The following is a 116,267-nucleotide window of genomic DNA, read 5'->3' on the forward strand; positions in this document are numbered from 1 at the left end:
CAGTTTCTTGTGGCTCATGGCATCTCTTTTTTTTTTTTTTTTTTAAGATTTTATTCATTCATTCATGAGAGATACGGGGAGAGAGAGGCAGAGACAGGCAGAAGGAAAAGCAGGCTCCTTACAGGGAGCCAGATGCGGAACTTGATCCCCAGACTGGGATCACAACCTGAGCTGAAGGCAGACACTCAACCACTGAGCCATCCAGGCGTCCTGACTCACAGCATCTCTTAGCTGTGGCAATATGACATGAATCTCTGCCTCCATATTCACATGGCTTCTTTTTTCATTTATGTGTGTTTCCCTGTGTCATCTCCTCTTCTCCCAGGGATAAGGACACCAATCATTGGATTGGGGGCCTACTCTGCATTCAGGGTGTTTCATCTCAAGATCTTTAATCACATCTGCAAAGATCCTATTCCCAAATAAGTCACATTCTGAGCTCATAAGTAGAAATAAATTTTGAGGAATCACTTTTCTACCCACCACACCTAACTAAGATTTAAGTGTGTTCTGCCAATGAAAATTTGCTTTTGCTTTTGGAACCTGGAAGATCTACCAATTTAGGATTGTTTTAACCTAAAATTTCTCCTTGGATTTTTTCTTTCTTTCTTTTCTTTTTTTCAAAATACTTGTTTGTTTGTTTGTTTCCCTACAGAGGCCTATGTGAAAGTGGGTTGTTAGGAGTTCTCAATCAAATCTTTTCCCTCCTCTGAAGAGCACTGTCAACACAGGTGATATCTCTTCTATCTTTTGTGAGATGGGTTGTTTTCAAGGTTTCTATTCAGGGTGCCACTCTTTGAGGGAATCTGGTTTATTTTTATGGTATTCCATTTTTTATTTTACTTTTAATTGTAGTTGACACACAATATTATTTTAGTTTCAGATGTAGAACAGTGATTTGACAATTCTGTACATTACGTAATGCTTATTATGATATGCGTAGTTACCATCTGTCACTATGCAAAGTTATTACAATATTACTGACTATATTCCTTATGCTGTACTTTTCGTCTCCATTACTTATTTATTTTATAACAGGAAATTTGTTCTCTTAATCACCTTCACCTATTTCACCCAACCCTCTCAGTATCTCCCCTCTGGCAACCACTGGTTTATTCTCTGTTTTTATGAGTCTATTTTGGTTTTTTGTTTGTCTGTTTGCTCATTTGTTTTATGTTTTAGATTCCATGTGTAAGTGAAACCATATGGTATTTGTCTTTTTCTTTCTGACTTATTTTGCTTAACAGAATACCCTCTAGATCCATTGAGGGGACTGTGTTTTATTCCAGTAACTCCACACTAACCTCACACCTTGCTTAGGTTCTAAGCTTTATATGCTATCCAAAGAAAAGTTTGACTGCGATCCTGAATAACCACTCTAGTCTCTTACTTTCTTATAGTTTCATGGCCTCCGAGATTGTCTTCACTTTCCCACCAGCTCAGCTCTGCATATCAAAAGTTTGTGCATCATTGAAGGATACCAAGTGAGATGTGAACGAATAAAAGATGTGTAATCATGTTAAACTAGAAAAACAACATCAGGAAGATGTTAATTCTTCAGAAGTTAACTCATAAATTTATTTCAAGACCAGTAAAGTGGTTTTTCTGTTTTTTAATTTTGGAATGAGACAAACCAGTTCTGAGTTCATATGGAAAAATAAATAAAAATAGTTTGCAAAGCTCTAAAACAATAGGACCCCCTAGTAGATATTTAAACACATTATAATGCTAAGTAAATGAAAGTGCACTTTCACATGGAAGACAGACAGAATAGAAAGCCCAGAAATATTCCAAAATACACACAGGAATGTAGTTCATGACAAAAGTGACATTTCCAATTGATATGGGAAAGTAGTATTGATGTTGAGACAATTGAGTAACCATCTGAAAAAAATAAATTTGGGCCTGTACTTTAATCAGAATAAACTCCAAGGGAATCAAAGATTTAAATTTTAAAATGAACCTATATATATTTGTAAGAGTTCTTTAAGCATATATTGGATAATCCTACAAATTGATAAAAGATAGGCAATTTGATTTTTAAAAAATGGGCAAAAGACTTGAGCAGATGCTTCATAAAATGAAATGCCTAACTGGCGGGATGCCTGAGTGGTTCAGCGGTTGAGTGTCTGCCTTCAGCTCAGGCCATAATCCTGGAGTTGAGGATTGAGTCCCACATTGGGCTCCCTGCGGGGAGCCTGCTTTTACCTCTGCCTGTGCCTCTGCCTCTCTCTGTGTGTCTTTCAAGAATAAATAAATACAATCTTTAAGAAAACCAAAACCAAAAAAAGATCCTACCTGGCCAATAAATACATGGAAAAATGCTGAACTTCATTAGTCCTCAGGGGAAGGAAAATTATATCCACAATGAAACACTACTACACATCCTCTAGAATGGTTAGAAGGAAAAAGATTACTAATATGAAAAGCTGGAGGTGATGTGGGGACACCTGGGTGGCTCAATGGCTGAGCATCTGCCTTTGGCTCAGATTATGATCCCGGAGTCCTGGGATCAAGTCCCATATCAGGCTCCCAGCAAGGAACCTGCTTCTCCCTCTGCCTGTGTCTCTGCCTCTCTCTGTGTGTCTCTCATGAATAAATAAATAAAATCTTAAAAAAAAAAAAAAAGGGCTAAATGAGAAGGGCCATAAAAAAAAGGGGGGGCCATATGAGAAGGTACTTGTGAGAAGATACTTCCCAGGAATCATGCCCTGAGCCAAAGGCAGATGCTCAACTGCTGAGCCACCCAGGTATCCCTGGCCTATTTCTAAATAGAATTTTTTAAATTGTTGAGTGTTAAGTGTTCTTTATATATTTCGGATAACAGTCCATGATCTAATTTATCTATTGTGAGTATTTTCTTCCAGTCTATAGCTTGTCTTCTAATTCTCGAGATTGTCTTTCACAGAGCATAAGTTTTTCATTATAATGAAGTCCAGTTTATAAATAATTTCTTTCATGAATTATGCCTTTGGTACTGTATCCAAAAAGTCATTTTCATATACAAGGTCATATCGGTTTTCTCCTATATTATCTTCTAGGAGTTTCATACTTTTTGCATTTTACATTTAAGTCTATGAACCATTTTGGGTTAACTTTTGTGAAGGTTGTAAGTTTTAGGTATGGATGAATTTTTTATTTAAAATTTTTTTTTTGCCTGCAGATGTCCTATTGTTCCAGCATTGTTTGTTAAAGAGACTATGTTTGCTCCATTGTATTGCCTTTGCTCCCTTTCCAAATATCAGTTGACTATACTTAACTGGGTCTATTTCTGGGCTCTCTATTTTGTTCCATTGATTTATTGTTTATTCTTTTACCAATTCCACAATGTCTTGATTATTGTAACTTTAGAGTAAGTCTTAAAGCCAAACAGCATCAGTCTTCCAATTCTATTCTTTTTCCTTCAATGTTGTACTAGCTGTTCTGAATCTTTTGCCACTCCATATAAACTAGAGAATCAGTTTGCCAATATCTACAAAATAACTTGCTGATATTCTGATTGGAATTGCTTTTAATCTATAGATCAAATTGGGAAGAATTGACATGTTGAGAATATTGAGTCTTCCTATATATGAACATGGAATCTCTCCTTTTTTTAGTTCTCTTTTTCATCAAATTCTGTAGTTTTCCTTATATGGATCTTGCACATGTTTTGTTAGATTTATACTAAAGTATTTTAGTTTGGGGGTCTTATTATAAATAGTATGGTGTTTATAGATTTAAAATTCCAGTTGTTCAATGCTGGCATATAGGAAAGTGATTGACTTTTGTATATTAACCTCGTATCTTGCAACCTTGCTATAATCACTTTTAGATCCAGGAATTTTTCATCTGTTCTTTTGAATTTTCTACATAGACAGTTTTGTTATCTTTAAACAAAGTAGTTTCATTTCTTCCTTCCAAATCTGTATACCAGTATTTTCTCTTCTTATTTTATTGAAATAGTTAGGACTGGGGATCCCTGGGTGGTGCAGTGGTTTGGCGCCTGCCTTTGGCCCAGGGCGTGATCCTGGAGACCGGGGATCGAATCCCATGTCGGGCTCCCGGTGCATGGAGCCTGCTTCTCCCTCTGCCTGTGTCTCTGCCTCTCTCTCTCTCTCTGTATGACTATCATTAAAAAAAAAAAAAAAAAGAAATAGTTAGGAGTTCCAGTATGATATTGAAAGAATGTTAAGAGGGAATATCTTACCTTGTTCCTGATCTTAGTAGGAAAATTTCTCATCATTAAATATGATGTTACCTGTAATTACTATTGATGTTCTCTATCAAGTTGAGGAAGTTAACTTTATTTCTAGTTTTCTGATTTTTTCTCATGAATGGGTGTTGAATTTTGTCAAGTACTTTTTCCACATCTTTTGACATACTCGTGTGATTTTTCTTTTATATCCTGTTGATGTGATGGATTACATTAACTGATTTTTGAATGTTGAACCAGCCATGCATACCTGGAATAAATCTCATTTGTTCATAGTATATAAATCTTTCTATACATTGTTGGATTTGATTTGCTAATTTTTGGAGGATTTTTTAAATCTATGTTCATGAGAGATATTGGACTATAGTTTTCTTGTATGTGTTTGTCTGATTCTGGTATTAGGGTAATGCTAGCCTCATAGAATAAGGAAGCTTTTCCTTTGCTTCTGTTTTCTGAAAGAATTTATTGGCAAATGGTATAATTTCTTCCTTCAGTGTTGGTTAGAATTCATCCATGTACCCATTGGGCCTGGTGGTTTCTATTTTAGAAGTTTATTAATTATTGATTCAATTTCTTTAATAGCTGTAGGCCTATTCAGACCATTTATTTCTTCTTGTGTGAGTTGTGACAGATTTGTGTATTCCAAGGAATTGGTTCATCAAATTGTGGACATAGAATTATTCATAGTATTCTTTTATTATCCTTTAAATTATCTGTGGAAACTGTAGTGTTGCCCTCTCTTTCATTTTTGAAATGAGTCATTTGTGTCTTCTCTTTGTCCTAGTGTTGCTAGCAGTCTGTTTTATTGGTCTTTCCAAAGATCCAGCTTTTGGTTTTGTTGATTTTCTCTGTTGATTTTCTGTTTTCAATTTCATTGATTTCTGCTCTAATTTTTATTATTTCTTTTCTTTAGCTTACTTTGGATATAACTTGTTCTTCTTTTTCTAGTTTCCTAAGGTTGAAGCTTAGGTTTTTGGTTTTAAGCCTTTCTGTTTTCTAATATATATACAAGCAGCATAAATTTGCCTCTAAGCAAGATTTCCCTGAATCCCACAAATTTTGATAAGTTGTATTTCCATTTTCATTTAGTTCAAAAAATTAAAATTTTCTCTTGTGATTTCTTCTTTCACCTCACTGCTTTGTAAAAGCGTGTTGTTTAATTTCCCAGAATCTTGGAATTTTTCATCTATCTTTCGTTATTGATATTTAGTTTAATTCCATTGCGTCTGGAGACTATGTGTTAAACAATTTATATTCTTTTAATGTTGTTAAGACGCGTTTTACAGTTCAGACTGTGGTCTATCTTGGTGAATGTCCCATGTGAGCTTGAAAAGAACATGTGTTCTGTATTTGTTGGATTAAGTGGTCTATGGATATCAGTTATATTCAGTGGGTCAAAAGTTCTATGTTTTTAATGATTTTTTGCCTGATGAATCTCTCCATTGCTGATAGACTGCTGATAAAGTCTCCAACTATAATAGTGAATTCACTTATTTCTTGTGGCAGTGCTATCAGTTTTTGCCTCACATATTTTGATGCTCTTTGTGAGATGCATATACATTGAGGATTGTTACATCTTCTTGGAAAATTGTCCCCTTTATCAATATGTAATTCCCTCTTTCCTCCCTGAAAATTTTCTTCCCTTGAAGTCTGCTTTTTTTTTTAAAAATTAAAGTAGCTACTCCAGCTTTCTTTTGATTAGCCTTAGCATGGTATAACTTTCTCCACCCCTTTGTGTTCTGATTCTTTACTTTGAATCTATAGATGTCTTTATACTTGAAGTGGATTTCTTACATAGGACATATAGTTAGGTCTTGTTTTTTGATTCACACTGAAAGTATCTCTTATTTGGTATATTTAGGCAATTGATATTTAAAGCACTTATTGATAGATCAAAATTTATTCTGTTACTGATTTTGATTCACTGCCTTTCTTCTTTGTTCCTATTTTTTCTCTTCCACTCTTTCTGTTTCTTGTGGCTTTAATTAAGCATATTACATATGCTTTCTTGTATAGCAATTATACTTCTTTGAAAAATATTATTAGTGGTTGCCCTATAATTTGCAATATATATTTACCACTAATCCAAGTTCACTCTTAAATAACAGTACATGGCTTCACAGGTAAGTGCAAGTACCTTATAATAATAAAATATTCCTAATGTCCTCCTCTCATCCCTTCTATTATTGCTGTCATTCATTTCACTTATACATACCTCTAAGCATTTGATATATTATTGCTACTGTTATTTTAACCAAACTTTTTTAGATCAATTAAGAATAAGAAAAGTATTTCTTTTACCTTATTCCTTCTCCAATGGTTTTCTTTTCTTTATGTAGATATGATTTTTTTTTTCTTACCTATATAATTTTCCTTCTCCTTGAAGAAACTATTTTAACATTTCTTGCAGGGCAGATCTACTGGCAACAAATTCTCCCAATTTTTGTTTTTCTGAGCAAGTCTATTTCTTCTTCACCTTTGAAAGATAATTTATGAGGTCATAGAATGCTAGGTTGATGTATTTGTTCTCTCAAACCTTTATGTATTACACTTACTCTTTTCTTGCCTGCATAGTTTTGGAGAAGTTGGATATAATTCTTATCTTTGTTCTTCTATAGTTAAAGTACTTTTTTAATATCTGGCCTCCCTCAAGATTTTTGGTTTATCTTTGATTTTATGCACCTTGAATATGATATTCCTAGGTGTAGTCTTTTGGAACCTTATCTTGCTTGATGTTCTCTGAGCTTCCTCTTTCTGTGGTTTGCTTTCTGACATTAAGGAGAAAATTCTCAGTCAGTATTGCTTCAAAAATTTCTTCTGCTTCTTTCTTTCTTTTTTCTCCTTCTGGTATTCCCCCTATAGGCATGTTACACCTTTTGTAGATGTCCCACATGTTTTGGTTTTTCTGTTCCTTTTCTTCAGTCTTTTTTTCTCTTTTTCAGTTTTAGAATGCTCCATTGACATGTTTGTAAACTCAGAGATTCTTTCCATAGCTGTGTCTAGTCTATAATGGACTTATCAAAGGTAGTCTTCATTTCTGTTACAGAATGGTCACCTGATTTATAACAACATCATTGGGAACTAACTGGGGAAAATATGGGTTTTTAAACAAATGGGTCAACTAAATATCCATATAGAAAAATATAATCCTGATCTTTACCTTATATTTTATATACACACAAACACACAACATAATCCACAATAGGTTGTAGACCTACATGTGGAAACTAAAACAATAAAGTGTCTAGAACTGTACCATTCAGTATAGCAGCCACTAGCCTTATATGGCCATCTAAATAAAATTTTTAAAAATTCAGTTCCTCAATCATATTATCCACATTTTAAGTGCTTAATGGCCACATGGGCCTAATGGCTACTATATTGGGCAATGTAGACCTAAAACATTTCCATCATCACATAAAGTTGTATCACACAGCTATATTCTAGAAGAAAATAAAAAAACTTTGTGAGCCAAGATTTGTTAGACAAAACACCAAGTATACTAGCCATAAAAGATTGAAAAGTTGGACTTCATTAAACTGAGAACTTCTACATATCAAAAGATACCATTAAGAGTGAAAAGCCACACACTGAGTGAAGTTATTTGAAAATGTGTATCTGATAATAGACTCATATTAATGATACATAAAGAATTCCCACAAATCAATAAGAAAAAGACAGATGCCCTACCCCTTAAATAGGCAGAAGAGGCACTTCACAAAAGAAGTTATCCAAATGGTCAATAAATATATCAAAGGTGCTCCAGGGAAATGAAAATTCTAACTGTAACATAACACATTCACCAGCACAGCTAAAATTAAATTAACACACAAGATCAAGTATAGGTGGGGATATGGAGTAAGCTGGAGTGCTGTCGGGAGTACAAATTAGTACAACCATTTTCAGAAACCATTTGGCAGCATCTAAAATAAATATATGCCAATTGTATTACCCAGAAATTCCACTTTTGGATGTATACCCAAAAGAGATGTGTGTTTATGTCCAGCAAAAGATTTGTGTAAGCATGTTAATAATAGCTGCAAATAATTTCATTACCTCAATAGTAAAATAGATAAATAATAATAAGCTATTGTATATTCATACAATGGAATATTATCAAGAAAACAGATATACAAACAAATGTACTGATACCTGGAATGATAGGAATTGACTTCACAGACAATATGTTGAAAGGGAGTACATATCACGTGGTTCTATTTACATAAACTTTCAAAAAGCAGACAAAAATTAATCTATGATTTAGAAATTAGAGGAGTTATTATCCTTGAGTATATCCACTGAAAGAGGGCATAAGGAGTCTTCTGAGATGTTAGAAATGTTGTACATGTTGGTTTTTGTGGTATATCTAGCTATACAATTTTTATATAGCTACTCTTCATAAGTAATTCTAAACATATAGACATATATATGAATATGTATATATATATGTGTGTGTGTATGTGTGTATATACATATATGTGTATGTGTGTGTATACAATTTGTAGAGAGGGTTGTGCAGGAAACAAAATGGGCAAATAATAATGGGAAGGACAATATCTCCTTAAAGAGGGTGGCCAGAAAAGGTTTTTCTAAGGAGGTGGCTTTAAGCAAGATGTAAATCTTGAAGTAGATTCCAGAGCCTAGAATCAGCAAAAGGAACCACAAGTGCAAGGACACTGAAGCAAGTAAGATCCAGAAATGGTAGAGGCCCTGATGGAAAGTCAGTGGGGCTAGAGCAAGCCCCAGGATGGATGCAGTCAGAGCTGCAATCAAAGGCCACATCATCCTAGGAGTTAAGACTTAATGAACCATGAAGAAAGGACACCTGAGTGGCTCAGTCAGTTAAGCCTCTGACTCTTGACCTCAGCTTGAGCTCAAGCCTTGTGTTGGGCTCCGTGCTGGATATGGAGCCCACTTAAAAAAAAAAAAAAAAGGAAAAGAAAAAGAACCATGAAAAATCACTGAAGAATTTTAAGTAGGGGAGATATAAGATTCAATTTATGTTTGTTTGTTTGTTTGTTTGTTTGTTTGTTTAAATCATCCTGGCTTAAAAATTGCAAGAAGGCCTGGGAAGAAGTAAGGAGATTAATTAGAAGGTAATTTCTATTGCCTGTAGGCCATAGAACAGCCACATCATATAACAGGGGCTGGGAGTGGGTGGTGAGGTTGGCACAATTTACATGGAATATGATAGGAATGAGGCTACTAAGAATTTGGCAAGGTTTGGACTTGTCAAGAAATCATGATTGGCAATTCAGAAGGAGAGAACTTGACAGATACCAATCATGTTTTGGAAGTACTGTGACATAATTTGCTAATTTACTGGATATGGGAGGTGAAAAAGGTAGCCTTCCAAAGTGGATCCCAATAATCCTGGCCTTCTGGTATTCCAGCCCTTGCATAATCCTCTCCTCTCGAGTATGAATGAGATGTGATGACTTGCTCCTAACAAGAAGAACAAGATAAAGTGATACAATGTCACTTCTGAAATTAGGTTATAAAAGACTGTGACTTTTGTATTGCTGCATCCTCTCTCTGACTCTTCTTACAGGCTCATGCTGGCAAGGAACTGGAGGCATCCTCTGGCCAACGGGCAGTGAGGAACAGAGACTCTCAGTCCAATGACCTGAAAGAAACTGCATTCTTCCAGCAGCCATGTAAGTGAGCTTGGAAGTGGATCCTTCCCCAGTTGAGCCTTCAGATGAGATCCCAGTTCTGAGCTGACAGTTTATTGCATCCCTGTGAGAGCCTGAGAAGCAGAGGACCCAGCTAAGCTGTTCTGAATTCTTGCCCCACGGAAATGATGAGATTGTATTTGCATTTTCTTAGACCAAATTTTGGAGTAGTTTGTTATGCATAACAGATAATAATAACTAAGAATATATAATAGATCACTAATGCAAGAGGTGAGGGAAATAGAGAAATCCAGGATAATTCCCACCTAAATTCTGCTTTGAGCAACTGAGTGTCTAGAGATACCAAGACTCCAGAAGTCAGTTCAAGGGTGATGGGGACAAACAAGCATTTTGTGTATTACACATCCAAGTGAGCAATTGGGTGAGCCATCATGGAACCCTTCAACAAGATGTCAGAAGTTCTACTTTTCCACCAAGCAGAGCAGTGAAATCCAAAAAGTGGGTTTGGACTCAGGGGAAGGAGCTAAGTCAGTGGAGTTTAAGAAAATGCAGTCCTCTCTTTTCAAGCCTAACTGTCCCAAGTTCCATTTGGGTGTTTGAGGCTAAAATCCCAGGCACTAAATCAGTGTGACATTGTCTTATCTTACCCTTGTTGCACTGTCTTCCTTGAGGAAGAGGAGAGGCAGCAAGACAGAGTTTGGGATTTCTGTTTCACGGGGCCACAGAGGAACATGATGGTGGCCATTTCTAAACCTGAAAGGCCTAAGCACCAAGCCTTAGCTCAGTGTTTCTCAACAGGACCCCTCTGTTGGCACTCGGCCCAGGACTATTCTTGTCCTGCTAGAATGTCCTGAGCATTCTAAGAGGGTCAGTGTATATCTATAGAATCTGCTGGTAATCGTGACTATCCAAAACATCCTTCTCACAATTCCAGATGCCTCCTACTGGGATGGCACCTTATCCTCCTTGAGAACCAATGGACTATTTGTGCTCACTCCACTGCAACATCTCAGCCCACGCTTTGACCTTGCACCCTGCCATTTCCATGGTGCCTGCTTGGCAAGGGTTTCCAGGTTATTAAACATTCTCATTCCTAGAATTTTAAATACAATGGGTTCCCAAATAATCAAAATATAATGTTAATATGAGAATGATTTCTTATAATAATTGAATTTTAGATGATTTATAAGTCAACATGGAATCTGGTAGAAACTCTGAGACGTTATAACTGGTCTTGTGTGTGCTGTGGCCATGCTGAAAAAAGAGTTGATAGAACGCTGGCTGTCAGTTCCTAGTGAATAAAAACTGCATGTGTCCCAATGCTTTAGATTTGTGACTAGAGATGCCCTGAAAGAATAGTTTGAAAATTCAGAACCTTGATCTGGTGATTATAGCTGTTAGGGTCCCAGCGGACTCTATTCCTACACTGGGCCATAAAGTTGTTACTCTAGCTCAAATCTACATTAGAAAGAAAAAAAATTGTGTTTATGTATTTGTGATAAGCTACATTTTATTGTACTGATTACCACACAGCTTTTATTTGGACACCTATTGTGAGCCAGGCACCACGCTAGTTTCTTTGAATGCATTTTTAAATTTAATGCCCACAAAACACCAGACTATACTGTTTAGCGACACATGCTTACACATTAAAACTATTTTTTTTTAAAAGTAGAGGTCCTTATTATATACATATATATCTATATATAAAATCTCAGAATGGTGGTGACTTCTAGAAGGTAAGGAGTGGGTGGCACTGAAGGAGGGGCACACAGAGGGCTTCTGGGTGCTGGCAATGTTCTATTTTCACCTCATTATATATATATATACAACTTTGCTTTTCAATAAATTATAGAGTCATACTTTATTTTGGGGATGCATTTCTTTATGTGTGTTGTATCTCACAATTAAGAGGATGAAAATGTAGATAATACACACGTCTTAGGATCCCTGTAAGGATTTTTTTTCTTTTTTTGGATCCCTGTAAGGATTAAATGAGATAAGGTGTACAGAGAATTTTGCAAAGTACCTGACAGGTAATGAGCATTCAGTACCGGGTAGTTGTTACCCGGTGTGGTAGTACTGAGAGACAGAAGGAGCTACGAACCCAAGGCAAGGAGAGCCTTGGAGCTCTCTCTGTGGAGAGCAGTATCACCATTCCCATTTTGCACAAAAGGACACTCAGGCTCAAATTGTGCAACGTGCTCAGGATCACTGTGTCAGGATCTGACAAAGTCAGATTTTAAGCCCAGACTGTGAAATTCATTCTATAACTTCTTTAGGCGACATGGATCTGGAGTGATTCTGTCTAACAGATAATCCACCAAGTGCCCAGGCCCGGCCCTGGAAAAACACAACAGAGATGCCCTCGCCTGGCTGGCTGGATGCTCCGGTGCGTGGAAAGATGGATACAAACCAGTGAGGGGGGACGTGCATAGCACAAGGAGATGAAGAGTGGACGGAACGGGAAGGTAAGCGAGGGCGCGCTCCGGATGAACAAGCAGCCGAGGAAACGGGGAATGGGATGGGAGGGAGTGAAGGGGTGAACAGGTGGACGGAAGGCTGAACGCCTGGACGAGCAAGAGGTTTTGAGGCTGCACTCGGTGAAGCCTAAGCGCCAGGCTCGGGGCGGCTGGCGGGTGGGCGGAAGGGCGGCTACTCCACACAGTACGGTAGGCGCGAGCCGCTCCTCCGGGAGCCCCGCTCGCGCCTCCTCCCCTCCTCCCCTCCTCCCTCCTCCCTCCTCCCCTCCGCCTCCTCCTCCACCGTCGCCCGCCCGCTGGCCGCCCGGACCCCAGTCCCCGGCGGGCGGGCGGGCGGAGCAGGCGGCCGCCCGCGCAGTTGCGCTCGCCCCGCCGCCCGGCGCGCCGCGATGCGCAGAGGGGCCGCCGCCGCCGCCGCCGCCGCCGCGCCGCACCATGAAGCTCCGCAGCAAGGCGGCGGCGCTGCTCCTGCTGGCGCTGGGCGCCCTGCTCCTCGCGCTGCTGTCCCTGCGCGCCCGCCGCGCCCAGCCCCCCGCGCCGCCCGCGCGCCCCGCGCGCCCCGCGCCCGCCCCGCAGCGCCGCCCCGCGCCGGCCCCCGCGCGCCCCCCCGGCCCGGGCGCCCTCCCCGGGGCCGCCCCGCGCGCTCGGCGGCGCCGGCCCCCGCGCCCCCGCCCCCGAGCCGGCCGCCGGGGCGCCGCGAGCCTGGAGAAGTTGGCGAGGTGAGTCGTGGCGGCCCCGCCACCGCTTCTGGGGCGCCCGCGCCAGGTCCAGGGGGGCTCGGGGCTGCCCGGCCGGGGGCCGCCCGCCGTGTCGGAGCCACCCGCGGAGTCCCCCGGACACCCAGGACAGCGCAGGGCTGGGGGCACGCACGTTTTCGAAGGAGAAGTGCCTGGGAGGGCGGCTCATCGATCACTTTTATTATTATTATCATTATCATTATTTTAACAGTCAGGGCAAGACGTGTTTGCGTCCTTGCAAACACGCGCCCTTTGTTTAATCTTCCCAAAGCCATCACGATGCAAAAATGCTGTATCTGATTCTCATGTTTCGCAGATTTTCTCTTTCTCTCTCTCTCTCTCTCTCTTTTTTTTTTTTAACCAAAAACTTAGATGCGATTGAGTCGGAAAAGTTAGCTGTTTGTACCAAAGACTAGCCTCCCTCCCCTCGTCGACTCTTGAAACGCTCCGCAGAGAACAGAAGGGGCACTCGACCTAGGTTCATTAAAAAGAAAGTTTTTCTTCCCGGAAGGAGCGATGCGTGGCACGGAAAGAGTGACAGCCCCGCTGTGGTCCCGTCCCGTGGCAGGCTCGAGCGCGGCCGAAGTGTCTTAACCGGGAAAGCATCTTCACCTCTGACGTGGTGTCTGGTACCCTCCTGCTCCGCGCAGACCTCAGCCCGCCCTCCACCGCTTTTTTTTTTTTTTTTTTTTTCCCCCCTCGGAGCATTTTATCTTTGTCCTTAGGGTTGCTGGACCGCCCCCAGGTTAGGGATTTGCGTTCATTTCCTTTGTTGTGGAGAGCTTTTTTTTTTTTTTTTTAACAATCCCCTTGTCCTGTAGGAGTGTGTTTCCTCTGCCCTTTGGAGGCTGGTGGTGTACACACACCAGTGTAAGTGCTGTGGCTCCGTCTGCGTGTGCTGGGTTCCTTCATTACCCCAAACGCCTTGAAGAATTCTTCTTTGGCCCTGCTGACTTAAGTCTGTTTTGGCGCTTTTACTGTAACTAAGAGAAAAGACACGAAACCTCAAGAAGTAGCCGTGTCAGCAGCCTTTGTTTCTCTTCTGCCTCACAATAAATGTACAGATGGGTGCTGACAAGTTTTACAGGGGGGGGTGGAAAACCCCCCAATGATTTATAGAGTCACTTTTTAAGTATCTAGAAACATTTACAAGCTCTTATGAATGTATACATACTTTAAGGATGTTTCTGTTAGGGACTGGGGTTTCTCATAATGTGTTATACTGAGGCACAATTACGAGTTTACTGTGACTGGCAAGTGGAAGGGACAACTCGCAAGACAGTGACAATTGACACCATTTAACATCGTTCACCTTTTGCAAGGCACCATGCTAACAGCAGTACACAAATGTAGTCATTGTTAACACTTACTGGATATGAATTGACCATGTCATCTGCACCGCAGCCCTATGATAGTGGCTTTCAAAGTGTAGTCTTTTTATTTTTATTTTTTTAAGATTTTATTTATTTATTTATTTATTTATTTATTTATTTATTTATTTATTTATTCATGAGAGACGCAGAGAGGCAGGCTCCCTGCAAGGAGCCTGACGTGGGACTCGATCCCAGGACCCCAGGATCACACCCTGAGCCAAAGGCAGAGGCTCAACTGCTGAGCCACTCAGGTGTCCCTGAGGTGTAGCCTGAACGGGCAGCAACAGTGTCACCTGAGACCTTGTCAGCAATGCAGATTCTCGGGCCTCACCCCAGCCCCATGAAATCAGAATCTGTGGGGCTGAGGTCAGTCATGTGTTCTAGCAAGCCCTCCCATTGTTTCTAACACACATCAGTGTTTGAGAGCCTGCTGCATGAAATAAGTGCTAATTACTATTATCCCCATTTTACAGTTAAGCAAAGTAATGCTCACGGTTTAGCCATTCGTCCAAGGTCCACAGATCGCTTGTGGTGGGTGAGCTTTAGGAGGACTGGGCCTGGTTAACTCTTACGTGCTATGCTGATGTCCTACACTAATTAGCCTTGCCTACATTTCATAGTTTTTTGGAGATTTTTCTAAAGAAACGTCATAGATTTTTACAACAGTCTCATTCTTCAAGGTGTTGGGAACATGGGGCGGCATCTTCTTGTCTCTATCTGAACAAATTGGCTCTGACTAGGAAGAGATCATGAGCGGAATCCAAATGGACGTTTTAGGGAAAGACTATTTCCATGAGCAACAGTACCTCCTGAAGCCATTTTTCTTTTGAACATATCTCTTATATTATCATGGAAGTCATGGCCAACACCATAGGAATATAGAACAAAATTTAAAAACTCGGGGAAGAGCGAACAACAAAAAAGCCACTGGAAGTCCTCAAGCTCAGCTGCATAAAGATGAAAGTCTAGTGTCCCCTGGAGAAGTTGACATTTTCTGGGACTTAATAATTTTTTTTTTTTTTAAACTACCTGGACAGAAATGGAGGCAGAAGATTCTGAGACAATAAGGGAGTGGAAGGAGAGATCTTTGCATGGACTCCTTTATTGCTCTTCTAATCCTGCTTGGGTTAAATTTTTGTGGTTTGGGAGGAATTTCATTTTAGGGAGGGAAAAGAAAGCCTCGTGTATTCAGAAATCGGGTGCTTTAATCTCGTTACGTGGCTAGAATCCAGAAGAGATGAAGGTTACGTGATCTCATTTCTCGGGCCTGGGGAGTAGTCAGCAGCAAGCGTGGAGTTGATGGGCTCCAGGCCACCACCTGCTGACCATCCGTGGCCCAGGCTGTCTTGCCTCCCCCAGGGTACTGCTGTAAGTGAAGTCCTGCCACGTCAGCGCAGGAAACATAGCCCTCTCCTTCCACATCTTGTTTTCATTTCAGAGAAGTTTCCAGGGACTTGCCTAGTTAGCAGACAGACCCTACAATTTTATAACTAGTCATTTGTATGCAATCTGTCCTGTGGTGGCCTCTCCTCTCTATAAATATAAAGCCCAGAGGTAAGGTCTGAGCTTTTAGGTCAGGGGTGGGATCTGAAAACGGACACCACAATCTAAGTAGCAGTTCCAAGTGCACACGAGAAATGAAATCTTCCTTTTATTTTGGTTTATTGGTGATTTTTACCTGGCTGACTTCCAAAGAGAATTTGAGATGACTCTCAGTAAAAAACGTGTATAATAAGGCCATTGAAATCGGCATAAAAAAATGAAAAGTCATAAAGAGGAGTAGGAAATAAGCACTGTTTGTCAAAAACTGAGCCACTATTGTTATAAGGATTAAGTATTAAATTTAGCTCTAAGCTTCCTGGAAGCCATGTCAAAAAGGGAATCATGATAGGCTGCCTCATTTTCCCTGAATGATAAGAGGAAAAGTTGATCAAGAGGGATGATTCAGTTTTCATGGAAATGAATTCTAATAAGAATTTTACTGGAGGATAAACTCTAGAAGCCTGTCTCTCCAGCTTGCTTCTGGAAACTCCTCTTTGAGCCCATGTATGGAAAAGGCTGTTGAATATACCTGCGAATCAGTGCGACATAGAAAAGAACTTGGCATCTGGAGGCCAAAAAATTGGGGTTCTAATCCCAAGCCATTTCACCTTAATTTCCTCATCTGTAAACTGAGCAAATCAATCCCAAAATTTTCCAAGATCTCTTCCAGCTCTGACATTTGATGATCCTGTGATGAGATCATCCAGTTTAGCTGTAAAATCCCAACAATGAGTATTGCTTAGGCCTTTGTGCTGTCTCTTGCAAAATCAGTTTCTCATTTATTGGCTCTAGCCTAGAGTCTTACTGATTACTCAATCTCAACCCTCCCCTGAACTTTATTCTTTTTCTTCTTGCAATAGCCTGGATATTTCTGTTTTCTCTTAAAATATGGTTTCTGAGAGAGACTTAGGTTACCTCTGAGCTCTGTGGAAGTCCTCTGCCATTTTATTCCAGAGTCATCGAGCAGATGTGTATTGCACATATATTCTGGACCAGGCACTCATTGTACAGTGGTGAAAGGAATTGCTGGCCTACCAGAATTTGGGAGCGGTGGGGGCGGGGAGACAATAGAGAAACACGTTACACTTGGCAGCCTCCCCAGCTGTCCCAATGAGAGGAAGCGTGTTTACTTGCTCATCAAGAGACACCATTTCCTGCAGTTCCCTTTGGTATCTGAGATAAGTCTTCTCAGAGGTTCAAGTCTGAATAAAGGTCTCACTTAAGGGGCACAATGTTATATAGCAAAATGCCAACTCTGTGGCAATCTTATAATTGGCTAGTGGCCCAGGACATATTAAAGGTCACCAGATCTTAGGTGCCATCTGTGATGTTATGCACTGGGAGTCTTGATTCTCTTCACATTCATTTTTCTTGGTTGGTCTGTAATTCCATCTTTTATTGATCAGCAAGCCATATTGTTTATTGCAAAATATATCCCTAGGGCATCTGGGTGGCACAGGTGGATAAGCATCTGACTCTTGGTTTCAGCTCAGGTCATGATCTCAGGGTCCTGGGATACAGAGCCCTGTGTTGGGCTCTGCTCAGAATGGAGTCAGCTTGAGGTTTTCTCTCCCTCTCCCGCTTCTGCTCATGCTGTCTCTCTCTGTGTCTCTTTTTTTTTTTCTCTCTCTCTCAAATAAATAAATAAATCTTTAAAAAATATATCTCCCTACTCCCATGCTTACCACTGACTCCTAAACACCATCTTGTACCCGTGGACCGCTACAGTAGCAAGAGATCTGGTTTGCATGCTTCCACTCTAGCACCCTCTACAGTCCATTTCCCATACAGCTGCTGGAATCAAGTGAAATATGTGTGTGGACCACATTGGGTCTTTGCTGGTTAAAGCCTCCAGTGACAGACTTCCCACAATGAGAAGAAAATTCAGTTTCTTAGTCTGGCCTTCAAGCCTTGTTTGATCTCAGCCCCGTTTAGGTCTCTGACCTCATCTCCTACTACTGTGCTTCAGCTACACTACCCTTCAAGTGTGCTGAACTCCTTCCTACCTCAGCACTTTTTACTTGTTCCCTGTGCTAGTATGTTCTTTGCTCACATCCTTGCATAGCTAGTTCCCTTACTTCTTTCAGGACTGTGCTTTCAGATTTATTTACTTATTCATTCATTCATTCATCTATTCATTCATCCATTCATTCACTCATTTATTTATTTATTTATAGCACCCAGTATTATATATGAACATTGTATTTTGTTTGCTCCTCTCCTCCAATGTATACTTCATGTCTTATTCATCACTGTACAACTGGCACCTAGAACAGAGATGATCTCATAGTAGGTTCTCAATACACATTTGTCAAATCACCTAATGAATGAACACAGCACCCACGTTGTACCAGCACTATGCTAAGATTTTACTTACATGATTAAATTACATATTATTTAATAATGTTCCAAATAATCTCATAGTGAAGAACAATGAGAAGAATAGAGAGGATCTTTAATTGTTAGCATCCTCAAAAGAGAGGGTATATATTTTTTCTTTTTAATAGATGTTACTTTTTAGAATAGTTTGGGATTTTTAGAAAAACTGAGAAAGTAGTACAGAGTTTCCCTATACCCTGCACCCGGTTTCCTCCATTATTAAAATCTTACATTATTTTGATACATTTGTTATAATTAATGAACTAATAGTATAATCACTAATGTACAGTTTATTTCCATTTCCTTAGTTTTTACAGAATGTCCCTTTTCTGTTCCAGGATCCTGGCCAGGTGAGCACATACATTTAGATGTCAGATCTTCTTAGGCTTCTCTTGGTCGTGGCAGTTTCTAAACAAACTTTCCTTGCTTTTGATGACCTTGAGAGTTTTGAAGAGCACTGGTCAGATGTGTTGTAGGATGCCCTACCACTGGAATGTGTTTGATGCTTTACTCTTGATAGTACTAAGTTATGGGTTATTGAGAGGAAAGCTGGTGAGATAAAGTGCCATTTTCATCATATCATATCAAATATATATGCTATTGACATGATTTATGACCACTTTGGTCACCTGGATAAGGTAGTGTGTGTTTGGATTTTTCTATTGGCAACTTGCTCTTTCTCTCCCCTTCCTTTCCATGTTATATGCTTTTTTAAAAAAGACTTATTTTTATTTATTTTAGGGGGGAGGGAGGGGCAAAGGGAGAAGAAGAGAGAGTCTCAAGCAGACTCCACGCTGAGCACAGAGCCTGTTACAGGGCTCAGTCTCATGACCCTGAGATCACGACCTGAGCAGAAACCAAGGGTCAGATGCTTAATCAGCTGTGCCACCCAGATGCCTCCATACTGTAAACTTTAAAAGGAAGTCATTGATTGCACAGCCCACACCTGAGGAGTGAGCAGAATATCTATATAAATTATTTGAAAATATCCCTGCATGGGAGATTTGATTCTTCCCCTCCATTTATTAATGTCTTTAGTCATTATATCAGTATGGACCTATGGGCATATGTTTATTTTATACTTTGAGTTACAATTTAATATGACTACTGTGTTGCTGGAATTGGTTCTTTATTGGTCATTAGGAGCTCTTACAGTTGGCTTTTATTCTTCTTTGACATACTCCAATCAATGCATTTTTATTTTTTGTTTTCTCATTTTTTGAGCACTTCCTTACCCTCTGGCCCTACAGGATGCTCCAGGCCCAACTTGTATATTTTCTGCTTCAAGGAGCCCTGATTCCCCTTACTGGAGAATGGTATTAGAAACCAAGATTTGAGCACGAGGCATGCTTGTAGGGATGTCGTTTTTCTTAGATCCTCACAGCTGACAGAGCAAAACATGTATGTATTTGTACTAACTTGCATATTTACGCATATAAATATTTCCATATGTAACTGTCTCTATGTTAAGCTAAATATTACTACATCGACCATTCTAGCTACCTTCCCTTACTTATTGGGGAGAGAGAATGTTTTTGCTTTCCCAAACCCCAGTTTTCTCCCATTTCATTGGCTTTCATTGGTTGAAATGCCTGTGGTATGGGGGAGGAGCTGGGAAAAGAGTGGGGAGGTAGGAGAGAATTGACTAATTGTATTACCAAGCAAGGTTTAGTTAGAGATGAGGCCTGGATCACTCAAACCAAGGGGGGTGGGGGAGGTGATGTGGGTGGGAGATGTTGTGATTGGCTCCTCAGCTTTGTTCCTCCCACGCCCCTGCCGTTTGTGGGTGGACCACACCTCCAGGAGGTGGTGTCAGCCAGGCATGGTAATCCCACCCCTCCACGGGGTGAGCTGTTTGCATACAGTACTAAAACATTCAATACATTCATTTCTCTGGCAACATTTATTGGTCTACAGGTGTTACCTGACCCAACTTACTGAATCAGCCAGAAAGGGAGGCATATTTTATGTTTGGAGCAAAAGACTCCCTATGCTATATATGGACAAGGAAATAAATAGTCCCAGTTACTACCATGATTCTTAGAGGACCGGTTTTAGGATGAAGCCATCCCTGTGAGCAGTAGAACAGAGAAAAAGGAGAATATGGATCCTTGAGGACATTCCTGAGCCCACGAATCAACAAATCCTGACACCTGTCCTATATTGGGCCCTCTAGTTACATGCATTGGAGTTGAGGTTTCTGGTATTTTTCTCCAAAATCGTCTTACCCAAACTAGATGGTTCTTTAAGTCAGAATATCACTGGGGTGCCTGGGTGGCTCAGTGGTTGAGTGTCTGCCTTTTGGCTCAGGTCATGATCCCAGGGTTCTGGGATCAAGTCCCACATCAGGCTTCCTGCAGGGAGCCTCCTTCTCCCTCTGCCTCTGTGTCTGCCTCTCCCTAGGTTTCTCATGAATAAATAAATAAAATCTTTACCAGAAAAAAAATAAAATATCACTGCTGTCGTTGAAGAGAAAGGGGCATGATTACAGGGGCACATAGGAAATGCACATTCCACACCCTGGAGCACTCATCTTGTGCCCTTAACCTTGTCCCAGGTGGCGGGTGGTTCAGGGATATGTTCTTGGGCCAAATTAGACCCTTTCTTAGGGATGTAAAAATTGGATCAGAGACAGTTTAAGGGGAAGCTGTTTCTAGTGGCTAAAATTAAGGTATGAAATTCAGGATTGACTGCCATGTTTCTGCCCCGTGGAGGAAGCTGGTTTGAAATGAGAGTACATGAACCCAATGTGAAAAGCAACACAAAGCAGCTAGGTGGTGAGGGGCGGTGGGGCGGGGATGGGAGTGGGGGTGGGGAAGGCAGGTCCTAACATTGTTCCCAAGGCCAGCTTCTGCCTTTTGCTGACTGTGCTGTTTCATCCCTATCCTAAAATCCATGAGTTTCTGTCATCACCAAGGATTTCTGACTAAATTGGGTATATGGCCCCTGGTTTTAACACCTTCACTAAGTGCGGTAAATAGTAGCCATGCTGACACTAATCCCCATACTAACAAGGAGGTTCTTTGGAAAAAAATTTGAAAACAAATCTGTTTTCCTTGGAAATACTTCTCTTCGTGTTATCTCACTGTGAGAAAATAAAAGACAACATTGTATGTTATATATATTTTACCACCGTTTAAAATATTTTTTAAAAAAGGAAAATAAGAGACTTTTGGGAAGGTGGAATTCATTTTGTGTTCTTTTCCAAATCTTCCTCAGTATTTGATTTATTTCAGATTCTGAAAGTTGCCCCTAGAAAGAGGAATTTCTTAACTTGATGCCTTTAGTGGGACTCCGTGATCTTGTGTCAGCAGGGAGTGACTTTGATATATTTGAAGGTGATATTTTGATATTTGCACATGTCCCCTCCCCTTGACCTCTTTTAGCAACAAAACAGACTGAAATAGTCTGGCAGAAATTCATTATGGTACAATTTAGAATCCGAGCTTTTATGTAAGAGACATGAACACATAATCCAAAATGTGACCCCTTTTCATGGGGGAGGAAACTGAGGTTCAAAGAGATAAAATGGGGGTCCCTGGGTGGCGCAGCGGTTTGGCGCCTGCCTTTGGCCCAGGGCGCGATCCTGGAGACCGGGGATCGAATCCCACATCGGGCTCCCGGTGCATGGAGCCTGCTTCTCCCTCTGCCTGTGTCTCTGCCTCTCTCTCTCTGTGACTATCATAAATTTTAAAAAAAAATTTAAAAAAAAACAAAGAGATAAAATGATAGTGCTGCTTATAAAGCACTTAGCATAGGACTAGCTCACGGTGGTTACTCAACAAATGGCTCACCGTTCTGAGTACTGTTATTGTCCACTGTTGTTTATTAGTTAGGAACTGAGTCATAACTAGACCTAGCTAACTAGCTGTGTGGTTTTGAATTAGTCCTCCTCAGCAAATCACGGCTTTCTCATAAGCTCAGCGATAAAATGAAATAACAGGTAAAATGTAAAATGCTGGCACAGTATGTAGCATTTGAGAAACTCGGCAATGTGACCTGGGACTCGGATGTAGATTAGGGCAGACTTTTCTTGGATTATGGCGTGAGGAAACCAAAACTCAGCTTCCATATATGATAAATAATACACCAACCCCAGTTTTCTGATCCTTAGTAAAAGCTGAAGGAGTAGATGAGGGAGAACCATTATGACTGCCTCTTGGGGAGTTGGACTATTGTTCTGGAGAGTATCAAACCTGGAATTGTGGCTCTCTGTAGCTCTGATGTCTTTTAAAGGGTAGAGAGCTATTGTTTCCCAGCTCAGAAAAGTAGAGGGTGGGCAAAGAGTTCACAGGAATTAGGAAGTGTTCTCAGGAACCCAAATGCAGAATTTTGTCCACAGACACTGCCATTTCGGGGTCTGCCTCTCTAGTTGAGCTTGAAGATGCTCTGGATTTGCCTCCTCCAAATTTTGGGAGAATTACAAGGACCTCAGTTGTCTGGCCGCCAGTCTTAAAGTAAAAAGCTGTTGTGTTTGGGTATCAGATTTTACCCCATGGGGAGAATGCATTGTTAGAAATTTCATTTTAGAAGAAACACGAGAGAAGTCAGAAACACGTTGGAAATTGGCATTTTAGAAGAAACATTTAGTTTAAAAGATGTACAAAACTTCAAATCTGGTTTGCAATAAGATAGAATACTGATACCTAAAGTATGCTTTTTGCTGCTCTACCTGCCTGTTTTTGTCATGGAATTAAAATATTTAGAGAAAAATGAAGGTTTCTGATGCATTTCAAGTTAGTATTTAATAATAATGATGATGGTAACGACTAATATTTAATGATGACTTAAAATATGCCATGAAATGAGGCACCTGTGTGGCTCAGTTGGTTAAGTGTCTGCCTTTGGCTCAGGTCGCGATCCTGGGGTCCAGGGATCCAGCCGGCATTCGCTGCTCCATGGGGAATCTGCTTTTCCCTCTCCCTCTGCCCCCCTCCACTTGTACTCTTTCTCTCAAATAAATAAATAAAATCTTTAAAAAAATATATGTCATGATACTATATGAAGCACTTCCCTATATTATTTCATTTCATTTCATTTCCCTAACAACCTAAGAGGTAGGTACTATCATTGGATAGTTGAGAACTCTTTCAGTTGCAAGAGATAAGCTTATACCACTTAGTCATAAAAGCAGATTTGGTGGCTCATAAAGCTGTAAAGTGCAAAGGAGATAAGGATTCCATCACAGGTGTATCCTGGATTTCTAGGTATCTTGCCTCCACCTTACAACTCTGCTGTCTTCTGTGTGGGCCACACCCTCGTGTGGGTGTTCTCCACGTGAGAGTTCCAACAGATCTGAGCTTGTCTTCTCCTCCTTCAGTCACTGTTAAGGCAGAAACTTCATCCAGCAAGAGTCCCAGGGCTGCCTCTGTTGACCTGACGTAGATCACGTACATATCCGATTGCTGATGTCTGTGCTTGGAGAGAGGATGATTCAGCCCTTCCAAACCTCATGGTCTGAGAACAGAAGAGGAATGGTTTCCCCAAAGGGAAATTGAGGTGCTCTTACCAAAAATTCTTAGAAATGGATGCTGGTAAGAAACACCAAAACCAAAAGCAGATGTACACTGTAATCAGTATACCCATTTTACAGATGGGGAAACTGAGGATTAGAAGTGGTTAAAGTATTTACCCAAGGTGGGGCAGTGTGCTCTATGTGCTTCAAGAATCAAATTGCTTACCATCATGCTGTACTTGGAAACAAATATTGAAATTTGAACTATTTGATTGCTCTCTAGAATCCCTCTGAAGATCCTTTGATAAAATCTCTTTTTTATCTTCAAAGATTTCTCTTTGTAAGAGAAAAATATGTTATAAAAAGTCCCTTCTAAGAAAGTTTTTATATATTTTTATATATTTATATTTTTATATATATGGAGATATATCACATATATTGGGTATAACTCTGGAAGATTATACCTTATACCAAAATGTTAACAGTGGTTATGGAATTGGAATTATGGTGTCCGCCTTTAGCTTGTCTGTATTTTAAATATTTTCTATGATGAACGTGTATTTTGTATAATTTATAAAATAAGTTAAAGTATATAAATTATAAGAATTAAAAGTCTCTTATTGCCTGAGGCCTTAGAGGATGGAAATTAGTTCGAGAGGCCATTTTTCCTCCTGTGAAGTTGGTCTTTCATGCTCTTTTTTGGTAAATGAGCTAGAAGTGTCCATTTGCAGAATATGAAATCCTCATTCTTTTCCCTTGTATGTCACCAGCCATTTATTTCAAACTAGCATTGCTTTTTCATATTTTACAATCTCAATAACATCTTAATTTGAAAAGAAGAGGGAGATGGAGAAATAGAATCTCCTGTGTGTCAGGAACAATCATGAGGGGAACAAATGAAATGAGAATTAGTCCAGGCAGCATCACAGAGTTAGAGGGAGAGGAATATATATAAATACACTTGTTCACGGTGTCAGCTAATGGTGAATGCATGGATTATGTAGGTGGAGTTGGTAAAAGTGTGCACTGAGAGTCCTTCCCAGGAAGGGTGGGCCAGGGAGGCTAAAATCCAGTCCAGGCTCAGTTCACTGAGCTGTGAGCCCTCAGTACAGATAAACGGTTTATCTGCCCAGAGCAGGCTCCTTTTCTGCATCACTTGTATGTGGCCCCAAATAGAGCATAATGATTAAAAACATGGGCTCTTAAGTCCAGCTCCCTGCATTTGAATCCTTGCACTGCCACTTACTAATCATAAAGCAGGTGTGTATGTCCAGTAATTTCTAAAAGCAGACACGCATACAGATAGGTACATAAACAAGATTGAAAACTTCAGACATTGAGCACCTACTACGTAGTAAACCTAGACTTTATTTAGGAACACAGCCATGTTTTAAACATGATCCAGACTAAAAATATGTTATTCACAATTGAATGCGCTTATCAAATAATTGTATTATGCACTTCCCCCCCCCCTGCAAATTTTTGGCACTACGTTGACACTGTTCATATAATACCATGGCTTCAAGGCAAATGTCAGCTTCTCTGCCTATCTCAGAAGATTAATGATACTTGATTTAACTCCAAACCATGGGTCATTAAAAGTGATTTAACTGTTAGCACAGCCCTTAGCGTCATGTCTAGGTTTCTAAGTGAAGCCTCTACTCAGCTCCAGCAGGGAAATTTTTTGTCAGGGGACAAATGTGTTCCCAGACCTGTGGTTTGCAGGGAACTTTATGAGTGCCTTTCACTGCCAACGTGTAGTGTGGATATAATTACCCATTACCAGACTCTCCCTTCTAGAGGCTGAATCGAGGTGTTTCTGCTTCTCAACTGCCACTCTGGCCTCGTCTGCAGCCTTCTGCAGGTTCCAACAGCTATGGTTTCATCTGGTAGGATTCCACTCGGGAGGTAATCTATTCTTCCCCTAGATGAGCGGATTTGATTTCTTAAAATTCATCTTCAACCATTCCCCCCCGCCAAATATTGCTATGTTGCTTTCCCTTTTAAAACTAATTACCAGCAACACTATTTTTGGATGATATTTTCAAGAACTGGGATTTCCTGTTAAGCTTCCACTGCCTGCCTGTATCCCAACATCAGGTTTACCTGAGTTCATTTAGCTTGTCGGTTCAGGAGAAGCCCTAGGAAGAGGTAGCAGGAGATAGAAAAAAGGGTCTGAGGAGAACCAATTACTCGTTTTAATAATTCAATGTGTTTTGCAGTAATGGGCTACAGAGTAAATAGTGCTACACATAAGTGCCGTATTTCATTATTTATACACTCCAGAAATTGAAGTTTAATTAAGTCACCCTCTTGAGACTTTTAAGCGATTAAGGAGATGCCTCGTCTCGGACAGTGTGGAGCTGGTAAAGCTGCTTCTCCCTCTGAGCCTCCTCTGAATATCATTTTTTGTTTGCACATGGAGGGCTTGCGCAAGACAATTGAGACAACGTTTTCCAAATTACAGTCAATCCCACATTGGAGCCATCATTCTTAGAATATGGCCACACTACCACTGCTAACATGAAACATTAAAACAAAAATCATTGTTTTTTTTTTTTTTCAAAAATCATTGTTAAAGATACATGCACTTATTTATTTAATTGTAGCTCAATTGCAGTACAATCCAAATACCCTTTCAAAGTGTACAATACAGTGGTTTTTAGATTTATTTGCAGAGTTGTATGACCATTACCACACCGAATTTCAGTATATTTTCATTGTAAAGAAAAAGCAACCTTGTGCCCATTAAGCCATCACCCCACATTTGTTTCTCCCCCTAGTCCCTGGTAGCCACTAATCTGCTTTTTGTCTCTATGGATTTTCCTATTGTGGACTTTTCCTGTATGTGGAATCATAAAATATGTGGTCTTCTGTATTTTCACCAGGTTTGCAGTTCACTGAATTTAAGGTTCATACATGCAAAATACATCAGTGTTTCATTCCTTTAATGGACAGATGATTTTTCATTTTATGGATATGCCACCTTTTATTTAACCATCTATCAGTTGATGGACATTTGGGTTAGACTCTTTGGCTATTGTGAATAATGCTGCTATGAATATTTGCTTACAAGTTTATGTGTGGACATGTGTTTTCATTTCTCTTGGGTAGATACTTAGGAGCAGAATTGCCGGGTCACATGGTAGTTCTGTGTTTAACCAGAACTGTGGAGCTTTTTTTCCAAAGTTGCTGCACCATTTTACAGTCCCACCAGCTGTGTGTGAGGGTTCTAATTTCTCCACATCCTGAGTATATTTATTTTAAGGGAAACTTTCTGTCACTGCCACGAATTCTTGGCAGTAACATAAACAGAAGGTAATCATCAAATGAGACCCTGAGAAGATGAAACAATGTTGGTCATTTCTAACTTGGCTGTTGAAAGTTCTGTATCTGAGATCTGCTGTCTTGAAACAGAGTTGAAAGGGAGGATTAGGCAACATTAGAAGGTGTTCAAGACATGTTAGCACCAAGCTGAGAGTTTCTCACTGACATTGTTGAAAAAGAACTGGGAAGGGAATAACTTTCTCACTCAGAGACTCAAAGTGATTTGATGCGGTGTCTTAATGATAATTGCAACTGACACATCACCCTCTGGAACACACAGAATTTGGAGGCACGAATGCCATATGCAAGCCCGTCTCATCCTGTTTCAGCAGTCAGTTCCATGGTTACGTCATGCAAGTAACTCAGAGGTGGGAGAGGTCATGTTTGTTATGTTTTTTGTTTTTCTTTTCTCATGGTATGTGTTTTCTAATAACTCTTGGGTAAATTTGAGAAACTGTGAAGGTTACTACATTCTTAGGATAATAGCTATTCACTCAGTACTGTCATCTCTGGGAATATACTGAAGGCCATAATGAAAAGAAGAAAAGATATCTGTTGGCTCACAATGTTTAGTACCAGACTTTTTTTTTTTTTTTAATATGACAGAGCAGTTGAAAACAAGCAACAATAGGGCAATGCTGATAAGGTCTGGTATTTTCATTGGGTGTACTAGTAGATAGCCGTTACAGTGATATGGCTGTGAAGACTTAAAAAGTAACAAGAAAAATAAAAGAATTGGATGAAAAATGTGGCATATAAAGTTATAGGTACACTATTAGTACAGCTGTAAAAATATATATTCAATGGAATAAAGACCAGAATATAACATGCAAAGTAAGTTTTATAGGGCAAGATTTTTTTCCATTTACCAACATTAATATTCTAATACGTATGTTTCATATATATATATATATATATATATATATATGTTGGAGTGCATGCATGCACGTGTGTGTGCACGCCTGAGTGGCTCAGTAAGAAGGAGAGGGAGAGAGAGAATCCCCAGCAGAGAGCCCAAGGCGGCTCCATCTTACAACTCTGAGATCATGACCTCAGCTGAAAATAAAGTCAGATAGTTAAACAACTGAGTCCTTCAGGTGTCCCTGTTTTTAATTGGAAGTGTATATTGCATATTTTATTCTGACCTTTTTCTAAAGATCGTTTGTTTATATTGCCTTAGATTGATGGCATTTAATTTTGTCTTTGATATAAACTACAATGAAAGAATTACAATCACCAGCTGAGGTAAGTATGGGGAAGGAAATAAGCAAAGACCATGATAGAGAATAAAAGGAAGGTGCTCCTTCATTGAGGTGGTCAGGAAATCTCATTCTGCTGTTTAAAAGAGGAGGTATCAATGCAAAGGGGAGAATATTCCAGGTGGAGGACACAGTTTTTGTATAAAGGTCCAGGATGTGAGCACAGCACTGAGTGTCTCAGGTAGAAGGAAGGAAAGGTGGTGGGTGCAGAGGTCCCCATACTGAAGGGTCAAGAGGCAGGGAGCATCTTCTAAACTGGCTGAAGTCCTGGAGAATGCTGGGAGGGATTAGGCTGGGGAGGAATTCCATGAGCAAGGAGCTAAGCTCTTCATTGAGTTAAGAGCAGTGTCAGGAAAAAGCTGTGAGATGACACCAACAAAGATAGAAGGTAGAATATTTTTCATCCACAGACTTCACTATGAAGACATGTTCCATCTCTGGGTGTGGCAGTGAGGTGGGCAAGGAGGACTCCAGCCCATCGACTGCCCTGAGGCTCCTGGGGCAGGGGAGGAGGAGCAGCCTCCATATAGGGGTCTGTCTGCGGTGGAGGTGGCGTCCTCACAAGGCATCCCCCTGTTTTCATTAAAGCAATATGTGAAGAGGAAAAGGCTAAGCATAGAGTGGGCTTCCCTGAGGGCATGGGGGAAGAATTGGGGAGGAAAGAGAGGTGAGAGGTCAGCTCAGATCAATAGTTCTTGGCTGTAACTGAACTATGGGTGGTTGTGGTACAAGCTTGTTAATAAGCAAACTCCAGGACCTCCCCCAAGACCCACTGATTCAGGATGTCCTGTGTGGAGGTTTTCATATTAACAAGCACCTCTAATGACTGATATGCAGCTGAGTAGGGAAGCCCTTGCACTAGATGGTATCTGGCATCTCTTCCAGCTGTGAAACTACAAGAATGATGGGGCTTTGGATCAGGGCCCCAGCAGTTAGCAACAAGGAAGAGATGGATTCGGTGAGCAAATCAAAGGCTGACTCAAGAAGAGAATATGAGAGAGGCAGAGCTAGTCAAAGGTGATTGGAAACATTTTTAAGCCCTACAGTAGGACTCTTTGTTGACTGCTAAGCTAGAAGTTTGTTTCTATGTGCCTTACGAAAAGGAAACGCATTGGCTTAAAAAATGGAACTGTCTGGGGGCACCTGGTGGCTCAGTTGGTTAAGGATCTGACTCTTAATTTCAGCTCAGGTCATGATCTCCGGGTTGTGAGATTGAACCCCACATTGGGCTCCATGTTGAGCTTAGCGCTGGGCATGGCGCATCCTTAAAATTTTCTCTCTCTCTCTCTCTCTCTGCCCCTCCCCCTGCTCCTGCACTTGCACTTGCTCTCTCTCCCTCTCTCTCTCTCTCTCAAAAAAAAAAAAAAAAAAAAAAATTTGAATTGTCCTCAGTTACGGTCAGGTGCACCTGGATCTAGGTGCTCAGGTAGTGCCAACGAAGATGTGACCTGCCACCTTTAGGCTCTGCTTTCTACTGTGCTGACTCCCATTCAGGCTCTACCAGTGTGGTGGCCAAGATGGTTATCATCAGTTCCAGCCTTAGTTGGAAGTTTCTCAAAATTCACTCCAGTCCTCTTTTATAAAGTATAAACAAAAACTTAGCTGTCAGAGCAGGGCTACAACTCCCCACTGCCCATTCCCTTCCCAAACAAGGGGTTAAGGAGTTTAAGGTTCATAGTCTGTACTTTCCTTGATCCTCGAAGGCTCTCAGGTGACATCTGAGAGGTGCTGAGTGTGCCTTTGGTAGGAGTGAGTGAAAGGTACACCCTTTCAGTGGCCTTAAACTTGATTATACATTGTGATCAACACAAATGCTTACTACCCGAAACCTGAGATTTTTAATGTAATATGAGAGGCAATAGGGTGGGGAAAGCAAAGGTCTCATTAAATCCCAACCACTGATACTTGAACTGCCACCAGAAGAGGCCTTTAGTTTTCTTTTTTAATACCTGTCATCAGACACCAAGAAAGATTGCACTCCCTAGCCCCTGCTTTTTAAACTGTGCAGTCCCAAATCACGGAAGCCTCTGCTAGGCTGCAGAGGAGTGCAAGTTTTCTTTAATTAAAATAATAAAAAAAAGTTGGGGGCAGCCCCGGTGGCTCAGCGGTTTAGCGCTGCCTTCGGTCCAGGGCGTGATCCTGGAGGCCAGGGATTGAGTCCCAAATCGGGCTCCCTGCATGGAGCCTGCTTCTCCCTCTGCCTGTGTCTCTGCCTCTGTGTGTGTGTCTCTCATGAGTAAATAAATAAAACCTTTAAAAAAAAAAGTTGGGGTGCCTGAATGGCTCGGTCAGTTAAGCACCCAACTCTGGGTTTCAGCTCAGGTCATGATTTCAGGGTCATAAGATGGAGTCCCATGTCAGTGCCACTCGGCACAGAATCTACTTGAGATTCTTTCTATCCCTCTCCCTCTTCCTCCCCCTTGCTTGGTCATATACACATGCACATGTGCGTTCTCTCTCTTTCTCTCAAATAAATAAAACCTTTTTAAAAAGTTGTTGTCAAATATTTTGGGCATACAAAAAGGCACAAATAATAACATAATGAATTTCTGTGTGCCTGGCACTCATCTTAAGAAATAAAAATTTAAATCCCCCAAGATAACCACCATCCTACATTTGATGTTTATCACCCTCATGCACATTTACTACATAAGTCTGAGAACAATAGACAGTGCTATTTGGCTTATTTTTAAGCTTCATCTAAATGCTATCATTCTATTGCTATCTTTCTGCCGGTTGCTTTTTTCCTCTTTGACCTTATATTGATATGTGATATTCTGGTTTGTTAATTTTCACTGCTATGTAGTATTCCTCTTAAACATATTGCAAATGTTCATGATTCACCTATGTATAGACAGCAAAGTTATTTCCTTTTCTTCACTATTATAAAAGGGCTGCTGTGAGCATTCTTGAATGGGTCTTGTTCAAATGTGCAAGAATTTCTTCAGGTTATATATGTAGGCATAGAACTAGAGGGCTAGAGGGTGTATGTGCCTCTTTATTCCTGCTAGCCATTACCAAATGGTTGTGCAAAATGTTTGGGTCAACTTACACTGTCAGTGGCTATTTTTTTTTTATTTCTTTTTTTTTTAAGGGGTGGGGGCAGAAGGAGACAGGAAGAGAGAGGATCTTAAGCAGACTCCATGCCCAGTGCAGAGATCTCACCACCTCAAGATCATGACCTGAGTCAAAATCAAGAGTCAGACACTTAACCAACTGAGCCCCCCAGGTGCCCCTCCCCAGCTATTTCTGAGCTGTTGCTCGCCTCCATATCCACTCTGGAGTGTGGATTGTTTACCTTTTATATTACTCCTTAAATTGTGCCAATCTGAAAATAAAATGGAATCCCTTTACTATTTAAATTAGTATTTTCCTGATTACTAAGGTTAAAGCTTTTTGCTCATGCACAAGCCCAATAGGTGAAGCTAAACTGGGCAGGGTTATTTGGAAGGAGCAGTGGTTCATATTTAAGATCCCTGTGCTATTGCATTGATTGTTTTAGAACCTTTGGATGATACCTGTGCTCCTAAATATTGAGCATAATTTCAGGCAAACAAGTTTGTATTAGATCTCTTTTGTAGCATGTTTTGAATAATCTTTTGCCTTTAAAAAAAAAAAAAAAAAAAGCCCTGCTGCCTCCAGAGCTCTGGATCCACTTGGCTCTGGTGGCCTGTGGCCTGTGGCAATCAGACTGTGATTTTAGCATCATCTATGACACACCCTTCCCATCCTTTTACATAAGTTAATTGAGCGCTGACTTTCATAGTTGATATGAAAACTGGCCCACAGAGCAGAGGAAGAGATGACATCGGAGTCCACACGGCAGGGGTCCTTCCGTTTACTGGGCATGATCCTGATCAAGCACCTTTAGTCTGTCTCCTCTGCCTGGAATGCTCCTCACCCAGAAATGCACATGACTCACCTCCCCACTTCCAAGTTGTTGTGAGATTTCACCATCTCGGTGAGGACTTTCCCAGCTTTGCACAGTATAAAAGTACCTACCAGCCTATCAGCCTCTCTTGTATTGCCTCCTGCTCAGGATGTATTTCCTTCATAGCCCTGATCACTGGATAACTTTCTGTGTCAGTTACTTAGTTGCAGCTACTTCCTTCTTTGTCTTTCCTCTACCACAGTTTCTGCAAGGACAAGCATCTTGGTCTGTTTTGCTCTCTTCCTGGTACGTAGAGCAGTTCTTTGCACATAGTCCTTAGTATAGATTTGTTGATTAATAAATGGTCTGAAGTTAGCAGGAAATAGCAGAGGAGAGCATTTCTGAGAAAGAAAGACACACACACACACACACACACACACACAAGACAGCAAGACAGAATGCATGTGCCAAGACCTGGAGACAACCCAGCAGTCTACCGACCAGAAATGAAAATGGATGGAAAGTATGAGTATGTGTGACTATGGCTACGAATATGAATGGTTCTCCCCCGAGGCTGGGGGTGTTGGAGGCAGTTGCAAGAGATGTAACTAGAAGCCATGATGATCAGTTTGGACTCAATCTGGAGGGCAGCCAGGAGCCCTTACATTATTTTAATCAAAAGAATAACATTCCTATTCGCATTGTAGAAGAACATCACTCTGGTGCCAACAAGAAATGATAGGGTGAGAATTAAAGGATAAGACTGGAGGCAGGTGGGCCATCTAGGGAAAAGGCACAGTGGCCGAGATGAGAAAAGCTGGTGGTCTCACCAGGTAGCAGCAGGTGGATGAAGAGAAGCAGACAACTTCGGGTGGTACTTAGGATATGTCTAGTGTCTTTCTGAGATCTGTGCGATCAGTGGAATCTGTATCTCGGCATCTGAGCTTAGTTGAGCCTCCAATAAGCTCCTCTTAAGTGAGCAAATTGGAAAGCCTTCCGATGTGCTCCACCCACATCTTCACCTCCCCTCCCAGTGAAAGAAATCTGGAGCAAGACTGCCATGATTCAACAAAGCAGTGGCTAATGGAGCAGTGCACGGATTGGACTAGGAGGTTTTGGAAGGAAGGTAGCATTCCATGTCCAAGTTTCCCCAGCCTCCAACTCTTTTGTGCAAGTAAATTAGTTTCATTTGTCTCAGGGCACCTTTTCCAGGCCAACTCCTTCCAACTTGCCTGCAAATGTCTCTCAGTGGTGTGTTTGAGGCTTGGCTGCATCTCCTTGTCTGGAACAAATCTTTTATTACGAGGAAATAGCTGGATGATGATTCTGCACTCTTGGACCTTATTCCCCTCTCAGCTGTTGACTCAGGATTTGATACCTTGGTAATTTGCAGCTTAACCTGCCTCCTTGCCTGCCTGTTTCTCATTAATATGACTTACATACTGGAAGCTGAATTTCAAACCTGCCACCTCAGCAATTTTGAGCGAGACAGTTAGGATTAACACCTGTTTCTCAAGACTCTCCAAAGATGTGATGGAGGGACATATGTTATTTTCTTTGCTCACCTCCCAGACTTGCATGATTTTCCTTTGGTGCGGTGGTCATGCATTCCACTGCAACCTAAAACCATCCAGATGATGGGGATATCATGTTGCTGGTTTCACATGGGAAAGCCACAACCCACCCTCATTTTGTTCATGTTGCATTCAAATCTAATTTGCGTGGCCCGTGTGAGTGTGAGCACCACAGCCCCAGTGTCAGCTGTTGGAAGTTTTAGCAACTTACTATTTCCAAACATGGGCCATTCAGCAGCCAGCAGGCACTCTCGACAGCTGAGTGGGGCAGAAAAAGTCTCAGACACCTATGACAGTCCAAACAGTGACTCATCCAGCTATTGCCAGGATAAATACAGGAATAAATGGTATTTTTTTCTAAGCAGGAAGAATTGTCAAAATGCTTATCACGTTATAAAATATAGCAGATTGTAGCTGTTCATGTCTTGAAATGTTCCAAACATTCACTAGCTGGGCTTTTTTTAAAAAAATTTTGTGAGTTTATTAATAGCCTTAAATTGTTTTTCTTCTTCCTAGGAGGCCTGGAGAACTCAGGAGTTTTCAGGCTGTGCTGCCTCCAGAGCTCTGGATCCACTTGGCTGTGGTGGCCTGTGGCAATCGGCTGGAGGAGACGCTGGTCATGCTCAAGTCAGCTGTACTCTTTAGCCACCGGAAGATCCAATTCCACATCTTCACAGAAGACTCTCTGAAGCCCGAGTTTGATAAGCAGGTGAATTTGTAGACATGGTGGCGCAGTAGTTACTGAGTGCAGACAGACTGCATTTTGGGACATGCATATCCCGTTCACTAATGTGATTCTCTAATTTTTGCTAGGTACTCAGCGTGGGACCACGAACTCTTGACTCTGAGCCTTACTGTTCTCATATATAATGTGGGGATAGTCACACCTACCTTACAGAGCTATTGTAAGGGTTCTGTGAGATGATGAACTTGAAGCACTTGACCCCAGGGCCTAAGCCCTCTGGTGTAGTTAACATTGCTCTCATTTAGGGGGCAGGTAGCTTTCTACAAATTATATGTGTTTTTTGAATGACAAGTAATAAATGTTCATTAAAATAAATTCAAATGATACAGATGTTATAGATTAAAAGGCAGGAGTCCTTGGTACCCCCAGTTCCACACAAAAAACTATCAGTTATCAATTTTTAGTTATTCCATATTTTTTTCATGTACAAGTGTGTGTTTGTGTGTGTTTATCTGTGATGTATGTATGTATGTGTGTATACATGTATATTTATAGATATAATCATATACCTGAATAACACATATAATTGTATGTGCCCAGATTAAAATATATTTCTTTTATAAAAGCAAGGTTATTCTCTATGTGTTGTACTGGAACTTGCTTTTCCTCCTTGAAAACCATATCATCAGCATCATTCCAGATCAGGACTCAAACATTCTTACCTCATCTTTTCTGGTGACCGTGTAATGTTTTATCATGTGCCCAGATCCTTGTTTACTTGGCTATTCTGATACTGAAGAACAGGTGATGATTTTTTACCACTGCACGAGGAGAGCTTTGGAAATACCTCTTCTCCCCAGTCTAGGTATGTGTGTGACTTTACAGACCACACTTGGCTTTGTCCTAGATGTTTTTTCTTGCAGTAAGGCCTTGAGTGCTGGTAGAGAAAGAAGCGGTTTTGTTTTGCATCTACTCACTTGGGGTCAGCAGGGCCTCCTCCTGTCACCAGCCTGGCTGCACTAATGAGAAATGCCAAAGAAGCATGTTAGGCAGAGAAAGGCTAATGACAGAAGGCTAGAAAATGTGTTATGTTTTCTAAAGAAAAATATCACCTTGACATCATCACCAAGAGAAGCCAAAGAGTCTCAAAGCTTTGAAATTGATTAGAAAATGCCTTGAAGGGCAGCCCGGTGGCTCAGCGGTTTAGCGCCGCTTTCAGCCCAGGGCCTGATCCTGGAGACCGGGGATCGATTCCCGCGTCAGGCTTCCTGCATGGAGCCTGCTTCTCCCTCTGCCTGTGTCTCTGCCTCTCTCTCTCCCTCTCTGTGTCTCTCATGAATAAATAAATAAAATCTTAAAAAAAAAAAAAAAGAAAATGCCTTGAAAAAGATCGGAGTCAAAGGAAGGGGAAGGGGTTGGAACACACATGGTTTGCTGCTCTGCAGCTGTGGTGAAAAGAGATGGTGATGATAATTACCATTTATCAAGGGCTTCTGATTTATGATTTACTCCTACTTAACCCTCACCAGAAGGTAGCAATCATGTCCCTCTTTTGCAAAGAGTTTTAGTGATTTACTCATCAGGTGTTGGTTCAAGGTCACAGCTTCAGACCTCCATGAGCTTAACTCTTGTACCCAACTACCTCTCCAACTAGTAGACGGAAGACTCATCTGCAAAACTCAGCTCCCTGTGTGCTTGCTGCCAGATCTCAGGCAAGCCTTGTGGCATTTTAGAGCTTCAGCTTCCCTGTCTGTAACCTGAAGCTATCAGCATTGATAAAAGAGCTAAGGTGTCTAGAATCAGGATAGGTTAGGTCAGGCTGCCATAACACATCCCGAAAAGCTCAGAGACTTTCCATGTTCCTGCTGTTTTTCTCACACAGGCGCTTAGGTCTGGGACAAAGATGACAGAGATTGTTTGTGCCTTTTTTTTTTTTTAGTTTGTGTATTTATTTAGGTAATTTCTACACCCACAGTAGGGTTCAAACTCACGACCCTGAGGTCAAGAGTCACATGCTCTTTTGACTAAGCCATCCAGGCGCCCCACGACTATTCACGCTTTGAGTTGCACCTGCTGGAACACTTGGCCTCTAAGTTCTTGGGATGCCATTCAGGAAAGAGAGAGACAAGTGGATCACGACTGAACCTTTTGCTCCCCCAGCTTGGCAGTGACACGAGTCTTTTCCACTCATATTGAACTGTCCAGAAAGAGTCACAAGGCTCAACAGTAAGGGGCTGAGAAGTGCTTAGTGTGCAAGAAGGGAGGAAAGTGGGCTGTGGGAATACTCTAGGAATGTCTTGCACAGTATCCATCTAACAAGTATTTGTTGAGTACCTACTGTGTGCTAGAGGCTGGAACATGAGGATAGAGTAGAACAAAATAGATTTGAACTTGAAGAAGGCAAGGGGAAGGAAGATGTGTGTAACTATGTATATGGGCCAGATTATATTTCCCAAAGAAGCTCCCAGTGGCCCCACCTTCTGTTATTTGCACCCTAGGATGCTCTCCTCTTTCACCGTCCCAAGGTTTGGTCTGTGTGACTGGCAGCATAGGGAAGATGCCATGCTCTGTCACTTCTGAGATTACATTTCAAAAGGCACCATGCTTTCTATCTTGGTTGCAATCACTTTCTCTCCTGAGTCACTTGGTATGGGGTCAGCCACTTTCATGTCAGAGCAGCCCTTGTCCAGGCCTACATGGTGAGGAATCAGGGCTTCTTGTGACACTCATGTGAGTGAGCTTGGAGACAGAACGTCCCACTGCATCAAGCCTTCGGATGACTGTAGCCCCAGCCAGGAGTTGGACTATACCCTCATGAGGGGCCCTGAGCCAGAACAACCCAGCTTACAGATTTTTGACTCTGAGAAACTGCATGAGAGAATATATTTTCGTGGTTTTTGAGCCACTAAATTTTGTTATAAGGTAATAGCTAATATATATGCGTCCATATGCATCATATGTATATATATGAAAAATAGAGTATGCTACATGTAATGTTTGTGTGACATTTAAGGCTTGGACATAGAAAGAATCTAGTGTCTGCCTGGCTTTCTTGGGATGCCTGCCCCAGGAACCTGGCCGACATGTGGTGAGAGAGCCCAAACTAGCCCATATGGAGAGATCATGTGGAGAGGCCCACTCAGAGAGGAGCTGAGATCCCCAGCCCATTGCTGGCCCCAGTTGCCAGACACATGAATGGACTAGCATTCAGATGATTCCAGCCTCCAGTCTTCAGAGCTTCTAGCCGAGGCCCCAGATATGTAGCAGTGTAAGACGCCCCTTCTGTACCTCATCCGAATTCCTGATCCATGGAATCTGTGAACATAACAGATAGTCATTTTATACTACTAAGTGTGGAGATAATTCACTATGAGCCATGGTAATGGGCACATTATAAATTAGGAACTAAATTGTATGGGAAAATCATTGAATTTGAAAAATAATTTGAATTGCTCTGACGACTTTATCCTTGTGATGGCTCCTTTCCTCAGGTCTTTGTTAGACCAGTGAAGCTCAACTAACAAAGGAAATTGAAATAGGGTATTAAAAGACAGGCAGGGATCATGGTGCCAGTTTAGATATACAATCTTGACTCTTATGGAAGTCACAGAACTTTTCTCAGTCTCAGTTGTTTCATCTGCATGGAAGGGCAAATGATCCTTGCTCTGTTATTGCAGAGCATACTTGTGAGGCTGAATCAGATGATCTGTTTATTCTTTCGTTCCCACAAAGATTCTTTGGAACATCTCCTGAACCTTGCTAGCCCTAAGTAGTAGGGCTTTGTGGGCAGTTGGTTTGTGTGTAGCCACAGGAGATGCTGGTATGGAGGGGCAGCATCTGCCACCCTTCACAAGGGTCTCATTTCCAACCCTTGTGAGGAGGCATTGTGGGAGTATCCAGTTTCTTGTGATAACTTCCTGTAAAGCTCAGGGCAGTGTGTCTGAGGGTAAAAACAAAACAAAGTGCCGGTTGACATTATGATTCCTCTGGAAGCTGCTTTAGGGGTGAATTCTATTATGTATAAGCTGAATGTTTTTTTAAAATTTCTAAGCTGTATAAGTACAATAAGTCTAGTGGTACTTACCAGGTATAATGTAGATACTTAATACTTTGGCATTTCATTTATTTTTGTCATCTCTCAATATAGAAACTGAAAATGCCAGCTGGTTGATTTCCTAGCCTTTCCAGGCAGCTCGGGAATCAGACATGTGTTTTAGGTTTGGCTCATCTGTCAGGAAAAAGTGGGACACAGAAGGGGGGATAACCACCAATCCATTCTGGTGATAGGTGGTGCCAGTGGGATGGAAACATGCTGTGTGTGCGTGTGTGTGTGTCTCTAACACAGGAAGAGGTGTCAACAGGAACTTCCAGTGGCTGGAGTTGGTATATATTCAGATACTTGTACTGAAACAAATGTAAATGGACTGAACATTCCAGTTGAAAGACATAGATTGGCAAAGGTAAATAAACCCTTCTAGAAGATAGGATACTAAAGATCGAAGAGTCAAGGAAACCCACAGACCATGGGACCTTCCCATTCTCCTTCTGGGGCCGATTTTGGACTATTGTGCTCAGTTTTACTGAGTATTTTTCCCTAGTGTCCATGGGCTTGGTCAATATTGTCACACTGAGTGTTTATGACCAGTGTTAGTTCTAACGTGTCAGGACAGTTGTGCCGGGTTTTGTGCCTGGTGTGGGTTCTAATTGGTCAGTGCCCTTCATAAATCAGTTATCAAATACTTTCTCACTCCTCTTCTTCCTCACTCTGAGATTTCTCTCTCATATATCCATCTCTAAACTTCAAATTTAAAGCATTATCAATGGTATGTTTCTTCAAACATTTTTATGTGACCATATAAGCAACATGTGTACTTTGTAAAAAAAAAATCATAAAATTATAAATAAAAAAATCAACCATCCTACTGGTCAGGAAAAGCAATTTTAACCTATTTACTTATATTTATTTTTTTATATATCAACATCCAAAATGGCATCATATTCTATATTTCCTCTCACGTCACTGAGTCTTACATTACTGAGTTTCTTCTGAATCTGGGGTTGTCTAACTTTTCTCTGTAAAAGACCAGACAAAAGCTTTTTTAAGCTTTGCAGGCTGTGTGGTCTTGTAGCTACTCAAGTCTGATAGTGTAAAAGCAGCCATAGAAATATGTAAACATACTTAGGTGTGACAGTGTTCCAATAAAGCTTTTATTTATGGACTCTAAAATTCAAATCTCATGTGATTTTCACATGTCACAGAATATTACTCTTGTTTTTACTTTTTTAAGCTATTTATAAGTGTCTAATCATTCTTGGCTTGTGTGCTTTTTGTAGCAGGATGGATTTGGTGTTTGTACTTCCAGTGGCTTGCTAACCCTTATTGTACTGTGTTGTTACTAGTAGCTGCATGATATTCTGTTATGTAGACATACCCCAGAGCTTTTTAGCCAAATTGTTATTTAGGTTATTTCCAGCTTTGCACTGTTACAGATAGCGTTATGATAATATTGTTATAAATATGAATGCACTTTTAAATTTTTCCTTAGAAAATTCTTAGAAGTAGGGCATCCCCGGTGGCTCAGCAGTTCAGTGCTGCCTTCACCCCGGGCATGATCCTGGAGACCTGGGATCGAGTCCCACATCGGGCTCCTGCATGGAGCCTGCTTCTCCCTCTGCCTGTGTCTCTGCTTCTCTCTCTCTCTCTCTCTCTCTCTCTCTGTGTGTGTGTGTGTGTGTGTGTGTGTCTCATGAATAAATAAATAGACCTTTAAAAAAAAGAAAATTCTTAGAACTATTGAGTCAATGGGGAAGCATTAACTCAAAAAATTAAGAAGATACACAGATGGCAGATAATCATACGAAAGAATACTCAACATCATATCATTGGGGAACTGCAAAGGAAAACAATGAGATACCATTGCACACTTATTAGAATGGCTAAATCTGCAACATTGACAACACAAAATGATGCTAAGGATGTGCAGCAACAGAAACTCTCCTTCATTGCTGGTGGGGATGCAAGATGGTACAGCTACTTTGGAAAACAATTTGACACTTTCTTAGAAAGCTAAATGTAGACTATACAGTCCAGCAATCACACTCTGCGATTTACCTTGATGAACTGAAAAATTGTCTAAAAACCTGCACGTGAATGTTTACAGCAGCTTTATTTATAATCACCCAATCTGGAAGCAACCAAGATACCCTTCTGCAGGTAAATGCATAAACAAATCATTGTATATCCATACAAGGGAGGAACCTTAAGTGAATTTTGTATAAGAAGGCCAATCTGAACAGGATATACACTGTATGATTCCTATTATATCACATTCTGGAAAAGACAAAATTAAGAGACAGAAAAATAATTAGTGGTTGTAGGAATTCAGTGGGACGGAAGGTGGAAGGGGTAAATAGGTGGAAAAGAGGAGATTTTTAGGGTGCTGAAACTATTCTGTAATGGTGGATACCCAATATTATGCATTTGTCAAAGCCTATAGAATGTACAACACAAAGAGGGAACCCTAAGGTAAGCTATGGACTCTACTTACTAACATAATGGATATTGGTTCATCAGTTGTAAGAAATACACGACACTACTGGAAGATGTAGGTAATGGGGAAAGTGTGGGGATGGGGGAAGAGGGGGATGGTAGATGGAATTCTGTGCTTCCTTTTCAGTTTTCCCGTAAACATAAAAGTCCTCTAAAAAATAAAGCCCATTAAATAGTTTTGTTATGATATTAACATATGCAAAGAAAATAGTAATATATACTTACTGTGAAAGTTCTAAAGAACACAGAAATATAAACTTAAAAAATGAAACCACCACCTCCACAGGTGCCCACTTTTAACAGTTTAGTGTCTATCTGTCTAGATTTTTCTCTTCGTATAAAATACACATGCATATATTTTCCCTTTAAGACAGAAACATAGGGATCCCTGGGTGGCGCAGCGGTTTGGCGCCTGCCTTTGGCCCAGGACGCGATCCTGGAGACCGGGAATCGAATCCCACGTCGGGCTCCCGGTGCATGGAGCCTGCTTCTCCCTCTGCCTGTGTCTCTGCCTCTCTCTCTCTCTCTCTGTGACTATCATAAATAAATAAAAAATAAAAATAAGACAGAAACATAAATTTTTTTTGCAGTTTGCTTTTTCTAAAGTCTATATATAATAAACATTTTTCCTTGTCAGCACATATAGAACTACTTTAATTGTTACAATAGTCTATTGTATAGTTCTATCATAATTTTCCCAATTCCCAATTATAGGGCATTTAGTTTGTTCTCATGGTTTTTTTTGTTGTTTTTGTTTTGTTTGTTTGTTTTTATTACAAACTAGCCTGTGTTGAAAGTCCTGTACCTTTATCTTTTAGGATTGGTTGTTCCCAATTTCCAAATTGTCCTCTTGGAAGTTTATTCAAATTTATATTCCCCTTGTGGTGTTTATGTACCAGTCTCCTAACATCCTTGACAACTCTGGATGTTATTTTTTTTTTCTTTAATGCTAGCTATGGTCTTTCATCCATTGAGCATTAATCATTGTGGTGAAGTTGGGTAAGTTATCTGAATAATTTCCACTTGAACATCCAGAAGCTTCAGGTGTTTTCCATATTTCTGGGGCCTATTCACCCTCCCCTTGTCTTCCTTGTTTTTCAGTTACGACAATGGCCTGACTCATATACAAAGAAATTTGAGCACAGAATCTACCCCATCACGTTTTCAGTTGGAAACCCTCAGGAATGGAAGAAATTATTCAAACCGTGTGCTGCTCAGAGACTCTTTCTTCCGGTAGGAACAAGGGCTTTTAATCAAATGATGCTTGTGAGATAATTACTCTTGGAAACATGGTGGAATTAACTGCTGTGTGTTTAGAGACATTTTACTTAGAGCTGAAATGTATTTCTCTTGGATTCTGTAATTGATTCTCTTAATTTGGGGGTATAGAGGGTTCCTGTGTTCAAGCAGTTGTCTTTCTCAAAGATTAAGGAACTGAGAGCATCCAATGCATGTGTTGGAGTATGGGTCTTTGTGACTTTGGTTCCACCTTAATAGCTTCGTGAACCTCTATTAAGTCCCCCATCTTCACTAGGCCTCATGTTCCTCAACAGGTTTTGCACATAGTTGGCCCTCAATAAATGTTAGCTTTGATAACTGTTACTTCTCTTAAAACAATGATTGCCAGATGTAGCCATGCTAGGGAATAATTCAAAAAAGGTCCAGAGTTTTTGGTTCAGCCTGTTGGTTTTTAATTTTTGGATTAAATATTTTTTGTTCCTTTTTAGAAATCCTAAATAGAAAAATCACTGAAGATGTATCAAACTCCCTTGGAGTTTGAGCCTGACAGGGCACTGAACAGGCAATTGGAAGTATGATCTGTGCTGAAGTCTCATGGATATATGTAACCTGGGGTTTCACACTGGTCGGTGAGAGGTCATAGAACATTCTTTGGGGCATGGCATTTATGGTGAGGCATGACCAGCATAAAAAGCAGGAATCACTGAGTGACAAGGGCCTGGCTGGTAATGAGAGAGAAGAGGGTACCAAGCAGATGGAATAATATATTCAAAGGCCCCAAGTTGGGAAAGGAGCATGGTAAGGAAAATAAAAGAAGGTAGAGTCACCAGAAAATAGGGTGACATGCGATTGAAGAGGTCAGCAGGGTTGTTTAGTCTTGTGTTAAGGGCATTGAGAAGCCATTGACTTATTTCTAACATGTAAATGGGATGATCTGGCTTGTGTCTTAAAGAGGACACACTAGTTCATTGCAGTGGAATCGCTAGGCCACTTACTGCTGATTTGGGCATGCTGGGTACCTTCAAGATGGATTCAGAACCTGCCTGACAAATAGAATTTACCATTGGCTTGTTGTAAGAGTTGCAGGGGAGGGAGGTGAAAAGGATTTCACCCAGGTCTCTGAGCTGAACAACTATTAAGGCTGATCTGTTTGAAATTGCCAATATTCAGCTTTTTATGAGCTACAAAAAAAGGCAGTTTGTTCCGGTTCATCCTACTAAATGGATGGTGATCTTTGGAGAGATGGAAAAGACAGGAGGTTAACCAGTTTTCATGGGTGTGATGAGTTTAATTTGGGTCATATTTTGGTTTTGAGGTGCTCAGGAGATGGCCATGTAGAAAAGTCTTACCATCTGTTGGTTTGAAACTCTATACAGCAAGCGGCCTTTTTAGCATTTCCTACCCAGAACCTGTGAGAAGAACGAGGCCTGGCTATACTCTGGGTGCCTATTTGCACATGCTTACTCACTCATTAAATGACCTGTTTGTCACACGCCACAGACCTTCATGTGAGATGGGATTAATTGCATAAAAGTGTGGGTAAGGAAAGACTACCTCAGACTGGAACTAAAATCTGTAGGTTGATGATATAAAAATGAATTACTATTTCAGAAGATGAGAAAAAATGTCAGGTTTCTTCTTATCTCTGTTTTAGGGGAGAAAATGTACTCAAAAACCAAGGTTACTATTGGAAGATTGTCTTTCCAGACTATCCAAAAAATACAAGCAACCCAGTGAAACCACATTTGAATTTCCCCTGACCTTGTATGGTGACTTTATTGCCACTATTAAAAAAACAAACCTACCACATGATGATTTTCATTCATTCCCAGCTAAGTAAGTATTGCATTTTGAATGACAAATGAGTGCTGGCATTCCTTATCTGCTTTTGATAATGGAAACTAGCCCTCCTTAAAAATAATAAAGAGAGATTGTGGTTGACAGGACATTTACCTTCTCCAGGTTGTACATCATAATAGCAGATTATGAACATAGCATTTTTGGGCATCAGTAGAATGTATTGATCCTCAGGGTAATTTGAAATAAAGTCTAGGTGATATTTTCCTTGAAATTCATCTCTGTAAAACCAAATCAAATGTACTGCTGAGGCAACAGAGAGAAGATGGAGATCCCAAAATGCAAACATTCTAGCAAGCAGTAGGTCAATCAACTGAGAACCACAATCACCCATATTCCAAGGGGGTATAATCTACCCTAAGCCTGTAGAAAAAAAAAAACCAACAACCTTCTCACATAAGATTTTACTATCAGAATAAGATCAGAGAACAGGTCTGCAGCTCAAGCTTATTAGATTCACAAGTACAATTAGTAGAACTCAGATCCCCCCAATTCATGATTTATGAAGTCCTGGAAACAGTGGACATTTAATTTTCTATTTCTTTGAATAATAGTCCTAAGAGCAAGACCATTATTAGTGCAAAGTAAACTGCAGATGGCTTCTACTAGTAAGCTCTCAAAGATGCATACTGTTCTCGGGTAACTCAGAAGCTTAAAGTATTTAAAACAATCTGCCAATTATAAATAAATTATATCTGTTCATTAAAATTTATTCTAGAGTACTTTTCCCTTTTTCTTTAGTAATAGCTGTAAAACTTTCACTATTGTAAAAATAATTGAGTGTCATGAATTCAGATCACCTCTCTCCCATTTAATTGGAATCGGTGAGATTTTCTGATGGATCTGTACATTTTGTTACACACTCTGCCTCCTTGTTTCCAAGATTTCATTTATTTATTTGAGAAAGAGAGACAGAGAGAGAGAAAGACAGAGAGAGCATGAGCAGGTGGGAGGAGCAGGAGAGAGAGAAGCAAGACACTCTGCTGAGCAGGGAGCCAGATGCAGATGCAGAGGCGTGGATGCAGGGCCAATGTGGGGCCAATCCCAGGACCCTGATCATGACCTGAGCTAAAGTCAGATGCTTAACCAACTGAGCCACCCAGGTGCCCCTGCCTCTTCTATTCCAAAAACCACTAATTATGGTCTTCTGGGGATCCTAGATATACTCCAAACATTACAGAGACACTGAATTGCAGAATCTTCAGAGACTTTATTGACAAGTGGCACCCAGTATGGAAATATACATTAGACTAAGGTGCTATGTAGGTCTAACCCAGGGAAAAAGGCCTTTTTAATCCAGGTTTTAATAAATTCCAAGATTATAGTAATGTTTGATGTCTTTCCTGCTTCCACACTTGCCATAGGCATTCATCTCAGAGGAAGGAGTTAGAGAAGAATTTTGGCATGAGACATAAGATAAAATTGCTTACAGCCTTGACCTATAAATTCTTCCTGAATTCTCTGGATATTTCTATATTTCTAATAAACTCAACCCATCCTTTAATATTTCAAAGGAATATCATGCCAAATAAATAAAAATCTTAGATTACCTAGATTTGCTACATCAAATCAAGAATAACAATATATAGGGGCACCTGCTTGGCACAGTTGGTTAAGCATCCAGCTTTTGGTTTTGGTCCAGGTCATGATCTCAGGGTCGTGGGATTGAGCCCTGGCATCAGACTCTGTGCCCAGCACAGAGTCTGCTTGGGACTATCTCTCCCTCTCTCTCTGCCCCTCCCCTCTTCAAATAAATAAAATAAATCTTTAAAAAATAGAGTAACAATATATCATCTTCCCTTTCCACTTATAGTTTGTTAAGGAGGTTTGTAACTAGTTCCAATATTTGGAAAATTATATCCTTACAAGTGATATTCTAATGAGTCAGCTGTAGGCTATTCATTAAGGCTACTCGAAAGGTTACCTGACTTATAAGAACTTCCTATAATTAAAGTCAGACTTCTGTACTATTATTAGTATTATAAGTAAGCATTAGCAGTCAACATTGAGTTTTCCTTGGAACCAACCCTTTGGATGTCAACAAATATTGACAAATATGTGGGAACATGTTAAAAATCTATTAGAATCACCATAAATGATGTCTCTATAGTTCATTAAGCATCAAGAGACCATAAATTATTGGGATGAGATAAGCTATCAAAAAGGTCACATAAAAATGATGCTAGATGCCTATTTCATTGAACAAACAAGCTTTCCACAATCCTTATCATTAGCTCATACACTACTAAAGGTTTGACATTCAGGATATTAGTTACAACTCTTAGTTACATGTAAAAAACTCAACTTCAACTAGCTAAGGAAAAAAGGAAATTTTTTGGCTTATCTTACCATGAAGTTCAGATGATCCCAAGTGTAGGGCTGATCCAGGGGCTCCCATGATGTCACCCAGGCTCTGTGCGTCTCTTCCTCAGTTCCTTGCAAAGCTCACTCCAGGAGTATAATGACTGCTTGAAGCCCCCTGACATCCAAATTCTAAAGGCTTAGCTTAGAAAAAAGAGCAAGAAGGGTGGCTACTTCCAAAATGGTGGCAGAAGAGCTCTGTGGAAATGTTCCCCAGTGAGACGGGCATAACTGGTGAAAATTGTTTTTTTTTAATTTTATTTATTTGTTTGATTTAGAGAGAGAGGGAGAGAGAGAGAGAGAACAAGAGTGGGGGAGGAGCAGAGGGGGAGGGAAAAGGAGAGGGAAAGAATCTCAAGCAGACTCCACACTGAGCTTGAGCCTGACATAGGACTCAATCTCACAACCCTGAGATCATGACCTGAGCTGAAACCAAGAGTTGAATGCTTAACCAGCTGAGCCACCCAGGTGCCTCTGGCAAAAATTATTCTTAAAGCAACTATCTAGAATCTTTGGGTATTGTGCTAAGGGTCTAAGCAAATGAGGAAACAGAGTATTCAAGAAAATCTACTGATGTAACAAGTCCAGGCTTGTTCTGCTCACTGCATGACAGGCCCACAGGTCTAGATGTTAGGGTAAGGAAAGTAACTTTACCAGCAAGCCAAGGAGATACAGACTGTTCTGCTAAACAACCATCTCCCCTAGGCATGAAATTCAAGCTTCTTTTATGTTAGCAAAGGTAGGGGGGGTGGTGAGGAGGTTGCAGTCAGGAGGTAACTGATGTCTGTAGATATCTAAGGAAGGTCATAAAACTTCTTTGTCCTTGGTCAGTTGATCTTTGTGTGCAAATTTGGTCATGTCATTCCTGTAAATGGTAAGCATAGCATAGTCATTTCTGTATGTGCTTCCTTATGTCCTTGGGTAAGGTAGGTTTTGGGAAGAAAGAAGTTTCTGCGAATCTTACCTGTAAGCAAAATTTCTTTCATGATTAACATATCTACGTAAGTGCAGGACTAAGGCAGAAGTTTCCAAGCTATAGGTCACAGCAGCAAAGGGAACAGAAGTGATATGGAGTCAAGCATGCTGGTTTTTTTCCCCTGTTACACTAAAACTTGTTAAGAAAGAGGGAGAATCCGTGACATTTGAACTATGACCTAATCCCTCCATCTCCCCTTCCAACTCAGTATGATGGAAAGTCAACTATAGACAATTCAATCAGAAATACAAGGATCCTTTTCTCCCCAGCCCCCAGTAGACAGATATGGTATTGCCTTAGGAGGCGCAAGTCATCAGCAGTTCTCATCTCTACCAGCTATGAATCATGGAGTTTAAGTTCCAGGCAAATGTGGCCAATGTTCTGGGGCTTCCTTAATTAATTAATTAAGAGTAAGCTAACAGCTTCATGAGAGCAACAAACTAAAATATAGGCCAGTTAGTTTATAAGAGAAGCAGGGAAAGAGACAGATAGAAAGTGCCCTCTTGTTGGCAGAACAATGTTCAAAGACTGGCCTCAGAAACTATCCCTGCAAATGAGCCTAAATTTAATTGTATCAAAAGGAGGAGCAATTTGAGCCTCAAAGACAATAGAACAATCAGCTGGCAATTAGTGGAGGCTAATAGCTGGGTATTATACCAACAGTCAGTTTAACAGAAAGATTAGAGAAAGGGTCAGTCAAAGATAGGTGATAAACCACTGTCATTTCAGGGTTACTGTGTGCATGCCTAAGGCTGCACCCACCCACTGAGGAACATCATAGGGTGCATGCAGTGGGTGAAATGGACTTCACTAAAATAGTCCAGGCAAGATGCTAAACAAATAAATAAGTAAGCAACATCTATAAGCCCTGTAGGTTGGAGGTGCTAAAATATATTACCTAACATATCTTAAATTATATTAGCATAACATATTAGCATGCTAAATGTATTATCCAAATTTTTTTCAGCAAAAAATATGATGCATTCAAAGAAATAGGAAAGTATGACTCATTCACAGGAAAAAATGCAAGCAATAGAAAATGCCTATGATAGGACACAGATGTCAGATTTAATAGAAAAAGACTTAACCCTTTTGGGGGCCAGGCCTCACCCTGCTCACTTGCTGGGGTCTCATCCCTGAGGGACACAGTACAGCCCTCAGGCTTTGCTGGTATGGGCTCAGGACCTGTGGGCACCCGTAGGGTCTGACTAGGAGTATATGGGCACCATCACCACCATATAGGCCCCCCGCCATCCCCAGCTGTCAGTAATTAAAAGCAATCTAATACACACACACCAAAAAAAAAAAAAAAAACCAGAAAAAGACTTTAAAGCAGCCGTTATAAACATGTTCAAGCAATAAAAGGGAACCATGCTTAAAGGAGTAAAGTAAGTTATGATGACAGTGTTTCATGAAATAAGAATATAAATAAAGACATGAAAATTATTTTTTTAAAGAGCTGAATGGAAATTCTGGAGTTAAAAGGTACAATGATTGAAATGAAAAGGCATTAAAGGAGCTCACAGCAGATTTGAAATTTAAGTAGAAAGAATTGGTAAATTTGAAGGTAAATCAATAAAATTCATGCAGTCCAAGGGATAGAGAAAAATAATAAAATTGAACAGAAACTAAGAGAAATGAGCAACACATCAAGTACACCTGCATATGCAATACAGGAGCCCTAGAAGGAGAGGAGAGAGAGAGAAAGGAATAGGAAAAAAAACTATTTGAGGAAATAATGGTTGAAAAGTTGCAAACTTGGGTTACATGGGTGGCAGAGAGGTTGAGTGTCAGACTCTTGGTTTCAGCTCAGGTCATGATCTCAGGGTGAATCATGAGATCAAGCCCCACGTACAGCTCTGCACTCAGTGCAGAGTCTGCTTAGGGTTTTCTTTCCCTTTGCCCTTCCCTCAGTCTCTAAAATAAATAAACCTTATTTTAAAAAAAGAGAAAATTTGCAAATTTGATGAAAAACAATATATACATAAAAGTTAAAAGAACTCTAAGTAAGATAAATTCAAAGAGATCCACACACAGATAAATCATAATTTAAAAACCTGAAGACTGAGTGCCTGGGTGGCTCAGTCAGTTAAGCATCTGCCTTCAGCTCAGGTTATAATCCCAGGGTCCTGGGATTGAGTCCCTCCTCAGGCTCCCTTCTCCATGGAGATCCTGCTTCTCCCTCTCCCTATCACTCCTCCTGCTTGCACCCTCTCTTTCTCTCTGTGTGTCAGATAAATAGATAAAATCTTTTTTAAAAAATCCTGAAAGAAAAAAAAATAATAAAAATCCTGAAAGACAAAGTCTTAAAAGCAGCAAGAGAAAAACAACTTGTTACATACATCCTTGTTACTTACATCCATTAAGATTAACAGCATATTTTTCATTAGAAATTGTGAAGGCCAGAAGGCCATGGCATGGTATATTTAAAGCACCAAAAAGTGGGGGTGGGGGAAGCTATCAACTAAAAATCTTGTATCTAGCAAAACTATTTTAAAAATGAAGGTGGAGGGGATCCCTGGGTGGCTCAGTGGTTTGGTGCCTGCCTTCAGCCCAGGGTGTGATCCTGGAGTCCCGGGATCGAGTCCCACATTGGGCTCCCTGCATGGAGCCTGCTTCTCCCTCTGCCTGTGTCTCTGCCTCTCTCTCTGTGTCTCTCATGAATAAGTAAATAGAATCTTAAAAAAAGGAAGGTGGAATACACATTGCACCTAGCAGTCCCGCAGATCTGTCTCTTGCTTTAACGGTGTTTGGACGGAACAGACACAGGGTTGCCCCTTCTACCAACTTCCAACCACCCTCCATCCTTTTTTCTAGTCACAACCTCAGAGCCATCTTCTCTGCCACCCCCTGCCTCTGGAACCAGCCAACACCCTATTTTGAGCTTAGCTCCTTATTACCAATCAACCATGAGCTCCCAGATTTGCCAGAATTATTCCACAGAGGTAGTGGCTGCCATCAGCTGCCTGGTCTGCATGCATCTGCTGGCCTCCTACACCTACTTACCTCTCTCTGGGCTTCTTTTTCCACTGTGAAGGTGTGGCTCTGGAGGGTATGGGCCACATCTTCCAAAGTTGGCTAAGGAGAAACAAGGGTACTGGGCATCTCTTAATGATGCAAAACCAGTGTGGCAGCTGTGCCCTCCTCCAGGACATGCAGAAGCCATCCCAAGATGGATGACGTAAAACCCTGGATGCCATGGGATTACCCCTGGATCTCTGTGACTTCCTGGAGAACCACTTCCTAGTTGAGGTGAAGTTCATCAAGAGGATGAGAAACCACCTAACTTCCCCAGGTTGGCCCCCCAGGCTGGCGTGGGCAAGTATCTATTCAAAAGCCTCACCCTCAAGCATGACTAAGAGCCTCTGAAGCCCAGCTGCCTTTGAGGAGGCCCTGCTGGTATCCCCCTGGTGCCAGGGCTTATGCCTAAGCCTCTTACTACAGCGAGTAGGCAGCTTTTTAACTACCCTGGAGCCCTCTCCCGTGGACCGAGTGGAAACAATAAAGCTTTCTGTAGGAGAAAAAAGGGGGAATGAGAGAAATCAATTATTCCCAGGAAAAGAAAACTGAAATAATTCGTTGCTAGCAGAACTGCCTTACAGACAATACTAAAGGAAGTTTTTTAGGCCAAAAGCAAATGACTCCAAATAATTCAAAATCACATTTTAAAAAAAGAGCATGAATAAAGGCAATTACATAGAAAGAATTTTATGAATATTTCATTTTTTAAGAGATTTTATTAATTAATTTATAGAGCACAAGCTTGGGGAGGGAGAAAGAATCTCAGGCAGATTCCACACTAAGCATGGAGTCTGATGAGGGGCTCAGTTCCACAACCCTGAGATCACAACCTGAGCTGAAATCAAGAATTGGATACTCAACTGACTGAGCTACCCTGGTGCACCTTAAGATTTTATTTTTAAGTAATCCCTACATTCAGCATGGGGCTTGAACTCACAACCCTAAGTCCCATGCTCTACTGACTGAACCAGCTAGGCGCTCCTGTAATGAATATTTCTTATCCTTTACTTTCTTAATTGATTTTAAAAACAACTATATAAGACAATATGTATATAAGTATGTTGGCACTATAACAGAAATGTAATCTATTTAACATTAATAGCACAAAGGAGGGTGGAGTGGAGGAAAGTTGTGTGGGATAAGAGAATGATACTGGGGGCACTTGGGTGGCTCAGTGATTGAGTGTCTGCTTTTGGCTCAGGTTGTGATCCTGGAGTCCTGGGATTGAGTTCTGCATAAGGCTTCCTGCAGGAGCCTGCTTCTCCCTCTGCCTTTGTCTCTGCCTCTCTCTGTGTGTATCTCTCATGAATAAATAAATAAAATCCTTTAAAAAATAAGTTTTAAAAATTAAAAAGAAAAGAAAATGATACTGGATAGTAACTTAAATCCACAGGAACAAATGAAGGAAATCAGAAATGGTAGAAGGTTAATATGACAAACTCCATAAATATATCCTTGCTCTCCTTAATTTCTCAGCTTCTTTAAAAGACAATTGCATGAAGTAGCAATTATAACAATACATTACTGGGTTTGTAACATGTATAGATGTAATATATACAACAGTGACATCACAAAATGAGACAAGAGAGTAGAGCTATATAGGACTAACATTTGTGTGTCTCACTGGAATTAAGTTAGTATAATTCTGAAGTATATATTGATAAGGTATATATGATAAGCTTAGGAACAACTGCCCAGGAGAAATATGGTGAAAACAAATCACTGAATTAAAATGCTATATTAGAAAATATACTTTTGATGCAATAGAAAGCAGTAAAAGAAGAGTAGAAGAACAAAAAAGACATGAGACATACTGAAGACAGAAAGGAAAGGGACAGACATAAATTCAACTACATCAATAAAATTAAATGAGAATTGGTAAGACAGTCCAGTCAAAAGGCAGGAATTGCCAGAAATGGTTGTTAAAAATGATATAATTCAACTATATACTATCTACAGGAGACATACCTTAGGTTCAAAGGTATTCCAAAAAGACGAAAAAAGACGTCAATCCAACAGCAACCCCAAGAAAGCTGGAGTGGCTGTACTAATATCAGACAAAATAGAACTGAAAAAATTATTAGAGCAAAATAAGCACATTAAATGCTAAAAATGTTAATCTACAAAAAGACATAAGAATTATAAATATATATGCACCTTACAACAGAGCCTCCAAATACATGAAGCCCAAACTGACAGAATTGGAGGGAGAAATAGGCAGTCCACCAATAATAATGGGAGGCTTTAATGCCCCACATTAAATACTGGATTAAATAATGTATATCATCAACAAAGAAATAGACTTGAACAACACTTTAAACCAACTTGACCAACAGGCATATGTAGAACACTCCACTCAATACCAGTAGAACACATTCTTCTGAATGCATATGGAACATTCCTGGGATAGAACATATGTTAGGCCATAAAACAAGCTCAATGAATTTAAAAGGTGGAAGTCATGCAAAGTATGTTCTCTGATCATAGTGGAATGAAATTAGAAGTCAACAACAGAAAGAAATTTGTGCAGCTCACAAATATGTGGAAGTTAAACAACACACTTCTAGATAACCAATAGAGCAAAGAAGAAGAAATTAGAAAGTATTTTGAGATATGGGGCGCCTGGATGGCTCAGTTGGGTTGAGTGTCCAACTCTAGATATCATCTCAGGTCTTGATCTCAGGGTCGTGAGCTCAAGCCCCATGTTGGGCTCCATGCTGGGCATGGACCTAATTAAAAAACAAATAAACCAATAAACAAAAACAAGAAAATACTTTGCGATAAATTAAAATGAAAGTATACATACCAAAATTTATGAGAGCAGCTAAGGCAGTACATAGATTGAAATTTATAGTTATAAACTGCTACCTTACAAATGAGGAAAGATTTTAGACCTTTCTTTTTTTTTTTTTTTTTTAATTATAGTCACAGAGAGAGAGACAGAGAGAGAGAGAGAGAGAGAGGCAGAAACATAGGCAGAAAGAGAAGCAAGCTCCATGCACCGGGAGCCCGATGTGGGATTTGATCCTGGGTCTCCAGGATCGCGCCCTGGGCCAAAGGCAGGCGCCAAACCGCTGTGCCACCCAGGGCTCCCCAAGGAAAGATTTTAAATCAGTAACTTAAACTTCTACCCGAGACACCTTAGGAAGAACAAACAATCCAACCAAGAACAAGGAAGGAAATAGTAACAATGAGAGTAAAAAATAACGAAGTACAGAATAGAAAAAGAATAGAGAATATCCAGACCTGAAAGTTGATTCTTTGAAAAGATCAACAAAATGGGCAAACCTCTAGCTAGACTGAGCAAGGAGAAAAAGAAGACTCAAATTACGAAAGTCAGGAATGAAAGAGGGGAGATGAATACCAATATTACTGATATAAAAAAATTATAAAGCAATACTGTAAATATCTGTGATAATTAGATTATTTTAATTAGTAATTTTTTTTTTAAGATTTCATTTATTTATTCATGAGAGACAGAGAGAGAGAGGCAGAGACACAGGCAGAAGGAGAAGCAGGCTCCTTGCAGGGAGCCTGACATGGGACTCGATCCCAGGTCTCCAGGATCACACCTTGAGCTGCAGGCGGCGCTAAACCGCTGCACCACCAGGCCACCCCAGTAATTTTATTTTAAATCCACAAAGAAAAGCTCAGGAGGAGATGGCTTTATTGGTGAATTCCACCAAATGTTTGAAGAATTAATACTGATTCTAATCTCTTAAAAAAAAAAAACAGATGGGTGCCTGGGTGGCTTAGTCATTAAGCATTTGACTCTTAATTTCTGCTCAGGTTATGATCTCAGGTTCATAAAATGAGGCCCTGTGTCAGGCTCTGTGCTAGGTGTGGGGCCTACCTAAGATTCTTTCTATCCCAATCTCTCTCTGACCCTCCACCCACCTCTCTCCCCTCTCTAAAAAATAAAAAATAAAATAATTAATTAAAAAAAAAAACAAAAAAGAAGTGAATATTTCCCAATTATCATATTGGGCCATATGTTAACCTGTTACCAAAACCATACAGTGGCATTACAAGAAAAGAAAACTATTTCTGAAAAGAAAACTATCAGACCAATTATTCATAAATGTAGATGGAAAAATCCTCAACAAATATTACCGTATAGAATCCAGTAACTCAAAAAAGGATTTTACACCATTACCAGTTGGGATTTTTTTCCCCAGGAGTACAAAGTTGGTTTAACATGTTAAAATCAACTAATGTAATATAATAAATAAACAGATTAAAGATGTCATGAGCATTTCAATAGATGCAGAAAAAAATTTGACAAAATCTAATATGGTTTCAAGATAAAAACATTCAACCCTGGGAATAGAAGAGAACATTCTGAACCTGATGAAGGGCATCTACAAAAGCCTTAAAATTAGCATTATTCTTAGTGGTAAAAGACTGCATACTTTACCTCTAAAATCAGGAAAAAAAGAGTTATAAAATTTCTATTCATTGTAGTGGAAGTTCTACAGGGCATTGGGGCAAGAAAATGGAGTAGAATGAACTCTGATTTGAAAGAAGTAAAACTATCTCTATTTTCGAATGACATCATATCATATATAGAAAATCTGTGGAGGGCAGCCCTGGTGGCCCAGCAGTTTAGTGCCGCCTTCAGCCCGGGGTGTGATCCTGGAGACCTGGGATCAAGTCCCGCGTTGGGCTTCCTGCATGGAGCCTGCTTCTCTCTCTGCCTATGTCTCTGCCTCTCTCTCTCTCTCTGTTTCTGTTATAAATAAATAAATAAAATCTTTTTTTTAAAAAAAGGAAAATCTGAGGAAATCCATTCTAAAAATGATTAGAACTAATAAAATTTAATAAGGTTCCAAGATACAAGACCCAGACACAAAACAATTGTATTTCTAAACACTTGCAATGAGCAATCCATAAATAAAATTGAGAAAACAATTCCATTTATAATAACAAAAATAATAAAATACTTAAAAATAAATTTAGCAAAATGAATATAAAACTTGTACTCTAAAAATTTTGAGTTGAAAGAAATTTAAGAAGAGTTAAGTAAATGGAAAGAAGACTCATGTTCATAGATCAAAAGACTTAAGAATGTTAAGATGGCATTAGTCCTGAACACTGTCTACATATTCAATACAGTCTTTAGCAAAATCTCATTTGGCTTCCCTCTAGAAAGTTCCAAGCTGATCCTAAAATTCATATAAAAATTTGAGGGACTATAATATCAGTAAGCTCCTAGTCAGACAAACTAAATAAAAGCCCAGAGAGGACACAAATTACTAATATTAGAAATTATAAAGGGGACATCATTACTACAGTTTCCTTTTCATGGGCATTAAAAGTATAATAAAGGATTAACATGTTTATGATCACAAATTTGATAAGTTAAATGAAATGGGTCAGTTCCTTGAAAACACAAACAAGAAAAAATACATACTCTGAACAGGTTTATGTCTATTAAAGAAATTGAATCAGGGGTGCCTGGGTGGCTCAGTCAGTTGAGTATCTCGACTCTTGGTTTCAAGTCAGGTCATGATCTCATGTGTCTCGGAAATGAGCCTGCATAGGACTATGCACTCAGTGGGGAATCTGCTTGAAGATTCTCTCCCTCTACCACTCCCTCAATGTACATTCTCTCTCCCTCCCTCCCTCCCTCTTTGAAATAAATAAATCTTAAAAAAAAAAAAAAAGAAATTTAAAAAATTGACCTTACAAACAAAAGGCACAGGGCCAGGTGAGTTGGTGAATTCTGTCAAACAGTTAAGGATGAAGTTATACCAATTTCTCTAATCTCTTACAGAAGATAGAAGAGGAAATACTTCCTACTCATCTGTGAGGCCACCATTTCTCTAATGCAGAACCAGACAAAGACATATTAAGAAAAGAAAACTACAGACTAATATCTCTTATTGATATAGACGTAAAAATCCTCAACAAAACATTGGCAAATCAAATCCAAAAAAGCATACAAAAAATTATATACCATCCCCAAATGGAATTTATCCCAGTATGCAAGGCTGGTTCACCATTAAAAAGTCAGTTGATGTAGCCCATCACATCAACACGTTACAAAAAGAAAATCATGTGATCTTATCAATAGATGTAGAAAAAAACATTTGACAAAATCCAACATTTATTTGTGATAAAAACTGTCAGTAAACTAGAAATTAAAGATAACTTTATCAACTTGATAAAAACTATCTACAAGAAACCCTACAGCTAATATCATACTTAAAGGACCTTTGAAGGTAAGCTTTAGGACCTTAATAGGATAGGAATACTCAATATTGTCAAGATATCACTCCTTCTCAGGTTGATTCAACTGTAGATTCAACTCAGTCCCAATCAAAATCCCACCAAGTTATCTTACAGATGTCAACAAACTGATTTTAAAGTTCATATGGACAGGCCAAAGACTCAGAGTAGCTAATGCAATATTGAAGGAGAAGAACAACATTGAGTGATTGGTGCTACCCAACCTCAAGACTTCCTGTAAAGCTATAGTGATCAAAATAGAATGATATAGACAAAAGAATAGACAAATAGTCAATGGAACATAACAGAGAGCCTATAAATAGACCCCCATAAATATAGTCAATTGATCTTTGACAAAGGAGCAATATAGTGGAACAAAGATAGTTTCTTCAACAAATGGTGCTGAGAACAACTGGATATCCATATACAAAATACTAAATATAGATTCAAGGGCACCAGGGTGGCTCAGTTAGTTGGGTGTCTCCCTTCAGTTCGGGTTATGATCCCCAGGGTCCTAGGATCAAGCCCCACATCGGGCTGTCTGCTCCACCGGGAGCCTGCTTCTCCCTCTCCCTCTGCCTGCTGCTCTCCTTGTTTGTACTCTCTCTTTCTGTCAAATGAATACATCTTTAAAATATGTGTATATAGATAGGTAGGTAGATACAGATCTTACATCACAAAAATGAACTAAAAATGGATCAGATACTGAAATATAAAATGCAAAACTATAAAACTCCTGGAAGATAACATAGGAGAAGACCTAGATAACCTTGGGTATGGTGATGACTTTTTAGATATAATACCAAAGACACGGCCCATGAAAAAAATAGTTGATAAGCTGGACTTCATTAAATCTTAAAACTTCTCTCTGAAAGACAGTATCAAGAGAATGGGATGACAAACTGAAGACTGGACGAAAATATTTGCAAAAGACATTTCTGATAAGGGACTATTATCCAAAATATACAAAGAACTCTTAGAACTCAACAATAAGACCAATTACCTAATTTTAAAATGGACCAAAGAGGGCAACCTGGGTGGCTCAGTGGTTTAGTGCCGTCTTCACCCCAGGGTGTGATCCTGGAGACCTGAGATCGAGTCCCATGTCAGGCTCCTTGCATGAAGCCTGCTTCTCCCTCTGCCTGTGTCTCTGCCCCTCTCTCTCTCTCTCTCTCTCATGAATAAATAAATAAAATCTTTAAAAATTTTTTAAAAAATGAAATGTGCCCTTACCATTGGACTCAGCAGTTGCACTTCTTGGTTTTACCCAAAGTAGATAAAAACTTATGTCCACACCGTAATCTGCATTTGGATGTTTATGGCAGTTTTATTCATAATTGTGAAAACTTGGAAGCAACCAAGATGTTCCACAGCAGGTAAATGGATAAATAAACTGTGGTACATCCAGGTAATGGGATGTTATTTAGTGCTGAAAAAGAAGTGAGCTATCAGGTCATGGAAAGTCATGGAGGAAACTTAAATGCATATTACTAAGTGAAAGAAGCCAATCTGAGAAAGCTACACACTGTTTGATTTTAATGATACAACATTCTGGAAAAGGCAAAGCTATGGAGCAGTAAAAATGTTTGCCTGGTTGGAGGGCAGCCAGGGGGAATGGATGAACAGGCAGTCTACCAGGACTTTTAGGGCAGTGATAATTCTCTATATAATATCATAATGATAAATATATGTAACTATACATTTGTCCAAATCAACACCAAAAGTGAACCATAATGTAAAGTATGGACTTTGGGTGATTATGATTAATGTAGGTTCATCCTTGGTAACAAATATATTATTCTGGTGAGTGATGTTGATAATAGGGGAAACAGGACATGTTTAGGGTGGCTCAGCGGTTTAGCGCCGCCTTCACCCCAGGGCATGATCCTGGAGACCCGGGATCGAGTACCACATCGGGCTCCCTGCATGGAGCCTGCTTCTCCCTCTGCCTGTGTCTCTCTGCCTCTCTCTCTCTCTCTCTCTCTCTCTCTCTCTGTGTGTGTGTGTGTGTGTGTCTCATGAATAAATAAAATATTTTTTAAAATAGGGGAAACTATGCTTGTGTGTAGAGACAGGAGGTATAGGAGAAATATCTGTGCCTTCTCTTAATTTTGTTGTATACCTGAAACTTCTCTTAAAAAGAAAATCTTTATTGGGATGCCTGGGTAGCTCAGTGGTTGAGCATCTGCCTTTGGCTCAAATTGTGATCTCGGGGTTCTGGGATTGAGCCCCGCATCAGGCTCCCCTCAGGGAGCCTGCTTCTCCCTTTGCTTGTGTCTCTACCTATCTCTGTGTCTCTCATGAATAAATAAATAAAATCTTTTTTAAAAAATCTTTATTAAAAAGAAGGAAGGAAGGAAGGAAGGAAGGAAGGAAGGAAGGAAGGAAGGAAGGAAAGAGGAAGGAAAGAAGGAAGGAAGGAAGGAAGGAAGAAAGGAAGGAAGAAAAAGAAAGAAGAAAGAAAGAAAGAAAGAAAGAAAGAAAGAAAGAAGAAAGAAAGAAAGGAAAAGAAAAGAAAAGAAAAGAGAAAAGAAAGATTGATTCAAGGAACCCTAAATATCCAAAACAATCTTGGGAAAGGTGAACAAGTTTGGAAGACTCTAGCTTCCTGATTTCAAAATTTATTACAAAGGTAACCAAGCCACTACAGTACTGGCATAAGGTTAGACATATAGACCAATGGAAGAGAATTGAATCCACAAATAAACACTCATAGTGACAGAGTAATTCAATGGGGAAAGAGTAATCTTTTCAACAAAGGGTACCAGGGAAACTGGATATCCACATGCAAGAGAATGAAGTTGTATTCCCTACCTCATACCATATGCAAAAATTAATTCAAATGGATCAAAGAACTAAATATAAGAGCTAAAAATATAAAGGTTTTAGAAGAAAACGTAGGAGTAAATCTTCATGATCTTCGATAAGACAGTGTTTTTTTTTTTTTTTATATGATACTGAAAACACAAACAACAAAAGAAAAACTGGATAATTTGGACCACATCAAAACCGAAAGCTTTTGTGCTTTAAATAATACCATCAAGAAAGTATACAGACATCCACAGAATAGGAGAAAATATTTTCATATCACATATAACAGACTTGTATCTAAGATATATAAATAACTCTTACAACTCAATAACAAAAAGATAAATAGTCCAATTTAAAAATGGGCAAAGGATCTGAATAGATGTGTCTGCAAAAAAGATATAAAAGGGGAAATATACATATGAAAAGATGCTCAACATCATTAGTCATCATCAGGGGAATGAAATCAAAACCACATTGAGATACCACTTCACACCACGAAGATGGCTGTAATCAAAAAGACATTATAACAAATGTTGGCAAGGATGTGGACAAACTGGAAGCCTTGTGCACTGCTGGTGAGACTGTAAACTGGTGCAGCTGCTTTGGAGAACAGTCTTACATTTCTCAAAAAAATTAAACGTAGTGTTACCATATGACTCAACAACTCCACTTCTAGATAATGGAGAGAAATAAAAACATATGTACACAAATATTCATAGCAGCATTATATTTAAGATCTAAAAGATGGATACAACCCAAACATCCATCAAGTGTTGACTGGGTAAATAAAATGTAGTATGTTCATGAAATGGAATGGTACTTGGCAGTAAATAGAAACGAGGTACTGAAACATACTACAGTATGGGTGTGCTTTGAAAATGTGCTAAGTGAAAGGAGCCATTCAAAAACATCACATATTATATGATTCCATTTATATGAAATGTCCTGAATAGGCAAATCTATTTATAGAGATAGAAAGTAGATTAGTGCTTGCCTAGGGCTAATCAGGTTGGGGAGAATAGGGAGTGACTGCTAATGTGTACAGAATTTCTTTTTGAGATGCTGAAAATGTTCTAAAATTAGATTGTGATGATGTTGCACAACTCTGTGATGTACTAAAAACCATTGAATCATTCACTTTAAATGGGTGAATTGATATGTAAATTATATCTCAGTAAAGCTGTTATAAGAGAAAACAAAAGCATGGTACTTAAGGACTATCATAAAAATCTGGGGTATATTATGATTGCCCCTGTATGGCTCCTGTTCTCATTCCTAAACAATTGTTATGGCTAGAAAAAAAAGATACTCTGATTAGCCTCAGTTAAATCACATTCCCATCCATGGGCAACATCCATCCACCTGCATCTGAACCATAAGGATTTGGTTTCTTCATAGGAGAGAGGGTAGCTCTTGTCAGAAGATGGAGGAAGATATTCTGGAAAAGACAAACAATAGATAACTACCTGAGTTAAGAATGACTGGTTCTGAGGTGCCTGGGTGGCTCAGTTGGTTGAGTGTCCAGCTCTTGATTTCGGCTCAGCTCATGATCTCAGGGTCATGCCATGGGATTGAGTCTGGCTCTGCACTCAGGGTGGAGTCTGCTTGGGGTTCTCTCCCTGTACTCCTCCTAGAGCTTGTGCTCTCTCTAAAATAAAACAAAATATTTTTTAAAAATGACTGGTTCTGTAACACTTCTTCTCAAGCCTTCAAAGAAGTCCTTTTGCTTTGTTAGGATGAGAAATACACACACACACGTGCATACACACGCACCGTGGAGTCTTAGAGAAACCTAATAGCCACAGTACTAGGAAGCATTTAATGGAGATAGAAATTAATTTGAAATATATAGAGGCAGTATAGTGTGGTTGTTAAGACCACAGACTCTAGGGGTACCTGGGTGGCTCAGTTGGTTAAGTATCTGATTCTTGATTTCAGCTCTGAGTCATGAGATCTCACAATCTGAGTCATGAGATCAAGCCCCATGTTGGGCTCCACCCAAGTATTCTCTCTCCCTCTGCCCCTCGCCCACCACCTCATGCTCATTCTCTCTCTCTCTCTCTCTCTCTCAAAAAACAAAACAAACAAACAAAAAATGACTACAGACTCTGGAACAGTCCAAATATGTTCAGATCTTGCTTTTTGCTTTTACCATTTACCATTTTGCAATTTGGGGAAATGACTTTTCTTTGCCTTAATTTGTTCATTTGTAAAATGGGAATAAGAACACTATCAGCTCACAACAATAGTGTTGTGAAAAGTTAAATTAGTTAATATATTTAGCACTCTTAAGAACTGTGCTTGGCACAAAGTAAGGGTGTTCTGCTATTTTTGTTATAATTGTTATTATTATGAGAACTGATATGTGTCATGAAACTACTAAGATTATTAACTTTTTTCCCAAAGGGGCCTTGTCTTGGTTAATAGCAACGAAAAATTTTTTGGTCTAGTTGGCTAAGCCATAACCAACACAGAACCATTATAACATGCCCCAGCAGAGAACACAATATTACAATATCATCAGACACATTGTAGCAAATTATCTTCTTGTCCCCAACGTCATTACCGTCCTAGCAGTTCTGAAATCACCATGTTTGTTATGAAACATAGTATAAGAATTATCACTAATATTTGTTGATTACCTACTATAACATGATTCTTTGGTTGCAAGCAATCATAAGTTACTCAGGCTAAGTTAATCAGAAGAGGACTGTAGGATAAATATAACTTCTAAAGGAATTGTTGTTAGTATCCTCAGAAAAATAAAAGAAACTATTACATGAAGAAGCATTGGATTCTACGAAAAATGAAACATTTAGAAACTAAAACCAAAATGTTTATAAATTCAAAATGTGGTAGCAGAAATAAGTACTCAATAGAAAAACTGCAGAAAAAGCCAAGGAAATTGTTCCCAGCAATAATCAATAAATACCAATGAGATGGAGAATAGCAGTGAAATGAATAGACAGCGGACAGACCCACAGCTGAACAATTGTAGTTCTAGAAAGAGAGAACAGAGAACACAAAGGGTCAGAATCAACCTTGAAATTAATTCAAGAAAATTTCTCAGAATGAGAAGACATACATGTCCAGATTAAGGGAACCCATCAAAAGACTATTGCATTAAGTGAAAAAAAAAAAGACACATAACATTAGATAGATTGGCTTCAACTTTCAGGGTCCCAGTCTGAGATGGCACATAGGAGCCTAGGAGCCTCCAGAACTCACGTCCTCTCATGGACACACTGAGTCTACAACTACCATGGAACAATGACCTCCGAAAGAAATTTAAAAACTATCTGAGTGATTCCTATGTATTTGGCAAGCAAGAAAATACCCATACCACCCACATTGGAATGGGTCTTAGCACACTGTCAACTACTGGGAGCCACTAGGAACAAAGAATGTGACCAGAATCATCACAAAGGTCTGAGAGACCGCCTAGAGCTTGGGTGAGGTTGATTGAAAAGGTTCATCTCCTATGCAAGACCACTCTATCAAGACTAGGAGAGGTGGCTGTTTCATCTAATGCATAAGAAACCAACACAGAGAGGCAAGGAAAATGAAGGAACAGAGGAATATGTTCCAAATAAAAGAACAGGATAAAACCCCAGAAACAGATCCTAATGAAACAGAGATAAGCAATTTAGCTGATTAAAAAGATACTTGTAATAAAGATGCTCACCAAAGTCATAGAACAATGCATTGACAAATTAAGAATTTCAGCAAAGAGAAAATATGAGAAAGTACCAAACAGATATCACAGAGCTGAAGAGTACAATAACTGCACTGAAGAATTCAAGGGATTCAGCAGCAGACTAGATTGGATGGAAGAAAGGACTTGAACTTTGAGAACAATGGGGAGAAAAGATCATATTTGGTGCCATTGGGGGGGGGGCGGTTCTATCCAAAGGATCAGAAATCAGAAGGGCTCCAGATTTCTCAACAGCAGTAGCAGAACTGCTAAATTGTTGGAGCAATGCCTTCAAAATTCAGAGCAATATCATTTCCAACCCAGAATTCCACACCCAGCCAAACTATAAATCAAGCATATGGGTAGAATCAAGACATTTGCAGATGTGCCCATTTTTAAAATAATTACCTCCTCTAAATCTTCTCTCAGGAAGCTACTGATATACTGCCCCACCAGAAAGAAGGAGTATGTGAAGAAAGAGGAAGACATGGGACCCTGGAAGCAAGGAATCCCACAACAGACATAAAATAAGTCTTAGGGTGGGATGCCTGGGTTGGCTCAGTGATTGAGCATCTGCCTTTGGCTCCAATTGTGATCCCAGGGTCCTGGGATGGAGTCTGACATCAGACTCCCTGTATGGAGCCTGCTTCTTCCTCTGCCTATGTCTCTGCCTCTCTCTGTGTGTCTCTCATGAATAAATAAATAAAGATACTTAATAAAAAAAAGAAGTAATCTCAGGGCAAAGAATGTGACAGCTGCGCAGTATCCTGATTGAAGCAGATCAGGAAGTTGTGGAATAAACTTTGCTAAATACGTATAAAACTAAGCAAAATGCTAACGGCAAAGGAGACAAGTGTTAATTCTAGGGAAAACAGAATTGTACAGAAAGGTATTGTGGTTTGCTCCATGGCTTGATTGGAAATAGTGTTTATATGGTCTTCGTAAAATAATACTGTATATTGATCTAAACAGTATTTTGATATGCTCTGTTGAAGGATGAGAAGTATGTATGTGAGAAGCATGGTGGGGTTGGGAGTTTGTGTGAAATGGAGCTAAATTATATTTCAGGGTAGAATGTCAACAGAGAAGGCATGTGTGACATAGTAAGAAATAGTAAGAAATACTTATTTGGACTCTGCCCCTAGTTTTTGACACATAGCTCCTAAAACTCTTGTGATTTTCTGAGTCATAGGGGTGCTAAGAATATATTTTGTGCTAGTATTTGGTGTTTGACTTTCTTCCTGACACAGCTCCTAAAAAATCTTGGAATTTCCTGATAGGAGCATCTTATACAGAATTTCTAAATCCCATGGAATTCCCTGGGTGATAGGAGTGATTTTTATTCCAATGAGGTAACTCCTGGTAGGCTCCTGGATGGGAACTGTCATCCAGAAGACATAGGCATGATTAGAAGCTTGGAACTTGGGCAGCTCTGGTGGCTCGGCGGTTTAGTGCCGCCTTCAGCCCAGGGAGTGATCCTGGAGACCCAGGATCAAGTCCCACATCAGGCTCCATGTGTGGACCCTGCTTCTCCCTCTGCCTGTGTCTCTGCCTCTTCTCTTTGTGTGTCTCTCATGGATAAATAAATAAAATCGTTAAAAGAAAAAAAAAGAAGCTTGGAAATTTCAACCTTTTTCCCTGTCCTCCAGGGCATGAGTTAATGAACTATCATGCTCATGTGATGAAGCCTTCATAAAAATCTGTAAAGTATGGGGTTTGAAGAGATTCCAGGCTGGTGAACACATCCATGTGCCAAGATGGCAGCACACCCCATGCTTTGTGAGGATGGAAGCTCCTGTGCTTGGGACCCCTCTAAACCTCATCCTTCTACCTCTTCATCTATATCCTTTATTATACCCTTTATAATAAACCCATAAAGATAAGTGTTTCTCTGAGTGCTCTGAGCTGTTATAGCAAATCATCTAACTTGAGAAGTAGATCATGGGAGCTCTTATGTACTTGTAGCCAAGTTAGTTAGAAGTGTGGGTACCTAGGAACCAAGTACTATGATTAGCATCTAAAGTGAAGAACAGTCTTGGCAGACTGGGCCCTTAACCTATGCAGTCTGCACTAATTCAGGTAGTTGTCATAGTTGAATTGTGGGACACCCAGTTGATGTACAGTGTTGGAGAATGAACACGTTTGATGTCAGAAGTCCTATAAATTCAGAGAAAAAGTCATTATTTTAGCATTTTATTTAGCAACTTGAAGGTACATATCCACAAAAGCAATTTAAAGAATCAGAATTGGTTATTAGCTATGAAAATAGGAAATGCAGTGGGAGATGTGGAAATTTGTCCACCTGTCTATCTCTGTTTATTTGTCTATGTTTAATTATTTTCCAACTCTTTGTTAACCTCAACCCCTATATTTCTCAAATTGTGGAAAAGTATCTACTGGCAACCCTTCAAATCAATTCAGTGGATTCTGATCAGATTTTGAAAAAAAATTAAATAAAGTAGAATAGAATAATGAGCATGCATTGCATATAGTAAGGGCAAATATTATTTTCAATTTTTTTGTTTTATGTATTTATGCATGTACTAGAATCACAATGTAAATGCATTTCTTATTGTGACATATAGTGGAAAACAGTTTGAGAAGTGGGCTTTAAGATATATCTTCAGGACATACCACTGAAAGAAGAATATATGGTAGGTGGCCAAAGACCACACATGCTCTTCAGGTTTATGATTTCACTAACTCTTCACAACTCTGAGGACTGTATTGATTTGTATCCTTTTTACAAATGAGGAACCTGAAATTAGCCCAAGTTTCTTCTATAGTATAATTACTCTGCTCTACTTCTTGCAGTTTCAAAGTGCCTGAGTTTTCCCTTGTAGCTTACCAAAACATTACCAAAGTGTTCCAGAATGCCTCCTTTGGAAGATTCCCCTCTACCTTCCATTCTTCCACTATTAAATGGCTATAACAAAGGTACCTACCTATGTCTTTACTTTCCTCTTTAGTAAGGCTGTTGTATTTGAAATTGTTACGCCCTCACTTTGCTTTTCTCCTATCTTACTCTCTTCAGACTTAGAATACTACATGATGTACTTATTTGTTTCATTTTTTGACTTCTCTCACTAGCATGTGCGCCCTATCAGGAGAAGGATCTTTGATCTCCAACACCTAGTGTAGTGCGTGGCACACGTTAACAGAAGGTACTCTGTAAAGCTATTTAGATGAGTGCATGGGTGGAAGGAAGGAGGAAAGTAATGAAGGAAAGAAGGAGGAAGGGAAAACACATATACTTATAACCAGGGCTTTAACACGTGCTTCAAAGGGCAGCAGAGAGGATTTGAAGATCCAACGTTTATGAAAATGTCCAGCCTTGCACTCAGTAAATATTCAGTAAATGCTGCTTGGATTTGATTCTCAAATATAAGGAAAGGGAAAACGTTCTTAGAAAACTTCCAGTTCCTGTGAGGAGCCACGGTTCCTGGTGACTTAATGATCCTGTTTCCAGTGACTCCCTAACAGAGAACGCATCCTCTGGGAAGTCACCTTCTGACTTAGACTGTTGTTTGTTTTCTTTCTTTCTTTCTTTCTTTCTTTCTTTCTTTCTTTCTTTCTTTCTTTTTAAGATTTTCTTTCTTTCTTTCTTTATTCATGAGAGACAGAGAGGCAGAGACGTAGGCAGAGGGAGAAGTAGGCTCTCCATGGGGAGCCTGATGTGGGACTCAATCCCAGGACCCTGGGATCACAACCTGGAGCCAAAGGCAGATGCTCAACCACGGAGCCACCCAGGCGTCCCAAGACTATTTTAAATGACAGTTGCCATGGCTAACAGGATGTCTACAGCCAACAGGGAAAGATAGTGTGTACTTGCTGGCTGGGATTGCAACACCTGATAACAGGAGGAAGAAAGCCAAAGGGATGGAAGCAGATGGAAGATCTGAGAGAGCCATTATCTCAGAATGCAGCAGAGAAAGCAGATACCTTTGGTAATGCAAGGCCTGTGGAAAATGTCCTGCATGCAGATACAACAGTTGGCCACACAGCTGAGATGATGAAATCAAAGATCAAATACAAGTTTGATGAGCCAGAATTTTAGGAGAACTGTCCTAAACAAAGCTATCATTTATTTGCTCAGTTCAGAGGCAGTCTGAAACTTGTTTGCATTGAGATCAAAGATTAAACTGATCAGGAGAGTCTAGGTTGTTAGTGGGGAGCATGTGTGAATGTAGTCATGACATTGATGCATTCTGCTCTTTTTTAAAACTTCACAAAAATGAGTATGTAAGTTACATGTAATTCCACAAGAGGGCACAATAGAAGCAAAAATAAAAATTGATACACTAATTGTCTCCAATGCCACCCTATTTTAAGCTGGTAATTTAATTAACGACCTTAAAATCTCAAAACTGTTAAAACAGTAGATCACTATTTAATAAGAAATGGGTATTTATTTTTGTACAAATTCCCAATATATTTTTTAAAATACAGGGGAAAAGTAAAATAGAGGAACAGTACTTTCCAATGGTTCATGATTCTTTCTCCTATCTTAAACTATTTTACCATTATCAAATAGGATGTTTGAGAATTAAGCATTAAACAGAAAGCCCTTTGTTCTCTGCACATCCAAAATAAAAGGGCAATATCTCAAAGTAGACAATTAGCAAGTATTTGTAGCATGATTCCACTGCTATTTTTAAAAATCCAAAAGCACATATGTTTATGTGTGTATATATGTGCACATGTTTATACATGCATTCATTCAACGGTGTTTATTTAGCCCCAACTATGTATAGGCTGTCCCTGGAAATATGATTGTGAGCAAGATACACAGATTTCCTGCTCTTACAGAGTTTATATCCAAATCAAGGAAAAATGAACAAGAAAAACTGATTATACATTAATTTCAGGTAGTAATAAGAATTACATGAAAAAAATTATGAGTTTTTTTTTAAGATTTTATTTATTAATTCATGAGAGACATACAGAGAGAGGCAGAGACATAGGCAGAGGGAGAATCAGGCTCCCTCTGGGGAGCCCGATGCAGGACACAATCCCAAGATCCTGGGATCACGACCTGAGCTGAACGCAGACGCTCCACCACTGAGCCACCCAGGTGCCCCAAATTCTGAGTTTAAAGAGTATTGGGAAGGGAGATGTCTGAAGAGTTAAAAACCAACTTGAGATCTGAATGCCAAGCTATACTACAGTCACACTTGCATATAGTTAAATGTATAGAAACAGTCCAGGTGATGTTCACTGAAGTGTTAACATTAGTTCATTCTAATGAAAAGAGAGAAGGTGTGGGGGCTTGGAGTAGTGAGTGCAGAGCAGAGAAAGGAAAAGAGCAACTTGAATTTCTGACACCACAGATTGCTGCCTTGTCTGTGTTTTTATAACACTCAAGCATGCATTCGTGTATTGTGTAATTTGGAGAGATTTTTTAAGTGGCAAACCAATAAGAAAGAAGAAAACAAGAACATCAAAGCTTTTTGTAATGTACAGAAGCTGTCTGCTCACATTTGCAAGGACATAGAGATACACCATGAAAGTACAGGCGTCTTTCTGACCAGGTGTTCTGGCTCTGGCTGTATTTACATTAATACAAAAAATAAACACAGCAGTGATAATAGAGAACAGGATGATTGTATCGCCCTGTTTACTCATCTTCCTGCCATCTGTGTCCCTTCCCTTCTGCATGCTACTCCTGGAGTTTTGGTTTTTGAATGCTACCCTCAGCGTGTGAATTCTGAGCTCAGAATCTTCCCAGGGTCTCTGTTCCCATGTAGGATCAAGTCAAGACTCTCAAACTTTTGTTCAGGGCTCTACACATTCACACTGAGTTCACCTGTTCATTCTTCAGCATTATTCCAAATCATGATTTACCACTCCAGCCAGGCTGTTCGGCCCCTGTCCTGAGATGCTGTACATATTTTCCTCCTCCATACTGCTGCCACTTCACTCCTCCACCTCTAGCCTCACTAATTTTTTTTTAAGATTTTATGTATTCATGAGAGACACACAGAGAGAGGCAGAGTCATAGGCAGAGGGAGAAGCAGGCTCCCTGTAGGAATACGGGACTCAATCTCAGGACCCCAGGATCATTACCTGAGCTGAAGAGAGACACTCAACCACTGAGCCACCCAGGTGCCCCTCTAGCCTCACTTATTAAAATCATACCCAATTCTTTAAATCTCAGCCCAGCACCCTAATAATCTAAGCTCAAAATTCCCTTTACCTTTAATAAATTATTTCTCAAAGTCACACACTCATATGCACAGGCTCCTGAGATCAGGTATTCATAGGAACTAGTTTTTAAAATAGATAGGTAGAGTAGATAGATAGATAGATAGATCGTTATAGATATGTGTGTATGCATTGATTAGTGTACATACATGTATTTTGAAGCTCTATCCACTGAAAGAGACTAGAAGCAGAATGTATTGTGCTGGAAATTAACAATGTGCAAAAATTTTTAAATGAATGGATGAATGGATGAATGATGGAGATGGATCAAATTGAAAGGGTATGGGAACCAATCTTACAGAGACCCATATGATCAGAATTGGAAGAGCTTGGGCAACAAAATAAACAATGATAGTATTGAATTATAACTTCTCAAATTAAATAATTTCCCTAAGCCCATACTAATAGAAATAAGTAACTGAATGGATAAATGCATAGGTAGAAATGACAACTCTTCCCTACGAAAGATTTCCAATGAATACTTGTAGAAAGTATGAGGAAAGTAGAGAAAATAACCATTAGAACACCACTCTACTAATGACTGCTGGTAAGATCTACCAGATGCCAAATTGAGGGACTCTTACCAAGTAACTGACCAATACTTTTCAAAGGTGTCAAGATCATGCAAAGACAAGAAAAGACCGAGGAGTTGTCACCTGTTGGAGAAGACTAGGAAGACATAACAACTCAGTGCAATGTGGGATCCTCGATTGGATCTTTGACCAGAAAAGTGACATTCATGGAAAAGCTGCTAAAATCAGAGACACTTGTATGGTTTAGTTAATAGAATTGTATGAGGCTAATTTCTTAGTTTTGACAAATGCTCGGTGGTTATGTCAGATGTTAACACAAGGGGAAGCTCAGTGCAGAGTACCTGGGAACTCTCTGGACTCTTTTTGCAACTCTTCTAAAAGTCTAAAATGGTCTTAAAACATTTAAAAACACACACATACATACATATATGCAAGTTCTGGAGGCCTGTGTCAGACCTAATAATTCAGAATCTGGGGAGGTAGGGCCTGGGATTCTTTTTAAACAATCTTCTGAGATGATTGTCAGGTACACAGAGGTTTAAGTACAACTACTCTGTGATGGACCACATCCATCATTCACATTGTGAACATGTCTGGTTAGCATTAAGTGAAAATCAGCATGAGCCTTGGTGCCACAGAGCCCTGGTTTCACCCTGCTGCTGCCATTTTTTCATGGTGACATTAGGTACTCCATTTAAGCTCATCTGTTTAATTGGGGTTAATGTTACCACCTTAGCAAGGTTGTTGAGGCACTAGTATGACTGTATATGAAATGCCCAGAATGATGACTGACATAGAACAGATACTGAGTAAACAAGGGGATTATTATTATTCCTTTACATTTGTAAATTATTTTATTGACAAAAATATCTGCTGATTGAATATTTCATATATTTCTGTGACCTTGGGCATGTAACTTAACCTCTGTATCTGTTTCCTCAGCTGTAAAATGGGGATACTAATACTAGCTCTTTAGGGTGTTGTAAGGATTAAATTATTTCATGTGAGAGAGCTAACGGAACAGTACCTCGCATATAGTAAGTGCTATATGAGTGACTATAATTATCATAATTATTTAGTCAGAATAGTGTCTTATCTACCTATTTATTTTATGGGGTTAAAATAATCCCATAAAATAATCACAGTTTTGCATTTTTTTCAGATTTCTACCTCTGTTTACTAGAGGATGACTCAGATTGCCTAGACATTGGTATTGGTATAAATGTTCATTATTATTCAGCTTTCTCTCTTTCCTCAATAATCATTGTCTCTGTAATAGCCTGTTTCAAAATAGGTCCAGTGTGCATTTTTTCAAAAGCAATGTAATAGAATGGTGGAGGAAAAGGTATTTATTTTCACCAGATGGCATATTTATGTTGACATGTAGGATTTCCTTTCTTTTCTGCTTTTGCTTTGGAGACTTTGGAATTTTGGTCCCAGCACAGAAAGTCCAGATAGCCATAGAAGCTCTATTCCATCCAACTGATCTTTCTGTAGAATGAGAAGGGGCAGGGGTCATCAAGTATTTTCCCAGAGTCTGTGCCCCAGGAGGAGGCTCTCTGTCAGAGAAGGAGGCAGCTAGCCGAGGGGAGTCTCTCCTGCTCTTTTCTAGGGCTGTGTTGTTCTTGTGGTCAGCTTTGATGGACATCTTGCCCGGAGAAGAGTGTGCTGTAGGACTGATATTTCAAACAAGAAAAGAAAACAAGAAAGGACAGAATGAAAGATGATCTTGGGAAAACTCCAATTATTTGGCTTAGGAAAGTGAAAATTCACAAAGGTAGAAATAGGTTAAGTGATACCTCAGAGCACATTGGGTAAAGCAAACTTTAACTGAAAAGATATAATAATGCTGCCTGTGTTTCCTTTTTCTCTATTTCTATTATAAAATGTATATAGTGTAAAATATCTTAAACCATTTGAACCATGTTTAAGTGTATGGTGCTTTGGCACTGAGTATGTTCATACTGTTGTACAACCAAAAGCACCATCCATCTCCAGAGCTCTTCATCTCCCCATACTAAAATAGTGTCTGCATTTTTTGTGCCATTCCATGAGAACACCATTTCTTTACTCATAATTCAATTTAGTGGGACACCTGGGTGGCTCAGTGGTTGAGCGTCTGCCTTTGGCTCAGGGCATGATCTTAAGTTCCGGGATCAAGTCCCGCATTGGGCTCCCTGTAGGGAGCCTACTTCTCCCTCTGCCTATGTCTCTGCCTCTCTCTGTGTGTCTCTCATGAATAAATAAATAAACCTTTTTAAAAAAAATAATTCGATTTAGTATATATGGGGACTGTGCCTCACTGATTCTGTGTGGTTGGATTGTGGCTATTTTAGTTATAAGCAAGTCTCTTTGTTTTTCCCATATACATAGATGGCTTTACTTGGCAAGAAAGAAAGTGTTTCTTCTTTTCTTCTTCTTGAAACCTTGTCTTTTCCTCATCTCTGTTCCTACCTCCTGCTTTTTACCCTCTTTAAATATTTTTGCCTTCTTCTGATTATCATCAATGGCATTTTCCAAAGGTTCCCTCTCTGGAGTTCAATTCTACTGGCATCTGAATGGCTTCTTTATCTTTGCTTCTGTTCTGTCATTCCTCCTCTGGTTCCCTTTCTTTTCTTTCAGTTTCCAGGGCCTTTTAGAGATGCTTGAGAGGTAAGGAAATGGAATTATATATTTAGCACCTAGGTGTCCTATCAATAGAGGCTCAACATATATTGGATATGCAAACGAAAAGACATTCACTGGTGCTGAAGGTGTTTTGTTGGTTTCCTCTTCAGGAACTTGAGTCTTCTAGTCTTCATTTGTTCACAGACCATCTCATTTCCCAGGGCCTGTCTTCATCTATCATCAGTCTTGAAGCATATTTAAAGTTTTATAGTGGTTCAGAGACAGATCAGCAGTTGAATTCCTTAGTTTACATAAATATTTATCGGATGCCTAGTCTCTGTGCCAGTCATTGGCTAGGCGCATGGACTTCAGAAGTTAACTATACACAGAGGGTCTCTGCCCTCACAGAGCTTCTATTCTAATCAAAGAAGCAAGCAGCAAATGAGAAGATAATTCAGCAAAGGCCATTGGTATAAGAAGTGGTGGAAAGAAGAAAGTGAGGTGTTGTGATGAGGAGACTGGGAAGGGGGAGGGGACGGCTCTCTCCAGGAAGCCTTACTGAGGAGGTAACATCTGAGCTCAGATCTAAATTTTTTTTTTTTTTTTTTTTAATTTATGATAGTCACAGAGAGAGAGAGAGAGGCAGAGACACAGGCGGAGGGAGAAGCAGGCTCCATGCACCGGGAGCCTGATGTGGGATTCGATCCCGGGTCTCCAGGATCGCGCCCTGGGCCAAAGGCAGGCGCCAAACCGCTGCGCCACCCAGGGATCCCTGAGCTCAGATCTAAAGGATGAATCAGAGCTGGGTGTTCCAGAACAGTGAGTGGAAAGCTCTGCTTACATGGGGGAAGCCTTTGGGAGCAATTCACTAATAGGACAGGGAAGGTGCTTATCATAAATTACAGGAGCTCCATGGAGCTTAATGAACAGAATCATAAAGAGGGGAGAAGCATCAAATTACTGCTAAGTCATTTACATCAGCAGGTATGATTTGGGAACATCATCCATTTTCACACTAATCATAGTTTTGATTCTTTAGGCAATTATCTAAAACAATACCTGGCAGGGGTGCCTGCAAGTGGCTCAGTTAGTTAAGTGTCCAACTCTTAATTTTGGCTCAGGTTGTGATCTCAGGGTACTGAGATAGTGCTAAGCACATGGCCAGCTCTATGCTTAGCAAGGAGTCTACCTGAGACTCTTTCTCCCTCTCCCTCTCCCGCTTTCTCTCTCCTTCTTTCTCTCTCCCTCTAATAAATAAATGAATCTTTAAAGAAATAAAAATAAAGCAATAGCTTACAAACCTTGAAACTGACAAGAGCATCAGAGGTTGTGCATATATTTCATAGTCAATAAAGATGCTCTTTTTTAAAAAAAAAAAAAAGATTTTATTTATTCATGTGAAACAGAGAGAGAGAGAGAGAGAGAGAGGCAGAGACACAGGCAGAGGGAGAAGCAGGCTCCATACAGGGAGCCCAACACGAGACTCGATCCCGGGTCTCCAGGATCACACCCTGGGCGGAAGGCGGCACTAAAATGCTGAGCCACCCAGGTAGCCCAATAAAGATGCTCTTTTTAAGCACATTTGCAGACCTTATCTTCTTCACTTCAGATGTCTTGAACTTAGGGAGTGAAGTGAGAAAACATTCCAAAAACTGATTCCTTGGTAAATAAGAAATTCATAGTTTCAATTTATTTTCCTTCTGAAAGAGGAGATTTATATGTTAATGTCTGTCTAAGCAAAGACTTAAGAGCATCTGCAACAGAGGAGGCCCTGGCCATATATAGGAAGAGGATCAAGAGCTTATTGACTCCATAGTAAGTTATTTTGCTCCCCAGCTCTGCTGACTTTGATAGTAACAGAGTGATAATGAAACGTTTAAGGCCCTGAAGCCAGAAAAACCTTAGATTAGGCTAGGAGGTGAAAAAAACGCCACTGATAGAAGATGAGGTTGGAAAGGTGGGCAGAGTGTATTCATCCTGCAGAGCCTTTTGTGGGCCAAGGTGTGTTGTGACTATTTTAAAGTGCAGTGACAAATCTTGAAGAGCTTTAAGAGTGAAAGTGGCATCTTCTAATATCGATTTTTTTAAAAAGTTTCCTGAATATTTCATAATGATATAAGCATCAAGCCATCAAGAAGATGTAACCAACTTAAATTAGTATGCATCTAATAACAGAGCTTCCAAATCTACAAGGCAAAAACATACTTAGACCAATAGACAAATGCACAATATGAGTTGGAGATGTCAACACTCCCCTTTTGATAATTGACTATGATTAGTGTGAAAATGAATAAGTCATCAAATCATATCTGAGTTTCTTTTTAATCTTATTTAAATTCCAGTTAACTAACATACATATAATTTAGTTTCATATGTACAATATGGTGGCTCAACACTCCCATACATCACCCAATGCTCATCACAGCAAGCGCACTCCTTAATCCCCATCACCTGTTTAACCCATTCCCCCATCATCCTGCCCTCTAGTAACCATCAGTTTATTCTCTAGAGTTCAGAGTCTATTTCTTGGTTTGCCTCTCTCCCCCCACTCCATGATCATTTGTTCTGTTTCTTAAATCCCACAAATGAGTGACTCCGTATGGCATTTGTCTTTCTCTAACATATTTCTCTTAGCATAGTACTCTCTAGCTCCATCCACCTCATTACAAATGGCAAGATTCTATTCTTTTTATGGCTGAGTAATATTCCATTATATAAATATACCACATCTTTATCCATTCATTGATGTTGATGGACATTTGAGCTGTTTCCATAATTTGCCTCTTGTAAATAATGCTGCTACAAACATATATCCCTTTGAATTAGTATTTTTGCATTTTTCAGTAGATACATAGTAGTGCAATTTCTGGACTGTAGTGTGAAACTAGATCACCTTCTTACACCATACATAAAAATAAATTCAAAATGGGCTAAAGACCTATATGTGAGGCCGGAAACCATAAAAATTCTAGAGAAGAAACAGGCAGTAACTTCTTTGACATCAGCCATAGCAACTTCTTACTAGCTGTGTCTCCCAAGACAAGGGAAACAGAAGCAAAATAAACCATTGGAACTTACCATATCTGTTGATATAAGTGAATTTGCAGTAATTTCATCCCCCTGCTTTAGCGTTTAGGGATAAAACTCTGCAGAGCTCTTGTGTTTATAATAAACAGAAAATCAGTAGAGATGGAAGTCCTTGACAACATTATCAGCCACATGACCTAATTGACAGCTATACAATTTATAGAATACTGTGCCCAACAACTGCAGAACATTCTTTTCATATGCATGGGGAAAATTCATCAAGATAGACCATGTGCTGGACCATAAATTTGAGAGGATTGAAGTCATGTAGAGTATGCTCCCTGACTACAAGGGGATTAAATTAGAAATGAACAACAAAAAGAAATCTGGAAAATCCCAAATATTTGGAAATCAAACCACATACTTGTAAATAATCCATGGTCAAAGATTAAACATCCCTCTGGCTGCTCTGTGAGGAATAGGGAGGGGAGTAAATATGGACACAGTGAGACCAGTAAACAGGCTTGTCCAGACTACTAGGGGAGCTGTAATCATGCCTTGGACTCTGGGAAGGTGGTGGAAAGGGAGAGAAAAGGGAAGATCCACATGTATTTGGAGGAAAAGCTGATAGGACTCTCTATGGTTGGATGTAGGCAATGTGAGTAAGAGAGGAAGAGTCTGACCTTGGGCTTTCTGGTTCACATTGTTTGACATCTCCCCTTTGCTCTCAGGACCCGGTATAAATGCATCAGCATCCCTTCTGTTTGGGCCCTGTCTGCTCTGGCCCCTAATCCCCAGCAGCCTGGCTCTCTTCCCCTCAGCTCCAGCCCCACCAGGCACCTTGCCATCAGGTTCTATGCCACGTTCTCTCGGTTGTGGACCTTTCCACATGCTGTTCCAGTTGCCTTCAGTACGCTTTGCCCTGTTGTTTGCTCTTCACTCAGTAGATGGTGCTTCTTCTGGGAGGCCTTCTCTGCTTTCACTGCAGACTGGTTGAGGGGCCATGATATGTGCTTCCCTCCCACCCCTGTCACCCTCTACACCTCGCTTCACTTAGCTACCTCCCCCAGTAGACCTCTCAAGACCAGAGAATATGCCTCATTCTTTCACTACTACTACTACAATGGCCACTGCTGCTATGGCCAGGTCCTTGCTCCCCAGGCTGTGAATCAAGGACCCTGGCCCTTGTGGAGACAGGATGATAGTAAGACTGTGGCATATCAACTGAGCGCTTCTCTGTGTTTGTCAGAGGCTTCACACGCACTGTGCCATTTCATCATCCCAGCAGCACTGTGAATGGGTTGCCTACGCCACTTAAAGGATGATAAACTGAGGCATAGAAGGCGTCAGTAACTCACCCAACACCATATAGTTAGTAGCAGAAATGGAATTTGAGTTCAGATACAGTCATCCCCCCCCCCCCATCCACGTTTCACTTTGCACAGTTTTGGTTACTCATAGTCAACCTCAGCTGGAAGCAGATGATCCTCCTTCTGACACATGGTCAGAAGATCATTGGTAGCCTGACGTCACGTCACCATGCCTACATCACTCACCTCACTGCATGCCATCACCTAGGCATTTTACCATCTCAAATCATCACAAGAAAGGCGAGGCCAACACAACATTTTGAGAGAGACATCAGTCACATAACTTTCATTACAGCATATTATAGGGCTTGTTCCATTTTATTATTGTTGTTAATCTCTTACTGTGCCTAATTTATAAATTAGACTTTATCATAGGCATACATGTGTAGGACAAAATAGTATGTGTAGGGGGCTCGGTACTTTCCACCATTCCAGGCATCTGCTGCTCTGGGAACATACCCCTCGTGGATTTAGGAGGGCTACTGAAATTAGATTTCAAACTGAAAGCTTTTAACCACTAAGTTGTACCGTCAAAGAACAGTTGAAGCAAAAACAGTGAGTCCCTGATAAACTTGTTGCCTGTGACCAGCCTTTGGTGGTCACTAAGCACAAAGAACCAGCAGGCTTCACAGAGGACAGCCACTCAGGTTGGGGCAGTGAATGGGGGCAGGGACAGGAAAACCCGTTAGCCAGCATGATCACGTACAACTGGCTATTGTATGCTGCCTTTCTGCCCCCTCCTTCCCTAAGAAAACAAAGGCCTCATTTCTAGTGCTGACTGATTTCCATAAGGGAATTAGAATGGCTAATTTTATATCCTTTTGGTAAATATTCCTCTTCCCATTATAACATGGCCAAATGATCCTCTTCAAATTAATACCAGCAATAATTGCTGCAGAATTAGCCTCCAGAGACACAATGTTATAGAGAGAGTGGGTTCCCCCCCTCCCCGGTCCTTTGTTTTTTCAGATAAAGAGTAAAAAAGCCTTATGTACTTGTTTTCAGTTAAGGTAATAAGTAGATTGTGTTGTCAGAAGGTTCAAAAACTGCTTGACTATGACTCTATAAAAGGCTTTTTGTGGTTGACATGTTTTGAAGTGCTGTGAGCATTGATGGGAATGGTAACTAATTACACTTGATACTTTACAAGGGAGAACATAGAGACTTCTTACAGTAACAACACTGTTACTTGTTGAGTACTGACTATGGACCCGCCACTGTACCAAGTACCTTGTGGGTGTTATTTCACTACATCATTATGACAACCTGGGGAGAAGGGTGGTGGTGGTAATATGGCTTTCCACTTTTTACAAATGGGGAGCTGAGGCCTGGAAAGACAGAGGAACTTGTCCAATGTCACAGGGCGAGGGGTCATCCTGCCTAGAATTGAACTCACGAATACTGGACTCAAGATGTTAAGAACTATCATGTCTCTGAGATGTACCATTAGGTATCGTGTGTCTGCTTGAGAAACATGAGCTACCTGCCAAAACTGGATACACTTAGTTTAACAAGCTCACACCTGCAAAAGCACCATTGTGGTCTAGAGCTAGATGATTTGATCAGTGCCCCCAGAAACCCTTGATGTACCCCCTCCCAGGAGCACCCAATGGGCTTCTTTACATCTGAGGGAGAGCAGGTGCCGAGGTAGGAAGGAGGGAGCTAGGCTTCAGCAGTTACAAATACCAGTAGGTACCCACGAGGGCCAGACAGGTAACTCAGGATTGACACACATCAGGTGCCATCTCAGATAAAGATGACTCTGTCGTAACTTGCATTGAGGTTAAAATCCTTGGAGTTGCACTTGACTTTTCTCTTTGTCTCACATGATGCCCACAGCCCACCAGAAAATCCTTTTGGCCATATCTTGAAACCCTATTTAGGATTTGACTTCTCACTCTCTGAGCTGTAACTCCCTGATCCAGGCCACCATCACAACTCACCCTAATTACTAAAATGCTGTTCTAACGGGGCTCCCTACTTCCCCTGCCCACTTTAATCATCTGTTCTCAGTGTGGCCCACAGTAACCATTTCTCTAAGTCATATCATGTTGCCCCTCTGTTAAAGCTCCCCAGTGGTGCCATCTCACTCAGTAAAATCCTAAGTTCTTCCAAGGGCAAGCAAAGCCCCAAATGGCCCACGTCCCTCTGTATCCTCCTCCCCAATTCTTCTTCCTTGTGTTGGCCCTGGTTGAACCACACTGGTCCCCTGCTCTTCTGGAAATGTGCCAGCCTGCTTTATTCTCATTTGCTCACCTCCTTCTGAGTGATGCTTTCTCTACAGCCCTATTTACAATTACAAACTCCTCTGTACCCGAGACCCCTGGTTCCTTTCCCTACTTTATTCTTCTTCTGCTTATATACTATATAATCAATATATTTGTCTTATTTATTATGCGACTCCCTCATGAGGGCAGAAATTTTTGTCTGTCTCAGTCACTGCTGGTCACAACCTGGCACCTAGTGGACCCTCCATAAATGTTTATTGTATGAATCAGCTGAGAATGTCGAGAGTACCTGTAAATAAGTGCCAGCTGATTTTTCCCTTGTAGAATGCAAGCCATTCATTCTTGCTGGAGCTGTCAATTTTTTAAATGACAGAAATGCAGAAATTTGGGGCACCTGGGTGGCTCAGTTAGTTAAGCGTCTGCCTTTGGCTCAGGTCATGATTTCAGGGTCCTAGGATTGAGCCCTGCATCAGGCTCCCTGCTCAATGGGAAGTCTGCTTCTCCCTCTCCCTCTGCCCTGCACCCCCACACTCGTGTGCATCCTCTCTCTCTTTCTCAGTCTTGCTCTCTCAAATAAATAAAACTTTTTAAAAAACCTATAGGCAGAAATGAAAAGCACTGTAAATATTACACATATGAGCAAAATAATAGTAAAAGACTAGATTTGTTCTCATTTCCATAAATTAAATAAAATAAATCGATAGGCTAAGACCATTTAAGGTGTGCTCCTTGTAGGCCAAAGTCTTAAAACATGACCAAACATTATGCTGGTGAAAGTAAGGGGCAAGAGGCATCCTCTTACATTTCTGGCCAAAATCTAAATTGGTCCATTTCTAGAGAAGTAGTTTGGCAATATGTATCAAGCTTACAAATGCATGTATTCTTTGACTAAGGAATTATACTTTAATGAATTTATCCTTACTAATACACTCCTGTGTGTTCAAAATGAATTAAGATAAGGAGGTTTCTCATTGTGACACTGTTTGTAATAACAAAAGCTTGAAAATAACCTAAATGTCCTACAATATGTAGTTAGATAAATTATGGTAGAGCCACACAATGAAATGTTACACGGGCATCAAAAATAAGTAAAATCTTTATGCACTGATATGTAAAGTCCTCCTACATGATTTTTTTTAAAGCAGGCTGATAACATTGTGTACACTACACTACCATTTGTAGCATAGTAAAAGAGAGGAAGGTACGTATTTATTTAGCTATTTATTCTTACATTATAATAAACTTCTGGCACAACATGGAGCAGTCCAGTATCATCAGTTCCCTCAACGAATGGGACTCGGTGACAAAATCACAAGGAAGAATAAATTGTCAACACATTACCTTAATATATTTTTATTTTTAACCATGTAAATATTTACTACATTAAAAAGAAAAGAAATCCCATATTACATGCTTAGAAATCTCCCCCCAAAAGATACCCATTATAGTATTATCTCTAATGATAAAAAGGGGAGCAATCTTGTGTGTCAAATAATAGAATATTGGTTAAATAAAAATTTTACCCTATTTAAGTTTATTCTGGTTTTATAGATTTCCAGTACCACTTTTTTGCTTTTTTTCTCTCTTAATTAAACATATGGCCTCTAACATCATGTTGGAATATCTCCATTCTTCAGATCTTTTTTTTTTTTATAAATTTTTATTTATTTATGATAGTCACAGAGAGAGAGAGAGAGAGGCAGAGACACAGGCAGAGGAAGAAGCAGGCTCCATGCACCGGGAGCCCGACGTGGGACTCGATCCCGGGTCTCCAGGATCGCGCCCTGGGCCAAAGGCAGGCGCCAAACCGCTGCGCCACCCAGGGATCCCTCTTCAGATCTTTATAGTTTTTTTTTTTCTAGACCTTCTCCAGTAGAGTCTTTTTGTTTTGATGAGGAGTAGTAACATTTTGTCAAAGAAAGTAATGATAGCTTTAATAAAATGATGACTTAGGGCCAAGAAAAAAACTAGGGTAATCAAGTCAGCAAGGTTCTTTTGAGTGAATGTCTACATAACCTTTAATTGATTAGAGCATTAATGTTGTATGCTTTTATTCAAGCCTTATTAGATAATCAGCCATAAAGAGAAATTTGTACTATTTCACGTGGGTTCAAATAGCTTTCTCTTCCTCTCTGATTCTGTAATTCTGAATTAGCTTTTTATTGCAACACCACACAGTCTCTTTTCCCTGAAAACACATTCTAGAAAGTGACTTAATCTTGCTATAACCTTATTAGCTAAAATCCAGCAATCATTAGCATTATGTCTGAAATCTCTTTGAATTTTTGATACCTATATCAAACAGTGTGCATGTTCATCAATTTTAAATATTGGGGATCCTAATGGAATATTGTCTTAGCTTGCCAAAACAAAATACAAAACAAAATACAAAATACCATAGATTGTTTGGCTTAAACCATAGAAATTTATTTTCTCACACTTCTGCAGGCTGGAAGTCAGAGATCAGGGCACCAGCATGATGCTTCCCACTCATTTTTTCTCCTTTTCCCTTTATTCCCTTTCGCTATTTTTTATATTCCCCAAATGAATGAGACCACATAATGTTTGTCCTTCTCCAATTGTAAAGTCCTTAAAATTAAAGCCCAGAAGCCAGTTACTCTGGAATTATCCCATTTATTTTATGCTGTTATCAGGCAGCTCCATAGTTGCTAATTTAATCAGTAAATTGATTTACTACTCATTAACTGGGGAACTATATTCTGAGGGACCTGTCAGGAACTAGGGAGTTTAAAAATATGTAAAATAATGGCCTTTATCCTCTGAAGAATTCAGTCTAGTATGCATATCTTTCCCTGAATCATGTCTTTGATTTGGCTCTTCTCCCTCCAAAGAATCATACTCACCTTAAGGGATTACAGGTGCATTTGACATTACATGATGGATAAATGACACGTGGTAAAGGAAATTTTATGCCTCTTCACATTAAAAAATGTATTTACATTGTAAAAAAAAAAAAAGAGAGATAGTTTTTTTTTTCAGGTTCTGGTGAAGTACCTCTTCCAGGCTTGAGATAGCTGCTTCTCATCGTTTTCTCACATGATAGAGACAGACAGCAAGTTCTCTGGCATCTCTTCTTATAAGGGCACAAATCTGTTCAGGAAAGCCCCACTCTCATGATCTAATTGAACCTTAATTGCCTTCCACAGGCCTTGTCTACAAATACTATCACACTGGGAATTAGGGTTTCAACATATGAATTTTGAAAGAACAAAGACATTCAGCCCATTGCAAGTGTTGTTATGGTATTAGGATGATGTTAGGCCAGGGATCCAGGAAAATTCAAATCCTTCCTTAATTAAGCTACCACTAAATTTTGGGAATAATAGCAAGACAAGGCAGATAACACTATCACTAAGACTTTGAGGTCTCAAACCCCAAGGCAAAACTCTGGTAAACTAAGCAGTTAGGGAAGGAGAACTCAATTGCTTTAGGCAGCTGGCTTGAATGAACTGCAGCAGAGGTTAAAAATCATAGCCCATGAACCAGGAATGGTTTTTACACTTCAAATGGTGAAAAGAAATCAGAAGATTTTGTAGCATCTGAAAAATTACATGAAATGCAAATTTTAGTGTCCATGAATACAGTTTTATTGAAACACAGCCATGCCCATTCTTTTCACATTGTTGTCACTTTTGTACTACAGTGGCAGGCTTGTATTGTGGCAACAGAGTGTTGCATTTACTCTCTGACCCTTTAGAGAAAAAGTTTGCCAATTCCGATCTACAAACAAAGCTGACCAATGACTTGTTTCGCCTATTCCCAAGACTAAATCTTAGCTGAAAATGTTATTTCAAAAAGATGTAGTCATACCCATCAACATAGAAGAAACGGTCCAGAGACAGAATATTTACTCCAAGCCTGGCATGAACTGGTCTAGAGACTGTCCAATTCATGCTACCTAATGCCAGACCCACCTGTTCCAAGAAAAAACTAAGAGAGAAGGACAGATGGCTTCATTGGAGGATGAAAGTAGAAGAGAGGGCCTCCGTCCATGTGCTAATGTTGGCATTCCTTTGAGAGTTCAAACCTTAACAAATACAGTCTAGGATCCTAGAATTAAACCATTCTGAATCAAGATTTATTTTCCTTTGAGGCTCTACCCCTTGATTAAGATTTATCCCTGAAGTCAAAGGTGACAGGAGGAATGGAAACTAAGAAGGGTACCCTTTCTAGAATTCAACATTGACCAATGAAATTGGTGGCACTGTTGATGTATCAGACCACTTCCTTTGTTTCTGATTTGTTTTTGTTTTGTTTTCACCCTCTTCCCCGCAAACTCCCAAAGGTGATTTTAAAGGATGTGGATTCTCTTCTTTACGTGGACACCGATGTTCTCTTTCTGAGACCTGTCGATGACATCTGGAAGCTTCTGAGGCAATTTAACGCCACACAGCTCGCAGCCATGGCTCCTGAACATGAAATCCCCAAGATTGGCTGGTACAGCCGCTTCGCTCGGCACCCTTTCTATGGCTCTGCTGGAGTTAATTCAGGAGTCATGCTGATGAATTTAACTCGCATACGAAGTGCTCAGTTTAAGGTAAAGAAATACTTTATATTTCATGTTTAAAAATTGGGATTTTTTTTTAGGTATTTCACCAGTGATTTTCCTAGATTGTCAGTGTATTGATTCTGGAAGTAAGTGGCTTGTAGTGGGATGGAAGGAGCCAGGGAAGAGGAAAATATTTGGGAAGCTATGAAATACTTGTTCAGGAAAAGTCCAGGTGGTTATGGAATTTAAAGCTTCAGCAGAATTGTTATTCAGGAATGTTATGTTGCATTTCTAAATTCTATAATGTTTGAACTATGTTTATACCCAAAGCTTCAAAAACCATGAAAAAGTCTGTGGAATTATCCTAGGGATATAAGTATACAGAGATATTTGTACAAGGCTGCTCATGGCCTCATCTTTTATCCTAGTAAAGAACTGGAAAGAATCTAAATGAACATCATTGGAGAACTAGTCTAAAAAAATTTTTTTAAATGCATCATCCTATTAAGAATTAGATCAACCTAAAAAAAAGAGAGAGAGAGAGAGAATTAGACCTATAAGTAAGGTAAATAAGATCTCTAAAAAGTATCAAGGAGAGGAAGTTAAAATGCAACAGAGAGCATAGTACCCTAAAGGATGATCTCTTTTATGGCTTAGAAATTTCCAGAAGAATACCTAAGAGAATACCTAATTGTCAACTGTGGATATTTCTGGGAAAAGTGGAGGTGGAAATGGTAGGAGGATGGAGGAAGAATTTTTTACTTTTTAATTTTATCTTTGTATGCTGTTTGAATATTTATTCTATGAATGTGTTGCTTCTATTTCAAAAGCAAATTATGTTAAGACAAGGAAAAGGTGTTTTCCCTTACTTTAATTCTGCTATTTGTATTTTGTTCCTTCATTTCTGAGGCAAGAATTAAGCATATGAAAAAGAGGTTCAATTTGGGCATGATTTTCTGAGTAGAAACTACAGCCCCAACTACTGGTTCCTAGTCCATCAAGTATCTATGTGTTATCATCCGTCTGCCAAAACTCTAAAGTCCAGCTCTAGTTTTGCATTGTCCTGTGTCTTGTGGCCAGCAGGACTCCTTGTTTGTTTGCTCCATTCCTGGGGGTTTAGGAGAACCAATTCCTCAACACCATTTCTTGGTCGACAAGATGTATTTGCTTTGCCTCAGCCGCTCTGATGGTTTTCTCTTTTCCAGAACAGCATGATTCCAACAGGCTTGGCTTGGGAGGACATGTTGTACCCTCTGTACCAGAAGTACAAGAATGCCATCACGTGGGGAGACCAGGATTTATTAAATATTATTTTTTATTTCAATCCAGGTAGGCTCCCTTGCAAGAATGCCATTTGTGTAGGAGTCCACCCACCTCGTCTCACAGAGCACATTCCAGTCTGGTCTACCATTAACTGAGCCTGAATTGTGTCTGGTGTTCCCCTATGAAGTGCGCTCTTTCATTCACCCCCCTGCCCCCCAGGCTTCTGCCCCGGGGGCGGCCCTCACGCTGCTGACACAAAAGGCCAAATGTTGAAACCTCCAACACTGGACTCCATTTTTGGAGAATATCTTTTAGATTTTGCCACACCATTCTTCTAAGAAGTGTGGTCAAAATTAGTGGCAGGGCACAGAACTGAATGACAACATTATAAACTAGACATGAGGCCCTCCATGGCTAAACAATTGCTAGATTGAAAGGAATGGATTCTTGGGATCCCTACAGCTAAGTATCTTGTTCAAGGTTAAATGAGCTTAGAATAAGGGCCTAGATTCCCCAATTCATTTTTCTTTTCATCTGAGGCAAAAGAAATCTTTCTTACGTGGTTGTATCACTGATTTGGTGGAGTTGGGGGAGGGAAGGAGATGAAAATTTCTGATCTGTGTTTTTTGTTGTTGACACCTAAAACAAAATTTTTTTCTTTCCTCTTTCTTTTTCTTTCTTCTTACTTAGTATTGTTAAAATCAAAACCATATTTTCTCCTCAAGAAAGATTTTTTTGGGGGGAGAAAAAGCACTCGTTACCCAGACTATTCAGCTCATTTCTTTGCTTTACAAAATCCTAAAATAGAGACTATTTTATAGTCAGTCTATAAAGACTTCTGCCTGTGATAACCTGTCACCCTGGAAGCACCTACTAAGTAATTGGATTTTTTTTTTAAACAAAACTCTGAGATAGGACCTAATCTCATAAGTCTTCAGATCTAGAAGGAGCAAGTCCTAGAAAAGAAAAAAAAAAAAAAGCAGACTGAAACAGTTTCTGGGGGAAATCCCCAACTGCAAATTTATTAGATGAAGGGAATATCTTGGCTGTTCACTGGAGGCATGTTTTATTCCATTTCCCTCTGATAATAATAGGGATGTTATGGTCTGTACCTCCTCTTTTGTCCTCCTAAGCAGATTTTGTCTTTTTTTTCTAGGTGGAGATGGATTGGTTAGGACTCTTGGCTGCATGTAAAAGACCCCCAGAGTTAGCCCAAGCACAAAGGATACTTTTTTTTTTCTTTTTTTTTCTTTTTTAAGATTTTACTTATCTATTCATGAGACACACAGAGAGAGAGGCTGAGACATAGGCAGAGGGAGATACAGGCTCCCCGTGGGGAGCCCGATACAGGACTGGATCCCAGGACCCCAGGATCATGACCTGAGCCAAAAGCAGATGCTCAACCACTGAACCACCAGGTGTCCTCACAAGGGATACTTTTTTATTAGCAGACTGGTGTCTGCTAGAAACTGAGGCAGGAAGGCCAGCAGGCTCAGCCCATGACCTGAAGCAGGAAAGGGTAAATGATAAGGAGGCCAGGGTAGACTTGTTGTCTCCCAATGACATTGTTTCTTCTTCTCTTTGTGCCCCTCATTCTCTGCTCCTCAGGCCTCAAAGCCAAGTACCAAGGTTTCATAGTCCAGGTGCAGCCACATGGAGAGATTAACTCTATCCTCTTTCCAAATTCCCAGGGGGTGAAACCAGATGGTTCCAGCACGGGTCAGCTAGGCCAGGAGCATAAGGTGAAGAAAGAATGGCTGACATTTATTATTTACTAAGTGCCAGGTGCTCTTCTAAGCATTATCTTCTTTAATCCTTGCAACCACCCTGAAAATATAATCCCCTATAATTTTTATAGACAAAGGTACCAAGGAAAAGAGAGTTTGGTAATTTGCAGCACTGCTAATGAGTGACAGGGCAGGGTACAAATGCAGGCCTCTCTGACTTCCACCCTCTGGGTTTTGGGGAGAGGGGAAATTTTAAGAGAGAGAGAATCCTAGAGATCTGGTGCACATCCCAAGATGTAACTCTGTACTGAATTATTTGTCCTTTAAATATTGCCTTTTCCTCTCTTATGTGGCTAAAGCTATCTTGTATAAGCCCATCTGGACATATTCCCAAATAGGAATTCTAAAGATTCACAGTTTCCTCCCCAGAAATCCTCTTAGCCTGTTGCAGATTATTTGAGGACGTGATCAGTGAGTAAAGAATACTTGAAGGCAGTTGTAAGCAGCTTTGCAATTAGACAGGAGCCCTTGTATTTAATTGGAGCTGAAAACCAGCTGAGTTTGATGGCTTCTGTACTCCCCATCTTAAATCCATTGAGTCTTCAAATATTATCCAAGAGTTTTGAAGTTGTTATAAACCCTGGTTCTGAGCAGTCCCAATAACCAAGTTTTCTAGCTTTCGACTGGCAAGTTCTTAGGTTACTCCTTGATTGTTCTTTGTGTGACCTACATCTGATTGCCCTTTTTCATACTTTCTCCAGATACTTTATTAAACACAAGATCCTTGAACTGAAACCTATTCAATATCCTCCACATGATAAGCTTTTTCTTTGTTTATATTGTGATCATTTTCTATAAGCCAGAAAACTATTTTGAAAAAAGATTGTTCACCTTTATCCCTAGAAAGGAGAGAGGGAGTGGAGGAGGAGGAGATTGGCCCTGACATGGGACTAAATATGCTTGTTGTTATGGTCCTTTCGGTTACCATGGACGAAGAAGCAGTAAACAAAAAACCTGAGCACATGTCTGGAATGGTATTATTATAGCCTCATGTAGTTAATAACACCACTTTTGAAAATGTGTTTAAAAGTCATTAGTTTAAGGGCACCTGAGTGGCTCAGTTGGTTAAGCATCTGCTTTCTGCTCAGGTCATGGTCTCAAGGTCCTGAGATTGAGCCCCTTATTATGCTTTCTGCTCAGTGGGGAGTTGGCCTCTCCCTCTCCATATGCTTCTCCTCCAATTCCTCTCTCTCTCTCTTTTTCTCACTCTCTCTCAAATAAATAAAATATTTTTCAAAGAAGTCATTAGTTTAAAAATATTTTACAACTCTTGCCATAATTAGATAGTCCATTTCTGTGGGTGTGTAATTGCAGGACTAGGTACTAGACAAGAGGAGAGAGCTGGAGCTCAGGAGGGACATGCAGGTTGCTCAGCCCACAGGACATTTCCTGGCAGGTGAGCCAAGGTAGCTTCTTCAAGGGGTGGAGGACTGAGCTCACAATTCTACATATGAGTTTGAGTAGAGAGCAGAGTTCTGTAGAAAGGGTTGATTTGACCAGAGCCAGAAAAGCACCCTACACAGGAAGATGTGCTTGGATTAATATGTTTATGTTCCAGGGAACAAAACTCAGGCCAGCTAAGGGACCAGGGGGTGGCCCTGGGAACACATGGGTCACATCGTGCTAGAACTCTTGGGAACTTGCTCTGGGAAACTGCTAAGGACCAGAGCTGATTTCTCCATCCCTCAGAAGCTCCATGGCCCCTGCCATCCTTGCTTCTCTCCACGCCTACCTGATTCCATTCTGTCTCTCAGCATTCTGTTTACATGAGGCCCAGCCCTGAGCCAACACAACCTTACAAGCCCACAGCCAATGACGATGCATGTTCAGTAACAGCCCCCTTTGCTTCCTAATTCACATTCTTGAAGAGATAGAGAGATTTGCTTGGCCCTGTTTATGAAGTGATTCCAAACCCAGCTATAAATTAGTTCTCTTTGGATGGGAAGACTACCTATGATCTGGTCGTCAGGAGCCAGAAGAGCAAGGCCATGCAGCATCTTCCTCTCTCAGACAGGAACACCTATGTCTCTTCCTTCTTCAGGAACAATTTCCAAAAAGGTGGGCTTTGGGCAGGGAAGGAAATGAGACCAGCCAAGTATGGGTAACCAGGCAGGGTGTCCAGCCAGATAGCAACAGTAGGATTCTGCTTACAGAGAGAGAGAAGAGCTGAAACGCTCATGGAATACACATAGATTGTCATGGGTTATACAAAGAGTGTGATGGCAGGGAGTTGTGAGGGGTTTGGTGGGGCCACAGGGAGCAGGACACACAGTCACATAGGACAGCCTCTTTGGTAGCCCCCTTAGGGCCTCATTCTCATCCTGCCGGGGTCACTAGAGCCCTATATTCTGAGTGTGTAACCACACTGGATCTTCACCCTACCCAAAGCTCCCAGCATCTGGCAGCGGTGAGTGTGTTGTGGGCTTCACAGGCCCAGCTACCTAGTGTTAGGATTGTTCCCAGAAACTGGTAACATCTTGTTCAGGGAGCCTGGGAGTTTCATGAGCTCTGATAGCAAAGTCAAGAGTGAAGACTGTGGGATATTTGTGGGAAGGGGTTGTATCTACTTTTTGTCTCTAGTGTGCAAGGCTTAGTACCTAGAACAGAGTTGGTCTTCGGAAGTGTTGGTTGGTTGAATGCATGGATTTGAGAGGATAGAGTGACAGAGGGAAGTGAATGGAAGAGAAAATCCACACCAGGGAAGGCGAGGAGAGGAAGGAGAGGGAGAAAGCAAGAGCAAGGAGGACACATGTGGTAGAGGAATGTGTAAGTTCCATTTACTCATTCATTCAGCAGATACTGTTTGACTGCCTACTGTGTGCCAGCCACAGTGGTGGACACATGCAGCGGACAGAACGGACAAGTGCCTATTTCCATGAAACCCACCTTCCAAATAACAGCAACTAGTTGTTACAAATCATGGGTTATAATAAATGCTATAAAGGGAATAAATGGGGCCCCTGGGGGCTCAGTCAGTTAAGTGTCTGCCTTTGGCTCAGGTCATGATCTCAGCTTCTGGGAATGGAGCCCCACCTTGGGCTCCCCACTCAGCAAGAAGGCTGCTTCTCCCACTCCCTCTGCCCTTCCCCCCACTGCTTGTGCTCACTCGTTCTCACACACTGTCTCTTTATTTCTCAAATAAATAAAATCTCTTTAAAAAAAAAAAAAGGAATAAATGAGGCATCGTGAGAGATTATCAAGGCTGGAGGGAGAGAATTGCTTCCTTAGATTGTGTTATCAGGGCAGTCTTCCTGGAAAAAGTAATTGCCCTTTTGTGGGACAAGGTGCATTCCGGAAGAAGGAAGAAGAGGTTGCTGGGAAACCTCAGGTCCAGAATGACACATTAGAGAAAGAGAACTAACAAACAAAAATTAATGATGCGTCCAACAGCCTCCATTCTGTTGGTAGTGTATCAAGTGAGTAGCAAGCCTATCTCACCAGGAAGTGAAAACAATCAGGCATGAGCTGCTCCATGATCTTAGAGAACCCGAGAGTATGAAATAATCTGAAACGTAAGGAGCAATCAATTCACATGGTACTTTGGAAATAGTTAGGAGACTCTGGAAATAAATGTAGACTCCTGAAGCAATCGCTAAGGGATTCCAGAGTCTGAGATAATCAGTTAATGAGCTTCTTTATCTATGTAAAATGGAGAGGAAAATAGCAAAGACTCAGGATTTGAAGAGGGGTTAGCTGAAAAAATATTTTAAAATAAATTGCAGTAGTTGGAGGCCTGGGGATTTGGAATTTTAAAACCACTCACCGTATTATTTCCTGAGCAGTGGAAAGTACCCTGAACATTTCCCCATGCTGTCATTTTTCACCATCAGATTTTGACAGCCCTGATAATCTTGCTTAAAATAGATCCATTTCAGAATGGTTATTGATCAGGTGCCAAAATAGCCATCATTAGTCCACTCTGCATGTTCATCAGCGGACCTCCATAGATGTCCCCTCTTTAGTCTGCCCCATGATGCTAGTGTGACCCCTCTTCTCCTTCCCCTGATTAACCAAATGGAAATTTCAAAATGTAACCCATGTAGAATTTATCTGTGAATAAAAAGACACAACTGTTATTTTTATTTATTTTTTATTTTTTTCTTAAATTTTTTTTATTTATTTATGATAGTCACAGAGAGAGAGAGAGAGAGAGAGAGAGAGAGAGAGAGAGGCAGAGGAAGAAGCAGGCTCCATACACCGGGAGCCCGACGTGGGACTCGATCTCGGGTCTCCAAGATCGCGCCCTGGGCCAAAGGCAGGCGCCAAACCGCTGCACCACCCAGGGATCCCACAACTGTTATTTTTAACTGCCCACTCTTGATTTCCCTTTATTTGGGTAACAGGGTTCCAGTTTTCTCAGGGGAATTTTTCTCTCCTCCCCCCCATTAGCCCCCCCCCACCTGCTTTTGCATGCAGTCCTAGAGCCCCGTGGGCTCCTAACTCCCACTCACCCAGTCAGACCATATCCTCAGAACCTGAGTGTGGGGGATCCAGGAGCAGAAAGTAGCCAAGGGTGCAGCATCGGCAGCAGTGCTGAAAAGCTGACATTAATTAGTGCCCATCCCTCAGAATCCAGGAGCTGCCCCACTTCCTGACCCAGTTCAACTCTACCCCCAATTTTTTGAACTACTCTCTCTCTTTCCAAAGGAAATTTTTTTCCTTCTTTTTTTCCCCTTCCAAGCTAGAATCCAAGTTAATAACTTGCAATCCAACATAGATTTATCTTTCTTGAATATTTTAGATCAAAGCAATCTATTTATATGACAACTTTGCTACCATTTTCTTACCCCTTTGAAGAGACTGAATTTATCCCAGCAAAACTGAATAGCTTATCTTTTGTAAAGCACACTCTGATTTCCAAACTCTTCACTATGATCTGGCCATTCTCTCCTCCTTGAATCCTCTTCCAGGCCTCCATTTTTGACTGTCAAAATCCCATCCTTAGTCTGTAAGTCTGAGTTTAAATGAAACTTTACTGAAATATCCTCCTTTCTATGAACCCTGATTTAAAAAAAAAAAATGTTCATCTTGACTATACTGTATACTGTCTCCCTTACAAGAGTATGAATTCCCCAAGGGCAGCAGCCAAGCCTTATCATCCAGTGACACCAATGTCTTGCATTGTGTGAATGAATACTTCTTGCAATTACATGCTCAATGTATTTTGTGCTTCTTCCTCTGAAAAATTCTGAAGGGGATTGTAAAGATGTGAATTGAATTCCATCTGGAATCCAGTTTCATATTTGAGATTCAACAGCTGGGTTTTAGCTGGTCTTCAGGAAATCGATAAACCCTGAAACTTATGAGCAAATGTTCTTAGATATACCCAGTTGTACCTTTTCAATGATAAGGTCTAAAGCTTTCATTAGATTCTGAGAAAGATCTGTGATCCATAAAAGGTTAAGAATAACTGGCCACCTGCATATCTAGAAACAACTGTGATAAAACATTTATTACCAATGTACTAGGTGTCAAGAACTATGCTAGGCTCATATTTACCTTTACTTTGTTTTATTCTTCCAGTGACTTAATGCAATAGTCTTATAACAGTAACTGGTAATTATTACAACTTACAGTTATCATATGCTTTCTATATGTCATGTACTGTTACAAATAGTTGTATTTATAAGCTCACTTAATACTCCCCAGAATCCTACTGGACAAGATATTTACAGCCCTCTGCCCCTTACAGATGGTGAAACTCAGGCTCAGAAAAATTATGCAGTTTGGCTGAGTTCATGCAAGTAGTGACAGTCCTGTATACAAACCTGGTGAGTTGACTCCAGAGCTTGCTCCCTTAGCCATTTCACTATTAGCATAATAAACCTGGAGTTCAACCCCAGATGATGTAGCTTCCTTTTACTGCTTCTAAATTAAGGTCCAGATAACCCACCAAGCGTATACAGCAATGAGGCAGGAGAAACCAACTTTGAAAATACATTCATCTGATTTCAAAGCCTTTCTATCTCACCTTCTGTCTTAGAGTACCCTCACTGGGCATGGAGGCTGCAAAGAAAAGGAAAGGTTTCCTTTGTAATGGGGTGCTAGACAACCTGGGAAGAGGCAAAACCACTCCCCCTCCATCACTGATCTCAAATGCCACAAAGGCAGGAAACAGACTTTCCTCTGTCCACTGTGTACATAGCAGGCACTCAGTAAATATTTGTTGATTCAATCAGTGTAGTTACAAAAACAGAGATGGATTCTAGGGCAATTCACTCAGCAGGGAACATTAGCAGGTGCTTAAGCAGGGATTACAATTGCAAATACCCAGACAGATATCATAAATGAGCAATGTGATTCACCGGGTTTCAAAAGGCCACAATTTGTCTGAGGTCAGACACAGTTTAAAAGCACACAAGCACTTTTAGATATTTTCACTCACAGAGTCCTCATGCCTATATAGTACAGAAAAGTCACACAACTAGAAGAGGAGTTTAAATCTAGATAATGTGACTTCAGGATGAGCACTACTCTCTCCCAGCTATGGATTATATGTGGGCAAGTGTGGAAGTGAATGCAAGTGAGGGCAGCATCATGGTTGAGAGGGGTTCTCCCAAGAAAAGGAAAATCTCACAAGGTGTTTGTGACTAGGAATTGGGGGGTGACTCGGTGTCACCATGGCCCATAAAGACTGAGTGATAGAATTATTATATATATTATTTATTATTATGTATATTATATATATTACATATATATATTATATATGTGTGATGAACCCTTCATTGTTTGGTTTCCATCTCGAAGCTCTCTGGAAGTAGTCTCTTAGCAGTGGTCCTTTCCATGAGAAGGGATGGCCATCAGCCCAACCAATGAGCACATCGTTATATTGCTTTTCTGACAGCAGTAATTGATTTGGCCTTTCCCATGAACAATGACACACTTGCCAAGAGCTTTGATCCATACTGCTCTTGCCCTGGCTTTTAAACACACCAAGCTGAAGAGCCAGGAAGCTCGCAAGGGTCATGAATTTATTGCTAATTTTATAATCCTAGCCACCAAGAGGAAATTTTCTGAGTCCAACAGGATTAGAGCCAAGTTTCTCAACCTCGGCACTACTACTCTTATGGGGATTGTCCTGTTCATTGTGGAATGTTTAGAGTATCTCTGGTCTCACCCACTATGACCAGTGGTGGTCTCCTCCATGTATAGCAACCGTGATCTCCCTCTAAACATTGCCAAATGGCTCCAGGGGGGTGGCAAAAAACCACCAGATTAACGCCACACATACAAGTACATGAATGTGCACGTGCTCACCCACAATGTATACAGTCACCTTGGCACAGGAACTTTTTTTTTTCTTTGATCTTTTGGGGGAGGTTCTCCCCTTTACTGTTGTCATTTTTTGTTTTTTCATTCATTTTGATTTTGTTGGTTGGTTGGTTTTTTAATACAAAGAGGAAGCTCTGCTTCTACCTTGATTCCAATTTTCCAGGTCTGTTTCATATAAACCTTTCCAAAGAGTGGATTGTATGTGCCTACACTGTTGACCACCACTGTGCGCTTGACATTTGGCTGAGCGTGTCACATGTGCTTTATAAACATAATCATCACGCTAGGAAGGGGTTCCTGTCCTACCCATTTTACAGATGAGGAAAGCGAAGTACAGGGAGGCTGAATTACTGGACCTAAGCTGCACTGTCTTTGAATGAGGGAGCTGGATTTGGACCCAGGCTGTCTGCTGACCTTTGTTGCCTTCTTATCCCTGACCCGTTGTCTTCCTTCTTTGGGTGAAACCTACCACATCCCTCAGATGTGCCCCTTCAATTCCTGATCTCAAAATATGGACAAAATGTGGTAAAGCCTGGGCCGTGAGTTCCCATCACACTCGCGTGTGGTATGCAGGTTATAGAAACATTGGTTTAACCACCAGGCACGCAGAGGAGAGCAGGCACTGACTGTGGACATGTCTCTCTCTTGTCACCGCCAGAATATCTCTATGTGTTCCCCTGCCAGTGGAACTACCGTCCCGATCACTGCATGTACGGAAGCAACTGCAAAGAGGCTGAGCGGGAAGGTGTGTCTGTCCTGCACGGAAACCGAGGCGTCTACCATGACGATAAGCAGCCAACTTTCAAAGCGCTCTATGAAGCAATACGGGATGTAAGTGTGTTCCTGCCCCCGGTCAGCAGACACATGCTTATTCGACATGAAGCAGGACAGGCGCTTTGGTCACCAGTACTTTGGAAGGCCAAAGAATTCCCCAGAAGCATTGAGTTCTGCCCCTTTGCCAAATCTCAGTCACTGCTTCACTCTACCCACTGGCTCCCTCATGCCATATCCATTCTCAATCTTTACCAGCAAGCCACTCGTTTTCTCTTGGTTCTTAAATAAGTTCACTTAAGAGGGAATTAAATACCAGAAAGAAACCCTGTGCCATTTGCTGTAACAGAGGGGAACGTGTTAGGGTAAAGGATGTAAGAACAAAATGATTTTGATTCTGAGTCCAGCCGAGTGTGTAGCCCAGTTGCCAGCATCCTGTTGAACAGTCAGCTGTGGAGGTGGTTGATGAGGATCGCGGGACAAACTGAAAGTACAAATCGAGTCTTTATTGACAAACTGCAGAGGTGCAAGCCAGAGGAAAAAGAGGTCCCAACTCCCCACCCCACCATATTGTGTTTGTACCCAGTAGAGAGTACTATACCAACTGGTCCAGAAGATGCAGACTAGAAGCAGAGATCATCTCAAGGCTCCTGCATCCTTATGGACCTGTAGGCAGGGGGAAGAGGAAGAGGAAGGGAAGGAGGGAGGAGTGGAAAGAGACCTCCTCCTTCCCTGGAGGCCTCCAAATAGAGGTGTCTGGGATAGGAATGCAGATATGCATCTGCGTGTGGCCTGCCCAGGGCAGGGGCCTGAGTTCTTGACCACAACCCCTTCAAGTAAACTACAGGCGTTGCCTGCACCGAGTCTGGTGTCAGGAGGGCAGCTCCTCCCACCCTCCACAGGCCTGCCAGTAGCCCTGTCCTTCCCCAGGGTTGAGTCTGAAAGGCCACACGGAGGAGCTGGACTTCTCACAGCCTCAGGTCCTCTCTTACAACCTTGGAGAGATTGGTTAGCAAGTGTTGAGACATTAAAGATGCCCAGGAACTATCTTCTTGCAGTAAATGGGAAGGTTGAAAGAATCTTACTTTGGGGCTCACTACCTAAAATGCCAAATGTTGCCTGCTTTAACCTTTTTTTTTTTTTCTAAAGATTTTATTTATTCATGAGAGACACAGAGAGAGGAAGAGACCTAGACAGAGAGAAAAGCAGGCTTCCCGCGGGGAGCCCGATGTGGGACTCTATCCCAGGACCCGGGATCACGCCCTGAGCCAAAGGCAGATGCTTAACCACTGAGCCACCCAGGTGCCCCTGTTTTTGCCTTTCACCCACACCTGGGGAAACACTGCTTTCCACATTGCTTTTTACCTTGATATGGCTAGGGAAAACCAGCAATAGAGATTCGGCGATGTCCCTTTTGAAATGGTCATTGCAAGACATAGAGTAGGGGTCAGCAAACTTGGGCCAGACCTTCCTTGCTGCCTGTGTTTGTAAGATGTGTGGGCTCTGAACACTTTTGTAAATCACTGGGGGAAAAGGAAGACTATTTCATGACACGAGAAAATTATATACAATACAAATTTCAGCGTTCATAAATAAAGTGGTATCAGGACGCAGTGACAACCCATTCATTTCTGTGTTTGTGGCTGCTTTCAAGCCACAATGCCAGAGATGTGCATTTATAACAAACTGTGTGACCCACAAAGTCTAAAATATTTACTGTCTAGCCCTTTATCGAAAAAATTTGCTGACCCCAGACATAAAGTATGTAGACTTAGAGGTGTTTTTCTTAAGAATCAAGGAGCCCTTGTGGTCTTACAAATGGGCTTTGGTGGGAGCAGATCCCGAGACACAGGAACACATTTCTGCATGTGTGAGAATTGTGCATCTTGCTAAAGAAAGTCTTTGGAATTCCCAGAATTTTCTCTGCAGGGAATGAGTTTAGCCACATGTAAGCTAACACCAGCTTTCTTCTCCTGCATCTCCTGCTGTTGGTTTTCAAAGACCAGGTGATTTAATTACACAGAAAATTTGTCCTGCACTTAGTGATATCATCACTTTAGATATTCAAACACTGACCCCAGGGGCTGAGCCACTGAGGAGTACAAACACAAGTTAAATGAGTTTGCAGCAGTACATCAGAGCCGCTCTTGGGTTTCCTTTGTGATCTGTCAGCCCTAGTTTGGAATTGAGCAACTGTGATTCTTGAGTTACCATGTGTCTTGTTTGCTTTCTGGAGGAGCAGAAAGAAAGCCAAATAACTGGGCCGTAAATGATCCTGCCAAATACACTCAGCGATCACCATCACGTGAGCTTAAAAGGACATTTGTACCCAAGCATTTCAATCAAGAATGTTACTAACCCCGTCCTGAAACAGGAACAAACACAGGCTCGCTCTTGGAAGACATGTGTCCCCTCTCTCTACAGGACTGCGCACTGTGTGTGGGGTCAGGGCTTGGCTCCGGGATTGACAGACCCCTCAGTGCCAACATCCAATTTTTGTCCCTTTCCAGGGATTCATCATTCCTGGGCTTCAGTTTCTTCATCTGTGAAATGGAGATAATAATATTATCTACCACACAAAATTGTTGTGAGGATTCCACAAAATGATGGGTTTAGGTTTTATTTATTTACTTACTTACTTACTTACTTACTTACTTATTTATTTATGTGTGAAAAAGAGCATGCCAGCTGGGGAGGAACAGAGGAGGAGGGAGGTGGAGGGGAAAGAATCTTCGGGAGATTCCACACTAAGCCAGCCCCAAGGTCTCATGACCTTGAGAGCATTGAGATCACGACCCTGAGATCATGACCTGAATGGAAATCAAGAGTCAGACACTCAACCAACTTCATGACCCAGCACCCCAAAATGATGTTTTTCTTAAACTTGGAGCACAGTGCCTACATAGGGTTGTGCTTAATAGTTAGAGGTTGTTTTGATGCTGGCAGTTTCACACTTACCTACCTTGTCCCTACCTTGCTCACATGGTCTCACTCCCTACTTTGCTCACATGGTCTCACTCTGTCTTGCTCTTCCTCTCTGACTCTAAATATAACTTCTCTCACACACACTGTATTTCTTTCTCCCTTCATCTCTCTCTAAAAGTATTCTTCCCCTCTGTCCCCGTTCCCCCTCCATCTATCCCTCCATCTCTTCCCTCCTCTGTCTTTCACTTGTACACACAAACCCTAAGCCTGTGTGTTTGTGTTTGTGCAAAGGAGAAGTGAGTCTTCTCTCTTTGGGACGAAAGGAAGTCATCTATCAAGTAGACATTCTGTCAGTAATTCTTGCAACCATCATCTATGACGACCCTATTTTATGCAGGTACAAGTCTAGGTTCTAGGAATTGAGAAGTTAACAAGGCCAACAAAGCCTGGTCTTCACGAAGCATATACTGTGGGTGGAGGAAGCCAGGCAATACTCGTATAAACAAAGAAAGAAAGAAAAATTGTACCAGGCAGTGAAAGGTGTTAAAAGGGAACCAAAGCAGGGTGATAGGCTTCCCCTGTCACAGACAGGGAAGAGTGCTCATGAGCTGGGGGCCTCCTCAAGCCTGATATGTGATTGGTAGAGGCAGCCATAGTGCAGTCTGGGGGGAGGTCCTGCTAAGAAGAAGAAGGAATAACCCAGGGAAAGTCCCAGAGGCAGGGATGAGTTTGGTGTGCCCAAAGAGCAGGGAAGAGGCCAGGGTGACCAAAAGTACAGAGAAAGACACCAAGGAGAGTTCCAGGTCACATGGAACCTTGAGGACAAAAGGGGAGTAAGGAATCTTATTTTAATTGCAGTGGGAAACACCTGCAGGAAAATAATACATTCTGATTTATGCTTTAAAAATATCACCCTGGTCACTCAGTGCAAGGAGGCAAGAGTGAGCACACAAGGGCTATTTATGAAGAGTCACTACAGCCTTCCAGGTGAGAGCTGGGGCTGGCATGCACTGCGGGCAGAGGGAAGGTAGGCAGTGGTAGCCACATGCAGACATTGTTGTAAAGACAAATTTTACAGTGCTTATTGATAGACGGGATGAAGGATATGGGGGAAAGAATGAACCAAGGATGACTCCCAGGTTTTGACCTATTCATTTCCTGTCACTAGGGAGAGTGTGACGATAAAGGAGGTGATCAGTGGTCTAAACTTGTGCTGAGAAAGAAAACAGTTGTCCCAAACATGGCCCTTCTTGTGTTACATAATGCATAATCTCCTTCTGGGAAGAAAGTCACATTTCTGATAAACACGCTTAAGCAATATTTCTGATGAACTTTAAAGGGATTAAAACTTGTTCTAGGAAACCAGACACCCACCCACTCTGTTGCCAGGCAAGCGTATACTGACCTTTTACCCTTCTTTTCTTCCTTTTTTTCCTAGTCTTTTTGTATAAAATTTCCTCGCCAAACAATGAATCTTTGACTTGACCTACTAGAGGCCTTTTCCATTTCAACCGGATTGTAATAAAAATTTGAACATGCTCATAACCAAGTGGTCTGAAAGATTTATTTTGGAAAAATTCTGCTTATACTTTCCTTGGGAAAACACGAGAAAAATCACATCATGTCAAATCAAAAGCCCAGTATTAAGTGGGAAGAAACCACCAACCAATATTTGGTACCTGAATTATTAAAAATGAAGTTCAGTAATGATAAATTTTACTAGTATTACCTAAACTCTTAACTTCATGAGATTACTATAGACGTACCCTAAAGTTTCTTCACTAAGATTCCAACAAATGGGGCCCCTGGGTGGTTCAGTCGGTTAAGTGTCGGACTCTTGGTTTTGGCTCAGGTCGTGATCTTGGGGTCATGAATGGAGTCACACATCTGGCTCCCTGCTCAGAGGAGAGTCCCCTCTCCCCTTGAGATTCTCTCTCTCTTCCTTTGTCCCTCCTCACCTTGTGCTCTCTGTCTCTAAAATAAATCTTAAATAAGTTGTGACAAATGCAAAAAATATGAAGAATTCAATGTTATCTCGCAGTAGATTTCAAGTCTCTACTTGCCCCTTGCTTCTCCTAAGCAAGAGCATAAAATAGAGAATATCCTGTCCTTGAAGATATATTTTGGTCACAGATTTTAAGAGCTTTAAGGACCCAAGTAAATCTTTTTTTTTTTTTTTTTTTTTTTTTTTTTTGAGGTAAAGAAACTGAGGAGAATAAGTAATTGCCCAGGGTGGCACAGGGTTGAATCAGGTTTTGAATCTCCATCAAATGCCCAAGAACATCCAAACCTATGCTTGCATGCTTAATTCCCTGTCTCATTTTTTACTAAATGTAGTTTGTATTTAAAATGGCATTTCAGTCACTAAACATTTTGTTTCATTTTTTTAATCCTTTTTCAGTTTCCCTTTCAAGACAATCTCTTTCAATCCATGTATTACCCTCTCCAGCTGAAGTTTTTGGAGACTGTGCACACTTTATGTGGACGAATCCCACAAGTGTTTTTGAAGCAAATCGAGAAAACAATGAAAAGGGCTTATGAGAAACACGTCATCATCCATGTGGGCCCCAACCAGATGCACTGAATATTTTTCATATTGTCGCAAGTGGATTAGGCCTCTCGAGAATAAGGAAATGTTCATCTTTAAGCTGCCTGGATCTCTTTTGTGTGAATATTTAATGGTGCTCTCTGACAGTTGAGTTTAAAAGGCCTCGTTACATGTTGCTAAATTAGTTGCCCTTAAAAGGAAATATGCTTTAATTTTTTTAAAAATGCTATTTATCTCTGTTTTTTTTTTAATTGTATTATTATTCACTTAACATTGTTCAAGCAGGTGGAGCTGTGAAAAGGAACTTTTGTGAGCCTTCCAATTCCTGTTAAATATCTGAGACGTCAGTGACATCTCATGTGGTATATTAATCGAATATTCTTGAGACTCTCTCTATGCAATAGACTCCCCCATACCCCTCTTATAAAAGTAATACATGCTTGTTGTAGAACAGAAAAATGTTAAAAACCTGTAGGGAATACAGGTGGACCAAAATCAAAATTAGGTTAAGCATGATCCTCCCAACCAGTGAAAAGATCGTTATATTAATGGGTAGTTTCTTCTAGCCTTTTCTCCTTACTGCTTTATTTATTTGCTGTCTGTATTTCCCATTGTGACACATATCTGAAACAGGTCATTGAACCATTTGAGTAAAAGCTGGGCCCTATGCTGAGATTTTTCTGTAGAGACAAAAATTTAGAGAAAATGATTATGGTTACAGGACTTTATTTAAAACACGTGTGGCAGAGGTATTCAGATTTCAGCTGATTGGGCAGTGTTAAAGGATGAAGCAGATCTGGGGATGTTTTTAAAGAAAAACTGTTTAGATTTGTGGATGATTAAATTATAAGAAATATTTATGCAACCATACCTTCTGGAAGGAAATTCAATAGTTGTGTTAGACCCAAGGGGTCAATTTAGCAAAGATGTGATTTTGTGTTTACGCACAGACAAGACTATTTTCTCTCTTAACTTACTTAGTGGGTGTGACCTTCTCTCTTCTTTAAACTCTTGGTCAATAGGTGGAAATTAAAGGCCAACTCCAAACTTATGTGTACAGAATAGATGGTTCAGCTGATTCTATTGACAAGAAAATTCACTTCCTATCAGCCTTAGGAAGGTCTCTTTAAATTTTTTTCCTTCTCTAGGGTTACCTAGCTGTTAGCCAAGGAACCAGGCAGGTCTTATCACCTAGCTACAGTAGAGGAAATTCTATATTCCCCCAAGGGATCTGACTTAATCCCTAGTTGCTTCTGTAGCTGATATCAGGGTAAAGCATTTTGCATAATGCTTTATCGCAAAAACTTGTGCAGAAATAATCTTTGATGTTAGCAAGAGCCTAATGAACTTAGTAGGGGCCTGTATCATCTCTGTTGAGCAAATAAGGAAATTGTAACACAAAGAAACAAGCACACCCAATGCAATTGCTGTTCTGTAAGACATAGAGATATGTATAAGATGCATCCTGTTTTACAGAGAATTTTTTGAAAATAAAAATATTAAATCTTCTCATCATATATAGACAATTATCTAAAAAGTATAAAATGAAAAATAATATTTTGTTAATGCAGATGTGGTGTTCTAAATAGTGGAACCCAGTAGGATATCATAGGTACTATATTCACAGAAAAAGTCTTACCCGCCAAAAATATATGAAGATCTCTGTGCTCCAAAGAAATATATAGATATCAATTAATATGAGTATACAGCACCATTATGGTAGTAACAAATTCTAAAATGTTAGAGGAATAGCCTGTACTTTCCTTTTGATCAGTTGGGCGGTCTGTGATTTGTTATTTCTGTTAAGGAAATCACCATTATGATGTGGAACTCTTCACTGTTATATTTTATGTTTCCTCAATTCACCATTAAAGGTGATGTCATTTGTCATTTTATATCTAAAGGCCATGGGGCAATTTTTGGATTGTCTTTTGGATGGGAGGAAAACACATCCTACATACCCACAAATGGAGTTTTAGTGAAAGAGCCAGAATGTAAACATGATTCCCTGACTTCCATTCCAGTCTTTTAACTTGTTCAGCATGGCCAGTAAACCCTTACACATGTCATTCAGATTTGTTAGTGACTTACGGACCTAAAGAAGTTCCTTTCCTCTTTTGGTGAGTCCCACAAAAAAAAATCTGCTGTAAAGACTTCAAATACAGCAACGCCTTTTCTTTTATGAGAGTCTGGTTTACCCACAACTCTAACTATTGGTTCTGGTCTAAATATACAGAATTGGATTCCATCAAAGGGCTATGATAGAATTCTAGAACATTCTAGAATGACGCAGTATGAAAACGTGAAACCTTAGAATTTGGTGTGGTTTTTCTCCCTTGGAATTTCTTCATGATATCCTGAAATTCTAATTGAGTTTGTGGAGAATTTGGAGAAAATTTGCTCTTCCAATCCCTGCTGCCTAAAAGTGCTAATTATTTTCTATTTAGAATGTTACCATGAGGCAATATTTTCTTTGCCTTTGGTAATTTCCAGACAAATATTACATTAGCACCTTTGAAATCTGGGAACTGTAGATTTTAATTCAGTGGACTCCTAAATCATGCAGTCTGTGGTCTGAAGTTTGCCAAAGGTTGTGCTGCTCCATATGGCACATTGAATCTCTATGAGAAGAGCATGAGACTGGTTCATCTCCTCTTCTTGTTTCCTTCAGAATTCCGGTCAATGAATACAACTACAGAGTTCACTGGAGAATGAAAGGACACTTTCCAATAGTAAAATATAACTATTTTTGTATGCATTGAGATTGAGACTTTCTGTAGTAGGGTAGAAATACAATATTTTTCTTCTGAATTTTTTTCCAATATAAATCTCAGAAATTGTGACTTAGATTGAAAATTTCAACATTAAAAAAAAATTAACTGCCTAGAAAATCTGTTTTAATTTTCCTTCAACTTCCTGAATGGCAGTTTAGCATTTAGGGCGTAACACTCCAGCTATGCTATTTATTTGAAATCTCTATGACTGACTGAGTGCTTCCATTGCAAATTGTTGTGACTCTGATGGATTTATTATTCGAATGGATATTTATATGGACTCACCAAAGTTTGAGAGTATTGATCTTATTACACTTATGGTATTCATAAAACAAGCAAGCCATATAAGACCTTACTTATTGACAGTCACAAAATAGTGCTCCAGTAATAATAATCATTCCAACCCACCAAGAAGAAAGGACAACATTCATACCAATTTAAGTTTGAGTATAAATATTGCCTGATATTTATACCAAAAAAAAGATGGATGCCTCTGTTGGATGAGCCAACGTGAACGTGACTTCATGATGGAAAAATGTTGGGTGCCATGGAGGTACAAATTGTTATATCCTCATTGAATAGTATGGTAAGCAAGCTTCCTTAGGTTTTTCTGTTTCTTGGATCTACCCTTTCATCTTCCTTTTTTTTTTTTTTTTTCATTTTTACCTTTCCCTTCCTGTCTTTGATGTAAGCTACTGAGTAGTACCAAGAGACTTGGTGTTATTGACGGAGTGACAGAACTTGGAGACCCTTGTGTAGACAGAAGGAAGTTCTAATCCTTAGATGGAATCTATAAGAACTTTTCAAAACTTTTTAAAAATCACACAACACGTACAAAGACATAGACACGCACCCACATGCCTTTTAAAGAAAGAGCCTCGTGAATCTGTCATGCTCTGTGAATTGAAGAATTATAGATAGCGACAGCTTAGTTCAACTCATTTCACAGTGGTTGTGCTGGTGTTTGAAGCTGATGAGATTTCTCTGCCAAACAGAGAAAGTTATCCTAGTTTCTGTTCTTCACAGGTCAAAACTGGAAATACTCTCTGGAGTCCTCAAAATAAAACACTTGTGTGTGTGTGTCACCATCTGCATCAACATGTAAGAATCAGGTGTAGTTTCTGCATCATTAATTTTACACATTTGTATTGTCACTGAAAAGTGCATTCATTGATTATAGCTCCCAAGGAGACCCTGCATGGATTTTTTATGTTGGAAGACTTATTTTTTAGTAATTTTTCTTTGGGAAGAAATGAGCTTTTTTTAAAAAAAAAAAAAAAAAAAAGCAATACTCCAAGGAAAATGAATTGTTATAGCAAACTAAAAGAAACGGAAATATTATGATTTAATTACTTGTCTTTTTGAATGCCATCTCCTGTTTTACTTTTTTTTTTTTTTAATTAAAAGCTTTAAAAAAAGATATGCCTTTCGGTGTTATTTGGAAGTGTGTTTCTTTTCTTTCACAAGACTTCAAGTTTAAAATTTTATAATACTGAATAGTAATATTTAAGTCCTTGCTTTTAAGAACTGGTAAAGAGGGATCCCTGGGTGGCGCAGCGGTTTAGCAGCTGCCTTTGGCCCAGGGCGCGATCCTGGAGACCTGGGATTGAATCCCACGTTGGGCTCCTGGTGCATGGAGCCTCCTTCTCCCTCTGCCTGTGTCTCTGCTTCTCTCTCTCTCTCTCTCTCTCTCTGTGACTATCGTAAATAAATAAAAATTTTAAAAAAACTGGTAAAGAAATACTTGGTTTAGTGATGTTTCGTGTTTGAGATACAATGAGGAGAATTTGGAGAACGTGAAATCGGTTCTCCCCATTCCTACATTTTATTTGGCAAAATTGAACTTGACTTGTTAAGCTAATTACACAAATCAAAAATGACTGAATTGCACGAAGAGTTTTTGAGTCTATATAAAGGTTTCCCCCCCCAATCCATAGTCTCTTTTTCAAATCAGCACAAGGTATTCCATGCATTTACTGAGTTCCCATCTTATATTTTAAAACATTTTAAAATGCTAAGATACCTGGATATGGTTTTCCGGAATAACTGGGAACCCACATCCAATTATTATGTGACATATAAGCTTTAGGAACTACATGTAGACAACACTGAATCTAAGTCCTAGCCCCACCATTCTCAACCCTTACTGGCCTTCTTTCTGCTTCAGATTTCCCATCTACTACAACAGGGCCAGGGATGACTCTCCTCCCAGACTGTGGTAAAGAATAAACATAGAAACAGGGAATTTCAGGTATGCCTGGGTGGCTCAGTGATTGAGTGTCTGCCTTTGGCTCAGGGCGTGATCCCAAGGTCCTGGGGTCAAGTCCTGCATCAGGCTTCCCACAGAGAGTGTGCTTCTCCTTCTGCCTCTCTCCCTGTGTCTCTCATGAATAAATAAATAAAATCTTTAAAAAAAAAAAAAAAGAAACATGGAATTTCAAAATTTTAAAAATTCCTTGTCTGTGGTCCTCTAAACTCCTCTAAGTAAATGGCTAACTGATTTTAAGGAGTATCAGATTGAAGGAGTATCAGATTGAAGGAGTGGCAACCAATTTGTCTGCCCTGGTGTCAGAGGCGTACTTACCAGAGCATCCACATGCTGAAGTTCTGCTCGCCTCGTCTCTTTCCAGGAGCATAGGTGAACATGTTTGAAACTCACTGGCTTCTATAGTTTTACCTTTCCCAAAGCCATCCTATTTCGGTTGGGTACCTTATCAACTCCTTATGCTGAAACACAGTTCAAAAGTAGCCTTCCGGTCATTCATCACAATCCCATGATATTCCCCTTCCTTCTCTTCCTCTGTTTTATAAGCTGGTAAATGTCACCAACGTCCACCCGATGCCTCATCACAGAAACTGGCCACTACTCTTGTCTGCACCTTCTCCCTCCTTGCACACCACCCTTCTCAATGACTCATCACTTCCCTACTAAAATAGCCCACTCCACATACCCGTGGTGGCAGCAGCAAAAGGTCTTCACATTGTAAGTGACCATACAAAACTTGAACTAGTACAGGAAGTGCAGGGGGTGTCTTGCTTCTACTTCCAGAATATTAACTGAGTCAGTTTCCTGTATTTCTCTGCACTGTTGCCTCCATTCAAACCATTACTCTCTGGGGTCTTGTGATCTCGAGCCCGGATTGTTGTTATAATGCCTGTCTCCTCTCTGCATTCACTTTGGCCCCCACCAAACTATAACCTACCCCACTTGTGTGAAGCTCTTCAGTGGTTCCCCTTTGCTCCTATGATAATATCCAAACTTCTTTCCAAACTGCTCAGAAAGGCCCTGTGTGGTCTACCTCCTGCCTATTTCTTGGCCTTGTTTGAGTTATTCTTCCCCATTCTCCTAATTGTCACTTTTGCTGGTTTGTTTTCTTTTAAGAAGCCAAGCCCTTACTCATCAAGGGGCTCTGCATGCGCTTGGAATCAATCCTCCAACCTGCAAATTCACCTGACAAGTTTCTAGTATCCTTCGGGTCTTGATTTAAATACCACTTTCTCGTGGAAGCCTCCTTAGATCCCCCCATAAGGGCAGGTCCTCCTCTTACACTCACATCAACCTGTACTTTCTCTTTTCAGTATGTATTGTAATAGTAACAATACTTACTGGGGTAAAACTTTTGGTTTATTGACTGCCTTTCCCACTAGACACAACATTCCTAGAGAACATGTAATCTTTTCTGATCTTGTTCCCTGTTCTATGCATATCACCTAAACTCAATGACTAACACGTTTCTGGTGCTCAAAATATATTTATTGAGAATGAAGTGATTCTGCTGTATCATGAACTGAGACCAGTTTATCCACAAAGCTTCATGACATACTGTATTGACTTGGAGTATTGTTCTCAAAACCTATTTTTCTTATTTTTCTTATAAATGTTCATTTTTTCTTATTTTTCTTATAAATGTTCATTTTTTCTTATAAATGTTCATTGTTCTGGGTTATAATACCTTACCCTCTAAAGTCTCATTCATTGAAAGTATATAGATTCATTGAATTTCTTGGAGATTTACTTACTTGTCCAAAAAATGACATGGTGGGTTACATAATGTTTAAGTTCCTTCCTACTTAAATGTTCTGTGTTTCCATAATCTGTTTTTGATGGCTCTGTTGTGGACATTTGTGGGATTTTGGCTGCCTGGAAACCACACCACACCTGGTACCAATTTCTGCCTTAGTTAAAACTCTTTAAATTGCAAGTGACAGCAAATACAACTCAAATTAATACAGAGAAAGAGACACAGGGAGAGGGAGACGGAGAGAAAATATTGGCTCATGTAAGTGAAAAGTCCAGAAATAGCTCTGAATTCAAGGCTTCAATGATGCCAAGGGAAATGTATCATTTTAACAATGCTTTTTTTCATTAATATTTTATTGAAAACCACACATCTTTCTAGGATTCCAGCCATAAAATTTTCATGTCATTCCAATAGAATCATTCCATCTTTGGAAAAACATGTTGTCTTCATGTCCAGATGAAAAATGGTATTGTCAACCTGGGTCAAGACATCATGAAAATTGTTCTCCTGGTGTATGTTTTAAAACAACAATATATCTTTTTCCCCTCATTGAGAACTACTATTATCCAAATAAAGCTCTCCTACTAGAAACAATTCACCAACTAATAGGAATGGATGATGGGGTGGGGGAGGTGCATTCTCATAAACTGTTGGATAAGAGTGTTTTATCACCATCCCTCTGCTCCATAGTCCACATAGACTCTCAGAGGTGACAGTCAGAATCATGAGTGTAGAGTATCTTCTTAGGCTATGACTATAAAGAGACTCCTGGGAATGCCTGTGCCTGTCTCTTTACTGAGTATTTGATCTTATCAAAGTAAGAGCACTTCTTTTTTTTTTTTTTAGAATTGCTACTTTGGGTCTAGTGACAAAGTGAGTCTAAATGTCATATTAGGAAATTGTTCTCCTGCATCTAAGTTATTATTATTAGAAATGATTGCAAGCATAATAAAGGGCTGATACTGGCTTTGGTATATTAAATGTTTAAAACTTGATAATTGTTTATAAGGGTTCCCCTGATACTTTGCTAGTGTTTGCATGTGCGTGGTGGTGCAGCAGAGAGTTAACATACAACTAAGAGGCTGTGTTCAAGTGAGAGGAAATTAAACTTCTCAAGGTTGCCATCTGTCTGTTTAGATCCCACAGTATCTGGCATGTAATGGATGACCAGTACAGCATGCCCCCTGCCCCCATTCCCTTAACACACATTATTTCCACACATGCCAGCTCAAAATCTAATTTCCAGCCCCTGTGACTCTGCACGAAGGCTCTTTTTCCACTGCAGTCTGCCCTGCTTACCCATGGGCAGGCAGGAAGTGTTGGAAAATTAACACATCTGAGAGTAGCCCTCAACCATTGATTGGTGGGAATTGGTGGATACATACCCCAGTTCCCTCTCCTCTCAGGTTGGGTAACTCTTGATTATCTGTCCCAGAATTCTCCACTGAAAGCTCAAACCACTTACAGAGTAGTAACTTCTTGATAATATATTATTTATTGGCTTCCCTCCCTTGTCTCACTTTCCACTCTTCTACCAGTGTTTCCTTAGATTTGGCCTCAAATAAACCACTTGTACTCAAATCTTTGTTTCATCATCTACAGCTGAAAAATTTTTCATGTCAGTAAAAAATAAAATATCTATGATCTTATTATTAAAATAATTCTTCTCCTTCCTCCATTCTCCCCCCTTCCCTCTATCTCCCCTTTTCCCTGTTCCTCCTCCTCTTCTTTTTCTTCTTCTTCCCCTTTGTCTTCTTCATCTCTGCTTCCATTTGGGGAAATTTGAATTCACTCCCCAGCCCCTGCACAAAATATTTGGAAATTAGCATTCTTAAATATCCTCCTATTGACTTTTCTCCCCTCACTGCATTTTATTAGCTATTATTATTTTGTATGTTCAAGCTTTATAACATTTATACTCTGGTCTATAGCATGGCTATTATTTCAATTATATTAAGAATGAACATAGTTGGGTGACTGATTTTATTCATCTCTAAAGATTCCCAAATACTTTGAGTTCTAGCCCTTATTTCCTTTTTATAAGGTATTCATTTTAAATACACTATTTTGGACTTGAGTTTTTATTTTGTTTGTTGTGTTTATGACATATTTAGCGACTCATTAATATTTTTGTACAACCTTGTTACAGTAATAATGGAAATACCATAAACTACTCATATTAAAAGGTACAATTTGATTGCTTGTAACTTATGTATGTTCACTTGAAATCAACGTAACAAATATTTTCATCACCTCTAACATTTTGTAAGAGTCTAATTGTCTCTTTTTAAAAGATTTTATATATTTATTCATGAGAGACACAGAGAGAGAGTCAGAGACATACATAGGCAGAGGGAGAAGTAGGCTTTCCGCAGGGGGCCTGACACAGGACTCAATTCCAGGACCCTGGGATCGTGACCTGAACTGAGGCAGATGCTCAACCACTGAGCCACCCAGATATCCCATCTCTTCCCCTTTTGATCTATCTCCTCCTCCATCCCTGTCCCTGGCTAACCATTGATCTCCTTCCTATGACTGTACATGAATTTGCAGGTTCCAGGATTTTATATAAATGAAGTCATACAGTATGTATTCTTTTTGTTTGACTTCTTTCACTCAGCATAATTGAGATTAACCCACATTGTTGCAGGTATCAATAGTTCATTCCTTTCCATTGTGGAGTAATATTTCTTTCTATGGATTAACCATCGTATGTTTGTTCATTCTCCTGTTGATGGATTTGATTATCTTCAGTTTTGCACTTTACAAATAAAGCTGTTATGGACGTTGATGAACAAGTTTTTGGACTTTTAAAATTATTTCTCTTGGGCAAAAATTAGGAGTGATGGAAGGTGAGTAGTACAGTAGGTATATGTTTAACTTTTCAAGGAACTGCTCAACTGTTTCCCAAATTGGTTGTACCATTTACATTCCCACTAGCAGTTCCAGTTGCTCCACTTCCTTGCCAAGATTGTGTGGACACTCTGTTAATTTTACCCAATCTAGTGAGTATAAAGTGATACCTTATTATGATTTTAAGTCGCCTTTTCCTAGTGACTAATGATAGTATCAGCTGCTTTATTCATTTGACATTCATATGTCTTCATGGGTAAAATGTTCAAACCTCTTGCCCATTTTTTTTTTAATTGGGTTGTTAATGTCTTACTACTAAATTTGGGTGGCCTTTACATGGTCTCATTATAAGTCCTTTAATATATGTGTTGGAAGCACTTTTTCTTAGTCTATGGTTGCCCTTTTGTTTTCTTAATGGTGCTCCATTAATGCATTTCCCAAGAGCAAAAATTTTTATGTTGGTAAAGCCCAATTTGTCAATTTTTTTCTTTTTCTGTTTTATGCTTTGTGTTTTAAGAAGTGATGGCCTATCCCAACTTGCAAAGATTTTCTCCTGTGTTTTCACCAGGACATTTTATAGTTTTAGGTTTTATACTGTAGGGTCTGAATGTTCATGTCCCTCCAAAATCCATATGTTGCAATCCTAACCCCCATGTGAGGGTATTAGAAGGTGTGTCCTTTGATAGGTCATTAAGTCATGAGAGTAGATTAATGCCCTTATAAAAAAGAAACATGAGAGACATTATTTCTCTCGCAGCCATGTAAAGGATATATAATCCATTTTTAGTTAATTTTTATGTATATGGTGAGAGATAAGGGTTGACATTCATTGATTCTCGTATGGTATTCTGGTGTTTCAACAATTGATCCTACTAACTTGTGTTTAGCTAGACATTAATATAAGATCAATATTGGATAAAGACACAATCAAAGGCAATAGGCCTTTGTATTCATTCATTCATTTAATTAACATTTATTGTGATCTATTAAGTACTAAAGTCACCAGAAGGCTTTGGAGACACATGATAAATAAAATACAACCCCAAACTTCAAATAGATTACTTTTTTTTTTTTTTAAGTTGGCTCTATGCCCAGTGTGGAGCCCAATGCAGGGCCTGAACTTATGACTCTGCAATCAAGACCTGACCATGGGGTGCCTGGGTGGCTCAGTCAGTAAAGGGTATGCTTTGGCTGAGGTCATGATCCCAGAGTCCTGGAATGGAGCAGGGAACCTGCTTCTCCCTCTCCCCCTTGCTTGTGCTCTCTCTCTCTCTTTCTCTCTTGCTATCTCTCCCTCTCAAACAAATAAATAATCAAAAAAACAAAAACAAAAACCTGAGCTCAAGACCTGAGCTGAGACCAAGAGTCAGATGCTCAACCGAGCACACCGCCCCCCAAATAGACTACATTTTAATTGAAGACATAAATATAAAATTACAATGTGATAGGAGACAAATGTACTGGAGCTGTGCATTCATATCAATTTAAGAAGTCACAGCTAACATTTTTTAAAAATGAAATAGAATATCAGAGTGCATATTAATGGCACATGTGAAGGCCTGAATGGTTACAGCAAATTCCGGGAATGGTTAGAAGTTTTCTGTGCCAAAAGAAAAGAGCCAGATGGATGTCCCAGGGTAGAGAGTGGGTGGAACAAGATAAGACCAAAAAGATAGGCTGGGGAGATACTACAAAGGACTTTTACAACATAGTAATAAGATTAGCTTGAGTCCCTGGCCTTTGTTTCTCAAAGTGTGGTCCCAAGAGATCACTTTATTAGAATCTACTTGGGCAGTGGCTCTGTTCCTGAACAAGTAACATCAGCATTACCTGGGAAGTTGTTAGAAATATCAAACTTGGGCCCCATTCCAGAGCTGCATCAGAAGTTTTGGGAGGGAGGCCCAGACATCTGTGTTTTAATAAGCCCTCCAGGAAGTTCTGCAGACTGACGTTTGAGAACCACTGACTTAAGGAGTTTGCTAAAATGGGGATTCCTGGCTCTCACTCCAGGCCTGCTAAATCAGAATCTCTGGGATAAAGACCCGGAATACCTATTTTTATCAAGCTCTCTTAGTAATTCTAACTCATTCTAAGTTTTTAGAATAATGGGTCTATGTGGCATGTCATCAGTCATAGATTTTAAGTTGGTAGAGGAAACAACAGGAACTAGGACACTGGTAAAAGAAGAGTATGCCACTTGAGGCTCCTAGGAAAGACGACTAGACAAGAAAACATGGTGACTTTGACAAAGATAAATTGAATCATGCCATCACCTTACTCAAAACATTGCACGATAGATGAGAACCAAACTGTGTAGGATGTCTCCACAGGACCCACAGTGCCTGGCCTTCCCCTTGCTGCCCCGGCTCTCTTCTCCACTCACCCATGGTGCTCCAGCCCTCTACCAGTTTCCTACAACATACTATGTCCTTTCCTTTCTCAAAGCCTTTGTCTCTCATTTACCCAACTCTTCCCCAACATGGCTTAGATCTCAACGTAAATGTCATGTCTCCAGAGACACTTACTCTGATCACCCAAACAGATTGGCCTGCCCACATGGCCCTCATACCATACTATCTGTTTATTTCCTTCACACTGCTTACTATGTTCTGAAACACCTGGGTTTTTATGCAATTGTCTACTTCCTTTATATTTGTCTGTCCTACTAGACTGTAAGATTCATGAAGACAAGGATCCTGTCTGCCTTGTTCACTGCTGTCTCCACAGATGAGTTCCTGGTGTAAAAGTACACACTAAGGAAATATTCAGGCCTGAGAATTTCCTTGGGTCAGCTTTGGGTTCCAAGTTTGTGACTTTGCTGGTAGAGGCTGATCCCTTCTCTACCCAATATACTCCACACCCTCCCACCTCCACGATACAATCCACATGTGATCAAGCAATTGCAAATGTGGCATACCTGTGACAAGCCAGAAAATAGCCAAATCCGAGAAAAGCAAGGGCTTCATCCTAAGTGGGGAGTGTCCCCATAGGTTGAGGGTGTATCCTGGAGGCCAGTGAGGTTGGAACAGCTTGAAGAAGCACTTTGAAAGCAGGGATAGGAGATGAAGTTGGAGGGATGTGGAATGGCCAAGTAGCCGACTGCAAGGACTGCGGCTTTTACTCTGAATGAAATGAGGAGTGACTGCAGGGTTACTTTGAGCAGAGGCATGACATGATCTGATCTTGTTAAAAGGACCCTTGCTGCCGTGTTATAATCAAGGATGGAAGGAGGAGAGCTGTTGGAGGCTGTTGTAATAATATAGGTGAGACATGTAAACACCTAATAAACATCTGGAAAGACTTACAGAGAGCTCACTACACTTCCAACAGCTGTAATGGGTACTGGGCTGGGGGGAGGGTCATAAGAGACTTTTGCTTGTCCTGTATTCTTTGAATTGCTTTATGAAACATTATTTATGAACTATTTGAGGAATTAGAAGTTACCACTATTATTTTTATTATAAATACTAATAATTTTTACTCTTTCCTCCTGAATAATTCAGTCTCAGGGCAGTCAAGTGTGGCCAAGAAAAGTAGGAATCTGCAAAGGAGTGGGAGAAGGTAGTCTGGTGCAGGGTGTCACAGCCCAAGAGAGGTAAGAAAGGCCACTGTTAAAGGGATTGGCAGTGGTAACAGGTTGGTCACATACCAGGAAGATTGATCCAATAAATAAATATATTGTGGATAATGGCAGCAGGATTTTTACTGTTGGAGTCTGATACATATGGAGAGGGAGAAAACTAGAATGAATCCCCCAGTGTTGGATTAGAATTGGAAGCTGTGAATTTTTGGTTCCAAATATATGTTCATATAGATAGATATAGAAATAAATGTATTTGTGGATGTGTGTGTGTATGTGCATGAATACATGTGTATACTCTGTAGCTCTGTCTGCCAATAGGGTCTGAGAGCAATAACATATTAATGGCAATGAACACCCTACCAGTCTTGTCTAGACTCCTAAATAGCATTCTCCACTAAAAGGAATCAGGACTTGAAGAAATGACTAATTCCAGGGCTGAAGAAGGGAAGATGCAAGATGACCCTGAAATAGAGATTTATACCAGAAAATGAAGATGTACTCTAAGAATGATGGGGCCATGTCAAAAAGATGCAGAAGCCAGCTGGATGAAGGTCCTACTGGCCAAGTCTAGAACAATTTGGGTATCAAAATAAATAATGATAGTAATAAATTATGACCCACTGAATAGGAATCCATGAGTCCAAATTAATATAAATTTTAAAAATGAATAAATGTGAGATAATGCTTTCCTTATGTTATATTGCCAACTTACAACTGTAAAAGGAATGATGGAATTAGAAAACCACCATTTGGCAATCATCATAGTAAAACTTAATTCAACCAAGAAACATCAAGGGATATGAAAACTGAAGAGTGAAAGTTTAATGATATGTGGAGTATTTACAAAGTTGCAAGGTCCATCACCACAAAGCACTTTTAATTACTATTGCAGGCTGAATGGTAGCCCCCCAAATAATATGTCCATGTCCTAGAACCTGGAAGCTGTGATTGTTACCTTATTGGGAAAAAGGGTCTTTGCAGATGTCATTTAAGAATCTTGAGCTGAGGGCAGCCCGGGGGGGGCTCAGCGGTTTAGCGCCACCTTCATCCCAGGGCGTGATCCTGGAGATCCGGATCGAGTCCCACGTCAGGCTCCTTGCATGGAGCCTGCTTCTCCCTCTGCCTGTGTCTCTGCCTCTCTCTCTCTGTCTCTCTGTCTCTCATAAATAAATAAATAAAATATCTTAAAAAAAAAAGAATCTTGAGCTGAGGAGATCATTCTGGATTATCCAGGTAGCCTCTAAATCCAATAACTATTGTCCATTTAAGAGTAGGGTCAAGGGAGATTTGACAGATGAAGAGGCAAGTGACCATGGAGGCAAAGTTTGTACTGATGCAGGCAGCCACATGTCAGGGAGTGCCAGCAGTCAGCAGAGGCCAGAAGCAGTAAAGAATGGATTCTCCAGGACACTTGGGTGGTTCAGCAGTTGATTATCTGCCTTTGGCTCAGATTCTGATCCCAAGTTCTGCATCAGGCTCCCTGCAACGGAGCCTACTTCTCCCTCTGCCTATGTCTCTGCCTCTCTCTGTGTCTCTCATGAATAGATAAATAAAATCTTAAAAAAAAAAAAAAAAAAAAGAATGGATTCTCCACTAGAGCCTCCAGAGGGGGTGCAATCCCACAGATACTGTGACCTTGGATTCCTGGCCTCCAGAAATGTGAGGAAATACATTTCTGCTGTTATAAGCTACCCCGTTTGGGGTAACTTGTTGCAGCAACTTCAGTAAACTAACACAATGACAAAGAGGAAAAAAGCAATATCACAGAAGAGATCTGCAGGTACTACCTTAATCACATGATCCAAGTGAATGTCTCGATAATGAGACAAATTGAAATTATGGGCCACCTGCTAGGATGGAAGCAGAAGAATACGGCATCCCTTCTGTGACATGCCTGCCAGAGATGTGTCACCTGAATCTAATGAGGAAATATCGCACAAACCCCAAATGAGAGGCAGTCTACAAATCTGGTCTTCAACATGGTCAAGGTAATGGAAATCCAGGAGAGACTGTGGCTTCCTCAGGCTGAAGGAGACCAAAGAGACCAAACAACTGAATGTAACATGTACTTCAGGACTGGATCCTTCTCTTAGAAAGGATGTAGTAAGTCAATTAGTACAACTTAAATAAAGTCTGGGGATCAAATGGAGATAATCTATCAATGGTAACTCCTTGATCTTTAAAAAAAATATTTTATTTATTTATTCATGAGAGACGAAGAGAGAGAGGCAGAGACATAGGCAGAGGGAGAAGCAGGCTCCCTGTGGGGAGCGTGATGGGGGACTTGATCCCAGGACCCCAGGATCATGACCTAAGCCAAAGGCAGATGCCCAACCACTGAGCCACCCAGATGCTCCTCAAGTGTGTGTTTTTTTTTTAATTCTTTGTGTTGTATTTGCAACTTATTTGTGAAATTATTTTTTTAAAAAGGAAACAGAATCACAAATATTATTTTTGTAATTCGTAACCTAAGTAACAACAATAGCTACTGTTGACTGAATCAGATCACCTGCTTAATTCTCACAGCAAAGCTATGAGTTAGGTACTAATACCGTCTCCAATTTGCAGTTGAGGAAGTTGGGGCATTTTGATATTAATCATTTACCAATGTTCACAGCTAGGAAGTGATAAGCCAGAAATTAAACCCAGATCTGTTTGATGTTAGACCCTTTTCTTTTAAGCAGTACACCATTCCATTTTATCATATTCAATTATTGGATATTGTATGTGTATA

At 40.2% G+C, this 116,267-nt stretch overlaps 1 protein-coding gene across 1 annotated transcript; it reads left to right on the forward strand.

Annotated features, from left to right (window-relative positions):
* Positions 1–12,622: 12,622 nt before the first annotated feature.
* GXYLT2 (glucoside xylosyltransferase 2) lies at positions 12,623–103,187 on the forward strand. The gene is made up of 7 exons (XM_041763158.1): positions 12,623–13,033; positions 34,348–34,540; positions 42,168–42,299; positions 83,532–83,783; positions 84,941–85,064; positions 94,716–94,888; positions 100,155–103,187. Exons 1-7 carry the CDS (start codon positions 12,750–12,752, stop codon positions 100,335–100,337), a joined length of 1,341 nt encoding a protein of 446 aa, XP_041619092.1. The 5' UTR covers positions 12,623–12,749; the 3' UTR covers positions 100,338–103,187.
* Positions 103,188–116,267: the final 13,080 nt, after the last annotated feature.

Source organism: Vulpes lagopus, chromosome 7 (assembly GCF_018345385.1).
Source record: "Vulpes lagopus strain Blue_001 chromosome 7, ASM1834538v1, whole genome shotgun sequence".
Lineage (NCBI taxonomy): Eukaryota > Metazoa > Chordata > Mammalia > Carnivora > Canidae > Vulpes > Vulpes lagopus.

What these genes read in the sequence shown, in the direction of transcription:
- GXYLT2 (XM_041763158.1), top strand. Translation starts at nt 12,750, where the DNA reads ATGAAGCTCCGCAGCAAGGCGGCGGCGCTGCTCCTGCTGGCGCTGGGC. An exon ending in AGCCCGAGTTTGATAAGCAG is followed by an intron (nt 34,541 to 42,167) that starts GTGAATTTGTAG and finishes CTTGTTTTTCAG; the next exon opens with TTACGACAATGGCCTGACTC. An exon ending in TATTTTTTATTTCAATCCAG is followed by an intron (nt 85,065 to 94,715) that starts GTAGGCTCCCTT and finishes TGTCACCGCCAG; the next exon opens with AATATCTCTATGTGTTCCCC.